Raw genomic sequence first — 144,179 nt, forward strand, 5'->3', positions numbered from 1 at the left:
TGCTTCGGGCTGTAGATAGGTGGGGAAGGATAGTTTATTGCAATGAGTCAAAGTCGAAAAAAATAATTTATGATTTTGATAATCGTCTTTTCAGGGGTCAGAAACCAGAATGTCATATAAAACAATCAAAGAAAGTGCAATTTTGCAACATTCCAGTTGCCTTCCCTCTATTTTGAACTTTAAATGAAACACATTAATAAAATGAATGGGAAACTTATAAACAGGGGCACAGATCTGGGCTCCTAGCGGCCGAGCGGGTGCGGCCATTGCCACGTCACCGAACGCACAAGGAAGCGGCGGAAAGCGCGCCATGGGGAGGTGCCAAGGCTGGCGGGGCCGGGCGCGCGCCGCTCCCCGGGTTCCGTGCGGGTTGGGGGCGCGCGTGAACGGCAGGGAGCGCGCGAGTCGGGGACGCGCGGGGCGAGAAGGTGCCCCGGCGCTGCGTGGAGCGCAACACGGTAGTGAGACGCGGAAGTGAGTGGGACCTGTTGCCCGATGCTGCGAGCCTTCGGAAAGAGTGAGTGAAGGTCGCAGAGCAGAGGAGAGGGAGCCGGCTGGCTACAGGTACCTTCACTCGGTGTGCAGAAGCGTGCATTGGCATTATGTGCAGCGTTTTAACAGTGCTACAACTTAAACGCCCTGCACGGAATCAAGTTCACCGAGTGGCAGCTGACGATTTATCGTAACCTAATTTGTACAGAGCATTTCCCACTCTAGTTTGTGTAGGCATTATGATAGGCATTGGTTTTTGGGCAGTATGTAAGTGCTGTATGATGACTGTGCAGATTTGTAATTGTTACCTACCTCGTGTATCCACCTCTATGTCGTTTAAAAGGTGCAGGCGATTGTTTTGTGACGGATGTTAACAGTAAAAGGGGAAACGTAAAACGGTACCGTTGGGTCAGAGGGATTTCTGCACCTCCTTCCTTACAGTTGTAATAACTAAATACTCGAGTGATGTCTTCAGAACAGCCGGATTTTTGTTTCCTTTGGAAGTACAGTACTTTTAAAATAATAGACGCGGGGACAATAAATGATGGTAGAGAGTTAGGGAACAAAAAATCAGTTGGATTTTCCTAAATCCTTATACAGTGAAAATGATTTTGGTAAACTTGTAAGATTTAATTATATCCATGCAGTGAATCACTATCCGATTAATATAAAATACTTGGAATATTTTGACCTGGGTGGTTCAGTGTGAGAGGGAAACACAAAAAGGACCTGATACAAGCCCATGGAGGGTGATATCAAACGCTTAGCAGCATTTTTTTTTGGCAGTAGTGTATCAGGAAATAAATGATGTAGGCGATATGTTAAGAGGTTCCTGCATATTAAAAGCTTTTGATATAGTTACAGATAGGAAATGGCTATTTACAGGAGAGGTTACAGCAATGTACAGGGAAGCTAACGTTGAAGTGTGCATTACAACGTGATGTTATATATTTGTTACTGGAATTCATTACATTTTTAAAGAGTCAAGCAACTACGTTTTGTAATACAGTTGAGCAGCTTGTAGCTTTTGTGGAGGTTAGTGTGGATTATAGGTATGCCCAAAGCAATTGGTGTCATTAACAGCAGAGAGGAAGGAAATGCCATTCTTGCTACAGCAATGTAAAGAAACCAAAAAAATTAAAGCAAGGTGCAGAACTATGGGTTTAAATTAAAGAAAATAATGGATAAATTAATTGAACAGGGCAATGGTAAGTCTGTATCTGGAATACTGACTTTCCAGGGTTTTGATGGTGAAAGAACATGTAAAAATAATGGCATTGAATGGCAAGGAGATGTGTTCTCTCTTATTAGAGAAAGTCATTGTGAATCTAAATTGCTACATTCCAGCTTAGGCCTGAATATTGTCCAGGACTTGCTGTTGATTGTTTGTTTGGACTTGCAGAAGGTATTTTCCAAGATAAGACACGAGGTTATTGGCAGAAATAAGGGCATGGAAGCAACATTTGTTGATAGGTGGGAGACGCAAGCAGCTGCAGAAGTTGGAATCTGGAGCAAGAAGTAAACTGCTGGAAGAACTCACTGGGTCGGGCAGCATCTGTGGTGATCTGTTGTGAAAGTATGGACCACATACTGGGATAGCCATCATCAAGTCTTTTTGTATCTTTTACTGCAGTGCCTCCTGCATTAGAACAGATGTTTTCTGCATTACTTTCACTGGTGAATTTGCTATTCATGAGGGTTAATGGTGATCTAACAGTATGCACTCCACCATGATTCGTTTTAATTTTGCACCATGGAGTTTCATCATGGAATCAACAATGAACCCACTTTAGTCATAAAAATCAGTGGATTTCTTTGTTTAGTAGGCATTAAGAGCATGAGATTATGGATGCTTGAATCCGGCAGTGAAGTTCTGGCCAGGGATGAATGACCCTCAGAAACAACAGCCTTCCTTTGTGTGAAGTACGACTCCACTATTGGTGTGTTTTCCGTTGATGCCCATTTGATTTCACTTGTTGCAGAGCCTTTTGATGCCACACTCAATTAAATGTCCCCTTGATGTCAAGGCAGTCACTCTGCGTAATTCACCTTTGTAATTTAGCTCTTTGATCCATTTTTGGACCAAGGCAGTGATGAGGTCTGGAGCCAGGTAGTCCTGATGAAACCCAATCTTGGCAATGGTGAGTGGGTCAGTAAGTGCTCCTCAACAGCATTGTCAACAACCTCTTGCATTACTGTGCCAATGTTTGAGAGTTGACTGATTGGATAGTAATTAGCTAAATGTAATTTGCCCAACTTGTTGTAGACAAATCATATGTAGGCAGTTTTCTGCACTGTTCAGTATGTGCTAGTGTTGCATCTGTGGATGCAGAAGTTCAAAGAGAGTGCTGCAAAAGTAGGATTTGATTTTATCTTGGATTTGGAAAATATACCAGCCATCCCCAGACAACGAGTGGAGGTCCTTGAGTTGATTTTGTCCATAAATTGGAAAATACACAAGAATCACTTGGTATGGTAATCTTACATCCGCAGTATTGTAACAAATGGCATCCAAAACACTTAAGACTGATAAGAAAGAAAAACTACTAAAAGTGGAGAGAAGGGAAACTAGTTCTGCTATTCGTAGGAACGGATGTGTGTACATATATCATACTTTTGAATTTAATATTATGGGACCTTGTTTGTATGTAGGTGTGTCCATAGGTCAGACATTCATAACCCGGGGACGGCCAATATGTCATTGAAAAGTGGGAAATTAAACGTCAGAGATTGAAATTGGAAATTAAAGTGGGGAAGGAAAGAAACATTTGTCATAGGTACATGGAGTACACTACTCAAAGGAATACTCTTTTGTACTTAATACAAGAGGGCATGGCTTTAAGGTAATGGGTGGGAAGTTCAAGGGAGATGTCAGAGGGAGGCTTTTCACCCAGAGAGTGGTTGGTGCATGGAAGGCACTGTCTGGGGCGGTGGTGGAGGCTGATATGTTGGTCAAGTTCAAGCGATTGTTAGATAAGCATATGGAGGAATTTAAAATAGGGGGATATGTGGGAGGAAGGGGTTAGATAGTCTTAGGTGTGGTTTGAAGGTCAACACAACATGGTGGGCCGAAGGGCCTGTATTGTGCTGTATTGTTCTGTGGTTCTATGGTATTCCATTTTGTGTACTGTTCCCCATGGTCCTGTAGCGGTTAGCATAACGCTATTACAGCGCCAGCGGCCAGTGTTCAATTCCGCTGCTGTCTGTAAGGAGTTTGTATGTTCTCTCCGTGTGTCTGCGTGGGTTTCCTCCCACATTCCAAAGACGTATGGGTTAGGAAGTTATAGACATGCTATGTTGGTGCCGGAAGAGAGGCCACACTTGCGGGCTGCTCCCAGAACATTCTCAGTAACGCAAATAGACACATTTCACTGTGTTTCGATGTATATGTTGACTAATAAATAAATATCCATATCTGAACCATTGTGAAGTGTACTTGTTTTATGTTATTTTAAAATGTGTAGTGTGTATGCTTCGCTGCAAGCCAGGCTCCATTGTAAATTCTTGGCTGGCTTCACCTTGCAGTGATGGCATTTGTATCCGGTCATCAAGACATATCTTTTTTGAACTTCTGAGAGTTCATCTGGCTTAGTATCAAACATCTGACAGCACGAGGCTACTTACTTAAACGTTTAAAGGATTAATTTGATCTTGGAACTCAAGGGTAGAATGCTTTTCATCTTTGTTCACATGGAATTTCACTGCATTTGGAGGGTCATTCAGAAACCAATAGATATCAGAACTGATGAATATAGTGATGGTAATTTCCCCATTTGGAGCATAATTCTTCAGTTTTGTTCATTTTGCTCTTGGCAAGCTGTTTAGTCCAACTAGCTAGCTTGCAGCTTGGCTATCATTTAGGATCATTCTGGTATCTATATTTAGACCAGATATGTAAGGGGGGGGGGAACATCGTCTATCAGCTGGAATAAAAACTGAAAATGCTGGAAATAGACAACAGGTCAGGCAAACATCTATGAAAAGTGAGACGGTTAATATTCAAATCAAAACCCCATTGTTAGAACTAGGAAAGAGAGAAAACAGATTAGTTTTAGGTTGTGGAGAGGATGAGGGAGATTTGGATAGGTAAAAGTGAATATTCTGATGCCAGCTGGGTTTGTTCATATGTCCACCAAAAACAGTATTGTTTTTAACACAAGTGTAACTTTATTATGATGTACATAAGCTCTTCTTGTTATTTTTAATTTTGGGAACTCGGCCTTTTCCTGATATTCTGGAAACTTCTGCATTCGTTTTTGGTCTACATTCTATAAGATGTAGATAGCTCTGAGTAGTATTTTAGTTAATGTAACAATTCTATTCTTTTTGAGGATAAGGTATTTGCTTTATTCGCCAAACTGTTGTCTAACCAATAATGTTCCAGTTATTGCATAACTCTCGTTTTTGTTAAGTTGTTGGAAGATTACTTTGTAACTTCTAAGTTTGGCTTGTTAAAGAATGTGTAACTTTTCAGAAAGGTGGAAGTATCAAAGGATATGTGGAGTAGGTATAATTTGACAGCTTTTTTTAAACATGATTCCCAAAATAAAAATTGCAGGAAGTATTATTCAAGATAAAGTTGTCAAAAGCCTATTTGTTTTTGTCAAACAACCCTATGTAAGATTTGATTTATTGAGTGGACAGTTATAAATAAATTTTGATAGCATGTTGTTGGATCCATGGGATTTGTGTTTGTGAATTCTACACATGTAACCTCCTTCGTCCAGCATTGCTAATTTAAGTTACAATCTAAAATTACCTATTTGTGTTTGACCGAAGTGTGTCCTGAATGAACTGTGATTTTTGGAACAGCATATCATCCTCTTACTGTACACATATAATATTAAGGTTCTAAACAAATATTATTGTGTTACAGAGACTGGAAGTAGAGCCCTAATGGCCATAAGTAAATTAATTCTTCTTGCAACAGACCTAATGATTGAACAGTGATTAATGCTGTCAGAATCATCATGAAACATTGGGCAAATGGCACTAAAAATGATCACACTTTAATTAATTCTATGTGTTTTAGATTACATATAGTCATTGTTCCTTTTTGCACTATTTATTTATTTTGTAATTTACAGTAATTTATGTCTTTACAAATTTCACGTCATTTATGTCAGTGATAAAAATTCTGATTCTGATGCTGACTAGCAGTCGACAGGAAATGAATTCAAGTTATGGGTTTAAACCATTAAAACAAAGTCTTAATCATATATTTCATATCAGCCTAACTTTTTCTGTCAGACTGCTATGATATGATTGCTTATATAGTTTATATTGCACAGAAGTAGACTGACATTTATGTTCTCTTTAAGCCTCCTCTCATCTTTTCTAAACCTTTCTGCACAGCCCTCTAATCCATTCTCCCTGTTATGCTTGTCCAAATTCCCCGTAATTGCATCTATAGTACTTGCATCATCTGCTCTCTGCAGCAGTATGTTCTACATTCATACCACTCGGTACTTGGACAGGTACATGGACAGGAAAAGTTTGGAGGGATGTGGGCCAAACATGGGCAAATGGGATTAGTTTAGATGGGAATCTTGGTTGGCATGGACCAGTTGGGCTGAAGGGCCTGTTTCCATGATGTATGGCTCCACAAGTAAAGAAATTTCTTCTAAATTCCCTATTGGATTTATTGTAATTATGGCCTCTAGTTATGCTCTTCACGTGAAGTGGAAATATTGTCTTTATTCACGTTATGAAAATCTCTCACCATTTTAAAGATCTCCCTTAGGTCACCTTCAGCAATCTTTTCTCAAGTGAAAAGAGACTCCAATTGTTCATTCTTGTCCTCACATGTTCAGTTTTGTTTTTATAAATCTTTTCTGCCCCTCTATTGTTTTTATATTACGGCAACCAGAACTGTAAGCAGTGTTCTTGTTGTAGGTTTAGTATAACTTCCCTACTTTTCAATTTTATCTCTCCAGAAATAAACCCTCACACTTGTCCAGCATTTTTAATGGCCTTGCTATGTTTATTGGCATGTGATTGGCATGTTTATACTCAATATGCCATTGCTCCTCTACCCTACCTAGACTTGCACCTTTCCAAGTAATAAGTAACTGCTATTTTCCTCCCACAATGTACTAATTCGTAAATATGTATTGAATTTAATTTGCCAATTAGTTGCCAGTTTATATTTATCCAGTGTCCTCCTGTAACTTGTTGCAGACTTCCTCTGTATTGACTATTTTCCTGCCCCCAATTTAGTATCATTTGTAAATTTAAAAGTTGTGCTATTTGCATTTGTTTTGTGTATGGTATTTGATTACTTAAACCAGTGGGCAATGGTGGAGCAGGTTAATGTCTGTGTTTGTACAGTAATTGTCAAAGTAAATATTATAGCATTAACTGAGGTCTGTGTAAAGACAGTGAAACATTCAGAATACTTGAGCCAAATGTCTTGCATTTTCTACCAAATTCAGTGGAAGACACTTCATATCTTTTAGCTCCTCGTCGGACTGGTTAGTTTTCTCTGTGCCAAACCAGATGGGTAAGTTTTGTACACTATTTGAAAAATTACTGTGGGCAGTTTTTGATACTGTGCTTGGTAGTTTTATGAGGTGTGTAATTGGAGATTTTCAGCTAGATTTGGAAAATGTCACCATCATGAGTTAATCTATTATAGGTATGTAGTAATTTTGCTTTGTGGAGAACTCCAGCTGTGCCATATTTGGTCAAGTGTGGATGGTTATTTTGCATAGTCAGATTTCAGATTGGATATTGAATATGGATGAGGAACAATGAATAATTATTTACCCTTTGCTGTGGTATTATGGTAACATTATTTTGAATATAGTCAGACCACTTGTGCTCTTATATCTATCCCCCCTCCCCCCACTTATATTGCTGTGATCGTCCAAGACCCTATTTCATGACACTTTCAGAACGATATACTCTAAGAAAAGAGGGAGGCCATAGCAAAAGTGGATAGTTTTACTTTATCTAAAGTTACTTCTTTTATGACATTTAAAAGGCATTTGGACAGGTGCTTGGATAGGAAAGGTGTAGTAGAGGGATACAGGCCTAATGCAGGCAAATATTAGCATGGATAGGTGTCACAGTTGGCATGGGTGAGGTGGGCCAAAATGACCCATTACTGTGCTCTATGATTTGACATCTGTTTCTATACCAGTACGTTGAGACATGGTACATGGGATAGAATTGTATAATGAGAATGTATTAGGCAGCATCCTGCTCCCCCATATAAAGCCTCACAGATGTAGGATTGATCAATGTCGAGGAGAACCCAGCAATCTGCTGCTTTTCTAAATAACAAGGAACATCTAACTCTGCCAAGACCAGTGTAATAAAGACCATGTTTCCTGCCTGATCCAATACCTCATCTAGGGAGGTAACTTGAGAATGTCAAGGAATACTCTGACTCAAATTTAAGAGCTGTGCTAGATCTCAATTTTATGCATCCAGGCAATTTACAGCATAGGAAGTATCCTGTATGTCTTATGACTTGGAAAAACATTAATTCATGTTTGTTATTCAATGACAATGGGTTAACATAGTTTGAAACAAAAGAAAAACTAATATGTACTATGCAAACAAAAACTGCTGAAGGAACAGAATCAAATTGTTTTGTACCCAAATATGGTAACAACATAGAGTGGGAACTAGTCATTATGGATTTCTTAACTCTATTTATGTTGTTTTTGTAACTTTAGGTTTGTGAGAGAAAAAACATCATGAAGAAGAAATGTTCTAAGATATCTGATGAGGATGGCAGTCTTTGCTGTTGTGAGTACATTAACCGCCATGGAGAGAAAACTCACATACTGGCCAGTTGCTGTGACTGTGAGGATCTGGATGAGGCCTGTGACAGGTCAGAGATAATCTTGCTGTGTTGGTCTTTCATTATTAGCTGGTGGATAATACTTTGCCAAAGCAAGCAGATTTATTCCTCTCACTGATTCCTGATGATAGGTCTAAAAGCTGCTGTGGATCATAACTACTGCAAATTTTTGTTAACTTGCTCTGCTCTGCCTATGAATTCAGAATTAAGTCGACTTAAAATTAACAGTCTTTGCTTTGGGTAGGTAACTTAAGTTATTTAATTTGAAAAGTACAGGCACATGACAACACAGTACAAATGACCAATTCCCTTTTTGAAAAATGCCTGTTCTAAAATTTAAACTGAGATTTCCTTGCTGAAAATTTATCGTTCTGTTATTATGTTAAGGCATCTGAAGTACAAGCGTATGCCTAGGGACAGCCCTTGGAACAATCTAGGAGATGTGGCATCATGTTTTAATGTCAAATTATCATCTTGTTATGCAGTGATAATTGCATTCAGCTCGCAACCAGCAGCAATAACATTATTCCATTCCAGAAGAAGAGTAGTTTAAACAGGATATCATTCTCAAGCTATAAGACTGAATAATTTCTAGAATTTAAGCATTCTTGGAATTGATGGAACCTTCCTCTTGCATTTAGTGTTAATGAAGTTATAGGCTTCACATCACCCTTGGGCATTTTCTTTGGTATAACATATCGATTATTGCACGTAAGTGGGGTGAATGGTGTACATTGAACAGAGTACTCATGTTTTCTGATAGTTAATTATGTGGTAGGGTAACCCAGAGTATAATGATTGTGCCCGTTTGCAAACTGGATATTGCGTCTTCTCCGTTTACCTTTGCGAGTTCTCCTTCAGTATTTTGAAGGGCACATTGGAACGTGCAATTGAGGAAGGGTATGTACAAATTGACAACATGCTTTATTTCACGGATGGCAAAATACTGTAAAGCTACAGTTGAAGGAAATCGGTGGAGTTCATCTCAATTTTTACACAAACTTGGGGGAATACTAATAAAAAATATGTTGTCTCTCTTGTGGGCAGGCTAACTTGTTTTAACATGCCTTTATCTCTAGGTAATTTCTAATTGCAAGAACTGATTTCTTGGATTTTTAGCTTTCAGCTGTGAACTTGTTTTTGTCCTTCATGAATCTAGGACATATTCTCCTCAGACAACTCAAATTGTGCCCGCGTTATTCCCTGTACAATGGGTATGAATGTTGGTTTGCATTGCAACACGATGAAATGTTTAATGTCCCTGACTGTCCTGTTAATAAGTCTGATAGAATATAGAATAGTACAGCATGGGAACAGGTCCTCTGCCCCACCATGCCACACCTACCATGATGGGCGTGAGATAATCGATCCTCTGCGTGACTTTTAAATAATGAGCTGTGCAATCCCCTCCCTGCAAATTGCTTGTCTAGTTTTTGTACATAAGAATAATTCTGCAGCACCTGCAGCCTGTGGGTTTTCTTCTTAAACTTCTGTTAATCAGTTTTGCTTTAAAAGTCAGTTTTAAAATCTAACACAGCCCTAAAATCCTTACAAGATGGACGGAATGATGAAAATCCTGTATTGAGATGGAACGTATACTCTTTGAAGATATTTAGATCAGTTGTGATTGAGTGTTGCCTGATACAGAAGGATCTAATGGCATCATTGTTGCTGCAAAGTACCACACTCCACTTTCCACTTTGTAAATTGGATCTTTAGCTAAAGAAATTGAAAAGCCAGACAGAAGAAAAATCAGGTTAGACTGACCTGCAGAATCATTAGCTTTTAAAATGTAATTTAAAATGTTGCTCTTTCTTATGATATAAAAGCTTAGCATTTTATATTGTCTATGGCAATTGTTTTCAGTGCAAAATGATGTAACTAGAAGAATTGGATCCTATTGTACTGCATTGCCAAATCCATTAAGAAGTCACTGTTCAAATTGGATTACCAACTTTATTTTCATATAATTTCAATTAGCAACGTATGTGAAGTAAAATTCCAGGAAACCAGATGGTTTATATGAATATTGATCTTGCTTGTAAGATCTTTCTCAAATGTTACTATATCAGAGAGTGTATTTGTATTAAAAATACATTAGCATGTTTCCTTTAAGTATGCTGATCACATTTACATTTTAATAAGTAATGACCATTAAGTTGTTTTCACGCATTAGTGGCAATCTATGTGGATAATTCAGTCTCCTGTCTTCCTCATGGCTTTGTTGCATATGCCTGGTTTAAAAATGCCTGTGAAATTTCTTGCCTTTGATTTACATGACAGCTTTCCTTTGAGGGAAGGTTTGTAAATTGTTCAAGTTTAACTCCTACAGTTATTGCAAATTGCAAATCTTCTTCAAATACTTTGTGTGGAGCCTATATTAAGTGTGTCCAACTTTCTGAAGGATTACTAGCAAGCTGCCTTTGAGTTTAGCACATGGAACTTTTGCTTTAAAAGTTTATTTACCAGCAGTCCTTGTCTCATGTACTTTCAATCACAGGCAAATGTGTGACATTGGACTTGTGGGACGCAAAATACTAATGCTTTTGCTTCCTCTGTTTCTGGTGGATAAAATTTGTAAGAGAATATTGCTTTTGGATTTTTAGTTCTAGTTTAGCAGAGAATTCTCTCCTGCTGTAAAACCTTTAAAACCTAGTATTGTAATAGGAATAGAGTTGCTCTATTCCTTTCAGTGTATTTCGCCTTTGGACCATGGCTGACCTGTACTTCAACTCCATTTACCTGCCATCATTTGCAGTTTCAATTGATGTGGGATTCTCTCCCTTTTAGGGAATGAGTTCCTGATTTTCACTGCCAATGTATGGAAAACAATGGATTCTGATTTCACTTCTGAATAGCCTGGTTCTTACTTTATGATTATGATATAAATTCTTCCAGCAGAGGAAATAATATCTTTGCATATATTGCATTGAATCCCTAAATACGGTGCCTAAATACAGTATCTAATCAATCTCAAATCTGCAAGAAAATCCCAGTCTTATTTAAACAGATTCAAAAGTAAAATCCAAACAACAAAGTTTAAGTTATGGAAGTCAACTTGTGTGTCTAAGCTGAAGAATCTGGGAGCTGACTCCTGAACAGACACATCTGCGGTAGATGATGCCATATCTGGTTCAGAGTCATAGAACTGGACACTGAGTGGAAGATACTCTGATACACAACTGAGGGTGGGGGAGAATACCTGGACAGTTTGTTCAGTCACAGTAGAAAACTTAGGGATCTGAATGAGTTTGGTGTGAAAGATGGTGAAAGGTGAAAGAAGGAACCTGATTGAGATGGAGGATGCAAACCCACAGAAACTAATCCCATCCAGTGAGGATAATGCACTTGCTATGGATGAGGTGATGACAGACTAGAAGGATAGTGAGAATGTGAACTCTGGCATCTTGGTGCAGCAGGTTATCTGATTTGGGGATGGAGGGGGAGAGGCGCAGTTGGAGAAGAGTGGGAAAGTATCGCGTAGTTGGGGAATTCCAAAATTAGGAGTCAGATTGCATCCCTTGTACCTAGGATCTGGAGACCCATGTAATGTATTTCCTAACAGATGTCAGGGTAAACTGGTTTGAAAGGAAGTTGGTGGGGGAGAGAGGGTGATATTGCATTTATTATGACTACAAAATTTACATTGATATTTTTGGACTTTTTTTTTAACATCAGGAACATTATAAATACCCTAAATTCTCTTCACATCATTGATTTCTGACTCCTGTGGTGAATATTGCAAAAATCAGCATTCCCTGTGGAGCACAAGGGAATCACTGGTATAAACTTAAGAATATTCCATATTTAACTGCACATCTGGGTACTGCAGCCATTTCTGTCAGTTGATAATGTAATAACAATGAATAGTGACAGGTCCATAACAACCACAGAATCCGGCCAATGCAACGTGTTATCTAAGCTTGTTTAGTTATTTTCAGATTAAGCAGTTACAACTGCAGTAGACATAAAATAGTCTGTTTAACTATTTGTACCTCAAAAATATTAATGTTTTATTTTGAAAACCACTTTGCGTGAGAGTGCTCTTTACTTTTTGTACAGTAGTCCAAGGAGATCTCCAGGCTATGTCAAATTTCTACTCAAAGCAATAATTTGTTCATGCTTAGTTATAAACGAAATAGCCTATAAAATCCATTAAAAAGTGCAACTTCTTGATTCCTCATTATTATCCATCATTTTCCAGATAGTTCTATCAGCTTTGAAGGACGAGCTTCCATTGCATTTTGTGACAATTGAATTTTTCACTTTAAGGTGGTTTAAGCCCTTTCATATTAGGGGAAACAAAAAGCTTTTGAATAACTCCAGTACTTTGCTTCATTTTCAGGTGTTTGAAAGGTAAATCCATCAGTTCACAGAATATCGAACGAGTATCAGACACAATTTCCGATCGTCTGCGGATCCCGTGGTTGTTGGGCACTGGTGCCAAGAAGATTGATGTCACAATTCTACCGCCTCTTGTTTTCCTCCCGATCTTCCTTCATATTGCAGCCCTTCACTTCTTCTTGGCACTTATCATTTTGACATCCTTGCCGATATTGGTGCTCTGGTACTATTACGTCACTCACCAGAAGAAAGGGCACACGCTATTTTTTCTAAGTCTAGGTCTCTTTTCCCTGGGTTACATGTACTATCTATTTCTGACTGAAATAATGTCTAGAGGAACCATAAGCTTTGTGCACTTAACTGTGCTCACAAGTGGTTTGGTCCTGACACTAATGAGTTTAGCACAAACGAAGAAGGACCCAGGCTACCTCAGAACAGACAATGGAAGTTCTCCAATCAAAGGTGCTCAGAGAAGTAGCATTTCATTGCACAATGTGAATGGCACACGCGAAATTCAGCCTGTAGGCTGGGATGCATCCTCAAAGTTGAATCATTGTGGTCATAATGGCAAGCTGCAAATGGGTCAAAATGAATTCAAAAAGAACTGGTGTACAGTATGCAAGATTTTAAGACCACCTCGTTCAGGGCATTGCCGAATATGTGCATCTTGTGTACAAAGGCTGGACCATCACTGTGTTTGGTATGTGCAATACTGATTAGATACAGAGTTTGGGATTAAGCTCATTTTGGTCTGCCATATATTGAAGTGGATGTGGAATGACTAAAGGCAAGTTAACAAGGGCTGCTGTAAGTGAGAGAGTGTCTTTGAAGGATGATATGAATGGTGGGGTGGGGGAAGAGAAACCCAAGGAATAAGTATCACCAGATTTAATTTTATAAGAGATTTGTGTAATTAGCAGTGTTTCTGGAAGGATCCTTTGTTAGTGATTTTTTTTCAGCTAAACAGCCTGCTGCAGAGTTAAGCCATTCTCACCTTTAAGCAGGCAACACTTTGGAAGTTTATTTTGCTTCACTCTCTCACATTACATCTTAGGGTAAAGGTTGACAAGGCTGGCTATATTCCACACTATTGACCACCATTTGAATGAACTATCACTTTTATGTTGCAAGGTGAAGCCGTGTGGAGTGGAAATTTGAGAACAACATCATCCTTTCCTGCCCTGATACCATCTCATGAAATTGTGTAGCCCTTGTAAAAGTCTGGGATTGTTGCTTAGTCTCAGGAAATTTAAATTGGACATTACTGAGCTGAAAAGTGAAGTCAATGCAAATACTGCATTTCCCACAGTTTTAGTTTCCTGCTGTAATGTTTTGCATCTTGAGTTTCTTAGTTTAATAGTTGGATGTTAAACTTGCAAACTCATTTACAGTTTCATCTAGAGCAGAATTAGGCATGTGTGTGAGTAGTTAATTAAGGTAGTCTGGTCGGATTGTGTTTTGTTGGGACTCCTGGTGTGTGATTCTTTTTCTTTCACCAGCATTTTCAGTTAATCCCAGTTTCTTTGTGGTAAGCATTCCTGTATAACATTTGTCATTTATAGTTTGGGAGAAATCAGTTCAGCTTGGATTGCATGCAGTTTGACTCAAAACCATTTTTATTTATTTATCTTGTTTTGTTTCCAGGATTAACAGTTGTGTAGGTCAAGGCAATCACCGTGCATTTATTCTGACCCTATTTCTTTTCCTCCTCACCTCCCTGTATGGAATTAGTCTGACACTGAGCACTATATGCAGGGGACAAAGCATTTTCACAGCTTTATTCTATTGTCCTGGAGTCTACAAAGAACACAGGTAAGAAAAGGGACCATCTCTTCTACAGTTCTCTTCATTTAACAGAAATAATTTGGATAGAAACTCTTAAATTTATAAACAACATGGAATATGTAAACTGTTCTACATTTTTTTCACAAGATTATAGTGATAGCTGTTGGGTTCATATGATGGAGGGACTTCAACCCATTTGATGTTATTCTTCCAGAATAAGAACCCACTTGTTTTCCACATTACAACACCTAGTTTTGGTTTAACTTTGTTGGATCCACTAGCCCAGCCTCCCCACCTGACAGGCCATTCTAGCTATTAATGATCTTCTTGAGCTAATCATTTTTTGTGTGAAGGAACACATTCTGGCTTCTGTCCAAAACTTGCCCATCATGCCTTTGAGCCCATATCATCTTTATGTGCTGTTATGATGCATCTAAAAGTATTGTTCCTTATTTATTTTATCCTACTAAATATTTTGTACTTTTCTATAAAGTTTCCTTTGATAGATTTTCCTTGGAGCTCTTTTTTTAAAAATTTTAAACACAAGGCTCCCTCTTTATCGGAGGTTTGCAGCCCATCTGAACACAAGTGACAAGAGGTCAGCCCTGATGTGCTTCTCTACAGTGCCACTTGGACTGATCACTCCCTTGTGATGCAGTGGCCAGAACTGTACACAATACAATTAAAACTTCACCAAATTACATGCAGCCTCTCAATGTGGCTTCTCTGGTAGGGAAACAGGCCTCTGTCCGCCTCACTTATTGTCTCATGTTGAGTAGACAAGGAGAGTTTTGTCACTGCTCTGTTACCTTCAGGTGGCTTGTTGAGAGCTTTAGAAACTTATGTGGAGTCTATTTGCTTCTGAGTTTTATGTGCAATACTCTGTAATCAGCCACAATAAAGTTCATTCACCCTGGTCAGTTCTGTCACGACTGCTAGTTAGAACTTGACTCTCTTAGGTTCCCAGTCCTCCCTGTCTTGGCAAATTTTAATGACTGTTTTCATAGTGCGTCTTAGAAATGTGTATGAATATCATCAAGAGAAAATACCTTGAATAAATAATTTTAAACCAGAAAGATACTGACGTAAAGACAGTCAGTTGTGTGTTAATAACTGCACAGATCTTCCAATCCCAATCTAGCTTTTCTGTGGTGAGGAAATGCGACTCAAGCAATAGTGTTACTCTTGAACTGTCCTTTCAGTTGGGGAATGACGTGTGCTTTCGAGGGCTTCAGAGGGAGGAGATGCTGCCTGGTTCAGTGAGCAGCTGAATAACAGAAATTCGAATGATCTTGGGTTGATTGCTGAATTAACCAATCTCCCTTTGGCCACTACAATTGGCCTCCACATTCAGCTGAGTAAACAGTAAATCGTTGGAACTATCGCCTGTAGGAGATGGTGGAAACAGAAAATGTAGATTAATTGAAATGCAAATTAGATGGGCTTCTTTAAGAAAATCTTATTTTGGCTAATTTCAGGTAGGCCTATGGTTCAAAAAGCATCGTTGTTAATTTTTTTTCCTTGTCTAGTCTGCTACTGAGTTGATTGATTGATTGTCATTGCTATGAGTAGTCAGAACCTCCATTACCTTAACATTCAATTACTAGATGTTTTTGACTTGTAATTACTGTGTTTCTGGGTTAGGCAGGGAGAAGTTTTCCAGCGTTTCTGATCGTAATTTGATCATCTTATAGCTGTCACTGCAGAGAGTGGAGAATGGGAGCAGCGGGATTGGGCTCCATTGCATCTCTCAGTGGTCAGTACAGCCTACGTTTCTGGGAATTGTTGCACTGATGAGTTACAGGTTCCTGTGCAGTTGTAGTTCAAACAGGACTGTAGAAGAGCAGAGAAAGGTGAAAGATGAGATAGAAATGGCAATAAAAAGAGAAACTTGTATTCTAAATAGACATAGATTACATCAAGGCAAATTCCATTTTTTAAACATCCTTCTGCATAATTGTCTTGTACTGTTTTAATACCAGCTAATTTGAACACTTTTATATTTTTGGTTGCATTAGTGATTTTATTTTGTACTGAGCAAAATGGATGTTGTCAGCGCTAAGAATAGGGTTTTTATCCATTTGATGTACCATTTCCAGTTCCCACAAATGCCTGCCTTATCTCTGCCTAGATTGCTAAGTGGTAGCAAATGGATTTGTGATGTAAGCATATGCCAGCAAAGAACTGAATTCTCACATTGCTGTTACACACCGAAGAGAAATTTGAACAGAACATAACCTGATTTGGGTTGGGGGAAGGGGGATAAACTGCAGACTTGGCAATGATAAACCACTGTTCTAATCTGCTGTGCTGTTCTGTGCCTGCTGGAAATACTTTTAAGACATAATGAGGTAAAATGATATTGTTCCAATATTATGTTCCTTCCTTAGTGAAGTACTCTCACTTCTTATCTTGGGTGTGGGAAAATAGCCCTTCATATCTGCTAAATTAGCGTCGGGTTGTCACAGGACTCATCTTAAACAGTTCACCACTCTAACCCTACATCAATGTTGAAATTATTTTTGTGTATTGTTTTATTTTCTTTTCGACCTTCGAAAAATTCGTACTCTGGTTTAAGAGTATTTATAACCTGGGTAGACTACAAGATCATTAACTACTATTCTATGTGGTAAAGTAGGCTGAAAAATGTAATTATATATAATCAAGCATTGCCAGCCTAGTAAGCTGACAAAAACTGATGCAGCCTTCCCAAAATAACACCTCTAAATATAAGTCGAAGATAGTTCAAAGCAAAATCTGTGAAAAGTAGAGAGATTTTAAACTTGCCTTATCATAGCTTGTTGCAGTGATAGCACATTTTCCATCACTAATGAAAGACAAAAGACTTCTATGTTATTCTTCCAGCATTTTGCAGTACTGGAGGATTTTTAGCATTTACAAGATAGGATTTGTGAGATGGGGATTATTCTTGGAGGAAACAGAGTGGCATGTTCTTGGACCATAGTGGCATTTAAACTGGTTGCTGGAGGCTCAATCCGAAAAGAGATCTAAGAAATGAGAAACGGAACACCATCAAACAATAGTGGTACCTGTTTCTATTCAAAATGTGTTGAGCATTTAAAGATGCTGTTTGTGGTCAACTCTGGAGGAAACTGCTAAAATTGGATGCCGTAAAGCACCAGAAAATTTGATTTTTTTATTACCACATTTCCATTTCACTTAAGATGCCTATGCTTAAATTGGCCACAAAATGCCAACCATTAATTGTTTGTGTTGAATTGAGGTTCAGAGTTAACTGGCATACTCCAAGAACATGTGAGAACAGTCCCCGTCTCACAACGTCCATGTATCCCTCTGTGGTCCTCACAAAGTCACAGTGGATGTGATTTCAGCTCCTGACACTACATGGAGTTGTCTCCTGACCTCTGCAGTTCTTCTGCTGCAAGATAAAAGTCAATGGACCTGAGTGAGGATATTAAAATATCCCCAGATTCGGTGCTTATTTTCTCAGCTTGAGCATTATGTACTACTGCTGTTTTATTGATAAATCACATTAGCATCATTACACTGCTATATGCAGAGGGTACTGAACCTCTCCAGTACACTCCGAAAAACCCTGACTACAAAGCACAGTGATATCAATGACCAGATAAACTGTTTTAGACCTGAGATGAGGGTCCAGGACACTGGAAGAACTTAGCTGAACTTTAAATAGAACATCAGGATGATTAACACTTGCCCAAAGCTACCGGTAGGTTTTATATCTCATCCAAAAGTTAGACGCCTCTGACAATGCAGCTCCTTCACCATGGGACTGGAGTTCCAGCGTGGTGTTGCAGCACTCAGCTGCTCCCTTTCTCCCAACACCCTCTCCAACCCACCCCAACACCATCCTTCCAGGGAAGCTGCCTTTTTAACCTCCTTGTTACATTTCACATAGATCTTTGTCATCAAAAGATTTCATTCAGTTTATTTACTAGGGGTTAGAATATTCCACATATGGTGCACTTCCATCCAATAAAAATACACCAGTAGATAATGCCTATACTTTCAACAAATCAGTTTAGTCATTTTCCATCAATTTTTAAAATTCCATAGTAAATTTCAAAAAGCTGATCGCTCCATTGATACTGTTTTCCACTGAACTCTCTCCTGCTTGAATTTCCCAAACCGTCAGCCCTTAAAAAGAATGTTAGTGATTGCTTTAGAATTCCTCCAGTATTTAAATTAGCAATAATTAGTTTTGGTACATGGTTTTTCACTGAGGCTCTTTATATAAATGTTTTCTGTGATATTAAAATATAATGGAGATGGATCACACAAATGAGTAATGTTACTGTCATTGCTGTTAGTGCCTTAACATTTCTCATCACTTCCCATCAGTGAGTGCTGCCTGGCATTTTAGTTTTTTCAAAAGCTAGTTTTATTTTTAAGTCTTTTGCTGTGAACTTTCACTGTGACTGATGTTTTTGTCTTTATTGCTTTGATATTCTGCTTTACAAACTTAATTGATGAACTGATTACATGACTGGATAAAGGGCCTGCAGACTGCCTACTCTTTTTGAGAGACCTCTTGCTTGGGTAGGCAAATGGCAAGTTATATTGGGATGCTGTGGATTCTGTGGCTGGCTATAGATTCCACAGTAGAGCTATGCTCAAGTCCACTGATCTCCCAAACTGAGATGTCAAGGTGTAGCATCTAAAATGTAGGCTGAGTCATCCTTGAGTTTGAGACGTTTTGGCATTTAGAGGGACATTTGGGAACTGTTGCTTGTGTGCTTGTTAATATCACTGACTAGAAACAGGTTTATAGGAGTCAGGATAACTCATTCTTATTATTCTACTTGCATGTGTGATAAGTGATATGCTTATGTTGTTTAATCAATCCAGGTTATGCTTGCTTTGAGTAGGGGATAGTTTTCTTTTTATTGGTTAAAATGCAAAGTCATTGTTAAATCTGAAGACCATGTCTCCCCATGCAAAAGGAGTAAGACTTATGTAAATATGTGCAGATATTTCCTGCCTGAGAACAGCCAAACAAGTGGATTGATATCCCGACAGATGATATAGATCAGCTTCTTTATCCTCGGTCCTTGGCCCTCGCTGCTTACGTCCTCCAAAAACATAGCAACAGTTCCCACATGTCACTGGCAACCTCCAGCTTTACCATGATCTCTCTTGACCCCTTCAGACTCCTGAGTTATTGCTCATTTCAGATCCAATATTGGATGAGAAATCTCTCCTAATGATACTGACTGACGTTAAGGCATTTTGTACAGCTGGACGTGCCACCTTTCAGACAAGGCATTGGATCTACAACCCATCTGCTCTCAGATGAGTGTAAACAATCTCATGGCAATATTTTAAAGAATAGCAGTTAGAGTTTACGCTGTAACCTGGCCTATACTCATTCCTCAGTTAACATCACCAAAACAGATTACCTGGTCATTGTTTCATTGCTGTTGGTGGGATCATGCAATGCTGTTTCTTCCATAATGGCTACTCTTTAAAGGCATTTGATTGGTTTTAAAGTGTTACAGGATATCTCAAGGGCATCAAAGGTGATGTAAGATGCAAGTGTTCATTTGTTCATTAACTTTGGTGTTTTTGACAGAGGTGAGCTTATGATCACGCAACACTGTTAACTTGCCCTGCTCCAAACATGCCTCAACTCCCACCAATGTTACATCCAAACTTGATTATTTCAGTGATCAAATTCACAATCAGTCGTGGAGTGTTGTGTGATGACCAGCTCATGAGATTCTGCCAGCTTTACTTTCTACCTTAACTCTCACCCAAATCCTGTCCAATCACCACATCTGTGCTCTCTGATTGTATATTCACACCATGTCAAACAGTACCTTAGTTTAAGAACCACTTGTCCTTGTGTTCAAATCCCTTCTTGGCATCTCTATTGCTGCCAATCATATTGTCAACTTCAAGATTTCTCTGCTCCTCACTGGTGAATCCTTGATTTTAATCACTGCACTTTTGCTAGCTGGGGAGCTGGAATTCCTTCCCCAACCACGTCTGCCTCCACCTTGTGACTCCTTAAAAGCCACCCCTTTGACCGAGCTTTGGCCATCTGTCCTGCAATCACCTACTGTGCTGTAATATGAAACTTTAGCCAGTAAACCCTCAGTGTATAGCTTGTAACATGTTCCAGTTGAACAAGTCTGAATTACAGTTACCCAACAACCTGCTCTGTCTTCTCCTTTCTAATACATTCATTCACGCATATTGTTTGTTTAACCTTTGCCGTGATCTACAGTTGAAGTTGATGCCCCCATAAGCAAACTGAAGAAAAATGAAAAGCACAGTACAATTTGATGGGATTCTTAAAATTTAACTTCAATTCCCAGTACTCTAAAACTAAATGGAAATAGATTCACATCACTTGTTTTAACTCCTGGTATAAATGGAGCATATTTTTGTTTGAGAACATAAGTTGGAGAATAGATAGAGGGTAAGACTGGCTGTTGTGAATTTGGAGTCTTGAGAGGAATTGAAAAGGTGCCACAAGAAAGGTTGTCACCCCAGATAAGAGCTTGAGGTAATACATTTGCATGGATAGTGTATTAGTTAAAGGAAAAAAAGAGTAGGTAGGCTGCTATCTGGGAGTTATCGAAGGGTGTGTGCTGGGACCTCAATTACGCATTATTGTTAATGGCTTACATAAAGGTGCTAAATGTAACCAAGGTTTTCTCATAATGACTGCCCAGGTGGGAAAATGACCTGTGAAGAGGCCATAGACTTCAAAAAAGATATGGACAAGTTAAATATAGGGAAGAAAGGTGAGACGAGTACAATGTCAGAAATAGTGATGTTATTCACAGAGAAACATTTTTTGAACTGATGGGAAATATTCTCAGTGTTTAAAAATGTTCTTGTTTGTGAAATTCATAAATATTGAAGTATTGTGCCTACATTCTGGAATATATACAACCTGTGTTACAACAATATTTGCAGGTTTCTCCTTTGATATTTACCTGCATTTTTCTGTGGGTAAATGATTTCTAAACTGTTGCAGTAATTAACCTTGCTGCTATGAGTATGTTGATGCATTATATTTGCAATGTTGTGAATTCTGTTTTATCTATTTCACAGTACTGCACTGGCATTCACCTGTGTCTGGTACTGCACAATAGTCACTGCAGGAATGGGTTATCTCTTCCTCATCCAACTCATCAACATCAGTTACAACATCACAGAGCGAGAAACACGCTTTGCTTTGAGAGACAAAACTGGAGACAAATATCTCTGTGGGCTAATCATAAAAACTGATGAATACAACCGAGGGCTCATTAACAACTGGAAAGAATTCCTTCAACTTCAATCTAATCCTCCAGAGCCAGGATTTGAAGATTTAGTGTAATGTTTCTATATTATTTGAATTGAGTTGTTGAGTCGTAGGTCCACATTTATGACCCAATATGTGTCTGATTCTTTTTTTAATCTACCTGAATGAAATGGTAGTCTTTGAAATAAATCAATGGCAAATGAGTAGAAAATAATGTCTCAATTCTCTGCACACTGAGTTTTGAACATTTTGCTTAGTGCATTTCTATGAGGAGGAATTTGGTTTCAATGTTTAGGGTATTGTTTATCCACAAATCCAATTTTTTTGTAACAATAATATCCCAGTTGATGCATCTTTTACTGCCTATGTAACAAGCTATTTTTACTTTAACCAGAGTAGGTGACTTGTTTGGGGGAACCCAGCAAGAATTTTCAGAAATATCTAGTTGCTGGTAAGACTTTAGGATGATGTGTGGGATAAGGAAAATGATTGTAAGTATTATGATTAAGGATAAAATATGGGGATGAGTAAAGGATAAAATATGCTATTGGTGAAAATAAATATGGGTTTTTGAAATTTATTCCCAGAATGTGAACATGGCTGGCAAGGCAAGCATTTGTCACCCATCCCTAACTACCCTAGATTGTGGAGAAAGTTCAGAGTCAATCACATTGGTGGGTCTCGAATGATGTGTAGGCCAAACTGGAGAAGGGAGGCAGGTTTTCTTCCATGAAGGACATTAGTGAACCAAATAGGTTTTATGACAATCTGGTAGTTTCATGGTAACTGTAACTATTGTTTAATTAATCATTTTAATTTCCCAACCACCATGGTAGGATTCCATTATGTCTCCCTGGAGGAGCGGTCAAGAATTCTGGCTGGCAATCCAGTAACTTATCCGCAGCACCATCTTTTGTAACTTAGCATTTGACTTCCCCTGATGTACCCTTAATGAGTATGTTGTAAGGTGGTGCCTTGTTTACCTACTGTGTTGAACTAGTTGGTGGGCTTGATTTTGCAGCAACTGAGCTGCTTACTTTGTAAGGCCTGCTTCATTTTCAGAAGCTGTGCAATAACTGTGTTGACTGAAGGTTTTTACATGATGTTATTTTTTAAGTTACACAGGATTCGAATATTGAATCTTAGTTTTCTATGATTTCATTTTGTGGGATTAGTTAAATGAACATAACAAGGCATGTGCTGAAAATCTGAAATAAAAACAGAACGTCTGGTGAAAGTGAAAGATAATGTGAAGTCAATGAGAGTTTGATGAAAAGTTATCAACCTGAAGTAGTTAACTCTGCTTCTCTCTTGATGGATGCTGCCTGACCAGCTGAATGTTTCCAGCATTTTGTATTAGGTATTATACCATCAATACTGAATTTGTACCAATATTTGCATAAAAGCATAGGATAATTTATAGATTTTTAAAGTCAAAGGAAAGAATAGCCATTGTTTACAGTTAAGTAGTTTGTAGCATTTTTATCATGAGTGTATTTGTGTACATATTTTAAATCAGTTATATTCACAAAACACTGAATATTAAAGTATTTGAGACTTAATATTGAGGCATATAGTCACACTTTTAAATTCTAGTTTCACTAATTTTTGTTGCTAGCTCTGAAAAAAATTGTAACTTTCAGAAACTGTTATAAATAGCTTAAAGAGAACACTTTAAAATGTTCACTTTTAAAAGGGAGAACACAATGTGTTTGTTGTGCAGTTATATTGTAGAAGTAGCTTGAGGTTTTCCATTGCAACTCTGTATGTGGGTGTGATCCAGTTGTGGTTACTGATCAAATGTGGGTTAAAATTCCATTAATATAGGCCTTTAATACTTGCAAAATCTTAAACCAAAGTGATAATTTAAATACTGCAAAGGTTTAAAAAAAATCCAAATTTAGTTTGTGAATAAGTAATAGTTATTCCAAGCTTTTCTGATTTTCTAAATGTTAATTACCATTTATCTTATATACTTGGTTCACCTTCCTTTTGTGCATTGTGTTGATATCAGTGAAACAAGCTATTCTGATGTTAAAGCACAGGACTAAAGCCAGAAAAAGACTTTGCCAAAATAAAATGCACTAAAGTGCTAAAATTATCAATGCAATTTCTTCCTCTTCTTTTCCCCCCCCAAGGTTTGCAATGCTTTCTAATATACCATAAATCTCTGAAATGAGAATTAGTCCACATGACGGGAAGATGGTATTGCAGTGGCACAATTACTGTCAATTTTTTGTGAGCAGTGGTTATTTCTCAGGTGAAAATATTTGACGTATATTATTTACAGTATATTGCTTTAAATGCCAAGTTGTGGCCTTGCCAGAAAGATGTTAAAGCTGTTAGTGCAGTTATATCTTTTTCTGTATTTATTTGTTGAGGATGCTTTACCTAAAATATGATAACTCATTTTCTTTGTAGTTGTCCTGCTATAATAGTTTAACTGGATAAAATTCATAAGTTTTTTTTCATAATTAGTTTTAATAAGTTGCCACATAGTTTTTTAACTCATTTTTTGCTAAAAGTTAGACATTTCCAAACATAAAACTAGACTGCGTTAGTCTGGTGTGTCATATACCTTGTATTCAGTTTCAACTTGTGTTATAGATTTTTCTCACTTAGTAACTGGAGATCTCTAATACAACTCTCCACATCTATATTGTGTGGAGCTCTTTAAATAATTATTTAAGAAGAAATATATTGTGCATTGACATTTGTTAGGCTTTATTTACTTTGGTTAAAATATTTTTCACTGTGGCTCATCTAGCAAAGATGATAAAGTGAGTGTGCAGGTGCTATCCCTGGCCTGCTGTAAATTTGGTGAGTTGAGGTTGCCACTGTTCACCTTAGCATCTGTGATCCAGAGGGAGAAATCAGCCAAAATTTCTCTTCCTGATCTCAACCAACCCTTTGCAAGAACTGTACATGTTGGAACCTGCAGGTGACTGGGCTTGTGATGAATGACCATTTGGGTGAGGTCACTGAGGTCCAACTGTGGTCTGTGGAAGTGAGGAATCCCATGAGGGATGGAAGAGAAAGGAAGAAAAAATATTGAAGATATTGAATATCTGCTGTAAAAAAAAATCTTGAAACATTTATCTTCAAAATTTCAAGGCAATGAAAATCTTTATTTTACTTCAATGGTAACTATGTTAGACAAGTATCCTAGCATGAGAGAATTCCTGTACATATAAAACAAAATGTTGACAGTGGACTTAGATGGTATTTATTGATGTGTTTAAGTCATTGTATGAGAATATAATTGTCTTGAGATTCTTAGAAATTTGTAGTGCTTTCAACAGAATTAACAAAGGGCTATGTAATCAAATTTGCACTGTGATATGCATGTGTGTATATTTTGTGAAGAATTTTGAATTTATTTCTAGTATATCAACATATTGTGCAAAATAACTGTTACAGATGTGATAATTTTAAATGTTCAGAATAGAAGAGCAGACTTTAATGTTTGCTAGTTTGTTAAATTCAAGTATTTATAGTTAATAAGCAGTGTAACATTGTTTCTTGCCCCTTGCATTGCATTTTAATGCAGTATGGACCATCTTTGCAACCTCAAATACGTTCATGAATCAAAAATTTACTCCCATAAACTGTTCTCTAGACTTAAATTAAATGAATTTTACTCCCCCACCCCCTCCCACCACTGAAATAAATAGATTCATTAAAAACGACAGTGGGTTGAGCCTACAGAATTCTCCTCTCAAAAGGAGAGTTAAATGTCAGTTCATAAAACCCCATGCAAAAAATAGTCATGATTTTAAAAGTAAGTTTAAAAAAAACCTATTTGTATCATCTTAGTGGATTTTGTTGTAATTAGCATATGAAAATAACTTGTGTTGCAAATTTGTGGTAACCATTACAGATGCCAAATCAGAGAACTATGACTAATTTGATAATATCTATTGGCAAGCTGCTTGGTATCTTGATGAAGGTTAGCATAAATGGTTGTAATTTTTATTTATTTATAGATATAGGAGATTTAATGTGCTTCTAATCATTAGTATTTGCAAATTTCATGGCATTTCATTGAAGCGCTAATTTAAGATTGTGAATTGCTTAATACTGAAGGCTCAAAAGTGCATTTATTTTACTCTGAGACATAACCAATTTGTGGTATGTATTATTCTGTTATAATATGTTCCATCAAAGCTGTATACCCAATATCCTTCAACTTGGAGAAGCCTAGTTAAAGTATATTTTACCAACTCTAAAGCTATTTTCAAGTTTTCCTGCTTTTGCAAGGAGGCTTGACATATTGCTTCCCAATCCATCCATTCAATAACCAATAGGCAAAATAATCAAGTTTGTGTAAATAGTGGTACAGAAGCAATGATTTGAGCATTTTTGGCTAAAGAGTTACACAATTTAAAAAAAAAACTTTAAGAATAGTTTACAAATCATGTTTGCTTTTTCTAAAGTTTTGATTACAGATGTTAACATGAGTTTCTGATGCTCTTTATAACAAAGTAGTTGGCTGATGGTGTTTATAAAAATATTAGGATAGTTTTAATTAGACTGTGAATCCCTTTAAGGGAGAATAAGTAACCAATGATTGGCTTCTCACATTATGGAAAGGGTTGGTGTATAACATTTTAAAAGAAAGTAAGTAAATTGTCTTTGAATACCAATTACATATTGTTCTTTTACATGCTTAAAAATACTTATTTCTTAAACAGTGAATATTTGTAGCCTTGTGAAATGAGATGCCATGAGAAGTGCTTCAAGGATGTGTGTAGTGGAGAAGGGAATACTGTGTCATATACATATAGAACTGCTGTTGAAGTTATGGTATCTTAGGTACAATCATGAATGTATTCAGAAATAACAGTATGGACAAGCTGAATGATTCCAGTTTAGTTTGTGGGTGTGTGTTTAATTTCATATAGCCAAAGATCAAAATGCAAAAGTTGTTTCTCAAGAATTTAATTGTCCTTAAGCTAAAATGTTTAAAAAATTACACCAATAAAGAGACTAATGTTTAAAAGTTGTATTTTGCTAATTAAATCACAATTTATTTACAAAATACATAACGAGGGCTTGACTGGCTTGCCTCCCTTTCTTGCAGAAGGGAAATTCTTTGGGCATTCATTGTGTCCAATAAGGGTGGAAGGGTGAGATGTTTTTTCTCCCCATGCAGAATTTTAAGATAGTTAATGTTTTATGTCAGAAAATCAGGAAGTATTTCAGCAACTTTCTTCCTGAGCTCTTTAATATATTCTTCCTTTCTCTTCTCCTCCCTGATGAGCATTGGCAAGGTCTTCCAAGCTATGAAAGCTGACTTGACTATCCTCCTGAAGGTAAGAAATACAATAGTTTCACAAATATAAGATTTAAATGAAGGTATTTTAGTAATACGAATGGACTGTGAATGGAAAAAAGTGGCCAATACCTCTGATTATGTTCTGTTCCAATTCTTTCCTTTTCCCACGATGTAGTCTTTTCTATCATTACATAATCACACCAGGCAGTAAACATGGATCTTCTTAGAACTGTCAGATAGTGTTGATTTGCTCCCTCTTCCATAATGTTGGTATATTCCTTGTACTGTATTAAAATGCCATAGCAATTAAAGGGAGGGAGGAGGAGTACAAGATATAGGATCCAATCAACTGTGTAACTCAACAAGATTTATGGTTGGTCTTTTCCTGATCTAACATTGGAGTTCCCTTGATTCCTTCTAAAATCTGAAAAATCTCTTTTGCATACAATGCCTTAACCTTCCCAGCTCTAATGGGATGTGAATTTCAAAGATTCAACACCCTCTCACTTAGACATAAAATGTAATAAGTAAGAAGGCTAACACATAAGGAAGCTATTTCAGTCTTCAAGCAATCTCATCAATTCTATTCCATTCCCTTATTTCCCTGCAGCCTTGCAATTCATTTTCTTTCACACGTTCATCAACTTTCCTTTGATTCTTTTGCCATTTACCCATACAGAAGGGGTAATTTACAGTAACATATCTTACCCGCACATCCTTCGGATGTAGAACACACAAATGCCACAGTACCTTTTTTTTGGTATTAATTAAACTTGCTGTTTCAAATAATATCAAGACCCACACCATTTTCTTAGCAGCCTGAGCTCAGAAATCTGCTGTCCTATTGGATTTCATGTGGAGCCCACTGGTGATATCTTGGCTCCAGCCACCTACCTGCATAATTGGGGGTCTGCCCTTCAACCCTTACATGGGAATCTGGTGTTTAATGTCGGAGCAGATGTGCTTTTACATTAACTACCTGGGCTAATGTATCCATGGTTATTTTGTTCACCACATGAATAATTACAAACCTTCACCCCTCAGCTGTGATATTTAAAACCTGCACTTTAAGTGCCTTTTTTTTTTGCAGTACCATCATTCATTGAATAACATTGTATTTAATTTTTTTCCGATCTATTTGAACTGGGAGATTTGGTAATGACAAAATAACACTAGATTTACTTCCAGATAATGTAAATTAAGAAGTTGGCCGTCATCTTGCTGCCTTCTCCCTACCCAGATGTGAAGTTTTATATTGCATTAAATTGGCTGAAGTAAGATTTTCACGTTTTACTCAGTAATCACTTATTTGATCTCCAGAAAAGTAAACATTTGTTTATTTTTCTCCAGACACTTTTAGTATCATTATTTTCACACGAGTTTTCAGGTGCAGTAAACCTCCATTAATCTGGTGTGCTTTGGTACCAGACCACCAGATTTTGTTTATAAAAACGGATTATTGGGTGCTATTCCTATTTATACACCAACATAGTTTATATTAATTTTTTTAAAAAGGTGTTATACAGTAGAAATATAGGTTTCAGTGAACTCAGTAAGTTCACAAAGGAACTGGAGGCCCTGGTCAATGGAAAGGAGCATAGGAAGTGACATCCAGTGAGGCAGATGCCATACCTTCAGGGATTGCTGGATTTTTACTGTACTTTACTATTTTCTTGAACTATTACTAAATTGTGAGATGAGACACTGTTTTAGGGTTTTTATTAAATTAGTACAATCTTACCATTATACAGATTGCCTCATTTATGTACACACTGCTCTTCTAAAGGTGGATAGCTAAAAACCAACTATTATTGTTCTTGCTTTTTATTAATCGTAACATTGCTTATACAGGTCCTCCTCATCTTGTGTACAAACCTGTGCATACGAACAAGCATTTGGGAAACTGGTGGTATGGATTTGCTGGCATCTTCTGCCATAACCTGGGGAGGACCTGCAACTGCAATCACTTTAGCCCTTCATAGAGCATTTCTTGGTTTTGGTAGCTTCTTTAACCTTCCATTTTGCTGATGACCTCTAAAAATGAACATCTGCCACCTGCTTTGCAATTCCATGGGTAGATTCACAGGATTCCTTACAATACTCCAAAATGTAACTGCAGATGCTGGAAAACAAATAAAACATCTGACTGACAGATGTTTTCCTTCCCTGGCCTTAATCCATTCATTCTTCAGTAACTCTAAAGGTTTGGTGGTGGTCTACGAAAAGGCTGGTTTATCTCTTCCCTCACCAATTATTATTTTGCTCTGTCTCAATCTAGCTTCATCTTGCATGGTTACATTTTGAAAAAAACAAGATACTGGAGGAACTTAGCAGACCAGGCAGCATCCATGAAGAAAAACAGATGGTCAATGTTTTGGGTCAGGACCCTTCTTCCAGACTGAAATAGGAAAAGGGGAAGCCCAATATGTTGTGGGGGTGGGTGGGGGAGGGAAACAGAGCAATGATAGATGGACAAAAGAAGGGAGGTGTGGTGGGCACAAGGTGGTGATAGGCAGATGCTAGGGAAAAGGGGGTAGCAGATCCACCAGAGGATGTGTCAAAGGTATGGAGACAGGTGCGGAGGGGAGAAGCAAGGCTGGGAAAAGGGAAAAGAATAGGTATGATGGCCGGGGGGGGGGGGGGGTGGTTTGGTTTACTTAAAGTGGGAGAACTTGATGTTCATGCCATTTGGCTATAAAGGTCCCAAGATGGAAACAGGTGCTGTTCCTCCAGTTTGCGTTTGGCCTTCTGGCAGTGGACTGACATTATCAGTGATGGAAGGGGAGTTGAAGTGACTGGCAATGAGGAGGGTGGAGAATGATGTGTTGGATACATAGGTTGGTGGGATGAAATGTGAGGACAAGGGGGACCCCTATCCCCGTTGAGTCTGGGAGAGGTGCGGGAAATGGCAGAGATGCGGGTGTGAGGTCCCTCAACCACAGTAGGAGGGAAAGCCACGATTAATAAAGAACCATAGTAAAACATCTCAGATGTCCCGGAGTGGAAAGCCCCATCATGGGAGAAGATGCGGTGGAATTGAGAGAAAGGGTCCTGGCAAGAGCCAGGGTGAGAAGAGCTGTAATTAAAAGTAGCTGTGGGCTTCAGTGGGTTTGTAGAAGATGTCGGTGGATGAAGAATCTCCTGAGATGGAGAGAGAGGGGTATCAGAGAGTCCATGTAAATTGGAGAGTCAGGTGAAAATTAGTGGTGAGATTTATGAAATTGTCAAGTTTCGCACCAATGCAGTCGTCTATGTAGTGGAGAAAGAGTTGAGGAATGGGGCTAGAGTAGGGTTGTTACAGAAATTGTTCAACATAGCCAATGAAATGGCAAGCATAGCTGGAGCTCATGGCTACACCCTTGGATCTGCAGAAAGTGAGAGAAATTGACAGAGAAGTTGTTTAGGGTGAGGACAAGTTCAGCCAGGTGGAGGAGAGTGTTAGTGGAGGGAGACTGGCTCTGTCTCTGGTCAAGATGAGGTTGTGCATACCAGAGTACAGCCTAACAGCATGAACATTGAATTCTCTCAGTTTAAGTAAACCAAATCGCCCACCATGCCTCTTCTTTTCTTCTGTCTCTTTTCTCCTCCCCTGCCTCCATACCTTTGACCCATCCTCTGGTGGATCTGCTCCCCCCTCCTCCCCAACATCTGCCCATCACTATCTCTTACCTGCATCTACCTATCACCACCTTGTTCCCACCCTGCCTCCCCTCTTTTTTGTCTACCTACAGTGGCATGCCTTTGCCAATTGTGGCCAAAAAGTTCTATTTTAACTTCATCAGTCCACAGGACTAGTTTCTAAAATGCATTAGACTTGTTTAGATGTTCCTTTTCAAATTTCTGACGCTGAATTTTGTGGTGAGGACACAGGAAAGTTTGGAGAAAAAAGGGTGCAGAATTTCATGAAAAGAACACCTCTCTGAGCACAGGGGTGGATCGATCATGCTTTGGGCTTGTGTTGCAGCCAGTGAAATGGGGAATATTTCACTGGTAGAGGGAAGAATGAATTCAATTAAATACCAGCAAATTCTGGAAGTAAACATCACAGTCTGTAAAAAAGCTGAAGATGAAAAGGATGGCTTCTACAACAGGATAATGATCCTAAACACACCTCAAAATCCACAATGGACTACCTCAAGAGGCACAAGCTGAAGGTTTTGCCATGGCCCTCGCAGTCCCCCAACCTAAACATCATTGAAAATCTGTGGATAGACCTCAAAAGAGCAGTGCATGCAAGACAGCCCAAGAATCTCAAAGAACTAAGCCTTTTGCAAGGAAGAATGAGCGAAAATCCCCCAAACAAGAATTTGAAGACTCTTAGCTGGCTACAGAAAGTGTTTACAAGCTGTGATACTTGCCAAAGGGGGTGTTACTAAGTACTGACCATGTAGGGTGCCCAAACTTTTGCTTCGGGCCCTTTTCCTTTTTTGTTATTTTGAAACTGTAAAGGATGGAAATAAAAAAGTAATCTTGCTTAAAATATTAAAGAAATGTGTCATCTTTAACTTTATGCCTTTTGGAAATCAGGGCATCTGTCACTCGCTTAGTTGTTCACAGTAACAGAAATTTTGACCAGGGTGCCCAAACTTTTGCATGCCACTGTATCACTGCTCTGTTTCTCTCCCTTATAATATTGGGCTTCCCCTTTTCCTATCTTCAGTCCTGAAGAAGGGTCCTGACCTGAAATGTTGACTGTCTGTTTTCCTCCACAGATGCTGCCTGGCCTGCTGAGTTCCTCCAGCATTGGCAGTCCTTTGTTTCTCATGGTTACAACTTCTTAAGTAAAATGAATCTTACAACTACTCACAATTAAATTATCCTTTGCAGATATGATTCTCACCATTCCTCCTTGAGCTCAAAATTCAAACTGAAATTGTTTTATTCAGGTTATCAATGTGGAAGTTCTTAAGTCAGTTTAAAAAAATGTTAACCATTTAACTCCTGAAAGACACCTAAATTAAAATTTAAAATGTTAAGCAATTTCAAAACAATTAGCTATCAAATATCTCAATGAAACAATTGTTGAAGGTTACACCCACCTTTAGCCAATTGTTGAAACATCTTTTAAGAAGAATCCCATTGTACACTTTTTCAGCTTTGGACTTCTTTTCAGATAGTGACTCTGTTACGTTCTGGTGCCAGGTACATAGGCATTGCCTCAAGAGTGAAGCGGTGTGGTGATCTTCTGCAAACTTATTATTTAAAAAAAATGAATAAATGACTGTACAAAATAACTTCAGCTCTGGTCTGAAGAACTCAATGATCTATTTGTACAAACATTTCTGTAGCCAAACTACTACAAAAATTGCTAATGGAAATACAAGTAACAACTCTACTTTTTGCCCAAAATATGTGTTTTAAAAGAATGTTTCTGTGGACACCATGATTCTGCTGCTACAAATGTGGCAGAGAAGATAATGTGACTGTCTTGCTTTATGTGACTGGCTTGAGAAAACATTTTGCTCACGAATTCAAGGTAACAAAGATTTGAGCACGTCTCCATTGGCTGAGCAAAAGATATAAAACAAGTTTAAAAAGAATTTTAAGATGGTCTTCTCCAGTAGGATCATTTTTTTATTTTTACATTTAAAAAGACAGGTTAAAACTAGGGATACTATTTAGCAATCTTGCAATCCATTGTCATCAGACACTTGCTAGTTGAAACTACATGCCTTTAAACAGGGAGATGTGGATACATTTGAGACAGATAATGAAGAAACTGCTTTTGTGGAATTTTACTAAAAGCTTCTCTCAGGGAACAGTTGACTCTTTAAAGAGTTCTACAGTACTCCAGCCCTGTAGTACTCACCCTGTTTTGTGCTGGCTTCCAGCATGGCATTGAACTGAGATGCCTCAAAAAAAAAATGCACAGAGATTTACTGAAATCACATAAGATGTGGTAAATCTTGGATATTTGGCTCATTTCCTTGACATTCCGTGAACATTTTGATGCATATCTTTATTTACAGAATTTGTTGTATTAAATTAATCCACAATTAATCTTAGTTTACCATAATGAAACTGACCTTTAAACAACATTATGCCAGAATATCAGCTGTTCTCATAACATGCAACAATTCACAGTGCAAAGTGTCCCAAAAGCCATAGTTTTTTTACATTTAGGCAAACAATATTTTCTTTCATTGAAGCATACAGCCCACCTCCCTGTTCTTCGATCCAAGTACCTGTCTTTGTCCTTCCCCACCAGAATCGATGGTTAGAAGGGACAATTTCTGAGAGCTGTCTCTAACTTCAAAGGAAGACATGTCAAGATTTGCATGCAATACTTTCTCAAACAGCCTGGTTGAACAGATTAACCAGTGAATTCCTGAATCAAGAGTTTTGAAGTAGTCAAAAGAAAAAAAACTCTCTCCTAAATCCAGGTTGCAAATAAGCAAACGACATTTTCCATCTCCTTCCCCCATCCTACTTTTTCCCTCCAAAATCCCAAATGTCAAACAAGCTGGAGATCCAGTGCATGTGGGTACAGATTAATAAACCTAAAATTTAAAAGTAATACAAAGGGCTGGAACAAGATAATGCTGGAATTAAACAACATTTAAGGTAACATTTCATCAAAAACATTTCCAGCATTTATAATGCACTTTGCATGTTCCACTGATGTATTATATATTTAACAATAAAATTGATTTTTTTCATATTTCATACAAAATCAAAGCATCATTATTTATTAAATAGAAAATTTGCTTGGCACATAGTAATCCACCCATCTAAAAGCACTCTATCCAGCAACACCACCACCAACCTTTTTACTTGTCCAGTAATGTCAGAGTTCTCACTTCCACTATTGTTCTGGAAGTTTATGCCAAACATTGGCCACACTTCTGAAAAAGAACTTTGATATCAATCTTAAAATTATGATTTGTTTCTTCTTTATCCCAATTTATCTAAAAATATTATTCAAGGCTTAATTTTCCCATATCATTTGGTCACTTGGATTCTTCTGCTAAGCTCACCTTGCATACTGCAGGATGAAGTTCAACACCCTCCAGTCTTTCCTCACCTTTATCTCTAGTTCTCCCAGCACTTGAACATTTCCCCTGTATCATAATTGTGCCTGTTAAAATCTAATCCAAATTACCTTCGTGTTTTGCTTGGAGATTTCCAGAAGCTTTCGCCAGGGCTGAAGGCCTCGTTTATTCAAAAGAAAATCTTGATAGTGCTTTTCTGCAGCCGACTGGATTTGCCTTTGTTTTTCCAACCTCATCTGCTTCTCAATTTCTTTCTGAAATGACATTAGGAAAAGAAGATGCTCAGAATTTTGTATGTGTTTAACTTGCAGTGCATTATTTGCACACAATATTGTAGTTAATATTGATTTTTTTATCAAAGCAACATTTGAATTTTTTTTAAACTTGTATATAAAAAAGTAAATTGGGTTGATTTCCAGTCAGTGGAGAATGGATAACACTTGCTGCTAACTTAAAAGAAAGTTGTCACAAATATTTAGCAGGGTCTGAAGCACGGATTTCCTTGTTTTCAATGTGAGTTACTATCCCACATTTTCTACAGCAGATCTATGAATGGAGCAAGACCGAAGTCTTTACTTTCAGATAGCAAATGATTTGGGCCAGGTTCCACTGGTGGTTGGTCTGTGGTTCTGCAATTAACTGCTGGCTGGTTGCACTTTGCACGTCAACAAGTTCTAGACGTCCACACCTGCACGCTGCAGTGCAGCAGTATAGAATTTGGTGATCCAAGTCTGAGGATTATTCCTAATTGTACTGACCCTGGGGGCTGAATGAACTTTGTGTCTTCTTCCTTAGACTTTATGCCAACCATAGCTGATGTTTCTGTTGTAAATTCACTCATTTACAACAGATTTATAAGAATGCTGCCTGGATTGGAGAACACGTCTTATGAGGAGAGGCTGAACAAGTTAGAGCTTTTCTCTTTGGAGAGACAGAGGATGAGAGGAGACTAGATAGAGGTATATAAGATTATGAGAGGCATTGACAGAGTGGACAGCTAGCATCTTTTCCCCAGGGCAATAATGGCCAATAAGGTACGTGGAGGAAAGTTTAAAGGGGATGTCAGAGGTAGGTTTTTATTTTATTTTATTTTATTTTACTTTTTTTTTACACAGAGGGTGGTGGGTGCCGGGGGTGGGGGGTGGTGGTAGGGGCTGATACAATAGGGTCATTTAAGGTCTTAGATAGGCACAGGGATGAAAGGAAAAGAGAGGGTTGTGGGAGGTGAAATAGAGAGGGGGATAGATGGAATGTGGATAAGGTTTATATAGGTCGGCACAACATCGTGGGCCGAAGGGCCAGTACTATTCTTTATTCTATTTGCATGGTGTTACCAGCTTGGATGGAAAAGATAAAGGAAACCAACTTCTTTTTCCCCTCTATTTTAATTAAACATCAATTTTCATTAAGCCTTTTAATATATCCAATTTAACCAAAATGTAAATGCATTTCAATTGTTTCTAAGTGTCTCTGATCATCAGAAACATTTGTAAACAATGGAAACAGCTTCCATGACACAAGGACTAATACATCTATAAAAAGTAAATGAAACAGAAACTAGCATAGGCTGCCAAGAACACAATTCAAGCCATCGTTTTAACTGGTTATGGAATATCAATTCCATAAAATAAAATTTCAAATCCAATACCTCATTGGGGATTTAAAATATTGAAAATTATGATTGCTGTACTTTCTCCATTATTCTCACCCAAGGAGCAGCTTTATCTGGATGGAATCAAACTGGTATCACCCTCCTCCATCTGGCACAACTGGTACTCACCCTTAACAACTTCTCTTTCGGCTTCGCCAAACGAAAGGTGTAGCCGTGGATACTCGCGTGGGCCCCAGCTATGCTTGCCTCTTTCTCGGCTACACGGAACGGTCCATGTTCCAAGCCTACACTGGTAACGACCTCCAACTCTTTCTCCGCTACACTGATGACTGCATTGGGGCTGCTTCCTGCACCCATGCTGAGCTCATCAATTTCATCAGCTTTGCCTTCAACTTCCACCCTGCCCTCAGATTCACTTGGCCCATCTCTGACACCTCTCTCCCCTTTCTAGATCTGTCTCCATCTCTGGAAACAGATTAACCACAGACATCTTCTACAAACCCACTGACTTCCAGAGTTACCTTGACTGCACTTCTTCCCACCCTGTCACTTGTAAGGACGCTATTCCCTTCTCCCAGTTCCTTCACGTCCGCCACATCTGTTCCCATGATGAGGCTTTCCATTCTAGGACATTAGAGATGTCCTCCTTTTTCAATAATCAGGGTTTCCCTTCCATCACCATCAATGCTGCCCTTACCCGCATCTCCTCCACTTCCCGCACATCTGCCCTCACCCCCACCCCCTCCTGACGTAACAGGGACAGGGTTCCCCTTGTGCTCACCTACCAGCCCACGAGCCTCCGCATCCCACACATCATTCTCCGCAACTTCCACCTCCTCCAATGGGATCCTATCACCAGGCACATCTTCCCCTTAACTCCTCTCTCCACGACTCACTTGTCCACCCATCCCTCCCAATAGATAACTCCCCTGGCACATGCCTTCAACCACACCAAGCGCTACACCTGTCCCTACACTCCTCCCTCACCACCATTCAGGGTCCCGGACAATCCTTCCAGGTGAGGCAGTGCTTCACCTTCAAGTCCAAGGGTGTCATTTATTGCAATCTGGTACTCCCAGTGTGGCCTCCTGTGCATCGGTGAGACCCGACGCAGACTGGGTGACCGCTTCGTCGAGCATCTTCGCTCCATCGGCCGCAACAGCCAGGACCTCCCGGTGGCCATCCACTTCAATTCCACATCCCACTCCCATACGACATGTCTCTCCATGGTCTCCTCTACAGCCACATTGAGGCCAGATGCAGGTTGGAAGAACAACACCTCATATTCCACCTTGGGAGTCTCCACTGATGGCTTTAACTTCGATTTCTCTAACTTCTGGTAACCCCACCCCTTCTTTTTCTTCTCCCCCTGCTCCTTTGTCTTCCCTTATTCCAGTGGCTCCCTTCCCCCACCTTGATGACCTGCCCATCTCCTCCCTTCCTCCATCCTTTATTTCATGGTTCACTGCCCTCTCCTACCAGATTCCTCCTCCTTCAGCCCTTTGTCTCTTCCACCTATCACCTCTCAGTTTATTACATCTTTTCCCCCTCCCCCACCCACCTACCTACCTTCCCTCTCTCACCTGCCTGCATGTGCTCCTCCCTCTCCCCCCAACTACTTGTTCTGGCTTCTGCCCTCTTCCTTTCCAGTCCTGATGACAGGTCTTGGCCCGAAACGTCGACTGTTTATTTCCCTCCACAGATGCTGCCAGACCTGCTGAGTTCCTCCAGCACTTTTTGTGTATTGCTGCAGATTCCAGCATCTGCAGAATTTTGTGTGTCTTTGTTTCTCCCCATATTCTATGGTAGAGAATTCCACACTTCATTACTCTTTGGGTGAAGAAATTTCTCCTAATCTCTGTTTTAAATGGCCTACATCATATCCTAGGCTGTGACCCTGGATTTTGCCATCATCAAGAACATCCTTCCTGCATCTAGTTTCTGCAATCCTGTCAGGATCTTATGAGTTTCAATGAGGTCCCCTCTCATTCTTAGTTCTAGCAAATAGAAGCCTAATCGTCCCAATCTCTCTTCATATTCAAGTCCTGCCATCCCAGGAATCGGTCCAGTGAACCTCATTGCACTCCCTCCATAGAAACAACATCCTTCCTGCGATGAGACCAAAATTTGCACACAGTACTCAAGGTGTGGTCTCACCATGTCTCCGTATGATTTGAGTAAGACAAATTGTACAAAACCTCGGGGAGACCTCTAACTATAAAGGCTGACAAACCATCTGCCTTCTTAAATGCCTGCTGCACCTGCATGTTTACTTTCATGAACTAGTGTACAAGAGCAACCAGGCCTCATTTCACCTCTCCCTTTCCTAATCTGTTGTCATTCAGATAATAATCTGCCTCCCTTTGTCACCAAAATAAATAATCTCATATTTATCCACATGATACTACATCTGCCATGCATTTGTTCATTCAGTCAACCCATCCAAATCACAATGGAGCATCTCTGCATCCTTCTCACAGTTTACACTCTAACGCAGCTTTAATTTGTTTGCATACTTGGAGATAATATTTCATTCCTTCATCTAACTCAGTGAATAGCAGTGATCCAAGCACCAAACCCTGCAGTACCCCTCAAGTCATTGCTTGCCATTCACAAAAGACCCTTTCATTCCCACTTGGTTCCTGTCTGTTAAGCAGTTCTCTATTCATGTCAGTACATCACACCCAATCGCTAATGAACATATAGAACATAGAACACTACAGACCCTTTGGCCCACAATGTTGTGCTGATATTTTATCCTGCTCTAAGATCTATCTAACCCTTCCCTCCCAGATAGACACATGAATGATAGAGAAATGGGGTATCTAAGTCTCTTAAATGTCCCTAATGTATCCGCCCCCACAACCTCTGCAGGCAGTGCGTTCCACGCACCCACCACTCTCTGTAAAAAAAAACTTACCCCTGATATCCCCCTTATACCTTCCTCCAATCACCTTAAAATTATGTCCCCTCGTCTTAGCCATTGTCGCATTGGGAAAAGGTCTCTGACTGTCCACTCGATCTATGCCTCTTCTCATCTTCTACACCTCTATCAAGTCACCTCTCATCCTCCTCCTCTCCAAAGAGAAAAGCCCCAGCTCACTCAACCTACCCTCATTAAACATGCTCTCCAATCCAGGCAACATCCTGGTAGATCTCCTCTGCACCCTCTCTATAGCTTCCATATCCTTCCTATAATGAGGTGACCAGAACTGAACACAATACTGCAAGTGTGGTCTAACCAGAGTTCTATAGAGCTGCAACATCACCTTGCAGCTCTTGAACTCATATCCCGACTAATGAAGGCCAACACTCCTAACGCCTTCTTAACAACCCTATTCACCTGCATGGCAACCTTGAGGGATCTATGGTCCTGGACTCCAAGATCCCTCTGTTCTTCTACAATAAGAGTCCTGCCATTAACCTTGTATTCTGCCTTCGAATTCAATCTCCCGAAGTGTATCACTTCACATTTATCTGGGTTGAACTCCATCTGCCACTTCTCAGCCCAGCTCTGCATTCTATCAATATCCTGTTGTAATCTACAGCAACCCACTACACTATCCACAACACCACCAACCTTTGTATCATCAGCAAACTTACTAACCCACCCTTCCACATCCTCATCCAAGTCATTTATAAAAATCACAAAGACCAGGTCCCAGAACAGATCCCTGGAGAATACCACTGGTCACCGATCTCCAGGCAGAATACGCTCCATCTACCACCACCCTCTGTATTCTATGGGCGAGCCAATTCTGAATCCAGACAGCCAAGTTTCCCTGGATTCCATGCCTCCTGACTTTCTGAATAAGCCTTCCATGAGGAAACTTATCAAACGCCTTACTAAAATCCATGTACACCACATCCACTGTGCTTTGTCACATCCTCAAAGAATTCAATCAGGATCGTGAGGTACGACCTGCCCCTCACAAAGCCATGTTGACTGTCCCTAATCAGCCTATGCTTCTCCAAATGCCCATAAATCCTGTCTCGAAGAATCTTCTCCAGTAATTTGCCCACCACTGAAGTAAGACTCTCTGGTCTGTAATTCCCAGGGTTATCCGTACTCCCCTTCTTAAACAAAGGAACAACATTTGCCACCCCCCAATCATCTGGCGCTACTCCTGTGGCCAGTGAGGATGCAAAGATCATTGCCAAAAGCGCAGTAATCTCTTCCCTCACCTCCCGTAATAACCTTGGATATATCCCGTCTGGCCCCGGTGACTGATCTATCCTAATGTTTTTCAAAAGTTCCAGCACATCCTTTCCTCATGTCAGCATGCCCTAGCATATCAGCCTGTCGTATGCCTTTCTCACAAACGTCAAGGTCTCTCTCTGTGGTGAATACTGAAGCAAAGTATTCATTAAGTACCTCCCCTACATCTTCTGACTCCAGGAACATGTTTCCTCTTTTATCCCTGATCGGTCCTACCCTCACTCTAGTCATCCTCTTATTCTTCACATAAGTGTAGAACACCTTGGGGTTTTCATTGATCCTACTCGCCAAGGCCTTCTCACGCCCCCTTCTAGCTCTCCTAAGTCCATTCTTGAGCTCCCTCCTGGCTACCTTGTAACTCTCCAGAGCCCTGTCTGATCCATGCTTTTGAAACATCAGGTAAGCTTCTTTCTTCCTCTTGACAAGATATTCTACATCTTGTGTCAACCACAGTTCCTTCACTCTATCATCCTTACCCGGCCTCAATGAGACAAACCTATCCAGAGCCACATGCAAGTATTCCTCAAACAACCTCCACGTTTCTGCTGTGCACTTCCCCAAGAACATCTGTTCCCAATTTATGCTCCCAAGTTCCTGCCTAATAGCATAATTCCCCCTTCCCCAGTTAAGTACTTTCCCATATCGTCTGCTCCTATCTTTCTCCAAGGCTATGTAAAGGTCAAGGAGTTATGGTCACTATCTCCAAAATGCTCTCCCACCGAGAGATCTGAAAGCTGATCAGGCTCATTGCCTAGTACCAGGTCCAGTATGGCCTCTCCTCTAGTCAGCCTGTCCACACACTGTGTCAGGAATCCTTCCTGGACACACCGAACAAACTCTGCCCCATCTATCCCCTTTACACTGAGGTGCCAATCAATATTAGAGAAGTTGAAATCACCCATGACAACAACCCTGTTATTTTTGCACCTCTCCAAAACCTGCCTCCCGATCTGCTCCTCAGCATCTCTGCTGCTATTGGGGGGGGGTTTCTAGAATACTCCCAATAAATTGATTGCATCCTTCCTGTTTCTGACTTCCACCCACACTGACTCAGTAGACGATCCCTCCAGGACGTCCTCCCTTTCTACAGCTGTGACACTGTCCCTGATCAGCAAGGCCACTCCCCCACCTCTTTGACCTCCGTCCCTGTCCCTTTTGAAACATCTAAACCTCGGAATATCCAGCAGCCACTCCTGCCCTTGCGACAGCCAAGTCTCTGTAATGGCCACCATGTCATAGTTCCACGTACTTACCTATGCTCTAAGTTCATCACCCTTGTTCCTGATACTTCTTGCATTAAAGTAGCCACACTTTAGCCCATCCAACTGACTGCAACTTTGCCCCTTCAACTGCCTATCCTTCCTCACAGTCTTTCTGCATGCTGCATCTACTTGTACACTAAATGCACTAACATCTGACCTATCACTCTGGTTCCCATCCCCCACCAAACTAGTTTAAACCCTCCCCAACAGTTCTAGCAAACCTGCCCACAAGAATATTGGATCCCTCCAGTTCAGGTGTAACCCATCCCTTTTGTACAAGTCGTACCTTCCCCAGAAGAGATCCCAATGATCAACAAATCTGACACCCTGTCCCCTGCACTAATTTCTCAGCCACGTGTTCAACTGCCAAGTCATCCTATTCTTACCCTCACTGGCACGTGGCACAGGCAGCAATCCAGAGATCACTACCCTTGAGGTCCTGCTTTTCAGCTTCCTACCCAACTCCCTATATTCCCTCTTCAGGGCCTCATCTCTTTTCCTACTTATGTCATTGGTACCAATATGTACCACGACTTCTGGCTGTTCACTCTCCCACTTCAGAACGCCGTGGACCTGATCTGAGACGTCCCTGACCCTGGCACCGGGGAGGCAACATACCATCCGGGAGTCCCTTTCACGTCCACAGAATCTCCTGTCTGCCCCCCTTACTATGGAATCCCCAATCACTACCACCCTCATCTCCCCCCCCCCCCCCCCGTCCTTCTGCACCACACGACCAGGCTCAGTGCCGGAGATCTGGTCACTGCGGCTTTTCCCCGGTAGGTTGCTCCCCCGCCCCCCCCCCCAACAGTAGTCAAAGCTGGATAGCTGTTATTGAGGGGAATGGCCACAGGGGTACTCTGCACTACTTGCCTATTCTCAGTCTTCCTGACAGTCACCCATCTACCTGCCTCCTGCAGCTTAGGAGTGACTGCCTCCCTGTAGCTCTTACCTATGTACTCCTCAGTATCCCGTAGGAGCCAAAGGTCATCCAGCTGCAGCTCCAGTTCCTTAACACGGTCTGTAAGGAGCTGCAGCTGGATGCACCTCATGCAGATGTAGTTATCAGGGAGACTGGATGTCTTCCAGAACTCCCACATCTCACAAGCGGAACACACCACTGACCCTGGCACCATTCTCATTACTCTGTCCTGGCACTAAAGGGAACACTAAATCAAAGAAAGAAAGGAACTTACCAGACACTTACCTTCGCTTCTTCTCCCCGAAGCCTCTTGAACCAAAGCCTCAGCTCTCCACTCTAACAACGGCCACTGACACAATGGCCGTTCCGCTTATAGCTGCCTTCCCTATCCCGCTCCAAATTTCCCTCCAATTCCCGACTCTGCTCTTTTGCCTCAGTCTCTTCTTGTCAAAGCTCCTTGAGTCAAAGCCTCTAAATTCCCACTCTAACTCAAGACCACTTCAACGATAGCTGCTCTGCTAGACACTCTGCTAGACTACCTCCCTTTTATGGTTTAAAAACTCCAAGCAAAATGGCAAGAGAAACAAAAACTCACTGGGTCAGGTGACTCTCCACTCTCTTCCCGCTGCTGCTGTGGTTAAATTTGGCACACTAATCTCGTATGTGGGACCTCATCTAAAACATTCTGAAAGTCTAAATACACCACATTCACTGGTTCTCCCCCAGTCATTTTATAATTACATCCTCAGAAAAATTCCAGTAATTTTTTTTCCCAAGTGTGGCTTCCACTGTGTAAATCTATGCTGACTTTGACTGATCCTGTCTCTGTTTTATAAATACTCCGCTATTACATCTTAAATGGTGGACTCTAACAGTTCACCCACTATTGCCATCAGGCTAGCTGCTCTATAATTCTCTGTCTTCTCTCTCTCTTTTTTTTAAATAGTGGGGTTACATCAGCTGGACTGCAATCCATAAGAACTGGTCCAGAATCTAAAGAATGCTGAAAAAAAATGACTACCAATGCATCCAGTATCTCTAGGGTCACTTCCTCAAGTATTCTGCCATGCAGGTTATTATTTTATATTGATGAATAATTAAAGAATTAGTCAAAAAATTAATTGGTTTTGATGTAAATATAATTGAATTACCAGAACACTTTCAGTACTATTATTATTGAATTTGGTTAGATACCTTACTGCAAAGAGCAATAAACAAAGAAGGATCTCAAAATGCTTATGCTTCATAAAGGATTCAGTGTAATAGCAATGTAACAGGGAACCATGTTTAACAATTCACCAGACTACCAAAAACGGAATCATACAGCACAGAAACCATACAGGGCGACACAGTAGCATAGTGGTTAGCATGACGCTATTACAGCGCCAGCCATCGGGGTTCGATTCCCGTCGCTGTCTGTAAGGAGTTTGTACGTTCTCCCGTGTCTGCGTGGGTTTCCTCCGGGTGCTCCGGTTTCCTCCCACATTGCAAAGACATACGGGTAGGTTAATTTGGGTTTAAAATGGGCAGCGCGGACTCGATGGGCTGGAAGGGCCTGTTACCACACTGTAAATAAAATTTAAAAAAAAGAAACAGGCCGTTCAGTCCACCTCATCATGTGGACCATAAATTTCACATCTACGCTAATTCCACTTACCAGCAATTGGTCTGTAGCCTTCCATGCCTTGGCGATTCAAGTGCTTGTCTAGACACTTCTTAAGTAACAAAATGGACTTTGAATCTTTAAGGAGTTTACAGTTTGGTCAGTTCTGTTGGCCAGTGAATGGAATGAGCACAAAGCCAGGAAAACACATGTCTATCATTCTGTTGTTGGGACCCATGTATCCCACATTGCTAAACTGTTGTGCTCCAGATGATTTACACAAGAGCATATCAAACTTGAAGCCACAAACTGAACATTGTGAGAATTAAGATAACTCCACAAAATATGACCACGGTAGGATACCATAACTTCTAAATTTCATTTCAAATATCCAAAAGGGCAGCAGCACATCTTCTAACTCAGAACTACTTTCTCCTCCTTGCGATGTACAAACCAATGACCTTTCTAAAGTAAAGTACTGCTCCAGTCCTTCAATTATATGCATAATTAAGTTGTTATAAACAAACCTCAAACTTTTTAAATTTGGGATCTATGATGCTTAGACGAAGTAAATGTTTCCTTAAAAAAAACAAAAATAATTTCAACACAGCAAATTGCCAAGAATGTCCATATTGGACTGTGTTGCATGTCTTTTCAAATTCAGACCTGTCGCTGTAATCTTTTCTCCTTGCGCTTCTTTTCTAATGATGCCTGTTTCTCAGCTTCCTGCTGCATTTGCCGTTCTTCCTCTTCTGCTCTCATGCGTGCCTCGAGGCAAACAAAAATGGAAAATATTCTGTGATACCACACGATCTAGAGCAACTCAAACACCTTTTTCCATACTGAATTGCAATTTTAAGATGTCACAATTAAATTCTGTTGGTTGTTGTCACTTGCAGTGTTTCAACACAAGGTGCAAATGAGAGAAAATCTGAGAACCACAATCATCATTACAGGAGAGCAAGGGACAGAAAGCTGGGAGGTCTAACATTTGAGATGCTTATTTTCTCCCTGGTCTGTTTTTATTAAATAGAGCATCAAACCATTAAATCATCAAGTATGACACTTTCTTAATGTACTACAACATTAGTCAGAAAGTGAACAATTTAGAGAGAAGTGTAGAAAATGCTATACTTACATAGCACCTTTCAATGTCCCAGGCCATCTCAAAAAACAATAGTCAAATATGTATTATTTAAATGTAGACACTGTTGTAACATGGGAAATGTGCCAATTTGTGACAGCAAGCATTTACAAAATGCACATGGATAATGAGGAGATAATCTGCTTAAGGGTTAAATATTGTCCAAAGAACTAAGATTAACCTCACTATGAATAACTTCCCTACTCTTTGTGATCTCCTACATTTGCTCTACTGGGCAAACTGAACCTCTGTTTAGTATCTTATCCAAAAACAGTGCCACATTCTTTTAAAACTGCACTGACCTCTGTCACGGATTTTGTGCTCATGTCCTTGAAAATGGAGTTAAAGCAATGACATTTTCATTCAGAGACATGAGTGCTATAATAAAGCCAGTGACTACACATTTACGAGTTAGTTCAATGTGATGGGCTATCATTCCCAATAGGGAGTATAAAAATATATGCTTCCATCAAAGAACATTTGATGCTTTGTTTTTTCCAATAAGTTCATTTTCTAAACAACACAATGTTAGATGAAGTGTCACTCTTCACTTTCACTGAACCAGAATCTATTGTTTATGGGTACTTAAATTTGAATCACAATTAGAAATATTAAGCACAAACATTTACTATTTAAATGGACCTGACTTTATGAAGACCAAAACAAACTTAGAAATAAAAATGCTCTACATTAGTGTAGATGGAACTCCTTTTCTGGAATTTTAAGTCTAATTTGCTACCATTTTTTACTATGAGTTTTTCCATTCATGTGGTAGATGCCCTTCTTGGTGCAAGTTGTACAATTATAACTATTTGCTAAATATACAAATTGTGTAACTATTCATTGGATAGGGTACTTTTATATTTGGCCATCTTGTCGTCATTAAATTTCCATCAAAATACTACCATGTAAATTATCGATCTCGATGCGTTGAAAGCATTGGATTAAATTAATAGAGAAAACAGGAAAATAAAAAAAAAGTCAAAACTCACAAGCTTTTCTTCTTCCTTTTTTCTTTTTATCTCTTCCAGTTCTTTTCTTCTTGCCATGCGCTGCCTTGCTCGTTCCTCCATTGCTGAGAAAATATTCAACATTTTTAGAGTTAGCAAGAAAACGGATAGCCTTATATTAGTTATTCAATGGTCACCAGTCTAATTGGTCATTTCATTCAATACAATTTAGGTTTATATTCTTTTACTAGGATCATGTATGAAAACATCACTAATTTAGTGTGCAATATTAATTAGTCTTAGTCAAGCAAATCTAGAATTACAGAAAGATTATACAAATATAGTCAGTTTGCTGATCAGTTCATAGACCACCCTTTGAACAGCACAAATCCTAATCCCGCTTCTTGATGAAAGGTCGTTAACCTTGTTTATGCCCTCAGATGCCTCTAACCAGCTCGATCCCCTATCAACACTGTACTTTAATTGTACAATGGCCATATTGTATAAATGGCCATTCACTGGAGGTGAAGAAAAGATTATTCAAAGGGAGACCCATTAGTAGCTAAACCAAATACCATAAAAAATCTCAATATTCACTCTTATCACCATACCATGAATGTGCTGTCCATCATCAGACAGCATTCAGAGGTAGAAACTAAAAATGTTTTACTCTCTCATTTGGTCTCATGGTATGGATATCCATTTTAAATGGACTGCTCACTGATTCATAAAAAGCCTGTGCTGTCCCTAGTTTGGATATTGGTTAACCTAATAACCCCAAGTATACATCAATAAGAAGAAAACAGAAAAGGTTTGATGATGCCATAATTACACACATAGCTATATAGGGGAGATGGAGCTGAAACACAAACAAAATATAAAGTTACTTGAACTACCAAATCACCAGCATTAAAAAGCATGATTGCATACCTTTGACAATTGGGTGAGGTGAAACTAAGTTATAATTGGTTTTGCTACAATTGGTACCGCTTGTGGAACAACTGGATTCCTCAGCTGAAGGACCAGTTGACCTATGGGAGAATAAAATCAAATGACATTGTCAGTTTTTATATGTATAAATCTTCTCAGCTGCTTTCTGAAATCTTAATAGATGTTCAGGAATTTAAGAAAAAGGACAAATTTTCAGAAATGGTCATTTCTTGCAAGAATTTAATTTGTAGCTCCTTTTTTCAGGATGTGGGTATTGTTAACAAGACTAACATTTATTACCAATCTCTAACTACCTGTGAGAAGGTGGTAGTAAGCCAACTTGAACTGCTGTTGTGAAATACTTACACATTCTACAATACTGTACGAGTTACCAGATTTACATCCAGCAACAACGAAGGAATGACAAAACACTTCCATGTCACACATAGGCCAGAATGGGCAAGAACGACAGATCTCTTCCCACCAGATTTCAGCAAACCAATTGGGATTTTGTGACAATCCAGTAGTTTCGTGGTCATTATTAAATACTTTTTTTTAAATTCTAGATTATTAACCAAACTCAACTTCCACAATACTACCAGAACCTCAAATTTTGAAATAAAATTAGAAAATAAATGAAGAGAAATGTAACATTACCTAAACGTATGCGCAGCAGCATCTTTTACTTCAAATTGCACATTTCCAGCTGGTCTTCTACCATTAGCATTAGGCTCAGCTTGCACCTTTTGTGTTGCATTAACAATTGCTGTGGTTATGGCCGAAGCTAGTTTTGCCTCTTGCTGCAGGATTGTTAACTGTTGCTTCTCCTGGAGTTCTTCAATTATTTTCTGCTTTTCCAGAAGTTGCTTTTTTTGATCCTCAATGAGTTGCTGTTGGAATGCATGGCGGTGTTTAAAGTTGCCCTGAAAATGTTGAATTACCTTCCCTGCAATGCCGAAATTGGGTTTTTGATGATCCTGGTCCCCGCCTGAGATTTTACTTGCATTTTGCACACATGTTGTATCCTCTGAGTTTAGTGTTGCATGCTTGCGAGTAACCTGCCAGGCAAATTTTGGTCTTGCAGCTATAAATTGATGAACTTCACCATCACCTGTTATTGGAGAAGAATCGACTGCATCCTGTTTCTTCACCACCACCTGAGTTTTTTTTTTGAAGTAACATAAAATGTAAATTTCTGCAATGAATTTAATAATATCAATCATACACACTTTTAAATGGAGTGGCTGATTGTGTAAATTCTATTCAGTTCTCAAAGTAGATCAAGACAAAACTTAAGATAAATAATAACAAATAAAACACCCCGATCTCACGTTCTTACATACTTGCAAGCCGAAGACAAATAAACAGGAGCAACAGTAGGCCAATCGGCCCCTTGATCCTCATGGCTCTCTCCACATACCCCTTGATACCTTTATTGTTTAAATATCTGTCAATCTCTGTCTTGAATATATTCAATGACTCCACCTCCACAGTGCTCTGGGGCAGAGAATTACAAAGAGTCACAACTCTAAAATTCCCCCTCAATTCTGTCCAAACTGGATGATCCCTTATTTTGACAACTGCTTTGGACACCCTCGGTTGGCGAAACAGCCTCTCAGTGTCCACTTTATGAATCCCCCTCAGAATTTTACACTCTTCAATAAGATCACTTATTAGAAATTTTGATGAGCATAGGCTCAACCTGCTCATCCCCTCTCCATAAATCAACCCCTTCTTCCCAGGAATCAATGTTGTGAACCATCACTCCACTGCAAGCACATCCTTCCTTAAAAATACAGACTAATACTGTATACACCAGTGCTTTGTGAAGTTCCATCAAAACTTCTACTTTTATTTGTTGTACATGTATGATTAGTTCATATGTTTCATATACTAGGGATCCTTTAGTACTGCAACATTGTGGATGTCCTCGCAGCTTCCCACATCATACTCCATCTGCCAAATTCTTGTCATTCACTTAACCTATGTCCCTTTTGCAGGCTTTGTGTCTTCCTTGCAACTTCCTCACTTACACTGCTTCAACCATTCCCACTTTGACCTCTGTGTCTTTGACCTCTTGCACTTTTCCAAGAAAGTGTAACACAAGCTTAACAAGTGTAGCATAAACACAGAACATTCTCAAGAGGGAGGGTGAGCAGCTAGAAGTCATTGTGCACATTAGCACAAATAACATAGGTAGAAAAAGGGATGAGGGCCTGCGGAGTGAATATAGGAAATTATGGAAGAAGTTAAAAAGCAGGACCTCGAGGGTAGTAATTTCTGGATTACTTCCAGCGCCACGTGCTCACAAGGGTAAGAATAGGAGGATATGGCAAATGAATATGTGGCTGAAAAATTGGTGTAGGCAGCAGGGATTCAGATTTTTGGACCACTGGGATCTCTTCTGGAGTAAAGGTGACCTGTACAAGTGGGACGGAGAGCATTATCTTGGCATTTGCTAGTGCTACTAGTGTGGTTTTAAACTAGTTTGGCAGGGGGTGGGATCCTAAAGGAGCAGGGAGGCAAATGAGAGGCTGCAGAGTGATGCTGAAGTCAGTGACAGCAAGTTGAATAGGCATGACAGGCAGGAGAACATCAGGGAGCTAGGAAAGCCTATTGGATTAAATTGCATTTATTTCAATGCAAGAGGTCTGACAGTTAAGGCAGATGAACTTGGGCTTGGATAGCCAAGTGGGACTGGGATATTATAGCCATTACAAAACATGGCTAAAGGATGGACAGGACTGGTAGTTTAATGTTCCAGGGTACAGGTGCTTTAGGTGGGATAGAAGTGGAGGAAAGAGAGGAGGGGGAGTTACATTTTTATAAAGGGGAATGTCACAGCAGGAGTCAGAGATGAAATTACTGAAGCCCCACATCCAGTGAGGCTTTATGGGTGGAGCTGAGAAATAAGAAGGGGACAATCACCTTATTGGAATTGTACTACAGCCCCACCACCGCCCCCCGCCCCCGACCAATAGTTAACGAGAATTCGAGGAACAAATATGCAGGGAGGTTGTGTGTGTGGAGTTGCAAGAATAATAGGGGACTGCCAATACTGCTAAGGGCTTGGATGGGGTGGAATTTGTTGAGAAGGGAAGGGCCTGGATGGGGTGGAATTTGTTAAGTGTGTTCAGGAAAGTTTTCTTGGTCAATATATAGAAGGCTGTACTAGAGAGAGGGCAAAGCTCAACCTACTCTTGAGTAAAAGTGACTGAGGTGACAGTGGGGGACCACTTTGGGACCAGTGACCACAGTTCTATTAGTTTTAAACTAGTTATGGAAAGGAGCAGAACTGGTCCACAGGTTCAAGTTCTAAATTGGGGCAAGGCGAATTTTGATAGTGAGTCAAGAGCTTGTAAAGGTTGATTGGAGTAGATTGTTTGCAGGCAAAGGGACCACAGATGTAGGAGGCTTTTAAAGGTGAGATAGCGAGAGCTCAAGGTCTTCATGCTCCTGTTTGAGTGAAGGGCAAGGCTGGTAGGAATAGGGAACCCTGGATGACGAGAGATATGGAGGCCCTGGCCAGAAAAAAAGGAGGCATGGGTCAGGTACAGGCAGCTGAGATCAAGCAAGTTCCTGGAGGAGTATAGGGGACGCAGGAAGGTACTCAGGAAATCAGAGGGCAAAAAGGGGGCCCCTGATAGATTTGGCAGAGAAGAGATTAAGGAGAATCCAAAGAGATTGTAGAAGTATTTTAAGGGAAAAAGGGTAACTGGAGAATACGGCCCCTCAAAGACCTAAGGGGACATCTTTGTGTACAGCTGCAGGAGATGGGCAAGGTCCTTCATGAATATTTCTCCTCTGTTTTTACTGTGGAGAAAGATATAAAGACTTTGTAACTTGGAAAAGTAAATGGGGAGATCTTGGGGATAGTCCACATTAGAGGTGGTGCTGGCTGTCTTAAAAGGTATGAAAGTAGACAAATCTCCAGGGCCTGACCAGGTATATCCAAGAACACTGTGGGAAGCTTGAGAAGAAATTGTGGGAGCCCTGGCTGAAATATTTTCATCATCATTAGACACGGGTGAGGTGCCAGTAAACTGAAGGGTAGCGAATGTTGTGCCATTATTTAAGAAGGGCCGCAAAGAAAAACCTGGGAACTATAGACCAGCAAGTCTAACATCTATGGAAGGCAAGTGACTGGAGAGGATTCTGAGGGATAAGATACACATGCATCTGGAAAGATGGGTTGATTAGGAGTAGTCAGCATGGCTTTGTGCATGGGAGATCACATCTTATGAACTTGTTTGAGTTTTTTGATCATGTGACCAAGAAAGTTGATGAGGGCAGGGCAGTAGATATGGTTTATATGGATTTCAGTAAGGCCACATGGGAGACTGCTCTGGAAGGTTAGATCACATGGAATTCAGGGAGAGCTGGCTAATTGATACACAATTGGCTTGATGGTAGAAAGCAGGGGAGTGATGGTGGAAAGTTGTTTCTCAGACTGGAGGCCCATGACTAGTGGTGTACCTCAGGGTTTGGTGCTGGACCCATTGTTGTTCGACATCTACATTGATGATGATTTGAATAAGAATGTACAAGGCATGGTTAGTAAGTTTGCAGATGACACTAAAATAGGTGGTATAATGGATAATGAAGGTGGTTATCAAAAATTACAAGGGAATCTTGATCAGCTGAGTTCGTGGGCTGAGGAATGGCAAATGGAGTTTAATTCGGATAAATGCGAGATGTTGCATCTTGGAAAGTCAAATCCAGGTAGGACTTTCAAAGTGAATGACAGAGCCCTGGGAGTGTTGTAGAACAGAGGGACCTAAGAGTACAAGTACTTGGTTCCCTGAAAGAGGATTCAAAAGGTAAGACAGGATGGTGAAGGCTTTTGGTAGGCTGACCTTCATAAGTCAGGGCACGGAGTATAAAAGTTGGGAGATCATGGTACAGTATGCTGGTGAGGCCACACTTGGAATATTGTGCTCAGTTTTAGTCAACCTGCTACAAGAATGATTTACTGGATAGAGTGCAGAAAAGATTTACAAGGATATTGCCAGGACTTAAGGGCCTGAGTTATAGGGAGAGGTTGGGCAGGTTAGGACTTTATTCCTTGGAACATAGGAGACTGAGAGGTGATCTTATGGAGGTGTACAAAATCATGAGAGGCATAGATAGGGTGAATGCACTCAGTCTTTTTCGCAGGGTTGGGGAATCAAGAACTAGAGGGCATAAGTTTAAGGTGAGAGGGAAAAGATTTATTAGGAACCTGAGGGGCAACTTTTTCCACCCAGAGAATGGTCAGTATATGGAATGAGCTGCCAGAGGAAGTGGTAGATGTATACAATTACAACCTTTGAAACACAGTTGGACAGGTACATGGATTGCAAAGGTTTAGAAGGTTACAGGCCAAACACAGGCAAATGGGACTAACTTGGATGGGGCACCTTGGTTGGCATGGACCAGTTAGGCCAAAGGGCCTGCTTCTGTGTTGTATGACTCTCTGCTTGAGGAACAGCATCTCATCTTCTGTTAAGGCATGTTAGTGCCCTTGGGACTCAATGATGAATTAATTAAACTCAGATAAGCAGCCTTTTTAGTGTGTGTCAGAACTGACCATTTCTGATGCAAAGTCATCAATCCGTAATGTTTTTTGTCCATTTTCCTTTCTGCACAGATATTGCCTCACCCGCAGCTCCCATTTCCAGCATTGTTTCTTTTCCCCTTTCTCTTGCATCTGTTCTCATTCATCTTGCTAGGCTAACATTTCCTCCAGATAGATCAGCTGCAATTAACAATCCTTCACCACTTTCTCTCACCCGGCATCAACACCATCTGCGTCATTCTGTCTCTCTAGATCTCCAGTCCATTATAGACACTCTATTACATTCCCTTTGTTCTCCCCAGCCCTCTCCTTTCTTTGCAGCTTAAAATTTGCTTGCCATCTAATTTTTGCTAATTCTGATGAAAAGTCATCAACTTGAAACATTAGGAGCTTCTCTCCACAGAAACTGCCAGACCGCTGGAAAATTCCAGCATTAAACGAAACAAATTAAAAACCTAATCAATATTTGCACCAGCTTCATTTTGGTCAAAGCATAGTGGTATGGGACATTTGCACATTGCTATTCTCACTCCTGTATCATCAGTTATGACTGGGCAATCATCAGTAATTATCTCTAGGGTCTCCTGGCCTATGGCACTGGCAGGGATAAGTGCACAAAATTTTGGAATAGCATCGTAATGCTCATTGGTGGGAGCAGCAAATATATCCCTGGCCAACTAGTAAAAGTTATAATGGACTGGATTGTACTCTCTGATCCACTCCTGGCACTTGCTGCTCACCTTACTCCTGCAGTCACACTTGCTTTTAGTGGCCCAGCAGGCCCCTACAGATTTCACTGTGATAGACCTCTGATGAAATGCAGCGATCTGCTAGTGGCAATCCCCAAAACCATATTTCTGGACCATCCCAGTGACCTTTTTGACAGATTATTACTGAGAATATTCCTTGAACTGTTTTTTAATGCCTGGTTAGCAATAGTTTGAATGAATTTAAGTAGTTAAAAAATATACCAAAAGATAAATTTAATAAAATACATTTAAGTGATACAAATTAAAAACATTACAATATATACAAAGCACTTACTTTTCCAATCAATATCAACAAACCCCATTCAAATGAATATGGGCACAGTGCATACCACAGTATATTGCAGCAGCAATATCAGATGCACCTGACCTCCAGCTCATCTGACTTCTACACTGTAATGGGCAAGCACAAAGTTGAAGATGGGCTAACCTTGGAAAAGGATCTCACTGTCTGTTCTCTACCAAAAACTTGATCCAAAATATGATAGAATTCCAAATGCAATTTGAGGATGAATGCCATAGGTAGAACCAGCATCTTCAATTTGATTAATGTCAAAGGACAATTGTAATGGCATGAGGGAGATATCTACGGTGGACTTGGTGAACAGGCTAAGAGACAAGTCAGAAGATGAACAGTGGCAGATATCCAAATAAATATATAAATGCTGAGCAAGGGTTTATCCCAATCAAAAAGAGGAATTCCATGAGAAAGAGACACAATCCATGGTTAACAAAGGAAGCAATGTTGAAAATTGAAAAGTTGACTATAGAAAGTGGTGAGAGCTAGAGGTAAACCAGAAAGTGGTGAGAGCTAGGAGGTAAACCAGAGGACTGGGAATTTTTAGGATACATAAGCAAGCTGAAAAGCTCATTAAAAGGGAGAAAATGAATTTTGAAAGAAAACTTATCTGTGGTATAAAGACAAACAGTAAAAGTTTCTATGGATATACAAATATAAAGAGAGTAGCTAAAGTAAATGTGGGGCATCTGGTGAATGAGCCTGGTGAATTAATAACAGCTAACAAAGAAGTGGCAGATAGAGTCATAGCTATAGAGTCATAGTGCTACACAGCACTGAGACAGGTCTTTTGGTCCAACTCATCTGTGCCTACCATTTACGTGCTAGTCCTGCCCCGGTTTGTCTTACCAAGATGCAACACCTCACATTTATCTGAATTCAACTCCATCTACCACACCTTGGCCTACTGACCCAGTTATTAAGATCGTGTTGTAATCTTAGACAACCTTTTTCACTGTCCACTATACCACCAATTTTAGTGTCATCTGCAAACTTACTAACCATCCCACCTACATTCTTATCCAAATCATTACAATAAATGACAAATAAAATTTTTGATAACCTTCTTCACTGTCTACCATACCATCTATTCTAGTGTCAACTGCAAATTTACTAACCATACCTTGTACATTCTCATCCAAATCATTTAAGTGACAAACAACAATGGGCCCAGCACCAATCCCTGTGGCACACCACTGGTCACAGACCTCCAGTCTGAAAAACAATCCTCTACCATAATCCTGTCTCGTACCATCAAGCTAATTTTGTATCCAATTGGCTAGCTCACTCTGGATCCCATGTGATCTAACTTTCCAGACTAGCCTACCATGTGCTACCTTGTCAAAGGCCTTGCTAAAATCCATGTGGACAATGTCTACCACACTTTCACCTTGTCAAAAATTCAAACAAATTTGAGAGACACAATTTCTCACACGCAAAGCATGTTGATGATCCCTATTCAATTCTTGCCTTTCCAAATGCATGTAGATCCTGTCTCTCAGAATCCCCTCCAATAATTTACCCACCACTAATGTTAGGCTCACTGGTCTGTAGTCCCCAGGCTTTTTCTTGCAGCATTTCTTAAATAAGGGCACAACATTAGCCACGAAGACCAGAGGGTGGTTATCGATGATATAAATATCTCCGCAAGGGGGCCCAGAATTTCTTCCCTAGCTTCCCACAATATCCTAGGATACACTTGATCAGCCCCCAGGGATTTATCCACCTTCATGTGTTTTAAGACCTCCACCACCTCCTCTTCTGTAATGTAGACATGCCGAACAAAGTTCTTGCATTGGTCTTCACCAGTGAAGATATTGCTAATATCCCCAAGATATCACACCGGTTAATTTCAAATAACTTATAAAAATCCCAATTACAAGGGATATTGGGGAAACTAAAGGCAGACAAGTTGCTAGGACCTGATGGACTGTACGCTATGGTTTTAAAGGAAGTGGCTGCAGAGACTTTGGACCCATTGATTGAAATTTTTCCACAATCTGCTAAACTCAGAGGGTACCAGAAGATTGAAAAACAATTAATGTGACTTCCTTGTTCAAAAAAGGAGAAAGGCCAGTTGGTTTAACAGCTATTATTGGCAAGATGCTGGAGTCAATAATCAAGGAGGAAATAGCAAATAATTTCGGAAAGATCAATATAAATCAAACCTAATCAACATTGTTTTAAGAAAGACAAATCACATTTAACAAATTTGCTTGAATTCTTTGAGGATATGATTGGAGAGGTGATAGAGTGGAGGCTGTAGATGTAGTGTTATTAGATTTCCAAAAGGCATTTGATAAGAGGCTATTGCATAAAAGCCCATGGTATTGGAGGAAGTATGTCAGAATGGATTGAAAACTGACTGTCTCATAGGAAACAAAGTTGGAATGAATGGTTCCTTTTCATACTGGAAGGAGGTAACTAGTGGAGTACCGCAGGAATCAGTTCTTGGCCCGCAATTGTTCACTGTTTACATTAATGACCTGAAGAAAGGAACAGTATGCAAGGTTCCAAATTTGCCACTGCTATGAAAATAGGTGGAAGGACACATTGTGTTAAGGATATAGTGATTCTGCAATGGGACTCTGAAAGACTGAGTAAGTGGGCAAAAGACTGGCAAAGGAATTTAATGTGGGTAAGTGCGAAGTCCTGCACTTCAGTAAGAGAAATCAAAAGGCAGATTATCTAAATAGAGAGGCTGCAACTGAGTGAAGCACAGAGGGACCTAGGTGTTTTCATGCATGAATCATAAAAAGCTAGCAAGCAGAACCAACAAGTAGTTAAGAAAGCAAACAGCATTTTGGCCATCATTGCAAAGGGGTTGGAGTTTCAAAATAGGGAGGTTTTGTTGCAATTAAACAGGGTGTTGGTAATGCCTCACCTGGGATACTGCATATAGATTTGACCCTTTGGCTTTAAAAAAAGAGATAATGGTACCCTTGGAGGCAGTACTAAAGCAACTTACCTGGCTGATTCCTGGGATAAGAGGTTGTCCTACCAAGAGAAATTAAATAGTTTGGGCTTGTATTCTTTGGAGTTTAGAAGAATGGGGGTGACATTCAAACATTTATGATCCTAAGAGGGCTTGACAGAGTAGACACTGGGATGTTTTCACTAGTGGGAAATAACCACAAGGGGTCACCAATTTAAAAATGAGATACATAGAAATTTCTTCTCGTAGAGGGTGGTGAATCTCTGGAATTCTCTGCCCTGGCTGGTGGTGGAAGCTGGACCATTGGAAGTATTTAAAGTGAAGGTGGACAAATATTTGATAAATCGAGGAATAGAGAGGTATGGAGAAATGGCACAGTAGAGGAGTTGAGGCCAGCACAGACCAGCCATGATATTAAATGGCAGGGCAGGCTTCAGGCTTGAAGGCCCTGATTGCCTACTCTTGTTCCTATTTTCTTGTGAACTGACAGCAAAAGGTATGCAAGCTTATGGCCATCTTGTTTTAAGGTGCCCATTTTAGGAGTAACTGCTTCGCTAATAGCAAAACATTGAGAAGGGGAATCAAATTAATAGGTGAGAACATCATTCCTTCTCTTTTGCAGAGGAATAGATATTGTTTATTATTTACTTTCATGTTAATTATATTAAAGAAAACAAGCAGCTTGTGTACTTGAGCACTGGTCATCAATTGTGCTTGGTGACACTAGAGTTAATAATGGTGACTCACTGGTAATTATTTGACACAAGAGTTTAAGTAAAGGTTGTGGAGCATTTCTATCCGTTAGATTGCAAAAATCTTGGCTCAAGATCTATTGTGTTTGTTGTATGGAATGTACATACAAATTTTCCATGGAAATAGTTGCATAACAAATTAACCTATAGTTTATTAATTATCAGACAGCTATTTAGCTCTACTTGATTTTTAAAGAAATACTATATATATGACTACTTTAATCACGTTGAACTAAAATGTACCGTTTTTTGTTCTAATTGTGTTTTCTTGTAAAAATTGTGTATAATTTACGTTTAATTTATGTTTTTTCATTGAATGCTGCTTATATGATGCTATATGCCCATGATGCTGCTGCAAGCAAGTTTTTCATTGCACCTGTGCATAAATGTACTTGTGCATATGGCGAAAAACTTGATTTTGACAGAGTTCAATCTGTATTAAAATTCTTCGCACTTCTATAAAATTGAAATGACTATTTCAGCCCCACTTACCACATTTTGAGCAGAAACAACCTGCTGCACCTCATATTCACATCTTGAAGCTCTGTTGGAAACAGCTGACAATTTCCCAGAAGAGGCAGAATCCAATAGCGCTGCCATTTTTTGTTTTGTCTCCTCTTTTCGTGCCTTCAATTCTCTCTTTTCTTTCTCAGCTTTGCACCATAATAGCCAATGAGTGAAGCAGTACCTGAGCCTGTGTTTCCGGTTACATTCTGTTGCAAGTTGTTTCTTTCTGTGTTCAGAGAAGATACTTTAATTGTATTAATTTAATAAGTATTCGATATTGCTACAGAAACAAAAAACTGTGAATGCATCATTACAAAAATGTCATATTATCACCAATACATTCTGATGACATCCTCGTGACAATATTGTAACATCATTCAGCTATTTGTCAATATTACTCCTAAAAAGAAATTGACTCTTATTTTTGCTCTTCAGAAAATTTCAATTCAGATTATTTGATAATTTGGAACATGATTTTTGTTTGCAATATTTTTCCGACTGTAAATTCCCATAGTCGCAGCCTCCAGCAGGAGTCAAATTTTCTACTGCACTTACTCTAACCCCTCCCACCTCTGTCCTCTGAACGTTGAGCACTCTGCTCACTTAGGTCCAACTTCAACATTCTATTATCATAAAATCTGCTAACAAGGGCTTTACTTCTGTTTGGCAAACCGGCCTCTACCTCAGAGGCTGACTGTTACCTCTCCAACTCCTACTCATACCTCCTCCTGAACCATGATCCCACCACTAAATATCAGACTCACTGACCTGTCTTGAGAGATCCTCCCTCCATAGCCTCCCATCTCAGTCCTTCAAGCACACAAGCCTGCCAACTACTACTACTACCACATGAATCACTGTGCTGGTGGACCCATCAGCATCTAACAGAACTTACTTCTTCCAATCTTGATTCTATTCTTTTTCCCTTTGTCCAGTATCACATCCATCTATCAACTTTTTCTTTTCTATTTCCCCTTCTGCTCTTACCCACTTCCCTTCTATTTATGAGCCTCCATATTAAACAAATGATCTTCCTTTGCAAATTCTGCAGCCTTCAATGATATTACACTACCAGACATATCTTCCACTCCCCCTTTCCCTTCGTTATTCCAAATGGGCTGTTCCCTCCGCAGCTCCCTGGTTCAACTTTCCACCTGTACAAATATTCTCATTACCCCCTCCCTTTCTTATGGCACCTTCCCATGCAGTGGCAGGAGATGATGCAATGCTTGTCTTTTACTCTTCCCTTTATCCAGGGACTCAAACACTCCTTCCAGGTAATGGACAATTATTTGTGTTTCTAATTTAGTTTACTGGATTTGATACTCACAATGTGAGTGCCTCTTCATTGGAGTCAAATGAAGATTGGGTGGACCACATCGCAGAAGACCTCTATTCAGTCCATAAAGTTGACAATGTCATTTAAATTCTCTATCCCACTCTGCCCCTTCATCATTGGCCTTTTGCACTGTTCTAAACGAGCCCACAAAAACTCAGAGAATGGCATCTCACCTTCCAACAGAGCACGTTACAGCTCTCAGGATTCAACTCCATTTGAACTATTTCAGATAACCAGCCTCTTCATTTATTTTTAGAATCACCTTCAGTCACTAAGTTATAACCGAGTTCCGTTTCTGAGAATTGTTCATTACCTCAAGTTGGAAATGAACAAAAACGGTGTATGGGAGAGCACCACAGAATCAGCTGTGACGGGAGAGTGAGCAGGTACGGGAAGAGCGGCTGGCAGCCGGCCTCACCGACTCAGTGATTGAACAAGTGAGTCTGCTCAGTGCTCCCAACTCTGCTTGGCTTGACCCAGCCTCAACTGTTGCAGCAGAGAAGGCAGGTGGAAATGCCCCGTTCCCATCCAGCAGAAGATGTCTGCAGCCCCACAGCAGCCAGCAAATCCATCCCCATTCATCCCGCCAGTCTCCTGAATGCCCGTTTGTATGTACTGGGTGTCCATAAATCAGCACTCATAACCTGCAGGAGGACTTGTACTTCTGAAGGAAGGTCATCAACCTCAACGTTAATTGTTGGAGTTTTCTCTGCCAGATCTGGGTACTTCTCTGGCATTCCAATTTTTAAAAAAAGATTTCCAGCAACTGCAGTTCCAGCACTGTCTTGTTAATTCTCCGTTTTCATTCATCTATTTACTTCTGCTCTTGACACAGCAGTTAACTAGCCTCTACCTTCCTCCTTCATCTGGCACCCCTACGTATCATTCACTTTCTCTTAGTCTCCAGACTCCAAAAGCAAATCTTTGTCCTCTCCACCCTCCCCCTTCACTGCACTTTAAGATATACTTGATTCCTAACTTTCCCTAATTGGGATGAAAAGTTTAAGGCCTACCATGTCTCCCTGGGTGTCTCTCCACAGATGCCACCTGATCTGACCTGCTGAATATTTCTAGTGTTTCATCTTTTCATTTCAGTTTTCCAGCATCTGCAGGTTTTTTTTAATTTTTTGATTCTGGTGTCACTGGTTACCTGATTTATAACAATTCCCTTGATATCTGGGCTTAAGACCTGCAGTCAACTTGAAACCGAAGAACATTATTGCCATCTTTTACAGTGTAACTGGAATGCTAACACACAAGGTGAGCTGGATTTTCCCCAGTGAAGATTGGGAAATTCTAGAAGTAATTTCAAATTGGATTCAAATGCTTGAACTCTGGGCTGAGAATCCAGTATTTCACAGACTTCAACAATTAACTTGACAGCCAATTGCTACTGTAAAACTAACACTTTATAGTTTGATATATAATTTATATATATCCAGAATAACAGATAAATGCTTGACATTCAAACACTGGAATGCCAAGCACCACTTGAATGAAAAGGTGTATTAAAAGGTGTAGTTTTTCTGATCCTTGGTGACAGAAGTAAATTACTGTTAATCTTTAAATTCTGTATGTGATCAATTAAAAAATTGCAATGAACATTTATTCTAGAAAAGATCTACATTTACTAAGCATGGGTCCAGACTACTTTACAATCTTCAAATCTGACACTTTGTTCAGGCATTTAGTACAGAATCTTGGCAAGCTATGGTGGTTCTCATTTATTTTAAATGAGTTTCCATGTGCTTGCTTGGCCACCCAACCACGGTACTGGAAATCATCTTTATTATTCATCTCCTGTGACTATAATCCCTCAAATTTGCTCCCATTTCAGACAATCCATGAGTAGTCCACATTCCAACAACAAAAGGAATTCCCAAATGGTTAGGTTCTGCCTCCAGCCGATCATGATTAGGATATAAATATCATTGTTACCATTGTGGAGAAAGAAATGCTATGGGAGTTTTTTTATAATGAAGTCATAGCTGGTTTCAGAAACAAATTAAATCAAAGGGGGTCAATAGGTGCTACTTAACCTAATGAATGAAAATTGAATGCCGTACAGTTCACACAATGCAAACTACTTACACTATCTGGGTTAATAAAAATTCCAGAGCAAATTATTTACACTACCTGAATTAATAGAAATTTTTATTGCACAGCAGCTTGGCATTTGTATCAAAATTTGGGACAATGCTCTATAAATCCATGGTCTAATGAAAGAAAAATCATGTTCCACAATCCTTTATGGAGGTGGTAGCACGGTAAATAAAGGGGGGGGGGGGGGAACTAGTGGATGTAGGAAATTACACCAGACAAGGAACACATTTCATGATGATTAAAAAAAAACGTTATTGGATATACACAAGTGACGCCAAAGCCAGTGAAGAAGACGATCAAAGTTTGAATGGAATGGCAGCACTAAAAGTGTTGGGAATCCACTTTTGTGGGTAGGGTAGTTAAGGCACTGTCTTGTGTAGAGTGCAGAGTGCTCTGTAGGGTTATCCTAATTGCCTCTTTCCATCCTTAGAGGGCAAGTAAAACATTCATACCACCCCAGGAAGGGCATCTACAGACATCTTATCTAGGATGTCTAGAACTTGGGGTCACAATCTCAAAATAAAGAGTCAGCCACTCTAGATAGAGATAAGAAGAAATTTCTCCAACTAGAGGATGATTTTTTGGAATTCTCTATCCTGGGGGCCTGTAAGGTCTCAATTACCGAGTATATTTAAGAGAGTGATGAAAAACACAATGATGCAAGAGGAACTCAGCAGGCCAGACAGCATCCGTGGAGAAGAGCAGGTGGTCAACATTTCAGGTCAGGACCCTTCTTCAGGACTGAAGATAGGAAAAGGGGAAGCCCAGTATATAGAGAGAAAAGCAGAACAGTGATAGGTAGATGAAAGAGGGGAGGTGGGGTGGGCACAGGGTGGTGATAGGTAGATGCAGGTAAGAGATAGTGATAGGTAGGTGTGGAGGAGAGGGGAGAGCAGATCCACCAGGGCATGGCTCAAAGGTAAGAAGAGAGAGGAAAAGGTAGGGAAAAAAAAGAGGCTAGGAAAGGGAAGAAGAGAAGAAGCATGATGGGGGGTGGGGAGGGTTGTGGGGAAAGGGGGTGGGGATTACCTAAAGTGGGAGAATGCAATATTCATGCTGTTAGGCTGCAAGGTTCCAAGGTGGAAAATGAGGTGCCGTTGCTTCAATTTGCACTTGGAATTCTCCTGGTAGTGGAGGAGGCCAAGGACTGATATATCAGTGATAGGGTGGGAGAGGGAGTTGAAGTAACTGGCAATGGGGAGATGCAGGTCGCGGTTATGGACAGAGTGCAGATATCCTGCAAAATGGTCACCTAGTCTGCATTTGGTCTCACCAACATAGAGGAGGCCACATTTGGAGCACCGAATGCAGTAGATGATATTAAGGGAGGTGCAGGTGAATCTCTGTCTCACCTGAAAGGTCTGTTTGGGTCCCTGGATAGAGGTGATGTAGGGGTAGGTGTTGCACCTATGGCAGGGGCAGTGGAAAGTTCCCCGGATGGAGGTAGTGTAGGGGCAGGTGTTGCACCTCACTGGATGGAAGTGATGGAGGTGGTGCAGGGGCAGGTATTTAAGAGAACATTTGATAGATTTTTGGATATTAAAAGAATCAAGGGATATGGGGTTAGTGCAGGTTATGGCACTCAGATAAAAGATCATCCATGATCATATTTTTAGCCAGAGCAGACATGAGCAGCCAAATGGCTGACTCATGCTTATATTTCTTATGTTCTGATAAAACGGAACTGCAAATTAATCTGGAATTTTTGTTATCACATAATATACCTACAGAGCTAACAGAGGAGTTGTTAGAACCTGCCCAGCCTGATAACTCAGATATTTTTATTATTTTTAAATCTATTAAAAAATTGAACTGCTTTCTTAAAAATGTCATTATGTCAGTTTTCTGCTGATGGAAAACTAGACTTCAGCAGGAACCAGCATTTCCTACACAATTCTATCCAGATTCATCCATGATTTTTTGGATATATTTCTTGTACCAGTCACTAGTTTAAATGCTTTTGCAGTGTTGCAACTTTGAACCTGAGTGATGACAGAGCACTGACCAGACAGATCTAATGCTAATCACATGACAAGCAGGTAGAAAAGTTCCTATCCTTATTTGGTCAAGGCAGCCTGATCTGATAGGATCAACACCCAGTCCAATGCTAAGTGATTGCAGAACAGTATTTATTCAACAATCCCAAGTCCCCTAGAGACATTTCTCTTATGATCTTGCACTTTATTGTCTACCTGCAATGCACTTCCTCTGTAGCTGTGACACTTTACTCTGTATTCTGTTGTTGTTTTTACCCTGTACTACCTCAATGCACTGCGTAATGAATTGATCTGTATGAACGGTATGCAAGACAAGTTTTTCCACTGTACCTCAGTACAAGTGGCAATAATAAACCAATACCAAAGGAGAAAGCCAATGATGACACTTGCAAGGTGCTCCTTGCCTTACATTGTGATGTTATAATTTTAAGTATGTTAATGCTTACAGGAAAAATTATTTTCCTACAGAGTTCAATTAATAAACTGGGGGAAAAAAAACAAATTAAACAAAATATCTGGTATAACAATAATGACATATTTCAAAATTTGCTTTATCAGAAGTTCTTAAGAGTTGCAAACAATCCTTATGGGTCTGTAAACTCTTGTATACAAGCTGCGCTCAAAAAGAATCAACATATATATGATTATAAACAGTTTTTTGTTTTATTAGGCTTTCTTGAAAAACATTCATACTTATATGCCCTCTGCAGAATGAATAAGAAGTGATTTTCTGAACTACAGGTATTATTTCATTTTAGTGTGGCTCTCTCTATTGCTTACCTTTTTTCCTCCCGTAGTTCCATCTCAGTGCGCTGTACCTCTTGCTCCAACTTCTTTCCCCATGTATATGTTCTCCAGGCCTGGAAAATTCGGAGCTGGCTCTTCCAATCAAACAAAGCCCTTGCTTTACCCATTTTAATCCTGCGTTCCAGAACCAGTTTATACCAGATTGAAAAATGTTTCTGCAAACACTAGTTTTAGATGGTAAATATTAGTCCACAGACATTTTTACCAGATTTAAAAAATGATTGAGCTCTCATCAGATCACTATATTGGATAAGGGAATCAACCTTAGGTAGATGTTGAAGGGCACAGCACCAGAAGATCAGAGGTTAAAATACCGTGACTGGTCATTCCATTGAGGATCATACGAGAAGAATACATCAAGTGAGAACAATGACAACTTGGACTCTGATTTAGCAATCAGCACTAATTGTTGAAAGTTAAGGACTACTACTAGGTTGAATTACCTATACTGCACCGTAAACTCCTGGAATTTCAGCCAAAGTATGTCTTATATGGGTGATAACTAAATAGTGAAAGCTGACTAGCACTTAGACTCTGAAGGTAGCTTTAGTCAAATTCCAGTAAGAATCCTGTAAGTTTCCCCAAGTTAAGATTACCTTGCAAATACACACACACAGGAATAGCAATGGACCTTTATTACGTGGGAAAAAAATCTTTTAGCTGTGAAGGTAGGAAAATAAAATGGTAGAATTAAAGTGAACCATAACCTAATGTTATGTTGGAAAGGAGACCTGGTGCAATGATGTGAATAGAGTGAACTCTCACTTAGCTGATGTGAAGAAGGATGAAAGATTTTTTTAAAGAAATGAAAGGTAGTCTCTGTCTAGATGAATTATTCCACTGAGCAAAATGATAATCTCCTGTAGAAGAATGTACAGTAAAGATAATAACCCTAAATGGATACACACACTTGCAACTTCATTTACCTAGAATTATTATAATGTTGCCATGATGCAACCTAGATCTAGGTAACCTAGCACTGCCAGAATCTATTGAAACTTTTTTTTTTGCTGTTTACTGATTTTATCTCACCCGTAGCTGGTAAGATTTAATCCTGGCATCAACCTCCTGCATTATCCAAATATTCTCAACCTCACGATGTTGCTGGTTCTTCTGCTCTTGCAATTCTATCAGTGCTCGCTTGGCTTTTTGCTGAACCAAGATTTTCTCCTTTTTCACTTTTTTCTGATGCTCCCGTTCACTGCGAAACAAGATGTACACTGAATTAATTTTAAAGGGGTACACCATTATAAAACATTGGTTTGACCGCAACTTATGAAAGATGTAAAGGTTTTACAGAGAATCCATACAAGGTTTTCTAAAAGCAATTCCATGGATAATAGGCTTTAGTTATGTGGATAGACTGGAGAAGCTGGAGATATTCTGTTTGGAACAGAAGAGATTACAAGGGGATCTGATAAAAGATTTTAAAAGGATACAGAAATTAAATAGAAGCAAATTGTTCCAATGGCAGAAGGGTCAAGAACTAAGGGATATAGAATGAAGGTGATTGGCAAAAGCATCAAAAGTGACATAAGAAAAAATGTATTCATGCAGTGAGTGGTTAAGTGTCTGGAATGCACTGTCACAGCAATTGTGCAGGCAGATTCAAGTGCAACATTAAAAATGAATCAGGTTAACCATCTGGAAGGGGAAAAAAAAAGTCAGGTCTATGGGGGATTGCGACTAGTTAGATTGCACTTAGTGTTTTATCCAATGCTTAACTGTGGGCCTGAGTGCTTTTTCCATTCTCTTCCCTTATCCATCTCAAGGTGAAGGAATTGGTATTTGGTTTATTATCGTCACATGCACAGAGATACACTGGAAAAGCTATTGTCTGCATGCCATCCAGACAGATCATTCTATACACAAGTACACTAAGGTAGTACAAAAGGAAATCAAAACAGAATACAGAATATCTCTGCGAGGTGGACACCAAACGTCTCCACTCTCCTTGCTAGGAGCTGCTGTAAGATGTTTTGATACTTCTTCTTGATCCAATAATCCTCAAATCCAGGACAATACCAATAGGCTGAATGGCTTCCTTCCATACTGTAACCATTCTATGATTCAATGCCTTTTTTTTCTTTGAGTGACCACATTGATGCATACTTTAATTCTTAATGTGCTGCTGTGAAATGCCTTCTAGAACCAGCGTTTCTTTTTGATTTTAGAAAACATGTTCAGTGAAAGTTTAGCCTTGAAGCAAGCTACAGGTATACCAAGGAACCCTTTTTTTTGAAAGAAAATGATAGTGCTGGAATTTGTTTCCCACTTAAAAGTCTGTAAGATAACAGAAGACAAACAAAAGCAAAATAATAACCTTTTTAAAATAATTCTTTGTGCTCATTTCTAATCTAAGCATCTTAATTTCTGTTCTTCATCAACAACCCTTGTAGAGGTAGTCAGAGGGGTGGGTTTGAGAGGGGAATATAACTTCCTAATCTTTAGGATCAATGAGCAAGACCAAATCAATTTCAGGATTTTTAAGATTTCATTTTCTTTCCTTCTCAGAATAATGTAAAAAGTAAATCAAGTCCTTTCAGTTGTTACTTGACAGATTACCTACTTACAGCCGCTTTGCTTCTTCCATTATGTATCTTTTTTCCACCATTTCTTTCCGTAACTGTACCATCTCTTTTTTAATGTGTTCTTCCTCTTTCTTGGCCTGTAAAGCTTTTTTTCTATTTTCCTCCTGAAGCAGTTGATGAGCTTTAGCGTGAGCAAATTTCTTTATGGCTTTCTCCTGCTTCTGTTGCTCCAACTGAGCCTGCCTTTTAAGACGATTTTCTTTTACCTTTAAGATACAAATTGGCATCTTTAGGTCCTCTGAATCCACATCTGATTCAAGAAGCTTCAATTGATTTTTATTAAGATATCCTTTGTTGTTAAGTCACCAAAAAAAAGTACAAAGACAACACCTTCATACAAAGTATCTGCAAATTAATTCCATAATTGCATGTGGTAAACAAGCTGATTTATTCATAATGCAAATCATACTGGCTACAGATTTTAATTTGCCACAAAGTGAACATAAACACAAAATTATGACTACAGTACTCTTCCAGCAACTTGGTACATACTTGTTGGTGTCTGGCCTCCATGCTTAAGCATGGGTCTTTTTGCTTTTTCTGTTGTCTTTCCTCATCTATCCCAAGGTCATCAAGGATACCAGACTCCTCCATTTTCTTTTCTAGGAGCTGCTGTAAGAAGGCCTGTGTTGCAGCACTCTCCTTCTCCTGTTCCAAATAATTGTACAAATCTAGAGCAAGAGGATGATCAGATATATTCAGTAACCCTTGGATGAGGGGATGATATACTTTGTGGATTATAAAACCACTCTCAATGTAATAACATACTGGCCCAAATTACAATTAATCGATAGGGAGTTATCAGAAAATAATTTCTTGTTGTTTTCAAATCTTTTGACTAAGTAAAAATACATTCTGTGTTTGCCCACAGTTGTCGATGTTTTTTTTACATTGTTCTATACAGCGCTCTTTTAAAACACAAATGAACATTCCTTCGGTCATTTTCTATAAATTGCTCTTTATCATTCTTTGTTATTCCTCCCCTTCCTTCCATTGTTTACAAAAATGCCTTATTATGATGGCTTCTTTTAGAAAACTGCATCTGCATAGTTGGATTATTCTCACCGGGAGCAATATATTTCACATGTCACAACTGTGTTTATTCAGGCTAGTTTTTGCTGTGTATAATGCAGACAAGCTTTTCATTGGGGCCAGCCCTTTCTGTTTACTGATTCAAACATCACAAAAGGGACTTTTGGAGGGACTTCCTTTTAGTCAATCAAACCCAACTCTTTATAATGTGAACATTTGCAACCATCTCAGAAATGTATCATTGGAACAAAGTGGAAGCAAGAAGTGCACAACTGAAATAGTTCATTTTTCCTTAAGTATACACAAGAAACATGAAAAGTAAGAAAGCAGTAAAATAATAGTTTTAAAAAATAAAAACAAGGCAGAAAAAGGGAAGGAATGGAAAAATGTGACACAGGGTAATGAAGAATTTAGATTTAAATAAAAAATCCAATAAAAAGGATGATAACCAAAAAGTTAACATTCCCTTTCAGAAACACCGTGGTGTCAGTCTGTTTATGTTCAGTAAATCTAGTTCCATTTTTTTAAATTTGGGGGTTAATCTTACAGTAATAAAGCAGTTCCCAATTAGCTTTATCAATTATTTAATGTTTGTTTCAAAATCACTCTGTGCGTGGTTACAAGGTAAAAGAATTACCAAGTATAAAGAAGATTCCAATTACTAGGAATGGCAGGCAATCTGAAGGTTAAATTTTGTCCGTGTCCCTAATTTAATTGCTATAATTTTGGAATGTGATAGGCCATTGCTTTCAGAAGAGTTTTTCTTTTCCTTTTACAACAGTCCTAATTATATTCCATTTTTGTTTTTCCTATATTTAGTTACTTATTATAATAAAAAAACTGTCCCTTCTTGTTAATTAATCTAATATTGTTATTGCCTCTTAAAGCTTTCCTTTTGCCAGTGAAAACTAATTCTGTGCCAACAAAACAAAATGAGAAAACATATATTAAATTGGTGCACAAGTTACCTGAAGAATATCTTCTATACATATGAAGCATTCAGCATATCAAGTTAAATATTTATCTGTCTGAGAAGTTAAAGTTCAAAACTACACAAAGAAACCCTCACCATCAAATTTTTCATATTCAGGCATTCTGGAGGTCATCTCTGGTGAACATGTGAGTGTCTCTAAATTTTTCATATGGTCTTGTAGCTCTCCAGCTTCTTCATATTCTAATTCCATTCTTAACTTGGAGTTCATCCATTCATTTAGTAACTCCTGAGCTACGTTGAAAGAAAAACAATGAATAGCATTTAATGCTGGACATTTACAATAGCCAGCCACATGGCTCCCTCCACAGACAATTTACCCATGATTTTAAAAGAATTCAACTTAAACCCTAAAAACAGAACACACTACTTTATGATGATCCAAGTATTTTTAGCAAATGGAATTTTATTCTGTCAAATTGGACCTCACCATTGCATTCAACAAAAAACTAGTTTTGGAAAATGTGAATGAAGGTAATCTTTTCAATAATTTAAATGAAAAATCAAGTCATATGAATCACTATTTTACTGAAATAGAATTTTCCACAATTCAATAAACATGGTTTAATCAATTTTTATAGCTATTTAAATATGCACATGTAATTAAGGTATGAAAATATTTCAACAATTTTGACAAAAATAAAATGTGCTGTTTGTCAATAAATTGTATTTTGTAGTAAACAGCGGATGTCTTGGTTGTCTTCTTCCAAAATTCTATAGATTATAGAACAGTGCACACAGATTGGAAAGGGGCAAATGTAACCCTATAATTGAGAAAACAGGAACTACTGACTAATTAGCCTTATAGTACTAGGGAAAATGCAAGAGTCGATCACAGGCAACTCCCATGCTCCAGTCATTTGGGTAACAAAAATTTGCCCTGACAGAAATTCACAAAATTTGAAATAAGGGAAAAAATTCGCTCCCATGAAACTTATGTCAACTAAATAAAATGAACATAAGGTTTATTTTAATAAACAGTTCTTGTTTCATGCCACACAAGCAGATAATGGAGGTTTGTGTTACGGAAAATCATGATACGGATCGTTTTCGAGGAACACAACCGCTTCCACCCCCCAGAGTGTGGGTTCGCTTGTACAAGGAAGGGATAGTAAGACAGTTTGAAAATATCAATGAGATTAGATATTGCTAATGTGGATTATGAAGGGGAATTGTGTTTGACAAACCTACTTGAGTTTTCCGAGGATTTTATTGGTGAAACTGATAAGGGAGAACCACTGGATATGGTGTATTTGGAGTTTCAGGAGACCTGCACAAGAGATTAGAGTGCAAAAATCATACATGGAATTGAGTGTTATATATTGTTACATGGATTGAAAAACTGTCTGACAGACAAGAAACAGATTAGTGATAAACATGGTGATTAAAGGGCTAGCAGATGGATCAGTGCTTTGGCCCCAACTATTCCCAATATATCAACAATTTCTGAGGGGACCAAATGTAATATTTTTCAAGGTTTTTGTGGACAGAAAACTAGATGGAATTGAGAGTTTTGAGGAAGATGCAAAAAGGCTTCAAAGCAATTTAGCCAAGTTGAATGACTTGGCAAATACATGACAGATGCAGAAAAACCTGAATAAATGTGTGGTTATCCACTCTGATAGGATTAACACAAAGGCAGAGTGTTATTTAAATGAGGCAGATTGGGAGAGTGCCCTTGTATACAGGTCATTGAAAGAAAACATAGGTGCAGCAAGCAATTAAGGTGGCAAATGGTTTTCTTTTTCATTACAAGAGCTTTTGAGTACAGTGCTTTTGAGTACAGTTGCATGTCTTAATACACATTTACAGGACACATTTGCCATTGAGGGATTGCAATGAGGATTCACTAAGCTGATTCCTGGGATGGCAGTACTGTATCATGAAGAGATATTGGGCTGACTAGGCCAGTATTCACAAGAGATGTGAAGGACAGGCGATCTCATTGAAGTGTGCAAAGGGGTTGGTCAAGAATAAGGCGTCACATTTCAGGAGTGAGATGAGCAGAACTTTCTTCTCACCGAGGATGGTGAACCTGTGGAATTCTTTAGCAGAGAAGGTTGTGGAGGCCAAGTCACTAAATACGTATATATTTAAGAAGACAGAAGTATTTCTTGGCACAAAAATTATCAAGACGTAGGAATATAGAGTCATAGAGTTATGCAGCACAGAAACAGGCCCTTTGGCCCAACTCGCCCATGCCAACCAAGTTGTCTACCTGAGCTAGTCCCATTTGCCTGTGTTTGGCCATATCCCTCTAAACCTTTCCTATCCATGTACCTGCCCAAATGTCTTTTTAAACATAATTGTACTTGCCCCTAAAGCTTCCTCTGTCAGCTCGTTCCAATGACTAACCTCCTGTGTGAAAAAATTGCTTCTGGGGTCCCTTTTATTACTTTCCCCTCTCACCTTAAACCCATGTCCTCTAGTTTTAGACTCCTCTACCTCGGGAAAAGGACTGCAACCAGTCACATTATCTATGCCCCTCATGATCTTATATTCCTCTACAAAGTGTCCCCTCAGCCTCCTATACTCCAGGTAAAAAAAAAGCCCCAGCCTATCAAGCCTCTCCTTATATCTCAAGCCCTTCAGTCCAGGTAGCACCCTTGTGAACCTTTTCTGCACCCTTTCCATCTTAATAACATACCTCTTATAACTGGGTAACCAGAACTGCATACAATATTCCAAGTGTGGTCTCACCAATGACTTGTACAGTTGTAACACAACATCCTGACTCCTGTACTCAATGTCCTGACCGATGAAGGCAAGCATGCTAAACACCTTCTTCACCACCCCGTCTACCTGTGTCTCCACTTTCAGGGAACTATGTAGCTGTACCTCTAGGTATCTGTTCTGTAACACTCTCCAGGGCCCCACCATTTACTGTGTAGGTCCTGTCCTGCTTTAACTTATTAAAGTGCAACACTTCACACTTGTCAGTGTTAAATTCTATCTGCCATTCTTTGGCCCGCTTTCCCAGTTGATCTTAGATAATTCACTGTACACTACACCAATTTTGGTCTCATCCACAAACTTACTAACCACGTTAACATTGTCATCCACATCATTAATATAGATGACAACCAACAGTGGACCTAGCACAGATCCTTGCAGCATGCTACTGCTCACAGGCATTCAATCTGAAAAAACAACCCTCAGGCTCCTTTCACTAAGCCAATTTTGTATCCAAATGGCTAGTTCATCCTGAATCCCATGTGATCTACTCTCCTGGACTAGCCTATACCATGCAGGACATGGACTTCAGCAAAACCTTTGACAATGTAGACAATATCCACCGCCCTACCCTCAATCCTTTCCATCACCTCTCTAAAAAAAAACTCAATCAAATTTTTGGGATGTGATTTTCCCATGTACAAAGCCATGCTGACTATCCCTAATCAGTTCTTGTCTTTCCAAATACTGTAGATCTAGTCCCTTAGAAACCCTTCCAGTAACTTTTCCACCAGTGACATTAGGCTCACCAGCCTATGACTCCCTGGCTTGTCCTTACACCGCTTCTTAAATAAAGGCACAACATTAAACACTCTTCAGTCTTCCGGTACCTCACCAATGGCTAAAGATAATGCAAATATCTCCACAAGGACCCCATCAATTTCTGCCCTAGCTTCCCACAATGTCTTAAGATACACTTGGTCTGGCCCCAGGGATTTACCCTTCCTAGTATGCTTTAAGACGGCCAACACCTCCTCTTTTAGAATTATGGACATGTTCCAACATCAGCATTCATTTCCGTTAATTCCTTAGTTTCCATGAACTTCTCCATTGTAAATATAGATGAGAAATATTCACTTAAGACCATGCCTATCTCCTGTGGCTCCACACAGAGATGACCACATTGATCCTTAAGGGGGCCTATTCTCTCCCTAGCTACCCTTTTGCTCTTAACCTATTTGTAGATCCCTTTAGGATTACCTTACCTGTCAGAGTTATCTCATGTCCCCTCTTTTTGCCCTCCTGATTTCCCTCTTCAGTGTACTCCTATGTGTCTTATACTCCTCAAGGATCCCAGCTGCCTACACCTGTCATATGTCTTTTTTTCCCTGACCACAGCCTCAATATCTCTCATGAACCAGGGTTCCCTAATACTGCCAGCTTTGCCCTTCACTCTGACAGGAACATGCTGTCCCTGAACTCTCCCCATCTCACTTTTAAAAGCCACCTACTTGCCAGACTTTACCTGCAAACAGCCTCTTCCAATCAACTTCTGCAAGTTCCTGTCAAATTTTGCCCTGCCGCAACTTGAGACTTTAACTTGCAAACCAGTCCTATCTTTCTCCATAAGTATTTTAAAATTAATAGAATTATGATCACTGGTCCCGAAGTGCTCCCCCTACTGAAACTTCAGTCACTTGCACTGCCTCATTTTCCAATAGGAAATCCAGTACTGCCTCCTCTCTAGTAGGTCCGTAAACATACTGTTTAAGAAAACTTTCCTGGACACATTTAACAAATTCTGCTGATTATCTATCTGTTCCTAATATCTACCCAACAGATGAGCAGCATTAGGAACAAGTAAACTACCAAATCCAGTTGAGGCCCTTTCCTAATACTTATTGAAACTTTGATGGCAGTTGGACTTGTCCAAAACCTCTGAACATCCAGTAATTTTCAGGGCATGAATCATAAATCAGTGTCTGTGTGTAAACTACATATGTGATTTAGTAACTTGATCTCTCCCTTAAATGCAATCCCACAATACCAGAGGCTGCAAGAAGTACTCAGCAAAACTATCACACTTTCTGTGATTTATCCCTGCAGTGAGAGAATCAAGGTACTATACAATCAATTGGAATCATACCTTCAGCATAAGCATCATCATGATCATGAAGCTGATTAACTGTCTCCATTGTCATGAAGTAGCCACTGACTTTTGGAGTTGTTTTTAACTTTTTTGAAGGAAATACTTCTGCAACAGCACATTCAGACGCCTGTTCAACTCTCTGTTAAAATGTAATAAAAATTCAAATAATACTGTCGGCATAAGTTCCACCTTGTCACTTCCATCCCCAACAACCTCCATGGTAACAAGATAATCATGAATTCAATTGGTCAGACTTACTTTAATCCAGTCTTGAATATCATCATGATCCATGTTTTGCTGTGAGTAAAAATAACAGCATTAACAACTGTAAAATAATTTAACAGATAGTGTATATATACACATCGCCAACCAAATACATCTTAGCCCTTTCATCGAATTTAGCTTACCAATTCCAAGTATGTAAACTTATCTGGAAGATTCCATTTAGAATAAAAGCTTTAATATCTTAGAAAGGCACTAATATTTGACACTTAACCCAGGTCAAATATAAACAGACTAAAAGTATATTCATGTATGCAGCATATGTATATTCACTCAACCATTATTCACACATAATGTAATCTTGGATAATTCTAATGTATTGTTAGTAGGAAAAAAGGAACTAGATCAACAAAACCAATTTTATGATTGATTTCCAGTACTTGAAGCTGAAGATGAAAACTTTTGGAGTAAAGATCACTGACCCCTTTCACCTACCAAAATTAGATTTTTCTTAATTCAAGCTTTCTAAATATAGAGTTCCTGGCAATAAATGTGCAAGCTTGGCTCAATTCTTAATTAGTATAGGTGAGCAAAGACCTACTTTTCCATCTTCTGCCTGGCAGTTTGTAAAGCAAGCTCAAACAATCTTCTTTTGGTTAATCTTCATTTCTCACATAACTGGCTAAATAGGATCAGATGTTCATATTCTTAAATTAAAATGCTATACATTAAATCTACATATACGTATGTACCAGCCCCCCCCCCCCCCCACCCCCGCCAAACTACAATTGCATTCACTGGACTGTATATGTTTCAATTTTAAACTAGGTTGACGGATGTGTTTTCAGATTAAATTTCAGAACTGCTGGTTTGAAGGATGGCCTATCATCTGCAAATTAATTTCTAAGTATTTATTTTGGTCTATCTGAGCAAACTTAAGCAAGGCTTCAAACTTCCCATCAGCAATGATGGGACAAGACTAAATTGTTGCTATCATGAGTGGCAATACCAAATGCAATGCAGAAAATGTACATCATTTCCAACATACTGATACTTTTCTTAACCTGGAGGAGTTGCAATTCAAAATAAAAGACCTATGTTAGTATATGTTCTCAAAAGAAAATATTCCAAAACCAATAGACTGGTTTTTCAAGCAATTCATGGTAACACCTGGTCTCAATTCCACATCAAATCAGACTCTCTGTCCAACATCTTGTACAAGCCATACAAATGTTAGGAAGATGACCAAAGCCATCATTTTTATCTCCAACCCAAATTCTGAGATTTTCTATTAACATCTTGTCCATTCTGAAAGAGACTCTCCAAAACCCTGCTTGACCCATTGCTGAGCTAAAATCCACATCTCTTCATTAGCAAGACCAGCTCTTACCATTTACATTATCCCACTGGTCTCCTGCCATACCTTATCACTTAATGAAAACATTCTCCCTTAAAAATTGATCACTTCTTAATAGAAGTGTGAATCCTGTGCAAAGCAATCAAACTGCACTTATTCATACTGGTTACCAGACTCCCAAAGCAGGCATTCTACTCCAAGCTCCATTACAGCAAGAGATTATACAGACAGATAAAATCTCCAGCTCATAAGGATTCCTGGCCACAATTATTCAAAATAGAGAAGGAGCACTTGAGTCTCTTTACCAGGAGGCCATGGAAGGCTAGAAAAAACACAGAAGGAGCACACTACTTCCCAAACTACCCATCCCTTCCATCAAGCACCTCCTGTCCCAGAGCCTGCAGATCCCACATTGACCTCATCAGTCACTTCAAAACTGCAGTGGAAGCATGGAGACTGCACAAAAGACAACAGATGCTGGAATCTGGAGCAAAACTGAGTTGCTGGAATGAATTCAGCACGTCAGGCAGCATCTGTACAGGGAAATGGACAGTTGGCATTTTGGGTCTAGATAAATGGCTTGAGTCCAGAAGAAGGGTCACAGACCGAAACAACGGCTGTCCATTTCCCTCTACATATGCTATCTGACATGCTGAGTTCCTCCAGCAGCTCATTTTTGGCTGCAGTGGAAGTATGTCATCTTCAACCAAGGGACTGCCTAGAAGATTCATGCCACTGCAGTTCAGACACACTCTTCGATCATAGTCATAGCATAAATGTGCAATTTTGCTTAAATGTCAATCAGCATGGGCCTCAGTTAATAACTGGATTATTCTAATAGTAATTCAGTCATGGCTTCAACCCCTAAGAGTCACCCTCTACTGTGCCATAGTACTGCTGGAAGATTATTGAACTCTTAGATTCTCTGCACTAATGGCCGATGCTAGAAAAGACAGAGCATGCCTTCATTCCACAGACCACAACTTCAGGATCCTAGCAGATAAGATTTACAGGTAGTGGCACAAGGGCAGTTTACCGTCCACAGAACCTTAGATAAGCCTGCAATGCTCACAAATCTGCATGCCTGCTCAGTCTGATGGTCCCTGCTGAAGGGTAATGAGGTAAAGTCCTGTACTTGCCCCAGTTCTGCAGTGCACAGCAAACTAAAATGTGGCACAGATCAGTGCCAGCACCTGGAATGTTCCAAAGGCTACAAAGTTCAGAATAACAATGATCTTGGCCTTCAAAGGCAGAGTAGTTTAAGAACTGTGGCTGTAGATCTGTCCACAGTAAGCCACATCTGTTATCAGCAACCAAAAACTTTAGCCTCCAGATAAATGGTGTCTAGTGTCAGCCATATTGTGAGCAGTTTTGGGCCCCCATATCTAAGGAAGGATGTGATGGTGTTGGAGAGGGTCCAGAGGTGGTTTACAGGAATGATCCCAGGAATGAAAGGGTTAATGTATGAGGAGCATTTGATGGCTCTGGGCCTGTACTCACTGGAGTTTAGAAGGATTGGGGGGGGGGGGGGGGGGGGGGTGGGGTGGGGGGGGTGGGTGGGAGGAATCTCATTGAAACCTACCAAATATTTAAAGGCCTGGATAGAGTGGACATGGAGAGGATGTTTGCAGTAGTGGGAGAGTCTAGGACCAGAGGGCACGCCTTCAGAAATAGAAGGACGTCCCTTTAGAACAGCTGAGGAGGAATTTTTTTAGACAAAGGGTGGTGAATCTGTGGAATTCATTGCCGTAGACAACTGTGGAGGCCAAGTCATTGGGTATATTTAGAGGTTGATAGGTTCTTGATTAGTAAGGGTGTCAAAGGTTATGGGGAGAAGGCAGGAGAATGGGGCTGAAAGGGAAAAATAAATCAGCCATGTTCGAATGGCAGAACAGACTTGATGAGCCAAATGGCCTAATTCTGCTCCCATGTCTAATGAATTTCCAAGAACTGGAGATTCAGACGTTGTTTCCTCGAGTATTCTTGGGATACACGCTGTGTGATTGTAAACCTTTTTCTCAGAGGCCCTGTGCACATCTGCTTCCCTCCAAAGGCTAGCCTGCAGCCAATTTGGTGCACCTCAACTCACAGGACAACTGCAAGAAGCACCATGCAAGAAGCTAATATGGAGAAACGGCAGCACACATCAACAATCTCCAGTGAGGTCAATAACAGCAGCCTTTTGTAGCAGCAGGGAGCCTATGAAGCACTCTGCAGCAAACAATGAGCATTGATTCTCTAAATGGCTTTTTAAAATTATGTCATTGTAGGGAATGAGCACCAGGAAAATGTGAGTGAGCAAGAAAATGTTTTAAGTGTTAATGCAACCCAATTTGACAACCCTCTAAATGAGCATTGTTCAAAGAATTATGTCACTCTGTTTTCTGTGTATCAAACTTGATGTGAAAGAGTGCATTGTAACTAGGAATACTCTGAATTTTTCCATCTGTTTTATTCATAGAGATTCAAAGTTAGACAGCATAAAAAAAAACAGGCCTTTTGGCTCAATTTGTCCACGCCAATCAAGGTGCCTACCTAGCTAGTCCTTCTAAACCTTTCCTATTATTCTTGAATTATGACATTTTTTATGACATACTTTATAAAAATATCAATTTTCCCATTTGGTAGTGCTGAGAATGGCAAAACTTAACAATCTACTTTCTAGGCTTAAAACAATTGCTGGAGGAACTCAGTGGGTCAGGTCAGTGTCTGTGGAGGGAAATGGGCAGTTAACATTTTGGGTCGAAGCCTTAATCTGGACCAAACATCCAGATGATGGGTCTCAAACCAGAAGCATCAACTGTCCTTTCAAGACAGGTGCTGCCTGGCCTGCTGAGTTCCTCCAGCAGTTTGTTTTTTCCCCAGATTCCAGCATCTGCAGTCTCATGTCTTAACATTCTAAGCTTAATGTGTTCTTGTCATCTTCAGATGTAGTCTGTTTATCCTTCATTCCTTTCAATGCTGAATTCAAGCCTTCAATCCTTGCTGGCCTCAACTAAAATTCAACTTGTTCAAAGTAGTTAGCTGCAACTGAAACTCTTCTACAGAAACCCAGTACTCATTGAACAGCACCAGGTGTCTATCTGAAGTAAGTATTAATTTAAACTTCTTATCCTTTCCTTCTAGTCCTTCAACAGACTATGCAATCCCATCTCTACAATGACAAACTGTACAGCCTCCACAGCCCTTCATTCTTAAAATGAATCTCTGTGTTTCTCCTTGATTTGTTGCATAGGTAATGGTGCCCTACAACTTCGACATCAATGTCATGGAGAAAGGAACCAACAATCTTTGACAAGCATGAAAAATTATCCTGAATGAGTTTATACAATTCACAAACTCAAGACAGCACAATGCGCTTTGCACTCATTAAAGTACTTCTGAAGTGCAGTCACTGTTTGTACTGAAAAGAAACAGGTTTGCAGCAATTTTGCATACAGCAAGGTCCCACAAGTGGAATCTGTAAAATAATGTCTTAGCAAAGTAATACACAGAGCATTTCCTTGCATTACTTCAAAAATTGTGTCACTAGATCTTTTATATCCACTTTTGTCAAAGTTGAGTTTATTGTCATACGTACAAGTATATGTATGCACAGGTGCAATGAAAAACTTACTTGCAGCAGCATCACAGGCACATAGCATCAGAAATGACCATGAGAAATAAAAACCAGATGGTCCCCACAGCCTGATACATTCAGTAAAACTATGGCTTATTTGACCTTTGGCTCGTCTGTTTTTCCTACCAATCTCATGAAACCCTCTATTCCAGCTTTAAATACACTCATCATCTACTTTTCTCACGGAATGAGAATTCTGAATATTCACCAACCTCAAAGAAATTGTCCTGCACCTCAATATGAAACATGTGGCTTCTGAGACTACATTCTGTAGTTCTACACTCTATTGATTATCAGCAGTAGTGAGCCATATGGCTATTCAAGCCTGCTCCACCATTCATCAAGATCTTTACTGATCTCAGTGCCATTTTCTGAACCATCTCCATATGCCTTAAACCTGTCAATATCCAGAAATATATCAATTGCTGTTTTGAACGAACTCTGTAAACGAGTCGCCACAGCCTTCCAGGGTACAGAGTTACAAAGATTCACTACTCTCTGAGTGGAGAAGTTTCCCTTTATCTCAGACCTAAATGGCCTACATCTTATTCTGTGGGCCTTGGTTCTAGGCCTCTAATCCAGGGAAACATCCTTCATACTGAGCCCTTAAAAAAAGTTTGTTAGTTCAAATATTACTTCTCATTTTTTTCTAAACTCGACAGAATACATATTTAGTCTACTCAGTCACTCCTCATGTGGCAAACCTGCCATCCCAGGAACCAGTATAGTGATTCTTTGCTGCACTCACTGTTTGCCAAGTACGTCCTTTTTTTTTAAGGTTAGAAGCCTAAAGCTATACATAATATTCCAGATGCAGCATCACCAAGACCCTATATAATTGCAGTAAGACCCCTTTATTCCCATACTCAAATTTTCTTGCAATACAAGCCAACACAGTACTTGCCTTCCTGTTTGCTGCACCTGTATGCTAGCTTTAAGTGACTTGTGTACAAGGATGCCCAGGCCCCCTTGAATAGCAACATTTCCCAATCTCTCAACATTTTAAAAAAATACTCTGTTTTTCTGCATTTTTTTGCATCACTTTTTCCACACTATATTCATCAGGCATGTTCTTGCCCACTCACTTTGCTTGTTTATATCCTCTTGAAGCCTACCCATTATTGTCTTATCAATAAGCTTGGAAGTAAGATATTTGGACCCCTCAGCCAAATCATTGATATTGATTGAATGGCTGGGGCCCAAACACGATAAGTGAAAAATACTTATTTATCCATGCTCAGCTTTCTATCTGTAAACCAATTCTCAATCCATGCCAATACCCCAATTCTATACATAATAACCCTGCCAACCAACTTTCTGTATGGGACTTAGTGAAAAGTTCCCAAAAATCTCAATAGAACATAGAAAAGTAGAACACAGGAACAGGCCCTTCGGCCCATGATGTCTGTGCTGACCATGATGCCAATTTAAACTAATTCCATCTGCCTGCACATGGTCTATATCCCTCCATCCCATGCCTGTTCGTGTGTCTGTCTAAATGCCTCATAAATATTGCTATCATATCTGCTTTCACCACCTCCTCTGGCAGCGTGTTCCAGGCACTTAACACTCTGTGTGTAAAACAAACATGCCTTGTAAATCACCTTTACGTTTAACATTTCCACTGTGGCGGAAAAAAGACTCTGATCATCAACCATATCTATGCCTTTCATAATTTTATATACTTTGTCAGGTCACCCCTCAGCCTCTTGACACTCCAGTGAAAACAAATTAAGTTTGCCCAACCCCTCCTTATAGCTCATACTTTCTAATCCAGACAACATCCTGGTGACCCTCTTGAACCCTCTCCAAAGCCTCCTCGTCCTTCCTGTAATGCAGCAACCAGAACAGCATTCAATACTCCAAATGTGGCTTAACAGAACTTTATACAGCTGCAACATGATTTCCCAACTTTTATACTCAATGCCCCAACCGATAAAGGCAAGTGTACCATATGCCTTCTTTATCACCCTATCTACTTGTGTTGCCACTTCCAGGGAGCTATGATCCCTTTGTATATCAATGCTCCTAAGGGTCCTGCCACTTACTGTATACTTTCCCCTCACATCTTGACCTCCAGAAGTGCGAGTGCTCACACTTATTGGGATTAAATTCCATCCGTCATTTCTCTGACAATACTTCCAAATGATATTCATCTTGCTATATCTTTTGACAACCTTCCTCACTATCCACAACTCTGCCAATTTTCGAGTCATCTGGAAATGTACTAATCGGCCCGACTACATTTTCATTCAAATCATTGATATATATCATAAACAACAGAGGTCTCAGCATTGATCCCTGTGGAACACCACTGATCACAGACCTCCACTCAGAATAACACTCCTCAACCACTACCTTCAATCATCTTTGCCAAGCCAATTTTGAATCCAAGTTGTCAAGTCTCTGTGGATTCCATGTGCCTTAATCTTCTGGATCAGCCTGCCATGAGGGACCTTGTCAAATGCTTTTAAGTTGATGTAGACAACATCCACTGCCCTACACTTATCAATCATCTTTGTCACCACCTCAAAAAAAATCAAGTATGTAAGACGTGACCTCCCACACACAAAGCCATGCTGACAATCCTTAATGTCCATGCTTTTCCAGATGAGAGTAAATCCTAACCCCAAGAGTATGCTCCAATAATTTCCCACCCACTGACGCAAGGCTCACTGGCCTATAATTTGCCAGATTTTCCCTACTGCCCCTTTTAAACAAAGGAACAACACTGGGTATTCTCCAGTCCTCACTGACTTTGCCTGTGGCTAAAGAGGACACCTCTCTCATCTTCCTCAATAACCTGGGATTGATCCCGTCAAGCTCTAGGGATTTATCCATCTTAATGTTCTTCAAAAGACTGAACACGTCCTCTTTTCTTGATATCAACATGCTCTAGAATATCAGCATACCCCTCCCTGATCTCACTATCCCCCATATCCTTCCCTTTAGTGAATACCAATGCAAAGTACTCATTTAGTATCTTGACAACTTCCTCAGTCTTCAGGCATAAATTCCCTCCTTTGTCCTCAAGTGGTCCTACATTCTCCCTAGCTACCTTTTTGTTTTCAATATATGTATAAAATGCCTTGGGATTCTTCTTGATCCTACTTACCAAGTACATTTCACGACCTCTTAAAGCCCCCCTGATTCCCTATTTAAGTTCTTTCCTGTTTCCTTTATATTCATGAAAGACTCTGCCCGAGTTCAGCTTCCGAAATGTCACATATACTTCTTTCTACTTTTTAACTAAATTTACAACATCTTGCATCACCCAACGTCCCTGAACCTTGCAATCCTTTTCTCCCTCACAGAAACATGATAGTTCTAAATTCTGACCAGCTACCCTTTAAACGACTCCCGCTTGACACATATGGACTTACCTAATAACAGCTGCTCCCGATCTATTCTCCCCAGCTTCTGCCGAATACTGTTGTAATTAGTCTTCCCCCAATTTAGCATTCTCTCCCGCCCCCACAGTCCAGTCTCATCCATAACTATCTTAAAACTTATGGAGTTATGATACATCACATTGATTGGCTTCCCCTCATCCATTCTACCAGTCACATTCTTAAAGAGCAATTGTTTAGTTAAAAACAATTTCCCTTTCATAAACTCATTTCACATTTCCAAGATACAATTGCTTACTTCCATTATTATATCCTTAATTGTGTATTTTCCCTACTACTGATCTTAGTCTAACAAGTCGGTAATTTCTTGTTTTCTCTCCGCTTTCTTGAATAGTGGGGCCACATTTGCTACTCCTTACAGTATCTAACCTGTTAAACTACGAACAGGACTTGGATGGAAAGAACAAGCTATAAAACGCAGTGGAAAAAGTGTTAAAAGGACTAAGGAAAGACTATTAGAAGGAATGAGACAGGGGAAGGAGACAAAAGAAACTGGCATTAATGTTCCACCTGCAAGCAATAGGGCAGCAACGGTTGGGGAATTACGATGGCAGAGAGTCACATTTGTAGAAACCCCACCCCAGGTAACTTTCCAAATGCCCCACAAAAGTCCATCGCTCGGCTACCTTTGCTCCATTTTGGTGCTTGGTGAACCGCTTCCAGCGGAAAAGCCCAGACCTATCACGCCTCAACTCCTCGCCCTCTCCCAACATCTTCGGGCGTTTATTTCAAACAACTTAATTTGAAAAGCACCCCTCCCCTCCCCTCGCCTGCTGTTGACCGGCCAGTCGGCAGTGCGGGACACCGGGACTTGGAGTTCTCCCCGCGGATGGACCCGCCGACACCGGGCGACGGAAACAACTTCCCAACTACAACTCCCAACATCCAGTATGCCCGCAGGCGCCACCTGGCCTGCTATCACTATGGCAACGAGCAACGGCTGCAACGAAACATCAAACCCGAAATATTAACTTTAAACCGAGGGCGGTCTTTGAGCGTGTGGAAATTGAAACTTATAATAGTGAATCAGAGGTTTATGGCAACGAACGTCACCATTCATGAATGCTCCTGCCTTGCTATGAACATTTCGCCCCTTCAACGACTTCCACAGGTTGAACCAGTCCACCCTGAACCCTTTTTGCCCACCAGTGCATAACTGATGGATAAATTGGGGCAGTTTCCTCTTCTTCCTATGGAAAAATATTGTCAATTTGTGGCCTTCTTTCACCTTCTTCTGAGTCAATCCCTCAAAATCATGGATGACTTCTGTATCTTTTGGTGTGGCTAATGGTGCTAATGCATAACTTCCAGGCTCAACATTGGGTGGGGCAGGAGGTGTTTGATGGGGCAGGTGAGCATGTCCTTTGGGGGAGTTGGCTTACTCCTTCCATAATTTATGATAGAGTTCTCAGTGCTTTGTAGATTATATATATCCAGGTCATTCAGATGCTACCTGATCTTCAAAGTCTTTTCCTCAGGCAGTCAAAGGCAGTACTGGTGCACTGAAGACAATAGATGTTGAGTTTTGCCATCAATACCTGCTTTCATGGAGAGGTGGCACTCAAAGGAAGTGGTCCACATTTCCACTTCACATGCTGGACCTTTATTGTCAGACAGCAGTGTTGAGGTGGGAGAAGGACATTTCTTTTGTGGATAGTAAGTGAAAGACCCATTCTCTCGGATGCTAGCCATCACATGATCCATCCCTGACTCATGCCTTCCTTTCCTTGACCTCTTTATCTTTATTTCTGGGGTAGGCTGACAACCCATATCCATTATTGGTCCATTGTCCCTCTCACTACATCGGGAGTATCATGGCTTGAATGCATGCTAGTACTGGAAACACAAAACAGAAGATGTTCTGTAGACTCTGAAACGATGATGATGCTTCTGGGTTAGAAAGGTATAAGTCCAAGTCCCAGCAGGGACATGAGCACAAACCTCAGGCTAATGCTTCAATGCAGTACTGAAAAAGCACTACACCGTCAAAGATGCCAAGATTTCAAAGTTGGGCAGATTTTCCTTCCATGTCTTATCCATCATTTACTCCCCCATCAAAAACACAAAAGATTTGATCATAATTTCTTATTTGTTTCTGAGGCTTTTAAACTGTGCTATTTATCCTGCTTTACAAATTTGATTAGAATTCAAAACACTTTGGGATGGCATGAAAGATATTATTTCCAGATGATCTATATATATAGTATTCCTGGAGGATCTAACAAATGAATAAAATCAAGAATTATTTACACTATGGTTGTCAGTCTCATCATTCTCACAAAAAAATCATCAATCAGAATTTTACAGCACATAAAATAGATATTAACACAAGACAAAAATACTGTAGACAATGGAAACATGAGCAAAATAAACTGAAAATGCCAGATGTACCCAGCAAGTCAGGCAGCATCTGAGGAAAGAGAGACAAAAAAATCCAAAAGATTCATGATTGTTCATCAGAACAGTCATTTTTGATAGACATTAAAGCCTTGGTGCTTGAGCCAACTCCCTGAAAGAGCTGTTCATTTGATCCTATTTGGTTCCTAACTCTTTTACAGCTTTCAATTCCAAATGTCTTTCACTTCCCCCTCTTAAAATCTTTAATGGATATATTATCTTTCTTATAGGATATTAACAACCAGATGCCTACTTATCTCTTCTTTTGTTTGTTTTTGGTTGTCATCTATAATTTGTCTCCTAACTATTAAGAAACCAATAAAAAGATTTGTTCCCTATTCACCTTAATCTCCATCCCAATCCTCCTTGTGATTTTCTTGCCAAAGTACAAATGAAGAATTAAAACTGGCCACAATCACAGCTTCTGATTTTGGTACATATACTATTTAAAATCTGGGTTAGAGATGTTCAAATCTATTAACTGACAAAGATAAGAAAATCATTAAAAACTGCAGATGCTGGAAACCGGAAATGAAAACAGAAAATTCCAGAAACACTCAGTAGGTGAGGCAGCACTGATGAAGGGTCTTAGACCTACCTCTGGTTCTCTTTCCACATATTTTGCCTGACCTACAAAGAAAAAATAATGTTTAAGAATCATGTAGGCAAGCTAGTGCAAAAAAAAGGCCAAGTTAATTTACCTTCAAACATGTTTTACCTGCTCTCATTAAAAATCCACACTTTTAGTCTTAATGTAAACTCTTATCTGGGAGAAACTATGATGACTCTTGCCATTGTGTTTAAGCCACGCAGAGATTGAAGCTGATAGATACAAAAGATCTTTATTCAACATGACAAACAGGCATTCTCTTAGAGACACTGTCTGTTGAATCTCTCTGAATTCAAGCTACATTGGGTTTTTATACTCTAAGGACAAAAATAACAGCAGGTAATTCAATACAATTTCAATAGCTGCAATGACATTGTTTACTTTGGTGTTTTGAGTCTGACTAATGGTTGAATTACATGCTAACAAAGGGAGCACACTGTAACTGACAAGACACCTCTGAATGTTCAAATACCTTTGTATGGACAAAGTAATTCACATGGATGGTCTAAAAGCCTCTTAGGACAGAGAACCCTAACACCCAAAATTAGTGTTTTGAGGACTGACTCACTGGGAACACAAATATCCAATTTATTGATAGAGCAAATATGGCTATGACCATATTTAATGTGCTAAGTGACAAAATAAATCTGGTCTGGAAACTTCCTTGATCTCTACCACAATGATGCAAAATAACTTAGTTGAAGATATCTGATGCCTGATTTGATGTAGGTCAAATAAAATAGCTCTCTTGTATTATATTTGGCCAATGCATGCAAGAACATCTCACGGTCATGTCAGTTTGCAAACCACATCTCTAGAGCAGCCTCCTGCTGTGGGCCAGTTGCCCATGCTCTGCAGATGGTACTGTTTGTTTACAAAGCTGTCCTTTTGATTTCAAAACTGATTACATCTTGTAATTTACATTTGAACAGTTTTTTTGAAGACTTGTTCTCATTTGTATTAATGCCTGCTATCCACATAATTCCTGAGAAATATCCTATGTCTTACAACACCTAACAATGATTACCTCTATCCACCCCAAAAAAATCAGATTCTTTGAATTTTTTGAGGAGGTAACAAAGCGTATTAATGAGGTCAGTGCAGTTTTACATTGTCTTCAGCAGCACCTTCAACAAGGTCCAACATAGGAGACTGATTCAAAAGATTGGGGCCCATGGGATCTAGGGCAAGTTGGCAAATTAAATCCAAAATTGGCTTGGCAATAGGAGATAGAGGGCGATGGTACAGGGTTGCTTTTGTGATTGGAGGCCTGTGACTAGTAGTGTCCACAGGGATCAGTGCTGGGACCTTTGCTGTTTATAATATGCTTGAATGATGTGGATGTAGGTGGCATGATCAGTAAATTCACAGATGACACTGAGATTGGTGGAGTTGTTGACAGTGTGGAGGGCAGTCTTAGGGTATGGGAGATATTGATGTGATGGTGAAATGAGCAAGAAATGGCAAATGGCGTTTAGTCCCAATAAATGTGAAGTGATGCATTTGGGAGCATTAATGAGGCCAGGATATATACCAAGAATGGTAAGGTCTTAGGGATTATTGAAAAAAGAGGGAACTCTGTGTGTTCAAAGATCCTTGAAGGTGGCAACACAGGTAGGTAATGTGGTTAGGAAGGCATATGGGATACCTGCCTTCATTTGTCAGGGCATTGAATTCAAGAGCAGGGAGGTTATACTCCAACTTTATAAAGCATTGGTCAGACCTCAGCTGGAGTACCACCTGCAGTTCACCACACCAGAAGAAAGATGTGATAGTGCTGGAGGGTGCTGAGAAGATTCACCAGGATGTTGCCTGGGATGGAGCGTTTTAGGTATGAAGAGAGACTAGAGAGGCTAGGTCTGTTTTCCCTGGCAGAGAGGAGGTTAAGACATGTTTGAGGTATATAAAATTATGAAGGGTATAGATAGGTAGACTGCAGGAATCTTTCCTCTTATCAGAGGTGAATAAAACCAGAGGACATAGATTTAGGGTAAGGGGTAAGAGATTTAGAGGGGATCTGAGGGGACTTTTCTCACCAGGGAGTGATGAGTACCTGGAATGCACTGTCTGAGAGACTGGTGGAAGCAGAGTCGCAAGCAGCATTTAAGAGGTGTCTAGATGAGCAGTTGAATCGTCGAGGCATTGAAGGCTATGGGCCATTTGCTGGAAGATGGGATTAATATGGATGGGTGCCCAGTGACGTGGATATGGTGGGCCAATTGGCCTATTTTCAATCTGTATAAATGACTATGATAGTGGGGAGTTAACTACTTCTTGTTTGCCTTACTGGACATTCTTCTACAAATACACAGTGTTCTGCTCAATATCATACTGACCAGCATGTCACAAAACATGAAAATCAGGGACTTTCATCTGTGTTCTTATAGTGCAGCATCAAGCCATGCAATAAGCCCACATTTTGCAATACTCAGAACAATTTTCTTAGACCTTTATAACATCAGTGACAATAAAGGCATCCAATACACATACATTCTATGTTATGTAATGTGATTGGGTGAAGCACTTGGCTATATTAGCTGACGATCCATAAATTTACCAGTATAAATGACAGTTTCTGTAAAATTTGAGTTAAAAACTTTTTTGTTCTGCTAAGTCTTTTTTAGTTCTAGGAAGTGCAATGACAACACAGGTTATGCAACAATACACTTGAAAAAATGTTAAAATATAACATATCACATTGTGAAAATGGATACATTTACATTCTCTCAATATCTGACTGGACACCATCATCCCCACCCTCAAACAGGCTACCCACTCACTCATCCTCTCTCATCTCCCAGATCTAGCCTGGGTACCTACTAAAGTTTGAGAGATAATCTTACTTTAAAAATAAGATTCTGAGGGGGGCTTTGTGGGATAGAAATTTCAGAGAGAGTGCAGTGCAATAAGAATATTTCATCTCAGTGGGAAAGTGGTAACTAGAACTAAGGAGCAGTTTCAGAAGAGGTCACCTATTTAACAGTGGTGATGAGGAGTTTCTTTTCTCAGACTGACTTGAATCTTTGGGATTCTCTGAGAGCTGTGGAGGTTGAATTATTCAAGGATGAGATGGGCAGATATTTTTGAGAGGAATCAGAGGTCACGAGGATCAGGCAGGAAAGTGGAATTGCGACCTAGATCAGGTCCACGATGATCTTATGGAATAGTGGAGGAGGCTTGAGAACCCTAGGACCTAGTCCAGCTCTCACTCAATGTACTTATATGGTATTAGTTTATTGGTATTGGTTTATTATTGTCACTTGTACTGAGGTACAGTGAAAAGCTTGTCTTACAAACCAATCGTACAGGTCAATTCATTACACAGTGCAGTTACATTGAGTTAGTACGAAGTGCATTGATGTAGTACAGGTAAAAACAGTAACAGTACAGAGTAAAGTGTCACAGCTACAGAGAGAGTGCAGTGCAATAAGGTGCAAGGTCACAACAAGGTAGATCGTGAGGTCATAGTCCATCTTATTGTATAAGGGAACCATTCAATAGTCTTATCACAGTGGGGTGGAAGCTGTCCTTAAGTCTGGTGGTATGTGCCCTCAGGCACCTGTATCTTCTACCTGATGGAAGAGGAGAGAGGAGAGAATGTCCTGGGTGGGTGGGGTCTTTGATTATGCTGACTGCTACACCAAGACAACGAGAGGTAAAGACAGAGTCCAAGGAGGGAAGGCTGGTGTCTGTGATGCACTGGGCTGGGCCACAACTCTCTGCAGCTTCTTGCGGTCCTGGGCAGAGCAGTTGTCGTACCAAGCCGTGATACATCCAGATAGGATGCTTTCAATGGTGCATCTGTAAGAGTTGGTGAGAGTCAAAGGGGACAAACCAAATTTCTTTAGTCTCCTGAGGAAATAGAGGCGCTGGTGAGCTTTCTTGGCCGTGGCATCTACGTGATTTGACTAGGACAGACTGTTGGTGATGTTCACACCCAGGAACTTCAAGCTCGCAACCCTCTCGAACCCAGCACCATTGATGTAGACAGGTGCATGTACACCACCCCCTTTCCTGAAGTCAATGACCAGCTCTTTTGTTTTGTTTCCCTTTGAGGGAAAGGTTGTTGTCATGACACCATTCCACTAAGCTATCTCCTTCCTGTACTCTGACTCATCACTGTTTGAGATATGGCCTACAATGGTGGTATCATCTGCAAACTTGTAGATGGGGTTAGAGCAGAATCTGGCTACACAGTCGTGAATGTATAGGGAGTAGAGGGCTGAGGACGCAGCCTTGTGGGGCACCAGTGTTGAGAATAATCGTGCCGGAGGTATTGCTGCCTGTCCTCACTGATTGTGGTCTGTTTGTTAGAAAGTCAAGGATCTAGTTACAGAGTGAGGTGTTGAGTCGTAGGTCTCGGAGTTTGGTAACAAGCTTGCTTGGAATTATTGTATTATATCTCGTAGTAGCAGGCCTTTTGCTGAAACTATCATTTGCGTGCAGCGCAGTGATCCTTAAGCAAATATTTTGGGATGCAGATCAGTATGCAGACCAGGTTTAGTTGAGTAACCTTCACTGGAGTTTATAAGACAATGATGAAAAACACCACGCTGCTGGAGTCCTTTGTTTCTCTGTAAGATAATGCCGTTACTCTCCTCAGACACAGCCTGACTGACTAAGTATCTCCAACATGCACAGCATTTTGCTTTTGCATTAGTGGGTTCACCCCCACATCCCGATATACCCACATGCACTGCTCCCTGATGGAACGCACCCCAGCGCGCGCTCTCCGGGATGGTGCGCGCTCTCCGCGTGGCTCGGGTCACATGGCCGCGCCGAGCCCCCATGACGTCATTCCGGCCGGACCTATCCGGCAGTTTGATTGGATGGGCGCTGAGAGCGGCCGCCGTTTCCGGGTGGCCTGTGAAGGTGAGCGTGGTTTTATTCTCGGGGCTGTAGTTTCTTGTCCCGGGCGGGAGATGCGGGTCGTCGTTCGCTGTTACAATTAGGATGGTTTAATTCTTAGCAAATCCCTCCTTCCTCCTGAATTATCTGGGGCGCGTTAGTGGCGATATGTGCCGGCGTTGGGGTGTGCAGATTGGGAGCTGGGTATTGGGTTAGTGAATCTGCGCGTTGACTAATGACAGTCCCTCCCTCTCCATCTGCAGCAGAGGTCTGGACACATCAGTGGCGACTGCCAAAAGCAAAAGTCCCGTGTCGTTCCTAAATGTTGCTTTTAAAAGCAACGTTGTTTCAAAACATTCATCCTCGTACTTCCGTGGCGTTGTACGAACTCTGTAAGCTCCGGTAGTGTAGTGCACCAAGGTTTTTGTGCTTCATCAGTTCTTGACTCCCGTAACTCCCTGACTTCTAATTGTTCCTCTATTATATGTGTGGCTGCGTCTTCAGCTTTAAGGCTCTAACTTCTGGAATTCCCTTCCTAGTCTGGTATGCAATGAAATTCCTCTCTTAGAAATTCTTCAAACTGCTATTTTGACCAAAATTTTGTTCATCTTTATGTGGGTCTATGTCGGATTTTTATTTGTCAGTGCTGCTGTAAAGTGCTTTGGAATGTTTTGCTACATCGCAAGATCAGTGAAAGTTGTTGTGACACATTAATATAACTAGGTGAACTTATAGTTAAATTACTGGACAATTAATCAAAAGAACATGAATTCACATCTCTCTGCTGAAGTTTAAGTCATATTTAAAGGATCCAGAAATAAAGTTCTAGTAAAGGCAGTTACAAATTGGTCTTCTAATTTATGAATTTTGCTTGAAATCTGTGGTCTGTTCTCACTTTTTATTACATAAAAGCAGGCTGTTTGGTGCAGAGAGTCTATGCTGGCTCTCAGAGCATTGACATCTCCCACTTATTTACCTGTAATTTGTTCTTTATTATGTACATCAACCTTACTTTGATTCTCCTACCTACACCATGGTAATTTTTTACAGTAATCATTTAACCTACCAGCATGTCTTTGAGGGGTGTGTGAGGAAACTGGAGCAATTGGGAAATCCACATGGTTGGGGGAAGAACATGCAAACTCAGTGTAGAAAACATTCTCTGTGAGGCAGCAGCAACACCACCTGCAGCATCAGTGTGCCATCCTTATCTGTGCCCTGAATTGCTTATAACCCCTGTACTAATATAACCCTGGAACCACAATGCCCTGGAAATCCACACCACTCCCATATCTCAGCAAAGGCAGGCATTGATGATGAGATTCACCACTACCTTCAAAGCACCTCTGGTCAATTGAAGAAAAGGGTTTTTGAAGATGACTACCTTGGATATGGACAAAACTCCTGTTCTACTGGGCAACAGTGATTCCAGCCCTCCTATATGCTTCTGAAACCTTGACTACCTGCAGCAGCCATCTCACGATACTGGGGAAAAATACCATAAATGCGGTCTCAGAAAAATACTCCAAATTCACTGATGGATAAGAGAAAAAACATTTGTGATCTTTCTTAGGACAAGTATTGAGGTCTGAGTAACACTTGATTGGCCTAATTGAGCAGGTCATATCATTCACATGCCTGACATCAGACTCCCAAAGCAGGAACTGTATTCCAAGCTTCTCCATGGGAAGAATGCTAGGCAGACAGAGGAAAGGATTTAAGGATTTGCTCAAAGCCTTGATTAAATGTAACATCCCCACTGACTACTCAGAACCTCTGGCCTATGACTGCTCAAAGTAGCGAAGCAACATTTGAGATGGGATTGACAACCAGGTCCTGTGTAAGTGGCAGAAGAAATGCATCACCTCGCAAACCACCTGCCCATCGACCACCACCTGCCTCATCTGTGGAAGAGATTGCAGTTCTCACACTGGCCTCGTCAACCAACTCGTAACCCACAAAACTGGAGTGGAAGTAAGTCCTCCTCAATCATGAGGGACCGCCTAAGAAGTAGTATTGATGTTTACTTTTATCTGTCCTTTAAAGAAAACTAGTTGCTAAGCACTTGAGAGGGTGAATACCAGATGTCCATGGAGAACTGCCAGAAACCCAGCAAAATTTGAGCCATTGCCTTATGATGGATTTTTCCCTCTTGCATGACATCCAACGCTCCCTGTATCTTCTGCTCTGAACTATATAACCCTTGATGAGCATCTTAATTTTATCAGTATTGTTGCAATCAATGTTCTCTCTTGTTCACTTTCTATTCCAGAGGCAGAATCCTGTATAATCACCACTCTGTTACAATGAAAACTTGTCAGAAATGACTTCTCATCCAGTTGCATGTCCTAAAATAATCTTAGCAAAATTAACACCATAGTATCAAAATCAGGGTTTAAATTTTACACCACAGTTCCATCACTTGAAGCAGCACAAGGTTGACTTCCATATTATCAAAAGCAACATAATCATTGTGAAACAATTGTGGGCTGGCACAACTGCTTGGTGGGGAGCCTTTGCAAATTTCTTTTAATATCAAAAATACTGCAGATGCTGGAAATCTGAAATGAAAACAAAAAGTGCTGAAAGCACTTAGCAGGTCAGCATCTGTGGAAAGAGAAACACAAAAGATATTAGAAAAGAGTAAAAGAGAAAACACAGTAGATATAAGAAAAGAGGTGGTGCTGAAACTTTTGGAAAGCATCAAGTTAGATAAGTCGCCGGGACCGGATGAGATGTACCCCAGGTTGCTGTGGGAGGCGAGGGAGGAGATTGCGGAACCTCTTGACGATGATCTTTGCATTGTCGATGGAGACGGGAGAGGTTCCGGAAGATTGAAAGGTTGCGGATGTTGTTCCCTTATTCAAGAAGGGGAGTAGGGATAGCCCAGGGAATTATAGACCGGTGAGTCTTACCTCAGTGGTTGGTAAGCTGATGGAGAAGATCCTGAGAGGCAGGATTTATGAACATTTGGAGCAGTATAATATGATTAGGAATAGTCAGCATAGCTTTGTCAAAGGCAGGTCCTGCCTTACGAGCCTGATTGAATTTTTTGAGGATGTGACTAAGCACATCGATTGAAGGGAGAGCAGTAGATGTAGTGTATATGGATTTCAGCAAGGCGTTTGATGAGGTACCCCATGCGAGGCTTATGGAGAAGGTGAGGAGACATGGGATCCAAGGGGACATTGTAGTGTGGATCCAGAACTGCCTGGCCCACAGAAGGCAAAGAGTGGTTGTTGAAGGGTCGTATTCTGAGTGGAGGTCGGTGACCAGTGGTGTACCTCAGGGATCTGTACTGGGACCCTTACTATTTGTGATTTTTATAAATGACCTGGATGAGGAAGTGGAGGGGTGGGTTAGTAAGTTTGCGGATGACACGAAGGTTGGGGGGTGTTGTGGATAGTTTGGAGGGCTGTCAGAGGTTACAGAGGGACATAGATAGGATGTAGAGTTGGGCTGAGAAGTGGCAGATGCAGTTCAACCCAGATAAGTGTGAAGTGGTTCATTTTGGTAGGTCAAATATGTTGGCGGAATATAGTATTAATGGTAGGACTCTTGACAGTGTGGAGGATCGGAGGGATCTTGGTCCGAGTCCATAGGACGCTCAAATGGGCTGTGCAGGTTGACTCTGTGGTTAAGAAGGCATATGGTGTATTGTCCTTCATCAATCGGGGAATTGAATTTAGGAGCCGTGAGGTATTGTTGCAGCTATATAGGTCCCTGGTCAGACCCCACTTGGAGTATTGTGCTCAGTTCTGGTAGCCTCACTACAGGAAAGATGTGGAAGCCATATAGAGGGTGCAGAGGAGATTTACAAGGATGCTGCCTGGAATGCGGAGCATGCCTTATGAAAGCAGGTTGAGGGAACTCGGCCTTTTTTCCTTGGAGAGACGGAGGATGAGGGGGGACCTGATAGAGGTGTATAAGATGATGAGAGGTATTGATCGGGTAGATAGTCAAGGCTTTTCCCCAGGGCTGAATTGGTGGCCACAAGAGGACATAGGTTTAAGGTGCTGGGGAGTAGATATAGAGGAGATGTCAGGGGTAAGTTTTTTACTCAGAGAGTGGTGAGTGCATGGAATGGGCTGCTGGAAACGGTGGTGGAGGCTGATACAATAGGGTCTTTCAAGAGACTGTTAGATAGGTATATGGAGCTGAGTAAAATAGAGGGCTATGGGTAAGCCTAGTAACTTCTAGGGTAGGGACATGTTCGGCACAGCTTTGTGGGCCGAAGGGCCTGAATTGTGCTGTAATTGTTCTATGTTCTAATTAACGTTTCGGGTCCAAGACCCTTCATCAGAACCAACTTTGCCAGTTCTGATGAACAGTTTTTAACCTAAAAGATTGACTCTGTTTCTGTTTCTACAGATGCTGCCTGACCAGTTGAGTGTTCCCAGCATTTTCTGCTTTCGTCTCTTTAAATATTAAAGATATAGTCAAAGTTGAAGTCATTTTAGTACCATGTGCACAAGTACATGTATGAACAGATGCAATGAAAAACTATTTGCAGCAGCACCACAGACACATGGCATCTGATACACAACATTCACAAGAAAATCATAAATTAACCATAAATTATACACAATTTTTACAAGAATTAACACAATTAGAACAAAAAAAAAAGAAAGTCCATTGTGGTGCAACGTGGTCATAATGTTGCTTTTCTGAGGTAGTGATTAGGGTTGTGCAGGTTGGTTCAAGAAGTGCATGGTGATTAGTTTCGAATTGGACAACATGCTTTTCCACTGAGGTCAGTATAGTTTAAGGTAAATTCATTTCTTTCAAGTCAAGTGGAATTTATTGTCATGTGCACAAGTACAGTGAGGTACAGGTACATGGGTTCAGACAACACACAAAACATGAATTATACAGACTAAATGATGAGGACAATTTACAACAGACTGCCACAGAATTTGCCGTCTTCAGGGCATTGCTATGATCTGAGTGATCAAGCTTTCCTATTGGAGTAGGGGTGCTCTGCCAAGGTAGGAGTAAGAAATCAGGATGAACAGTTTCGACCCGAAATGTCGACTGTCCATTTCCCTCCATTGATGCTGCCTGACCTACTGAGTTCTTCGGATGTTTTTTGTGTTGCTTCAGATTTCCAGCATCTGCAGTCTCTTGTGTCTCCAGAAGTAAGTGTCAGGTACCAGAAATTTTACTTGAAATTTGAGGGTGGTGTGTCTGACGTGATCTTTTTGGATGGCGATATGGAAAATCTCTCTATTCCCAGGTGCTAATATCCTTTGCCTTGATAGACACAACAATTCCCATTTTCTCCAGCAAGGCAGATAGATTTTAATTAATGTTTGAAAATCAGAATTTTCTCTGGATTGTAGCAAGTAGGAAAGATGCAGTAACGTGCCCTTTAATGCCATTTCTTTTTTCACAGAAGCTGCAACAGTATTGTGAGTTTTTCTTAAAATATACAAACCACAGATTGAGCGGTGAACTCGCATCCAATAAAAGATCAACCATTTGGAAGTGTTCTCCAATTGTAGCAGCAAAGATGAAGTTAGTCCTCTCCAGCATTGTGAACGGATGCCGTCAGGGCAAATTGATAGAAGTAGGACGGAATGGCAGTAAAAGTCTTGATATTCCTGGTTGCCTCCTTTATACCCGGACAGGCACAGCTCCGCACCTAACCCATGACACGCTCAGCCTTATAGAAGGAGTTCCTGAACCTGTACATCTGACGTTGTCTACGCTGTATGTGCAAGTATAAATTTTTATTTTTTTAATCCTTGGGGTGAAATGTAAATGTGATGTTAGATTGCATGCAGAAATTCCTGTATCTCCTTTGTAGAATAGAAACTCTAGTGCTCTAAATTCAGTGTTGACCCAGAGTGGTTTAATTCAAGTTTCATTTAAAAAAAAGTTACTTCAAACTCAATTTCAGGGTCACTCCAGGGCCATGATGTATGCAGTATGATAAGTAATCTGTAGAAGTTGTACTGCCAATTGTATCCCACACTGGTCACGTTGATGCCAGAGAAGAAGTACCTTGCTTGATAGCCCAACTGTATTGTTGTGTGTACAAGAGCAAGGACTATTATATTCTTCTCCAGCATTAAAAATATTGAAAAGTAAAGAAGGTGGTCCTGTTTTCCCTGTTGTTTTATAAATCCCTCCTTAAAACTCTTGCTCAGTTTATTTTATAATGATATTTTGGACTTTAACAATGCAAAACAATCTTTCAGATCTGGTGGTGAATTTAAGCCAATGCTGCCAAATGATCAGTTACACTGTAAAGTTGGGCATTGATCACCTAAAGGGAGGTCTCAAACTGTTGTAGTGTCCTGTCAGTTCCATGCTGATGTTCACCTGAAATTACTTAATGACCAATATGACATTAAAACTGTACCCTTAATTTATACTCTGCCTCAATTACAATGTTTTTCTATGTAGTAATATGTTCGGTCTGGACAGCACAAAGTACGTGTACACCTCTACTTGTGTTCATTGTAATTACGATTACACTTTACCGTATCAGCTTTTGGAATGAACTACTCTATAAAGAAATGTCCCTTGGAGCAATGCATATCTGGCAAAAATCATGTGAACTGCGCGGTCTTTCAACTCTATTTATAATTTTCACTGATAAGAGAATCTCTGAACATTTCCTTGAATCACTCTTTACCCTATTGTGCTTGCCCTCACCCAAGCTTACTACTTCTGTGTTTGCTGACTTTATGGGCATCATTGTCTGGAATCTCATTTTTGGGAAACCTTTCCCTCACTACACACTTTTGCATTCGCATCACATTAGTCTTGAGCTGGTATTTTGGCAGGTACCCATCTGTTTAAATCACATACTCCATCACCATTGATGTTCATGTCCATGTTAAATCCATTATTTTCTCTCATTCTAGCCTCCAACCCCCACCCTGCGCCCCCCCCCCCCCCCCCCCGGTAGTCCCATATCTTTGCTCTGTTCAAGCCTTTGGGAAAACATGGTTTAACTAGCCATAGCCAGATCTGGTTAACCACATGAATTTTTATCAGGTTCTAAAATTCTCCCATTATTCATAGGTCCACCCACAAATGCTTAAACAGTCACTGGGTTACTTTACTGCATAACACAAACTACATTCTTAAACCAATTTTGACCCTCACCCGCAACAAGAAGTGGCATGATCTTATGTGCTTTTTTAATCACAAGGTCAAATTCATTCAGTAAGTAGCTTTAGTGGGTTGCCACTCTTCCCACAGGCTATCAAGCTAAATGTTTCAAGGTGAAAATGGAGAAGAAGACCATGGGTTAAAATTATTACTTAAGCTTCTAGCATCTGACCATGTTCCCCAATACATGCTTCCCCACCAACATCTGTATGACCTGATCGCCACCCTACCCATTACCTGCCTGACTTGATCACCATAGATTTCTCAGATTGTCTACTGAATACCTCCATCCTTCCTCCCACACCAACCCCCAACAAAAAACCTTCCTTCTCCTCATACCTGCCCACCCTAACTCGCTTCCTCTATGATGTCTGCAATGACATGCATATATTGGAGTTAAATACTGAAGCCCCTTCACTCGGCCAACACAAGAATTGCTTGTGTGTGAAATCTGGGGTATTAGTTGGCTGCCTTCTTACTCCATCTCTCCAAATTCATCTTGTCTATGAGACCCTATCCTTGCAGCCTTGAACTATTTCCAACAAACTGATGATTACCCAACATCTCTTCCTGGTCCCCCTGAAAGCTGCTGTTGACAATTCCCTTGGGCTAGGTATGGTTCTCACCAACCATTCTAAACCAGCATTAAATCTATCTGTCCTCAAATTTGCACCTGTGGCAAATCACTGAAACTTTCTTGTCCAAAGTTGTAGGAAGGTATTTTTGCTTCTAAAGTCCATGGCTTTTCTGCAATTCCATGTTTGAATTGTTATGCCAGTAATAAAGTTCTTATCAAACTCACATGACATTTTGTCACGTTAACTGTGGAAAAACAATTCTTTTTCATCCTTATTGGTTGTCTGCAGTCTTCACCATGGTTTGATGAAACCATTCTCTTCCAATGCCTACCCTCTGTCCTTCAGATGGGCAAACTGTCCTTGCTCCATTCTAAGATTCAGTGGCTTCTCTGCCACTCCTGCACCATTGTTGCTGTAGGTCCCCAAGGTTTGCATGCCACTCTGCAGCATTTCTCATCATAATTCACAACATTGGGTTCCACATGATAATTTTCAGCTCTATCTTGTCACTAGCTCTCTTATTCCACCACCATCTCTGACAATGTTTGACTGAGCAGAAATCTCTTCAAACCAAATACTGGGAAGACCAAGTCCATTGTCTTTGTTCTTCAGCATAAAATCCATAAATCCTTGGCCCATGTTCTGAAACAGGTTGGCTATCCTACCCAATGGGAGCTAACTATATGTGCCAAATTTGGGCCAGATATTAAAAAAATATAGGTCCTGAGGTTTGGTTTGGTATAAATAAATGCACTAAAGCTCAGGACCTTTTAGACCCCAATTGGTTTAGGTTTAGTCTTGTATGAGACAAAGTATAAGGCTTCAGATCAACGTGGTTAAGTTTTAATTTTCTACCTGTGCATCTCTGATACTCTTTTGTAAGCACATTTTCTTTTTCTTCTCAGTGCAGAACATCAAGAAGTTCTAGAAGAATATAAAGAAGGCATTGGAAAATTCATAGGTATTGATTGTGGATTGTATTTAAACATGTTTTTTTCTCAAGGCAGACTATATAGTCCATCCCAGGTTGTAGACATGTTACTTGTGGACATCTAGTTTTGTGTTAAATAGTTGTAGCATTGTAGTCAGTGGTGTAGATAAATCCTGTTTTGATGTAGTCAGTGCTTGCATTGAATAGTTGGTTCCAATTTACTTCTGAAAAGTCAATATGGACTAATAAAGTTGTATAGCATGAAAACAGACCCTTTGGCCCAACTGGTCCATGACGACCAAGATGCCTCATCTGAGCTTGTCCCATTTGCCAACATTTGGCCCATAATCTTCTAAATCTTTCCAATCCATGTACCTGTCCAACTGTTGGTTAAAAGTTGTTATTGTATCTGCCTCAACCACTTCCTCTGGCAGTTCATTCCACATGCATACTATTCTTAGTGTAAAACAAAAAGTTTGCCCTCAAGTTCCATCTTTCCCCTCATGCTTTAAACCTATGCCCTCTAGTTCTTAATTCCCCAACCCTGGGAAAAAATTGAGTGCATTCACCCTACCTATGCCCCTCATGATTTTATACACCTCTACAAGATCACCTCTCAGTCCCCTTCACTCCAAGGAATGAAGGCCTAGCCTGTCCAACCTCTCCCTATAACTCAGTCCTTCAAGTCCTGGCCACATCCTCGTAAATCTTTTCTGCACTCTTTCCAGTATAATAACATCTTTCCTCGAGCAGGGCGGCCAGAACTGAACACAATACTCCAAGTGCGGCCTCACCAATGTCTTGTAGAGATGTGACAAATTAAAAATGAGTACTGGCAAGGAAAGATAGAATCAGTGCTTGAAATCTCGAATAAAAAGAAGTGAACTGTTTTAATACTCTTTCAGTGTACCCTTACTGATGTACTCCTTCTACAAGTCCAGCTTGTTTCATAGAGTCATACAGCAACAGGCTTTAGCTTAACAAGTTTGTGCCTACCACCATGCACCAATTAATGATATTCCCACACTAATCCCATTTTATTCTCCCCTCATTCCCAACAACTCTTCCCTAGATCTATATCTCACCTACACACTAAAGGCAATAACTACTGACCTGCACATCTTTGGGATGTGGGAGGAGATTGGAGCACCAGAGGTCAGGATTGAATCTTGGTCGCTGAAGCTGTGAGGAAGCACCTCCTCCAGCTGTGCCACTGTGCCACCATATTGATTGATTTAAATTCAAATATTATGAATGTAACCAATGATATTGTTGATAAGCAAAAAACTGCAGATGTTGAAAAACTGAAATAAAAAAAACAGAAAATGCTGGAAACACAGCAGATCAGGCAGCATTTGTTGAGATGGAAATAGTTAATGTTTCAGGCTGATGATCTGTTATCAGAACTCTATTTCACCCTCCATAAATGCTGCCTGACTTGCTGAGGATCTCCATCACTTTCTGTTTTTATTTTAATTAAATTGTCTTAGGTTTTACTCTGTTTAGTTTTGGATGAAGTACAAATCCCACTAATGCCTTGTACAGATCCATTTCCATGTTATTGATATTTCAGTTTGGTTACTGGTGGTTTCCGATTTCCATTGAATTATTAAAGGAGTGTTTACCATTCTGTTCTATCACAGGCATGCCAGACAAGCTTACTTACTGTTCTTTGTATGACCCAGCTAGTCCATGTCCATCAGGATACAACACAAGTAAAGTAAGTTAGTGACAAGTTCAGGAACAGAGTTTGAAATATACTTGCAGTCATTGCTTTTGTTTCCCTTTACTTCATTTATTTTGTTGGCTGTCAGTTTAGCTTATTATTGTTTTAGTTTGTTTTAACTGAAGAGCCAGTCATGATTGCAAAAATCTTGGAATCAGTATCCTTGCATGTTAGCAAACAGTATTACTTCCTCCATTTTTAAGAGTCAAAACAATTGGGGTCCCTGCATAGCTGTGCTGATACATTTACCACACACTATAGTTCTAAGTTTGATGCTTTGTTGCCACAGTTGTGTGGCAATTGTAGTTTGTACACTTGTCTTCAACATGCCTTGTGAGAAAGAAGATTCAACTAGGACACTGGCTCTTGGCACAATGCTGTAGCTACTGTTATACTTTTGTACTTTAAGTAGACTGAGCTGATCTCAGCGATGCTCTACCTCTGCTTATTGTCGGTCTCCAGGCTTATCAGTGAATAGTGATAGTCTGGACGAGTGGAGGGTTTCCAGCATCTACAACTTACTGTCCAAATAAGAGTTGCATCAAAAAGATGGTAGAACTTAAATTCTTGCCACCCCCCTATGTCTGCAACCTTCAGGCTACAATGTTCCAAGATCACTGCACTCCTCTAGTTCTGGCCTCAAGCATGTCATCTACTTCAATTATTGTACCATTAGGGACAGTGCTTTCAGTTGCCTAAACTCCAGAACGCCCACCCTATATATCTTGGGGCTATCTACCTTGTTATCCTCCCTTAAGATTCTCCTTAAAGCCCACTGTGACCAAGTCTGGCCTAATATATGGCTCGGTGCCAGTTTTTCTTGATGACGTTTCTGCAGATTGCCTTGAAACATTTTGTTTCAATTGAAGGTGCTATGGAAATGCAAGTTGTTGTAGAAAACTATTATAGGGAGAAGAAAATTGGAGGCATTGATGATACTGTGCAGTTGATTAACTGTGTAGTTGATGTTTATGCAATGTAATTTAGTTTGAGATTTGCTTGAGTATGACTAGTTCTGGAGGATTTTTATTTTCCATACTCAATTCAAATCTGACACGTAGTGGGTCCCTTTGAGCTTCGGTCAGGAATTAGGTTCTATTGTGTAAAACAATAAAACTACTGGATTAGTTTGTTCATTTTTTGATATTATCACTTTTGCAAAATCCTGTATAAATCAATGACTTTTGTTTGGTGTCTTAAAGATCTGATGTATTTTTTTATTATTCTGTTTGAAAAGACCGTATCAGTGTGGGGTGGAGGTGGCCGAATTGAACTAACCTTGTCAAAATTCATGGCAATACAACAAGCCTTCAAACCTGACTGGTACCAGTCCATGGCAGATGGAGAGCCACTGCCTCCAGGATCTTCAAGGAAGAGGATTAATAAATCAGTGGATCGAACTCTGGGCTTCCTGGATGAATGTCTCAAGGTGCATCAGAATTCAGAGGTAAAAACAATCACTTGATTTATTCCAGATGTGAAAGGGTTATCTTATGAGGAAAGAATTAAGCAGGTTGGGTATATACTCTGGAGTTTAGAAGAAAGAGAGGTGATCTTATTGAAACCCGTCAGGGCTCAACAGGGTAGATGTTGGGAGACTGCTTCTTCTGATGGGGGATATCTAGAATAGGGAGCATAATCTCAGGGTAAAGGCTCACCAGTATCATGATTTTTGAGATGAATCTTAAAGGTGGAGACATAGAGGGAAGCTCTTCCAGAAAATGGTATTAGGGGTCATCCTTGGAAAGAGTTAAAGGAAGCCAGGATACTCGGAAAGAACAGAATCCTTGATAAAATATTATAGGGTTATGCAGAATTACTCAGATTGAGTGAGGAAAGATTACAGAGGGATTTAAGAATGTTATTTGATTTTGTATGAGATGAAGCCATTGAGATCAGAGAAGACAAGGTGATTGGTGAGTAGACATAATGCCAGCAGGATAGAGGCAGCAGAATTCAAGAGTTAACTGATGGAAGATCAGAAGTGAGCACGGGGAATATTTGTATAGTCATGCCTGAGGGTGCCAAAGATTGGCAATGTTCGAGGATTGTGGGAAGCTGGAGTCGGGAGATTTGATAGTGAAGAGCAAAGCTAAAGGTAGTGATTTGTGCCAAAATTCTGTTTTAGTAGCCTTGAAATTTTGATTGCTGCCATCCAAGGATGGTCAAGAAGAAGCATACTGTATATTCGACAAAGTGCCAAAGGAAATAAAGAGATACAAAAGATAATAATTTACTTAGGTTTGTCCCATTTACAATTGTGGGGATTTTTTGAAAGATCTGATGATAAATGGAGGGGAGGTGCTCCACATTTTTCCAGGAAGAAGGCTGAACCTCATTATCCCATAAACTAGGGGACAAAATATTAGCAGGTTCCACCAATGAAGATTGCCTTCTGGTATCATGCCCAAGTAACCATGCATGTGTGAACCTTCACAGTGCTTTTTTCAAGCAGTTTGACCATGGAAATATCATGGCCAATCCAAAACTTTCACATGTGGCAACAGAATAGAAATCAAGAACAGAAATATAGGCAGGAAATTTGTAATATGACTTCTGTGGTATTGTGGTGTAGCAAATCTTTTGCGGCTTCAGGTCAAGATGAATAAATCAAAAGAAGAATGAATACATAACTTTTTTAAAGTGATTAAATGTAACCACAAATTGATGTTGGAATATTTCCTAGAATTGCAATACTATTGACCCAAATTGTGCAGTGATAAATTGTAGTAAAGTTAACACTTGTGATGGGTTTGGTTGGTGTCCAGGTTCTGAAGAACACAGAAATTATAGGAGTTGTAGAAGGAGGAGACATTCTTGAGGAGAGGCTGAGGTCTGTCAGAGAAACCATGAAGCGGCCAGTTGGAGGTTTCCTGTTGGATGGTTTTCAGGGAGAGACCATGCCTGATGACCTGAAACTGGATTTAATCTCCTCGGTCACAGGAGAACTGCCTGAAGACAAACCAAGGTAGGGGACTAGATAGAATATGACTGTCTCTGTGTCTTTGTTAAACCTGTATTACTATGCAGTTATTTCTGTCACCACTTCTCTTATTCTAAAGCTGACTGAGACATCTAATGGTAGCAAATAATTATTGCAACTTTGTCATTCTGAGAACAAGGATATTTTTTCACATTAAAGATCATTAAACATCTCATTTATTCTGAATCTGAAGTCAGATGTTTGTTCATCCCCTCCATCTTTTAACTTATAAGGCAACATCTAAAAGCCGGGTCCATTGTAGGAAATTTCTCTAGGTCAATAACAACTTGTATTCATAAAGCATCTTTCATTGCAAAGAGCCCTAAGATGTCTCACGGGTGCATTGTGTTGAGAATAAACCATGGAAGGAGATAAGCAGAATCTTGGGCAAAAGTTTTAGAGAGCATCTGAAATGAGGAGAGAGGGAGTAATGTTAAGGGAAAGACTTCCAAAAATTAAGGCAGCTGAAGGTACTATTGCCAGAATGGTGAGAGGTGTAGATATCTTAAAAGTATATATGGCTGGAAACAATTGGTGTTATAGGGAGGGACAAATGATGGTTGGATTTGACAGCATAGGTAAGACTTTTAATGTCAAGTCATTTGTTAATTGGAAGACAATGTAGCTCAACGGCCCTGTGGTAATGATAGTAGTTTGGACTTGCTACCAATTAGGATAGATACAGCAAAACTTTGCATCATCTCAAGTTTGCAGAGGATGGTACAAGGGGAATAGGCAGGAGTTGATTGTACTAGTTAAATCTGGAGATAAAACAGCTGTGGGAGAGGGTTTCAGCAGAAGACTATCTGAGGCAGTGGGTATGTTGGGCAGTGTAATGGAGATAGAAATAGGCAGCCTTAAGGATGGGGTGTATATATCTGCTCTGAAGCTCACCTCAGCTATGAAATCAAAGTTGTGAACTGTCTGGTTGTGTCTCTAGACAGTTGCTAGGGACTAGGATGGAATGGCTGGGTAGGAAATGGAGATTGTAGCACAGGCTAAGACAGTGGTGTTGTTTTCCACAATATTCAGGCACATAACTTCTCCTCTGTCCTGTGCATCAACGTCACAGGAGGTACTGCCATGGTTCTGGTTCTGATACAGTCCAGGTTCACTTACGGGGATGGGTTATTCAGCTGGAGGCCACACAAGACATTGGTGCAAATTGGTATCTTCAAGAGTTCATGATAGTTGGAAAGATAAAGCAAACATGCCACAAATTGTTAAGACAATTCATTCCTCTTAGTAGGAGGATTTATTATGTTGGTGGTCATTAAATATTATGGATAGATTTACTTGAAAAATCATTGTTGAATTGTCTAAAGGGTAAATTATGGAAGTATAGTGTAAAATTGAATATATATCATGTTTATCACTGGAGCACTTTTCAGAGTTAGATTAACAACATGATGCCATCAAACCAGCTGAGGATTTCTAGCATTAGTTTTAATTATGCTTTAACTGCTTCATTGTTTTGCATTCTAATACCTATTCAGATTTTCTGTGTTTTCCCCTTTCTCCCCTGATATAAGGTTGATCCATGGGATTGGAAAACCAGATGAAGTGCTAGAGTGTGTATCAAGAGGAGTGGACTTGTTTGAGGGTTTCTTTCCCTATCAGGTGACTGAGCAAGGAAGAGCTCTGTCATTCAATTTTAAATACAAGGTGGACCCAGAGACAGAAGGTACCTATTAGAGAATGCCGATGTTCCAATAGTGTTGAGTGCATAAACAAAGCATGATACACTAATTTTCTACTCTTCACAGTTATGTGTCCATATTATTGTTCATGAGTCAACAATAATGAGCTCTTTCGTGTCTAAGCAGCCAGATCAGGATAGTAAGCAATAGGAGTATTTGCAGGGACTTGCACAGTGAACAGCTTCCTTTTCTCAAATACCTTCACCACAATTGCTTGGATGTGCGTCCGTTTTTGCCTCTGTCTTTTCTGATGTGATCTAATACTGGGAAACAGCACGGTTCTGTTTATAGAGCCTGACACTGTGTTCACCATTTGCTCTTTTATCCAAGACACGAGAGCAAAATGTTTGCAATCTTAAGGTGACCAGATAAACAGACCACAGTATACTTTGATCACAGGAGGAGAACCATGTATTCAATTATTGCTTTAAAGTTTTGATTTTGTTAAAGTGAGGGATGTTTATGCTAGGACAAGGAACATTGCTCAGTGTTGTCATCAGTTGCTTCACAGCAGATTTACTCCAATTTAGCAGCGGTAATACTCCCTGTTCTTTATACAAAAATGTGATTCAGCCTTGCATGAGGAATAACGCTTCCTGCTACAATAATACTCCATGCTCATGATCTACATTGTCTGCGAAGGAGCATCCCTGGGCATCAGGTAGTTATATTCCCAGCTAAGAGCTATGTCAATGTTATTGTCACTTCATAAGCAGTCAATGCCATAATCAATTCTTTCATCAGCCTGGAATTGAATATTTCTGGCTCAAATACACTTAATTGTTTTCAACAGTATCTGTTGCTATTGCTAATTGTACAGTTGGATGCATCAGTTTGTGCTATATTGGGGATCTGTCCTTTTAAAACAACAAACCCTTTTATGTTAATTTATTTTATAAAGTTAGAACTTGGCACTATTATGACAAGTTCACTTGTTAGTAGATCTGTTTTGGATGAAATCCTCATTCCCAGATGTACTGCTTTAAATGGGAAAGGGTCACCTCTGATAATGTAGATTGTTTAAAAACTATCTAGGATGGAGGTGGCGTTTTTTAGTTCAGAAGATAAATATTCTCGAAATGATTGTTGGTAACTGTTTGTGTTGGATGAAATCTTCATTCCTAAGTCTGTATTCTTCTAAAAAGAGTCATCTCTGATAAAGTAGATTGTTTAAAAATTATCTGGGATAAATGCAGTGAGGGTAACTGGCATCCAGGATGGGTAGAGATGGTGATTGCCCTTTACGTTAGTATTTCCCATTCCATTACCATAAATGGTATCAGGTGCATGTATTGGGAAGTCCCATAATCTCAAAAGCTATTACAGATGTGCAAGTCTTTTTGCTATCTGTTCAGAAAGCCAGGATCTAAATTGGTTCCTCATTGCACCCTTGCACTCCATGGCTGACTTCTGACTTTTTTTTTTGACAAGAACTTCTTTCGGTGTCCAGAAAGATTGAAGAAATTTATCAGAAAAAGATTCCAGATATCTCCTGTGAAGATAAGTAATTGGCAATGGATAGGTCAAGGTCTAGAACCCATACTGCATTTAAAATACATTTTAATTACCACTGGATTGATAACTTGGCATGGAGCTAATCATTCTTGGAGCAACTTCTGCACGGAATGTATTTTAAGGCAGCAGATGTTTTGGAGCTATTTGCTGATAAGATCCCTGGAGAAGCAGAAACGGTGATGGGAATAGTAAGTGAAGAATAAAGCATTGGATAAAGATAAATAACGGGAGAAATACCAATCGGCATGTAACAAATAAGAAAAAGAATTGGTCAAGAAATTATGAATAAATCCCATTAGTCAGCAGCTAACAACAACAGTTTCAAAAATGAAAGTTTAGTTTACCTGCAAAGCAACCCATCTTTTTTCTTAAGTTCTTGCATTAACCGATGGCATGAAAGTAAATGGGAGGACATGGTTTCATGAGGATATTCAGAATCTGCAATAAGATGTAGATGGTTGACAGAAACTTGGCAAATAGAGTTTAATGTGGGAAAGTGTGAGGGATTATGAATTTCAGAAGGAGGAATCTAAAGGTAGACTATTCTCTAAATGGAGAAAGGTTGCTGATGTACAAAGTACGGGGGATATAGATGTTCATGTGCACAGATTGCTGAGGGTTAGCAGACAAATGCAGCAAGTGGTGAGGACACACCTTGTGCACAGTTTTGATCCCTTATTTAAGAAAGGATATATCAGTATTGGAGGCAGTCCAAAGGAGATTCACTAGGCTAATTCCTATCATGAGTGGCTAAAGAAATTAGATCTTTGTTCTTTGGAATTTTAAGAGAGTAAGGGTGATCTTATTGAAAGATATAAGATCTTGAATGAGGGGACATAGTTAAAAGATGGAGTGGCAGTCATTTGAATCTGAGGTGTGTAGAAGCAACTCAGAGTGTAGTGAATCGCTAGAATTTTCCACCCTGGAGGGTTGTGAAGGCTGGATCTTTGAGGGTACTTAAAGAGGAAGCAGATAATTTTTCTGAAAAATCAGGGAATTGAGGGCTATGGGGAACTGGCAGTGAAGCAAGAAATGAGGCCTGGAGCAGATCGGCCATGATCATATTGAACAGCGGCAGGCTTGAGGGGCTAAGTTGCCTATTCCTGCTCATATTTTCCTGTGTTCTTATTGGTTGACCCCTGAGGCCAAATCTTTGTTGAGGTCAGTGGTTTGACTTTGACCCCCTTCTCTCCAGGTCACTGAAAAACACAGTCCCCAAGCCCTAAAAGGTCTTTCCTGACTAATGAAATCTTCTATTTCCTACTGTACTCTTACCAGTCCAGGTAGTATTCTGCTGCCTTCCTTGCATGAGTAACCCCCCCCCCCCCCCACAACCTTCCCCAACATTAAATGGTCTCTCTCACTTAGTCCTTTCTATGCATGCCCTAAGTCTTTCCACATCACTCTGAATGCTTCAATCATCTTCCATTCTGATATCTTCCCTGCTATCTAAGAGTGGAATCTTTTAATTTAGTCAAATCCTTTTGAATAGAATGAGATTTCCTCATCTTGATTTTAAAATTGTTCAAACCAAGTGGTTATGATTTGTAATGAATTGCATCAGAGGTTCCCAGAGTTCTTTGTTGCTGCACCCCACTTCAGACAAATTGTTTTCTCTGCTGCCATCTCCTTGAAAATGATTTTTTTAATGAGGAAAAGTCAATGTAAGTTTGAATTGAGGAAGGAAGAGTTAGCTCTAATCTGGTCTCCCAAAAATACAAGATGGAAGTCCAGAAATCTAGTATTAAAGCTCTGAAAGAATTAGGCATCAAGGAATATATTGTACTAAACACACCACGATGAACTACTTTGTATCTTACCAGAAGAAAAGATTCTTGTAGTGCCCTTGCACCAGATACAAGACCAGCAGCTTACATCTACATATACCAGAATGACCAATGAACAATGTGAGGAGAATCATATTCTCGCAAGTAAGTCAGCAATAACTCAAATGTTGAACAAATAATTGCACTGTAACTAATGAGTTGATGTAAACATTTGTTTAATTTTTGAACAAATTTAAAAAAATATTTAAGTTTTAATAGCTTTTCTATGTTTTGGAATGTTTGTGTCAGAAATATTCCAATTTTTTGATAGCCTATTCTGCCCAGCATCATAAAAATGTATCCAGTGAGTTTTATGCTTCATAACCTCACAGTGACACTTTCTTTACCAGGAGGAAAACAATTTAAAATATTGTGAACCATAATGGCCCAAAATTTCCTCAGTGTGGTCTCCTGGTGGTCTACCTGCTAAACCCGCTCTTTAACAGGCCCCCTTGTGAGAAGTTGTGGGAAGCCAACTCTGCACTGATTGGGTTTTCTGATTGGAAGTCCCACAGAAACCCTTTGATTGGTTTAGGAGTGCTGCCAGTCAGAGCTATCAAACAAATGCAATCTCTCTGACATTCACAAATTTTCCAAAACGTTTTTTAAAACATATTAAAACTGAAATATTTTTAAATTGCTAAAAATTAAAAATAAATGTAACTAATTAAATATTTACTTCAACTCAATTAAATAAAAAGATTATAAATTACTTGCAATTCATCCTTCTGCTGCACACATGTTCTTCTGCAGTGAAGTGACTGATGCTGCTGCAGGCCCAGATGAAGGGTCTTAACCCGAAACACTGAGTGTCTATATCCCTCCACAGATGCTGTCTCACCTGGTGAGTTCCTTCAGCAGTTTGATCTTTGCTCCACACTCCAGCACCTGCAGTCTCTTGTGCAGGTCTGCTACAGGTCTAATCTGGCATGGACTCAGCAGGCAGATTTACCAGCGTAACTGCTGAGGAACGCACAAAGCTGGTGCTCCACTGCTGAACTCCAGGGGAAGTCCAGTGTTGGCACAGAGGTGGAATGACCTGAGGTGATCCTCTGGGAGGAAGTTAGAAACTCCTTTGTTTGTACACAGGAATCCTGAGCTCCCTGACAGTTGCATTCTGTGCAGAACTGCTCAGGAAATTTGAGCCAGTGTTGCCTGCTTCTGACCCAGGGGTTTGAACGTGTAACCACCTGTGATCTACAGTTCTTTGAACATTTAAGGACCAGTCAGCCAACTCTTCCTTTCACTTGAAAATTGGATTTTGCGGCTTTGAAAGTGACAGGTTCAACTTGCCAACAGAATAATGACTTCTATGTTAGACTGTAGAACACTTCTACTGTTAACACATCATCTAACAACTGTGAAAACACTCATGATATAACATGCAAAAAAAAACTATCCCAATTTAAGTATTTTGAACTCCATTTTAATGAGTCTGGTTAATTCAACATAGGGGTTCACATCAATGGATCCAATACATCAAAATGAGTTGCATTGATATGCTTTGTGATTAAAGGAAGGTAGTAAATTAAGGCCCACACACACATAAGATCCCCCAAAAAATTATACTGCAATAACTTTATACAATATTGTTTAATTTCTATATCAACTTCTCCCTGAATATTCTTCCCTTGCTCCTATTGAAAGATACCTTCCCAAGTCGAGAGATCAGGCATTTAGCTTTAGGTTTTTCATCCATCTGGTTCACATTCCTTTAAAATGTATACTCCCAGCTTTGTCTTGCTTCACCTGATGTACACACATGAGCACGTGTAAAAATCAATTATTGGAACATGGTCAGAAACCTCCGCTTCGACCTCTAATCAAGCCCAGACTGAGCCTTGGTGGTAGCATCTATCGTCCTAGCTGGAAGCAGCTCCCTCAGCATAATCTGAGATTAAATTTGTGCCACTTGGGTCTGTGTGGTTGCATGCAGTAACCTGAAGTACACTCACTAAATCATTTGAAAACCTGATTTGTTACTAACATATTGTATGTTAATTAAATACTAAAGAATAGTTTTATTAAATAGAAGTGGATGGACTGAATATTTTTGTTGAACTTTTGAGCTTAGTATAGTTTAAATTTTATAATCAGCTTTTTTTTCAGCTCACCAAGTCAAGACCTTTGCTTTTTCAGATAAAGTTCTATTGAAATATCAAATTGCATTTTTAGCCTCTGCATTTTGTGAATGTCTTGTGTTTCTATTGATTTTGTGATTGATGAAGTTTGTGCATGTAATTTGCTGGTTTGGTTGATGCTCTGACTGTGCATCACAAATGCTGCCTGATCTCCTGACTGTTTCCAACAGTTTCTGTTTTTACAGTGGTGCAGTATAGTTGTTCAGTGTTCCACAGTCACATGGTGGAGAGTGTGAATTTTTAAATTGTCTCAATGTGATGTCTGGCAAATAATGGTGAATTACCAAGTAATTGCAGTAATTCCATACCACTTGTGACATAAAGCTGCCTTTGAGGCTGAGGAGCAGAACCTGTATCTGGGTCAAATGCAGAATTGTTTAACTTTATCACTGGGTGCTTTTACTTGTTTGTACTTTCCAATGGAATTTGATCTCTAATGTTCAGTTTGAAAGACTGCTCAATCACACAGGTAAGAATTGGGATTGAAGAATCCATAAACCACATAACAATTTTATATGATTACACTGGGCAGAATGTTCAGAAAGCAATTCCATTTCATCACTGATATTCTCTGCATCTCAAATGTGAACGATAATTATAATTAGAAGCCTCACTCAGAAAATCATCAGCATCACGATGAAACTATAGCACTTGCATTATTCTCAGAAGTCTGTGTCATTATTTAAATGTTCAATTATTATATTTTCAGTTTTCAGCAATGGGGAAATTTTTCACCATCTCCTCAAAGGCAAACTTCTAAAGTATCATGGTTTTAATTTGCTTAACTTTCTAAATAATATCTTCCACTTACTTCAATATGTGGCCTTTAAACTGAAATTGCAGTTTACATTTTCATCACCCAAAATGACAGAATTAAATATCCCCACTGAAAAATTTGGTGACAACTGGTGGGGGGTTTTCCAACAGCCAAACCTCACCTACTGTTATCTTGTGAAATGAGGTCAGATGACTGGAGAGGAATGATGTATAATACAAGATAAACTTATAAATGCTTTGGATTAAATTTCAGTGCTGCACAGGAACGGTTCTGCAGATAATGAGATCAGTAGTAAGACCTCAGACTGTGAGGGGAAGATGGCTGCTTTTTCGATTGATCTGAAAAATGAACAGTAAGTGTTTACCAGATTGTTAATTAACGGTTGTATTCTGTATATACATTGAAGTATTCAGTAAATACAGATAAGTCTCAATACATTATTTCTTCAGTCTTAAGTACTCTTATAACATGTAGTTCACTATTGGGAAGTTGATTTTGTTCCTCTCCTAATGATCCTATAATGCCATTCTATAACATTGTATAATTAAGATATTATGATGCAGTGTCTATAATGATCACAAAAGGTAGCTGCCTGATCTGCTGAGTGTTTCCAGTATTTTCTGTTTTTATTTCAGATTTCTGTCATCTGCAGGTTTTTATCTCTTTTACATGGCTAACCTATTTATTCTTCAGTGGTTCTCCATCACCCCACCACACCCTTCCTGTTCTTGTAATGTTTTATTCTATTCTTCATGAGCAGCCCAAATATTACAAGGCTCAGTCTGATAGGAAAGCAGGAAATAGTTTTCATCCATCTACCAGATCCTTCACTCATGTTATGTACCTCATTATATTACACCTTAATCTACCTGGTTAGATCTATGTCTAACCGATCCAAATGGAACTCATGATATAATCACTTTAACTGCTGCCTTCCTACATATAGCTCCTAACCATTTGACTAGCAGTTGAATTTAGGAGCTTCTTGCAGTATGGTTCAAATTATCATTGCTTGTATCCATTAAACAGTCTGTTTGGTTAAGAGTTGGGTATCCTGTAGCTATCTTTTACTGAGCAGGATAAACCAAGTTGTGCCTTGGAAGACAAAACAGATAATTCGCTGGTAATAATTGGTAGGTAGTTCACACATCTGTGCTTTCTTGAGTTCAATCTACTTAGTTCAGAAAAAATAAACACAAATCATATTATAAGATGGTAAGTACCATGTTTCTAGTGCAAACTTTATTACTTTTGATTGAATGAGTGGTCTAAAGGATAATTCATTCAGCATTATTTCAGAAAAATAGTCTGCTCTTGCATTTCCTGATTAATGCCATTCACCTGAAGTTTATTTGTTGCTAACGCCTGATGCTCGTTCAGATTTGTTTAAGAGAGCTGACGGTTTTGGAATGCTTAGTGACCTGACGTTTATGTGACTCTCAATGTTTAGGTTCCGTGTTGACTTCAGCCCCTTGGTGGAGGGCTGTCCTTGCTATTGCTGCAAGAATCACACCCGTGCCTACCTCTACCATCTCATACTGACTAATGAGCTGTTGGCTGGAGTTCTTCTCATGATCCACAACCTTCACCACTACTTTGCATTCTTCCAATCTATCCGTGATGCTTTGAAAGGTGGCCACTTGAAGAAACTTAAAGAACTCATTGAAAAACAGAAGCTATAACAAAGACATAGTTGACAGGACATGTGATGGTTATTCATTCTTTAAGGTTTCTGGCAGGCATTGGTGGCCCACTGATGCTGTGACATGTTATTGAGATATACTCACAGTGTGAGCTAACATTTTATTTTGTTGTGATTGGAACCTTATAGCACTCAGACTCGAGATTTCCTCTATCATGTTGTGTATCATTAACGTGTGATGGTAGAAAACAAGCATATGGGCTGAAATATGTGCTTTGGTTCATTTATATTTTCCATCTGTGCTACGTGTATTTTTATAAGAAACAAGAAATTTTCTATTAAAAATACGGGAAGTATAGTACTATTCCATTTGATATGATGGAATTAGATCTGATGAGGTGGGTTTCTACATCTAGGACCAATGAACTCTTGAGACTTGCAGTGATGAATGAATTTAACAATATCATTCCATTCAGTTTTTCAGGTTCCCATCTAATTGTAAGAGAGGTACCTAGAAAATGTGGAAACAGAATTGAATAGTTTTTAACTCGATGTAAAGGTTAGGGTAACGATATTACAGCACCAGCGACCCGGGTTCAATTCCAGCCGCTGTTTGTATGTTCTCCCTGTGCCTGCATGGGTTTCCTCCGAATGCTCCAGTTTCCTCCCACATTCCAAAGACATATGGGTTAGGAAGTTGTGGGCATGCTATGTTGGCACTGGAAGCGTGGCGACACTTGAAGGCTGCCCCCAGAACACTCTACGCAAAAAGATGCATTTCACTGTGTGTTTTGATGTACATGTGACTAATAAAGATATCTTTTATCTTTTAGAAATTGTTTTGATAACTGAATATAGAAGGTATCCACCAAAATGATGCTTATTCTTCATTGCAACTGATATTAAAGAGTGATAAATTCAACTTCAGATGTGAGTAACAAATATCCAGGAGTTTAAATCAAAACCAGTGTGGGCTTCTGTAGTATCTGACAAGCAATGGGCATCAGTTGGTGAGAAACCTGCCTGCCCAAAGCAGATACACAGATGCTTTGAGCAAATTAGGGTCCAATTCTGGCTGTAGGAATCCACCATAATTTCCCTGACTTGTTTTACTAGATCTGATGCAGTCCAAGCAATTTTTTTAAGGGAATGTTAGAAGTTGCACATGAAGCAAATATAAAGCAATTACTTAAGATTGATTTTGCAAGGCTGAAGGACTAGGTTTTATATCCATGGATCTACACACACATACTGTAAGTCACTGCAGGCCTGCGATTGTAAATTTTTGGGTGGGAATTTGGGTAGTTGGATTTCACCCTCATTTCTTAATACCGAGTTTCCTTAAATCTTTTGATGGTATGAATCCATTTAGATTATTTATTCCACAATCTTAAACAGTGATTTATTATTAAAGTTATCATTACTAAAATTTAAACAGTTGTATTTGCTTCAGCCTCATGTCTTTAAATTAAGTCTGTTGTAACCAACAAATGCCCATTGTATTTAATGCATCAAAATGAAAGCAAATCTGCAAGATATATGGAACTTTAATGTAAAGGCCCTTGAAAAATTTCCAAGGCTGAGAGCTACCATGCATTTTATTAAAACAGATTTCCTTTATTCATTCAGATAATCTTCATTATTGCAAACAACTGACATTTCTAACTGAGCATGACACAACTGAGAGTAAGTCTGGTTCTGATGTATCAGCAGGCTAACACCTTGAGATTGCCTAAGAGCCTGTGGTTGTGGTAGAACATCTTTAAGATCAATTGGAGATGGATTACTGCAGTTGATTCTGCAGTCTGGCAAATACTGCTCCCTCTGTCTTAAATCAAGATTTTTATTTTCTAAATATAATCTTGACAATTAAATATGACTGGCCTGTGCTAAATCTTCTGTGTATGGTGTACTACATCTACGTATAGTGTACCACTAGTGATTCTGCATTAAAGGGCCCCTTTAACCAATTAGGATGTTGAACTCAGTTCCTGCCTCTGATAAGGAGAGCTATCTTAGTGCTGGTCCTATCCAACATGTATATCCCCCAATCAACATTATGTTTTTTAAAAAAACATGTTATTTAGTAATTATAGTAATTAATAAACCTATAAATTTAGTAATTGTGGGATCTTGCTGTGTGCCAATTGGCCACTACATTTCTTATCTTAGGCAGTCTCTCAGGATCAAGAGTGACTTGTGTTCTGAGATGGTGTACGAGGTCAATGTGGGAACTGCAGACCTTTCCACACTTGGTGACGGATGGGGTGGGCAGGTGGGTAGTAGTGAGGTGGTGCGCTCTTGTTACAAAGGGCATCTCTGCTCCCGATTCAAGGTTCTCAATATCATCCCAAATGCTGCTTCTCTGCTTGAGGTAGTCATGGGCAAGAGGTTCTCAGGAGTTAGTGGGGATGTTGCATTTCTTCAAGGAGGCTTTGAACACATCCTTGAATATTTTTCCCTCTCCTCCTGGTAATCTCTTCCCCGATAGAGCTCAGCACAGAACATCTGTTCCAGGAGTCTGGTGTTGAAAAAGCAAACAACAGTGCCTGTCCAATGTAGTCAACTGAGTGTAACTAAGGCCTCAATGCTTGGAAACTGGCGTGAGGGAGGATAGTGATGTTGGTTTACATACCTTCCTGCGAACTTTGATGATGTTGCAATGTCATTTTGATGATGTGTTTTCCCAGAGCCTTGAGATGCCTGCTGTAAGTAGGTCAGGTCTCTGAAGCATGTAGGAGGGCAGAGATCATTGCTGCCTAATGGACCATGAGTTCTATGCCAGGTCTCAGGTCTGGATTTTCAAACCCCTTTTCCTCAATCGATCAAAGGCTGTACTGGCACATTGAAGGTAGATTTCATAATTGATGTCTGCCTTTGCCGAGAGGTAAGAAGTGGTCCACGTTTTCCAGGGTTTGTCATATAATTTTGTCATATAATTTTATTGTCATGTTTTTCGTTGCAGCAGTGGCCACACTTGTGTCACTTCAGTGGTTGTAAAATGCTCAGTAATATCCAATGGTTCTGTTGTGTACTATACAAATTCAAATCTTTCCTTTCCTACCATTTACAGTGATTTGAAAGGAAAAGGAAATGACATTTATTCAGATGATCACTAGATGGCAGTATAATCCACTGGTTTCTCATGAGTTTCTACCACAGGAATAATAATTAACCAATGCAGGTCTTGTATTATAAACATACAGAGAGATGTAAAAGCCTGAACAAGGGAAAGTACATGCTGAAAATATTGTTGAAATGCAAGTAAGCAATGTATTACCGTTTACCGTTGCATTTTTATTGATGATGTATGAAAGGTAATGCTGAAAAAAGGAAGCATTAATTACCTTGAGAGGCAAACTAAAACATGGTACTATTCACCAGATCTTCCTCTGACTTATTAGTAATAGCTATTGCTCCTAGTCACATAAATTCTGGCTGAGTAAACTACAGTAAATTCAGCTTTATTTAACCTCTAACATCCCCACTGACTCCTAAATTTATCTTCAAAATGTAAAGTTTTCCATGTATTACCTGCTATTCAATTACAGGGTTTCAAGAGTCTACCTGCCAAATGGGGAAATCAATTAATTTATTTATGGCCCTTGAGGAATCTTAAGTTTATGTTGATGACCCAAGTTTTAGGCTGCATTCTTGCAATTCTGACATAGCTGAATTCACAGAATGTTTAACTCAGTATAACTGATCAAGCAGCAAATCATTTGGATCAAAAAATGCAAAAAGCAAATCACTTTAGCGCCATATAATACGTGTTTATTGTTACATGTGTTGGTCTGTCTTTTGACCATATCCAACACTTGACTGTCTGTAGGGTGGTTTTGTGAAAACTTTTGCGAAGACTTTTTTGAAGTGCAGAAGGACAAAGGTGATCAGTGATCAGGAACCTAATCACCTTTAAACAGATTTATAAAGATGAAGAAAGCCACATTGAATATCAAGCAACAAGAAATTGCAAAACAGATCTTTAGAAATGGTAGTTGAGGAAATTTGGACATCAATGGAGGTGAGATAACACATACAGTTCATTCCTTTTCATAAACTTGTTTATAACGTCACACTTCTCGGCATTGACTATAATCAGAACAAAATAATATTTCTGGCTTTCTCTTGAAGATGATTTGCCCTGTATTCTTTATACTTCAGCCTTCAATTCCACAACTATCCAGTAAAGAAATAAATTGACCTTTCCCACCAATAAGATGAGTTTGTTGGATATTTTACTGAGTTAATCATTGTTGGGGATTATGAATTGATTTCATTTCAGCTGCTTCCAATTCTGCTGCTTTTCAACTTAATATAAAATATTTTCTATTTCTACCTATATGGATCAAAGTCTTTCTGCTTTATTATTCTTTCATTATTGCACCATATATTCAGTAAATTATGAGGAGGCAGTTAGATTTTCACAACTCTAGATTAGCCCACTAAGGGAACATTAGAGAACTTTCGAACTAGATGGATCGCAACTTTTTTTTGGTCAAGTTGTTCCAAACATTTTTTTGAAAGCAGTGCCTGTCATACACACTAGGTATTCATGATGGACCCAGACACTCTATCATTTTAATTGTTTTGATTTCCTTTCTCACTGTCTGTTCATTTTCTTCCCATTTGTTTCCATATTTCTCTTGACTCTAGTTCACCTTTCTCCAGCTTTCGTGCTGTTTCTATTGTAGCGACTCACCGTCCGGTCAGGCAAAGCGGCTCGGCAGTCAGGTCGCGCGGCGTCGGAGCGACGAAGCCCAAGATGGCGGCAGGCCTCGTCTTTCCCGAGCAACAGGGAGAACCTGCACGCGGGAAAGACTTGATGACGTAGTACTTACGTCATTGCCGGTTGCATTGGGCGGGAACAGTCTCCCTTAAAAGGCCCGCGCAAGGCGGGAAAATAAACCAGTTCTTGTTTGACAATCCTTCGACTAGCGTCTTGTTTTATTTTGCGGTAGCAACCGCTACATTGGTGACCCCGACGGTCCAAACGGATTTTGGACCCGCGCAATGGACGACAACACAGCAGCCAACGCAGTGGCCCTCAAGCTGCCCACCTTTTGGACACTTCGTCCCAGCATCCGGTTTGACCAGGCCAAAGCGCAATTCCACCTTCGGCAGATCACCTCCGACTCCACGAAGTACTACCATGTGGTTATTTTAGCTCTCTGGACCAAGAGACAGCCGCCCAGGTTGCAGACTTCATCCAGTCGCCTCCGGAGGAAGATAAGTACCCGGCTTTCAAAGACCTTTTGATTCGGACCTTTGGCCTCTCCCGTCGTGAGCGCACCGCCCGCTTGCTTCATCTGGACGGCCTGGGGGACAGATCCCCATCCGCGCTAATGAATGAGATGCTGGCATTGGCTGAGGGATACAAGCCATGCCTGATGTTCGAACAGGCCTTCCTCGAACAGCTCCCCGATGACATCCACCTGTTGTCAGCTGACGCTGACTTCAGCAACCCCCGTGAGGTAGCCGCCTGGGCAGATGTCCTGTGGAAGGCCAAACGCAAGAGCGGTTCGTCCGTCGGCGAAATCACCAGGCCACGAGCCCAACGCCCGCCTCGCCCAGTCCCAGCAACCAAGCAGCCACACACCAGGAACACAGGCGACGACATGGGTGACCAGCTGTGTTTCTACCATCAGAGGTGGCGTGCGGAGGCCTGTCGATGCCACCCACCCTGCAAGTTTCAGGGAAACGCCAGGGCCAGCCGCCGCTGATGGCTACGGTGGCTGGCCGCCGACAGAGCCTCCTATTCATTCAGGACAAGAAATCTGGACGGCGTTTCCTCGTTGATACTGGAGCAGAGGTCAGTATTTTGCCCCCGACCGGCCGCGACACTCGTAACAGGCCACCAGGTTCTGTACTCAATGCCGCCAATGGTACAACGATACAGTCTTTCGGTACCCGTACACTTCAATTACAATTCGGCGGCAGCCGTCTGGACCTTTAACCTTGCCACTGTCGCCCAACCACTCCTAGGAGCCGATTTCCTTCGGGCCCACAACCTGTTAGTCGACCTGTGAGGGAAGCGGTTAGTCCACTCTAGCATTTTCCAGACCTATCCCCTGGGAGAAATCAGCCTACCAGCCCCGCGCCTGGACTCCATTTCCCTTTCTGGCAACGATTTCTCCAAGCTCCTAGCTGAATTCCCATCAATTTTGGCACCTCCGTTTACAAATTCTAGGCCCAAACAAGGGGTACAACACCACATCATTACTCCAGGGCCACCCCTTCATGCCCAAGCACGACAATTACCTCCAGACAAGCTCCGCCTGGCAAAGGAAGAGTTCCGTCACATGGAGGAGCTGGGGATTGTTCGCAGGTCAGACAGCCCCTGGGCCTCCCCCCTGCACATGGTCCCCAAAGCCACCGGAGGGTGGAGGCCCTGCGGCGACTATCGCAGGCTGAATGGCGCCACCACCCCGGACCACTATCCCATCCCTCACATTCAGGACCTCGCAGCGAACTTACATGGGGCCCGCATCTTTTCCAAAGTGGACCTCATTCGGGGATACCACCAAATCCTGGTCCATCCGGATGACGTCCCCAAAACTACGATTATCACCCCATTCGGCCTGTTCGAATTCCTTCAAATGCCGTTCGGCCTTAAGAACGCCGCGCAGACCTTCCAGTGGCTGATGGACGCGGTAGGCCGAGACCTGGACTTCGTGTTCATTTACTTAGATGACATACTGATCGCCAGCTGTAACCGCCAAGAACACCTTTCCCACCTCCGCCAGCTGTATTCCCATCTCCGTGATTTCGGCCTCACGATCAACCCGTCCAAGTGCCAATTCGGACTTGAGTCTATCGATTTCCTCGGCCACAAAATCACCAGCAACGGGGCAACACCCCTACCTGCCAAGGTAGATGCTATCCGCCATTTTGCCCACCCTGACACGGTCAAAGGCCTACAGGAATTCCTTGGGATGGTCAACTTTTACCATCGGTTCATCCCTGCAGCAGCCCGTATCATGCGCCCTGTGTTCTCACTGATGGCTGGTAAGGGCAAGGACATCACCTGGAATGACGAGGCTGCGGCTGCCTTCGTTAAGGCCAAAGACGCCCTGGCAGACGCCATGATGCTTGTACACCCTAGGACAGACGTCCCAACCGCCCTCACGGTGGACGTGTCCAACACTGCGGTGGGTGGGGTACTGGAATGGCTAATTGAAGGCCGTTGGCAACCCTTGGCATTTTTCAGCAAGCACCTTAGACCACCCGAACTGAAATACAGCGCTTTTGATCGGGAACTTCTTTCGCGCTGTATCTGGTGGTCCGGCATTTCCGATACTTTCTAGAAGGCAGGCCTTTCACCGCTTTCACCGATCATAAGCCTTTGTCCTTTGTCTTCTCCAAAGTCTCCGATCCCTGGTCAGCTCGTCAGTAGAGACATTTATCCTACATCTCCGAATTCACAACAGATATCCAACATGTCCTCCGGAAAGGATAATGTCGTTGCTGATGCACTTTCCAGACAACCATCCACAACTTGTCCTTGGGTGTCGACTACACGCCCTAGCTGACGCACAGCAGGCCGACGACGAGCTGCCCAGCTACAGAACCGCAGTCTTGGACCTGCGTCTCCGAGATTTCTTGGTTGGTCCAGGTCAGCAGACCCTACTTTGCGACATCGCGACAGGTCAGCCCCGCCCTATAGTCCCTGCAGCCTGGCGGAGACGCGTTTTCAACTCGGTACATGGGTTGGCGCACCCGTCCATCAGGTCAACTGTCTGACTGGTCCGCCAGCAAGTTTGTCTGGCGTGGCCTGCGCAAACAGGTCAGTGAGTGGGCCGGGACTTGTCCGCACTGCCAGAACATCGAAAATCCAATGACACACCAAAGTCCCGCCACAGCAGTTCGAGCCTACCGTAGGAGGTTCGACCACATACACGTCGACTTCGTGGGCCCTCTGCCAGTTTCAAGAGGAGCCCGGTACCTCCTTACCATCATGGAGTGGTTCACGAGGTGGCCAGAGACAACCCCCCTGACTGACATCATGACTGATTCCTGCACCCGGGCGCTGCTCACAACTTGGGTCTCACGTTTTGGTGTTCCGGCCCACATCACTTCAGACAGAGGCACCCAATTCACTTCCAGTCTCTGGGCTGCATTAGCGAACCTGCTAGGGACGCAGCTGCACACCACCACGGCCTACCATCCTCGATCAAATGGGTTGGTGGAACGTTTTCACCGCCATCTGAAATCAGCCTTGATGGCCCGCCTGAAAGGTCCTAACTGGGTTGACGAGCTGCCTTGGGTCCTGCTCGGCATACCCACTGCCCCCAAAGAAGACCTCTGTGCTTCGTCAGCTGAGCTTGTGTACGGGGCACCCCTAGTTGTCCCAGGGGATTTCATACCTGCCCTTTCCCAAGACCAAGGGGAAACAACCCCCAGCAGTCCTACAAAGACTGCGCGAGAAGCTTGGCAACTTGGCCCCGATTCCCACCTCGCAGCACGGTCAAGCCCCATCCTGCCAGCCCAAAGACCTACGAGACTGTAAGTTTGTTTTCATTCGCAGGGGCACACCTCGGGCGCTGTTGCAACGACCATATGCGGGACCGTTCCGAGTCATAAGGAATAATGGATCCACCTTTATTTTGGACGTTGGGGGCAGGGAACAGGTTTTCACGACGGACCGCCTCAAACCGGCCCATTTAGATCTGCAACAACCGGTTGAGGTTTCAACGCCGCGACGCAGAGGCTGACCCCCTAAGCGGTGGCTGGCACAGCCCGCGGACCTTGGGGACTGTATCGCCGGTTCTGGTGGGGCTTGTGTAGCCCAATGTTCCATTTTACCACGATGGTGACATACTCCTTTGGGGACTTGGTCTCGCTTTTCTCGTTGGTCAACGGGTAGTCCTGCCTGTAATGCTCTTACTCGAACTTCCATGTCATCCTCCACTTGTTTAGCGATATTCACTAACTGGCTGTATGAAGTGTTGGGTCTATTCCAATTGGATTTTGTCAACCTGACCATCCTGGCAACATCTGGTTTCAGGCCGTCCATAAAGGTTGACTTCAGTGGACCATAGTCAGATCCCTCTTTATTACCTTCATTTAATGTTATCTTCATTTAACGTTGGCACTCCTGAGTGGTTCAACCACACTGTTCTGAAGTATTCCTCATATTCAAGAACATCCTCAGAATTCCTTTGCTTGCAGCTGACTACCTTTCCCTAGTCTGTTGGCGTTGGGGTATGTTCATTCAACCACAGCTTAATGGCATTCCAACCACCTTGTAGATTTTGCTTATCATCTCCCATGTCAGTACCAATTCTACACGTCAACTGTTTGGCTTGATGTGGAGATAACATCATGGCCAGAACTTGGATGTAGGTTGTATAAATTCTTAATTTGCAGAAGTCAGCCCAGGTCTTCAAATCTCCTCCTTTTAGGACGTTGAACCTCTTTGGACCATCTACCAATTTTCTCAGGTTGAGCAGATTGGTGAAAAAACACTTGCCTTCTTTCACAGGATCCATCGTCATTCCTGTGCAGCTTCACTTGCTTGGTCTTTATTGGAGGTAGTTGAGACATGGTTGCCAGTCCTATTCCCTCATCATTGTCATCATCACTTGAATCACTGGAGGTTGCTGTAGTATCGCTGTCATGTCCATTCTGCAATTCCTCCAAGTTTGGGGAGAGGCGCTTTGGATTATTGTCTGATGTAGGAGGTGTATCCCAAGGGGGAGGATCAGTGATAGGACTGCCTGTCTGAGGACCCTGCTGTGCTCCTTTGTACTGTTCCAGTTTGTCTCTGAGCTTCGTATAGTTCACTTCGATTCGATCACACTTCTGTTTTTGTTTTCTCACTCGTTCAGTCAACGCACAGATTTGCTCTTTAGATTTTTTTTACGGTCTCTGTCTTACTGACTTTGTAATTTGTTACAGTTCTCCTTTTCCTTTTTCACTTTGTTCAGTTAACACACATAGCTGATCTTTATATTTTTCACAGTCCACATCATGCTGGTTTTGTAAGTGAACACATTCTCTCTTTCTTAATTGTGATACGACTGCTAGCGTCCGTCCAGTTTTCTCCTTTCCCTCGGGTATTCTCTGGATCTTACCCCATGTCCTTTTTAATATCAACTAGCAGCCAGATTCCATTAGGCTCAGCATTGATGGTATATTTCGTTCTGATTTCTTCACTAATCTTATCCAGTTGGAATACTTTGTGTAGATAAGAACTCAAACCCTCAGTCATCTGTTCACACATAACCACTGGAGGTTCAGTTCCCCCTTTCTCTGTAGTAGATTTCCTCTCTAATTTGGCCATGGCATTAATTCTCCTCCTACTACACGTAGAGCAATTAATTGCCCACTTAGCCCGTAACAATAGATTGCACAACCAAAATTTGAACAGACTGTGCACAGCCAGCTAGTACGATTTAACTTCACTTAAAGGATAGAATAGAGTAGAATAAAATAGAGTACAGTATCCCTGGGATTTAACTTTGCTCTTAGACATCCCTTAAATAGTGTATTGAAGAAAATTCTAGGTGCTTCTCTGATGATTAGGAAAGTAAGGAGGAAGGTCTTGCCTCATGTTAAATGTGTGCACTGAAACTTTCCGTTTCGTCTGGGATTCTCCCACGTCCTTAATTTTCTCAACTATCTTGCTGACTGTGCCGAGTTATTGGATCTGGAGATGATATTGTCCAGAAGGTTCTACGGAAGTCAAGAATGAGGCACAAATCTTATGGTTACAGCCGTTTTATTAGATGTTCATTAAAGTACAGGTCAAGCAGTCTCAGCTTGAAACAGCAAGTAACATGAAGTAAAAGCAGGCAAGTAACAAAGAAGTAACAGTAAGTAGCAGCAAGGAATAGCAAGTAATGAAGAACCTGTCCTCGTGCTCTCTCTTTATACTACAAGCTGGTTAGATAAGGGATTCTTCCCTGATAGGACCAGTCTGTGAACAACAAGGACAGTCTTGATTTACACTACTGTGACATCTCAGGCTTGCAGGTAAAGAAACTTAAAAATCTACTAAAAATTTACAAACAAGTGATTTATACAAACATATAAGCAAGCATAAAGAAAGTTAAACTACAAGAAAAATAACAAACTTAAATAGCAATTTAGACCCGAATTCAACAGTGGTTTGGCATGGACAGAGTGGGACCTGTTTCCATGCCGTATCTCTCTGACTCTAAGTCATAGCACTAATACATTGCAATGTTAATGGCGAGCATAACTGAAATAACTGAAAATTGTCTGATTTAAAATATGTTTAAGATCTTTGGCTTGGGATTCATGACAAAATCATCTTGCATTGTTTAAATATTTCATCTATGTACAAAGGAGGCTCATTTAAAACAAATACAGATAGTTCTGCTTTATTTCCATAATGCAAATTGTATTAGGGAACACTATTTGCATTACATGGGCTGTATTGGTTATAGTGCAATCATGATCATGGAAAACCTGTTAAAATCTGTGCTTTGAAGGTAACTACAGCATGTTCTGCTATAATGTGACTTTCTATAACCTAAGGTCTCTTAGGGACATAATTATCACGTTGTGGCAGACTACCTATAAAATGTTCGAATATAAATTCATTTTGGTGACATTTCACTGATTATAGCATACATGGTAATGGGCTCTGGTGGTCGTAGCAATGGTGCCAAAACCATCAGCATTCACTATCATTACTCTTTCAATCCGACAACTCTTGGGCTTTCCACGTAAGCTCAATGTAACACACAAACCTCAAAGCTGCTGTCAGACATTCATTAACTGTTAGAGAATATTCAGGAGTTATAGAATTAAGTGGATGTACTAGGTTTTAATTCAAATGTTAAGTGTCAAGCAGTCTTCAGGAAAAACCTGTTCTGATATAAACAGCAAGCAGTAATTGGTTTGAAATTAAAAGGACAGCTTTGTAAACCGTGCTGTCTAGAGAGCACAAGATGTGGTTTGCAAACTCGCATGACTGTGAGATGTTCTCGTATGCATCAGCCAAACACGGAGTATGGCCTACATCAAACCAGGCATCAGACACCAGCTGAGTTATTTTGCACCATTGTGACTGAGGTCAAAGAAGCTTCCAAACCTGATTTATTTTGTCAATTAGCACATCAAAAATGGTTATGGTTATATTTGCTTTGTCTATCAATAACTGGGATATTTGTATACTCAGAGTCAGCCCTCACAACACCAATTTTGGGTGTCTGGGTTCTCTGTCCTTGGTAGCTTTAGACCATCTATGTGAATTACTTGGACCCATCAGAAGTGTTCGAACATTCAGAGGTGTTTTGTCGGTTACAGTGTGCTCCCGCTGTAAATATGTAATTCAATGGAACCATATGTCAGGTATTCACAAGGTATTGAAGTAAATGATATTGTAAACACAAATTATTTTCAGTCACCTACTGTTATCTTTGTTTCTAAGAGTACAAAAGTGATGTACTTTGAGTTTGGGGAGATTCTACTGAGAAGGTGCAATTCTGGTAACCTCACTATTGCATGCATTTCTGGTCACCTCACTATAGGAAGGATATCAAAGCTTTAGAGAGGGTGCAGAGGAAGTTTACTAGGATGCTGCCTCAATTAGAGGGCATGAGCTATTAGGAGAGGCTGGACAAACTTGGGCTCTTTTCTCTGGAGTGGTGGAGGCTGAGAGGTGATCTGTTGGAAGTGTATAAAATTATGAAGGGCATAGATAGGGTGGGCAAGCACCGAGACTGGTAACCCTACAGTTTTTTTTTCTAAACTTCTGGTCGATGTGTTTGGTTCCGAAATGTTTCCTGTTCAGCCTATTCTTGATAGAGCTCATCGAGCAATAAGATCCAAACCTGCCCTGGACCAAAAACCTCAGCTAGTAATATTGAGATTTCATTATGTCAACATCAAGGAACTTTTGATTCGTACTGCTCATGGACGTGGAATGATTCAATTTAAACAATGGAAGTTCCAAATAGTTGAAGATTACATCCCAGAAGTTATGAAAGAAAGGTTGACCTACAAACCAATTATGGCTCGTCTCTATCAAAGCAATTATCATCCTGCATTATTATTCCCAGCAAGGTTGAGAATTACACTACCTGATATATCTTGCAAATGGTTTAAATCTGTCCAAGAGGCCGAAGAATTTCTTATGAACTAGCTTTTAACTTTAGAAGCCAAGAAATGTGGAAGAGACAGTGTTTTTCCTTTGATTTACTACCTACTTGCTTTATCATGCAATTAATTTTTAGATTTAAACCTTTCCTTTTCTTTCTTTTAATATTTTGAATGTTTTGTTTTGATAATTAAGAATTTAACAAAATGACTGATAGTTTGCTTTCTTTTCGAAATAACTATAAAATTGTATTTTTTAAATGTTGACTGTTAACGCCCTTTGGCTCTCTTTCAATCTCACAACTATTGTTGTTAGTTTGATAACTTTGTTTCAACTATGTCGATAGCCTGTTTAGTCTAACCATGAGTGGTTTATATATTTTTTTCAACTTGGACCTCTGTCACCAATAGAACTGGGGTTAGTTTAATTAGAGGTTAGCTTTCTGGCTGCCTATTGGCCAGTTTTCAGGCTGTGGGGGAGGGAGGTGGGGCTGTTTTTAGGTTTTTCTTCTGGACTGATGAACTACAAATATGCCTAAATTGCCGTCGTATCCGCTTCCTCTTTGAACTTTTTTTAACTTCTTTCTGCTAGTGGGACTCTTGTATAGCAAGATTAACCCTTTACATACCATATGTTTTTTAATCTGTTAAAATGGATAAGACTATTAATTTTATCTCATGGAATATTAATGGTTTAAACAATCCGGTCAAGCACAAGAAGATCTTTTAAAGTTTTTCACAGATTAAATGCTCAGATCATTTTTGCCCAGGAAACTCGTATCAGGAAGAAAGATAATCAATGTTTTTTTTAGATTTTGGAGGGGTCAACAGTTCCATTCAAATTCACAAGCAAAGGAGAAAGAAGTCTCTATTTTTATAGACTGCTCAATTTCGTTTGTCCATCATGAGACAATATCAGACCCAAATGGTAGATTTTTATTAATTACCGGTTTACTTCATAATAAAAAAGTTGTTATGGTTAATGTTTATGCACCCAATGTAGATCACCCTGAATTTTTTTAAACATCTGTTTGCATTTTTTCCTAATTTAAATGAATACACTTTGATTATGGGTGGAGAGTTCAACTGCTGTTTAAACCCTTCAATGGATAGATGTGTGTCAAATCCTGCACTTCCAAACAAATCAGCTGCCTTTATTAACTCCTTAGTTGAATCTGGAATTTTAGATGTTTGGGGATTTCTACACCCATATGATAAAGAATTTTCAATCTTTTCTCATGTCTACCATAATTACTCGAGGATTGATTATTTTTTTATTGATGCTAGACTAGCTCCACTTATATGGACTGTAAATACGATGCAATAGCCATTTCTGATAATGCATCATTGAAATTATCAATTAAATTAGCAGATATATCCTTCGAGGTCAGACAATGGCGATTTAACCCTTCTCTATTACAAGACTTAGATTTCATCCAGTTTATTAAAGAACAGATTTCATTTTTCTTTTTAAATAATTTTACTGAAGAAATCTCCAGTGGGATAATATGGGATACTTTTAAAGCATATATCCGTGGTCAAATTATTTCATATTCCATTGGATTGAAAAAACAAACTAATAATGAAATACGTATATTAGCTGACAAGATTAAAGAAATCAATAAAAAATATTCTGATACTCCTAATCTGGAGCTTTATGAAAGGAGAACAGAACTCCAATTACAACATAGTTTATTATTAACATCTTCAATTGAAAATCTACTACTTAAAACCAGAAGTCAATTTTATATACATGGTGACAAATCTGGTAAATTATTGGCCAACCTATTGAAAGCTACTTTATCTAAATGTCAGATTAATAAAATTTGTAAACCAAATAGTACCTACACGATAGATCATGTTCAAATTAATAAATCCTTTCAAGAATTTTATTCTTCTTTATACCAATCAGAATCCCCTGTGGATTCTACATCAATGCATGAATTTCTAAGAGATTTGAAGATTCCCCAATTATCTTTAAATGAACGTTCTACATTAGATGCACCCACTTCGGAGAAAGATATAAAGAAAGTAATATTTTCAGTGAACTCGGGTAAAGCACCCGGCCCTGATGGATATACAGCCGAGTTTTTTAAAATCCTTTTCTGATATTCTTGTTCCTTGGTTAGCAAAAATTTTTAAAGATGCCCTATCAGTGGGTAAACTACCACAATCCTTCTATGAAGCAACTATTTCTTTGATTCTTAAAAAGGATAAAGATCCCACTGATTGTGCATCTTATAGACCTATTTCTTTACGAAATGTAGATTCAAAAATATTTTCCAAATTATTGGCCTCTAGATTGGAAAAGGTTCTTCCAGAAATTATCTCTGAAGACCAGACAAGATTTATTCAGAATCGTTATTTACATTTTAATATTAGGAGATTAATGAATATTATATATACCCCTTCATCCCAAATTCCAGAATGTGTTGTCTCACTAGATGCTGAAAAGGCATTTGACAGAGTCAAATGGGAATATCTATTCATTACAATTCAAAAATTTAATTTTAACCCTAAATTTATATCTGCAATTAAACTGATTGAATGCACCTATGGCTTCAATACTTACTAATAATCAAAGATCCCCTTTGTTTAGGCTTTTTTGAGGTACTAGACAAGGTTGCCCTTTAAGGCCTTTGTTGTTTGATATTGCTTGGTAATTGTAACCCTTGGCTATTGCACTCCAGGACTCTTCAAATATATGTGGCATTACTCACGGACAGGAGATTCATAAGATATCTCTTTATGCAGATGACCTGTTACTTTATATTTCTAATCCTGAGGAATCTATCCCCACAGTACTATCACTACTAGATCAGTTTAGTGTTTTTTCTGGCTTTAGATTAAATTTTAATAAGAGTGAACTTTTTCCATTAAATATGCAAACCCCAATTTACAGGCAATTACCTTTTAGATTAGTAACTGACTATTTTATGTATTTAGGTGTTAAAATTACCAAGAAACATAAGGACTTATTTAAAGTTAATTTATTGCCTTTAATTGACCATGTTAAACAATTATTTACTAAATGGTCTCCACTGTCTTTATCATCGGTAGGCCGAATTAATGCAGTTAAGATGAATATTTTACCAAAATTTTTATATTTACTTCAAGCGATTCCAACTTTCGTCCCAAAATCTTTTTTTGACACTATTGATTCTAAAATTCTTTCATATATTTGGCAGAATAAAAACCCAAGGTTAAGTAAGAAATATTTACAAAAACTAAAAAAGGATGGTGGTATGGCCCTGCCTAACTTCAGATTATATTATTGGGCAATTAATATCAGATATTTAATTTTTTGGATACAAGATTTAGATGTAGTTCAATGTCCCAAATGGGTACACCTTGAGCATCAATCAGTACTTGGATTTTCATTAGTTTCTATTTTAGGAGCTTCACTCCCTTTTGCACTTGCCAAATTAAGTAAACACATGACTAACCCAATAATTAAACATACAATACAAATATGGTTTCAATTTTGTAAATTTTTTGGATTGAATAAATTTAACTTGTCAAGTCCCATTCAATCTAATTTTTTCTTTCAACCATCCAGAGTTGACTCAGCTTTTTCTATATGGAGAAGGAAGGGAATAGTATGTTTTTGTGATTTATTTATTGATAACTGTTTTTCATCTTTTGAACAATTGTCTAATAAATACAATTTGTCGAGATCACACTTTTTTCGATATTTGCAGATTAGAAACTTTTTAAAAGCTACTATACTCTCTTTTCTGACACCATACTAAACTGAAATTACGGAAAAAATTTTAGGTCTTAATCCTTATCAGAAGGGCTTGATAGCGATAATCTATGATTTAATTATGAAAATATGTCCAGAATCACTGGACAAAATTAAGAATGAATGGGTAAATAAACTCCAGACATCTTTACCTACAGAGACATGGAAGAAAATTCTTCATTTAGTTAATACATCTTCAATGTGTGCCAGACACTCTTTGATACAGTTTAAGGTAGTTCACAGAACCCATATGTCAAAAGATAAGCTAGCCTGTTTTTATCACCATATAAATCCTATATGTGACAGATGTAAATCGAATGTGGCTTCTCTGACACATATGTTTTGGTCCTGTCCTTTTTTGGAAAAATATTGGAAAGACATTTTTTACATTATCTCAACTGTATTGAATATTGATTTACAGCCTCACCCTATCACTGCAATTTTTGGATTACCAAGGATAGAGTCTGGCCATTTATCTGCTTCCGCTTACCGTACAATTGCCTTTGTTACATTAATGGCCAAACGATCCATTTTCCTTAAATGGAAGGATCCAATACCCCCTACTACTTTTCAATGGTTCTCTCAAACTATATCATGTTTAAACTTGGAAAAAATTAGGAGTGGTACTGTTGATCCTTTGCTAAAATTTGAAGATATTTGGAGTCCATTTATTCAATATTTTCACATGATATAAATCCCTTTTCAATAACTTTTCAATTTAGAGGAACGGAGTTGACAACATAATATTGCTCTGTTTCTATTGAGAAATTTCAGTCCAGTCTTTTTTTTTTGACTTTTTAAAAAAATTTTTTCAGTTTGGTTTGATATATTGTTTATAATTTTTTTATTGATTTGGGGATTTTTTTCCCTTTCTTTTATATATACAATAAATCTTTTTCATTCCTTTCTTGTGTATTATATTCATTTACTAAGAGATCGTGGGATCTACAGATTTTTAAAAATATTTTACTATTCTTTATGATTATCTATGCCATGATTATTCTCCTGATCTCTTTGTATTACATGTACAAACATCGATGTTATATATTAATCTGTATTAATTTGGAAACTAATAAAAAGATTGAAAAAGAAAGAAATAGTGACCCAATACCAGAGGGCATGTATTTAAGGTGAGAGGGGGTAGGTTCAGAACAGTCGTGAGGGGTACGTTTTTTACAGAGAGAGTGGTGGATGCCTGGAATGTATTGCCTGATAGGGTGGTGGAGGCAAATTCATTGGGGGCTTTTAAGAGGGGCTTGGATAGGCACATGAGTGTGAGGAAAATAGAGGGATATGGGCATTCTGTAGGTAGGATGGATTAGCTATGTCGGCACAACATTGTGGGGCGAAGGGCCTGTTCTGTGCTGTACTGTTCTATGTAAGGTTCCAAGAGAACGTATGCTTGTCAGGATGAATAAAGACCTTTTATATCTACCAGCTTCAGTGTCTCTGGTGACTCAGTTCACAGTCCAACACCCACCTCTATCGGCTTTGTTGTCTGCTGCCTTTGTCATGACAATCAAGCAAGGTTACTTGAACAAATATGAATTCAAACAGTTTGTGAATTAGTCCCAGTATAAAAAATACCCTGAATTTTGCTTATTGTTGCATGGTGAAAATTAGCTTTCAATGCCATATTAACCCTTAGAGTTTAGCCAGTTCTATGTGTATAATAATATTATCACATTTAAATTTCAAAAGATGGGATTTTAAAGTATATATTTCTTAAAATTTAATAATTCAGCTTCTATTTGTAAGCATTTTTGATGTGTTTGGCTGTTCAACCAACAAGATGAATTTGCAGTTGCTAGACACATGGAATCTCTTTGATATCTGACAGCAGCACCTATCAGAGAAAGGAGAGTTCTCAACAGAGTTCACTAGATCTTTGTGAGGAGATTTCTTCATGGACAGCCATCATTTCACTCATGAGTGCAAATTCTGGGCTATTGAAGGGGTTACTAAAGGTTCTGGATGATCTAAGAGTGACATGGACAAAGATTGTCACAAAATTTTTAAGGGATGCAAATTAACATTTTAAATAAAAAGTCAGATGTCTCCATAAAGGGTGGTAAATTAGCAATACCAATTTTAAACCAAGGGACCAACCTCAATTTATGCCAGTGTGTTTGAGAAGTCTCAAGAGGCAGTTTATTATTGGTGAAACAAAGGACTGCAGATGCTGGAATTTAGATGAAAAACACTATGACGTTGGAGGAACTCAGCAGGCCAGGCAGCATCCGTGGAGAAAAGCAGGTGGTCAACGTTTCGGGTCAGGACCCTTCTTCAGGACTGAAGATAGGAAAAAGGGAAGCCCAATATATAGGAAGGAAAAGCAGAGCAGTGATAGGTGGACAAAAGAGGGGAGGTGGGGTGGGCACAGGGTGGTGATAAGCAGATGCAGTTAAGAGATAGTGATAGGTAGGTGCAGGGAAGGAGGGGAGAGCAGATCCACTGGAGGCTGGGTCAAAGGTAAGGAGAGGGGGATAAGAGGAGGGTAGAAAAAGAGAGACAGGCTAGGAAAAGGAAGAAAAGAAGAGGCATTTTTTTGGGGAGGGTGGATGTTGGAGGGGGAAAGGTGGGGATTGCTTAAAATGGAGAATCTCCCCATTGCCAGTCACTTCAACTCCCCCTCCCACACTATCACAGATATGTCAGTCCTCGGCCTCCTCCACTGCCAGGAGAATGTCCAGCGCAAACTGGAGGAACAGCACCTCATTTTCCACCTTGGAAACTTGCAGCCTAACGGCATGAACATTGAATTCTCCCACTTTAAGTAATCCCCACCCCCCCCCCCAACCATGCCTCCTCTTTTCTTCCCTTTCCTAGCCTATCTCTCTTTACTCTACCTCCCTTTTTTTTCCCTCTCCTTACCTTTGACCCATCCCTCGGTGGCTCTGCTCTCCCCTCCTCCCCCTTATCTGCCTATCACCATCTCTTATCTGCATCTACCCATCACCACCTTGTGCCCACCCCGCCTCCCCTCTTTTGTCCACCTATCACTGCTCTGCTTTTCCCTCCTATATATTGGGCTTCCCCTTTTCCTATCTTCAGTCCTGAAGAAGGATCCTGACCCGAAACATTGACTACCTGCTTTTCTGCCTCAGTTTATTATTGGTACTTGGTAATAAAGCACACAACGCTGACAAAATGTTCTATATCCATGGGCAAGTAGGGACAGGTGCCAGTGAGCAGTGAATGATTGAATATAATGTGAACTGGGATTCATAAACTCCAAACTCAAGCAGTGAAGTTGCAAGACTGCTTTCATAAATAGATATTCAGTGCTTTATGTGGCCGATGATTACTCCGGCACCGGTGTCATACCCTCATCCAATGTTTGTAAACAAGGTTTCTATTGCACCTAAAGTTACCTCAGTGCCAAATGAAAAGCTCTGGGAAAATCCACAGCACATTTTCACATGTACTGTATTTGATGATTCAACCTTTTACTGTTCACTTGCAATCAGTTATTGCATGAGTTTAGGATGTGATCTCTCCTGCAAGTGGTAATATTATACTTCCACCACACAATGTAGGCTGTATAACAAATAACATTTTAAAGAAAATATACAAGAACAAAAGGAATTTAAACCAATAGATGAAATTCAGTATGTTTTCAGTAAGGTGGCTCCTGAAACTATCAGCAAATGGTGTGAGAGTTTGAGTACTTTTTGGGGGAAGTCTCAGATAAAGCAAACCATCCTAGGCATTGTAGAGAGATTGGAATGTGCAATGAACCAGGTGCTACTCCGAGATTGCATGTCTGGGCAACACTTCGCACCTCAAATGGTGTTTTTCTGGGGAGGAAAAGAATTTCAGATCCTTCCTTATCAACAACAATGACTTGCATTTAATAGTATCTATGGCATAGTAACATGTCCTAAGGCAGTTTACAGTAGTTTTATTGACTACCAGGCAATATTAGGACAGACCAAAGAATTAGAAGCGTCTTAAAGGAAGAGAGCTGCAGAGGGAATACCAGAGAGAGTAAACAAGTTTTTAATAAGTTGCATTTTTCGGACAGCAGATTGCAAACGCCGGCTTTAACTCGATTGTTTTATTTTCAAATCAATCATACTGGCTTTTCCTCTTATGGGCAATCTGTCATTCCATTGATCATTTCCAAACAAATTAATCAACATGTCTGTACTTACATTTCAGAAACCTGGAGACCATGAGAGAAGGTATGATTGAGTGTAAATATTATGGGGAGTGGCAGGGGTATTTTGAAGGAGGGGTGGTCAGTAAGGACAGTGGGGAAATTGAACACAATGGTATTTCAGAAAAAGTAGCCATGTGCAATTCCTTTCAGATTCCAGCAACTCTCTACCCACAGCTGGTGTAACACATTTCATCTTGAACAGGCAGAAATGTGTCTTTCCATTGAAGTGCAACACTGAGCCATTGTTGTGCTACATCACTGACCCTGGAAAATATATCTGTCAGTGTAAAGGTCTGGGAACTCTAACTGCACTGTGAGGTCAGTGTTCTCCAGATGGCTTTGAATTAAATCAGCACTATGAGCCAGGTGCTGTTGGCCAGACTTCCTTTCCACAACCTGATACAGCTGGTGACTTGTTTCTCTTGTAGAATCACAGAATCTTTACAACACAGAAAGGACCCAAAGTGTCCGTGTTGGTCAAAAAAGTATGTACTCAACCTAATCCCACCTTCCCACACTACTTCTGCAACCTTGCAGGTCATGGCACCTTAGAACATTTACAATTATGATGATGATTTCTGCTTCTCAATTTTTCAGTGAGTTCCAGACCCTCCTACCCTCTGGGTGAAAGAGATGTCCTCTTCACCCCTCTAATCCCTCTAACAATCTCTGCCCCCCAGTTTTCACTAAGGTTATAATTCCTTCCTATTGATTCTGCCAAGTCCCTTCATAATGAAACACATTATGATGCTGGAGGAACTCAGCAAGCCAGGCAGCATCCGTGGAGAAAAGCAGGCAGTCAACGTTTTGGGTCAGGACCCTTCTTCAGGACTGAAGATAGGGTAAGGGGAAGCCCAATATTTAGGAGGGAAAAGCAGAGCAGTGATAGGTGGACAAAAGAGGGGAGGCGGGCACAAGGTGGTGATAGTAGATGCAGGTGAGAGATAGTGATAGGCAGGTGTGGGGGAGGAGGGGAGAGCACATCCACCGAAGGATGGGTCGAAGGTAAGGAGAAGGGAAAATAAGAGGGGTAGAAAAAAGAGAGATAGGCTAGGAAAGGGAAGAAAAGAAGAGGCATGGTTGGGGGGGGGGGGTGCTGGGGGTGGGGGGGAGGGTTGTGGGGATTACTTAAAGTGGGAGAATTCAATGTTCATGCCGTTAGGCTGCAAGGTTCCAAGACGGAAAATGAGGTTCCTCCAGTTTGCACTTGGAATTCTCCTGGCAGTGGAGGAGGCCGAGGATTGACATATCTGTGATGGAGTGGGAGGGAGAGATGCAGATCGCAGTTATGAACAGAGCACAGGTGTTCTGTGAAACGGTCACCTAGTCTGCATTTGGTTTCACCAATGTAGAGGAGGCCACACTTGGAACACCAAATGTAGTAGATGATATTAAGAGAGGTGCAGGTGAATCTCTGTCTCACCTGAAAGGACTGTTTGGGTCCCTGGATGGAGGTGTAGGGGCAGGTGTTGCACCTATGCAGAGGCAGTGGAAAATTCCCAGGGTGGGAGCGGGATGGGTGGGGGGAGGGAGGAGTGAACGAGGGGAGTCAGGGAGAGAGTCATCCCTGCCAAAGGCAGAAAGGAGTGCGGAGGGGAAGATATGCTTGGTGGTGGGGTCCCGCTGGAGATGGCGGAAGTGGTGGAAAATAATGTGTTGGATACGTAGGCTGGTAGGATGAAACGTGAGGCCAAGGGGGACCCTATCCCTGTTGGGTCTGGGAGGGGCAGGGGTGAGGGCAGAGGTGCAGGAAATGACAGAGATGTTGGTGCATGCTCTCTCTCTTTTTCATCCTACCAGCCCCCCTTTGTCCTCACATTTCTTCCTCTCAGAACCACATGAGCTACTTTAGTTGGGGGAAACCTCTGCCTATTCATTAAGATTTTCCGCGGTGAAGTGTTTAGTTTGGGACAGGGTAGTGTCTTGTTTTCAGTGCCAGCACAATGTCCTCAAGCATTAAATCATTATTCATCAGAACATTCAAAGGTATGGATACAGAAAACTTTTCACTTACACAATCGCAGATGAATGTCATAGCAACATGTCTGAGAAAAGTTCATGCAACTTGTTCAAAATCCTTTGAATTCAGACACTTCTGCTTTTCCAGGTCTAATTGCTCTAGGCAAGACTTAATTATAACATTAGTTTACTGTTCCGCATCATGGAAATGAAACTGTAAATTAGCCCTATTGAATGCTTAATTTATTTTGGGACTTGCACATTTGTTAAATGACAGAAATGATTTTTCTTTGTTGATCCTTCTGCAAAAAGTAAATTGTCCTGTGGCTGTCCAAATGTCCAAAAGCAAAATATGGCAAGTGCTGGAAAATCTGAGATAAGAACAGAAAATATTGGCAGAATCTGTGGAAAGAGAAACAGTTATTATTTCAGGTCTGCGGCCTTTCGTCAAAACTGGGAAAAGTTAGAAAAAGAGCAAATTCTAAGTTGCAGAGAAAGGGTGAAGAAATGGGGAGAACAGAGAGGAAGCTCTGTAATAAGGTAATAGCCAATGTGATGCCATAAGCAGACAGATTTTCTCCTCTCCTCCTCTTTCAGTATTCTAGAGGGAGCACACCCTCTAGCACACCCTCTGGTGTATTCTTCCAATTTCAACAATGGCCACTCCTTTTCTCATGGTGCCTCCCCAATGCAACTGTAGGAGAGGTAGCACTTGCTATTTTACCCCTTCTTATCATCCACAGATGCAAACTTTCCTAGGACTTAGCTGCACTCCTTCCAAATTAGTGTAATGCATCCAATGCTTATGACGTGGTCTCCCCTACAACGGGGAAACCAAAAGCAGATTAGTTGAAGGATTTGTAGAACATCTCTGGTCGGTCCACAAGGGTGAAGCTGGGCTACCAGCTGCCTGTACTTTTAATTCTTCATCCCACTCCTGCCCTGACCTCTGTCTTTGTCCTACTACACTAGTTTAATGATGCTCAATGAACAGTACATGGCATGTTACAGCCGTCTGATCTCCACATTAAATTCAACAGTTTCAGATATCAGTCCTTCATTACCAGCATTCAATTATTTGTCCCATCACACCTCTTCTAGCATTTCAGGTTTGCCTTGTCTGTTCCTACTCACATTTCTAGATGGAGTTTCTTAATGCTCAAAGTCTTCAGCACCCTCTTTCAACTGGTACCATGACTCATGTCATTCAATTCCTCCAGGTCTCCACCTGAACAGAGACCCTTTGTTCTCTTCAACCACCTTCCTTCTCTACAACTTAAAACATGCTTTATTTCTAGCTGAAGTCCATCAACTTGAAATGTCGATTCTGTCTCGTTCTCCATAGATCTTCCCTGACCTACTTAGTGTTTCCAACATTTTCATAACTCTGTTTGCTCAAGTATACAGCTTTGCAAAATCTAGATAATTCTTGGCGTAGCTCAGTCAATTGTAACTTGTCTGGAAGACCTATGATGGGATATGAGAATGACACTAAATCAAACATACTCAGCTATCTTATGACAATGGCAGCACCCATGCAACCCAGATCCACTTGGAGTTCAGCAATGGTTGAATATACTCTCTTCATACTGTGTCAATAATAGTCAATTCCCATCTCCTCCCTCTCATCTGCTTAGGCTGAGTTGATGCAGGCTCACAAGTTGCAGGTTGGCAATTCTTCTATGTGATCAATGTTTGGCCACTTTGCTTGGTTTTTAAGCTCTTGGTTTAAGTAACTATACATGTAAATCATCAAGAACTCATTGGCAAGAAACAACCTTTCAATATTTTTTAAAAGCATTATTATGCTTTCACCTTGTCAATATTTATGTTCCTAATTTCTATTGCCACTTTCCAAGCCTTTCTCCATAAGCAGTGAGATTCATTGATTTTACTACATTGATATGCATACTGACCATCTCCTACTGGGCCATATTTTCAGCACGTTACTTTTGAAAAATGTGACAAGATGAACAAAGTCAAAACATTAAAATTTATAGTTTTTTTTAATCACCTGATGTCCTCATTGAAAGTATCAGTGATCAACCACAGAAAATCCATTCAGTTGTTTCTGCAATTTCATTTATGATTTAAATTGAGGAGGATGAGGCATACTACTGTGTTTTAAGAAGGGAGGCTTGAGTCCACGTTCCTATGCTGTTGCTTTCTATCGGTCTATTTAAATGAGTGTCTTGGTAGTTGTTGAACTGGGATCACTAACTGTTAAAACATGCTTGGAAAGTGACGATGTTGCCAAAATTTTTGTTTCTCATGTGCAGCATTATCACTTTGATTTATTAAATGATACTTGCTTAATACATTGTCGTTACATAGGTCATAGAAAAATATAGCTCAGGATCAGGCCCTTTGGCCCACCATGTCTGAACTGACCATGATGCCAAATTAAAGTGATCCCATCTGCCTGCATGTGTTCTGCATCCCTCCATTCTGTGCCATTCTTGGATCTTATTATGAAGGGACTATGGCATAGTAAGAGATGGCAAGATGACAGGATGGTAGTCTGTCTGTCAGTCTGTGTGTCTGTCTCTCTCTCTTTCTGTCTCTGCCTCTGTATCTCTCTCTAAGATTTTTTCAAGCCTTGTTTTTAATTTCATTACACAAATTTTGAGCCTTGCAGATACGATTTTACTGAAATATTCTTGCAGACACAATAATTATGTCACATTTCTTCAAGAACCTTCGTGAATAATTAGAATTCTGTAATTTCTAGTTGAACCTAGATTTTACAATAACTGCCCTTTTACTTTTGATTTAACTGTTCCTTCATAAAGAATGTGAATAAAATTGTGGGAAAATATGGTGCATGTCTGGTGATCTGCAAAATTGAGTTAGTCCATTTTTGTGCTTACTCTATATTGTCAATTCACTTTTCCTTTGCGTTTTCGTATAACATGGAAATGGGCCTTTTGGCCCATTGAGTCCATGCTGACCATTAAACATCCATTAACAATAACCCTACACTAACAGAGAGGTATGGCAAATAACAGACCCTTCAAGTTTGCACTGATCATCAACTACCCATATATACTAATCCCATTTTATTCTCCCACATTTCCATCAACTGCCCCCAGATTCTACCACTTGCCTATTCACAGCAAGTGGCAATTCACAGCGCCAATTAACCTACCTCCATGACTTTGCGATATGGGAGCACCCAGAGGAGAACTACGTGGTCAAAACTCTACACTGACGGCGGTGGAGGTCAGGATTGAACCCAGGTCGCTGGAGCTAGGAAGGAGCAGATCTACTAGCTGTGCCATTGTGCCACCCAACTGTATTCAGTTATTCTACTTATTTCTTGAAAGAACTCCTATGTGGTTAATGTTGTACGCTGCCACAACTCCATGGCAAAGCTCATATAACAGCTCCTTCTCACGCATCAATAATTGGTTAGTCCCCATAATACAGGAGGCAAATTTATTCAATTTCACTTGCTAATAAGAAAATTGTGTTGAGCCATCTGGCTGATAACACTATGTGGTTTCAAAGAAACAATGAATTTTAATTGGCAATGGGTTCCAAAATATACCTTTGAAATGTTTGAATATAATGAGTAAAATTTGGCATTCAACAATAATGTTCAATGCCAAATTTTACTCATTATATTCAAACATCCAACTGAAATGATAAACTACTGAAGGAGTTGTCGAATACGTCAATACATTTTGTGCAGTCCCAGGTAAATGTGCGATATATAATTTGTCAGCAACAGATTTTGAGGATGTTTAACTTTTGATCTGATATTCCTGGATATGTAAACTAATACAGCACTTGACTTGCACACACTTAATGTTAGTATATGTGCAGGATCATTGCTTAGGTGATAAGAATTGTGATAAGTAGACCTCCTCTGGGATATTACTTGCAGAATTATTTTGAGTAATTTTGAATGAGCTGCAAACTTCAGCAGTCAATCAATAAGAAAATGTTATTGCCAACCAGGTTCAAATTTTTATTTTTTTTCTCTCTCTAATGCCTTGGATGAGGTTGTACCTACCTGGTAAACATACATCCCCAAAAGACCATGCACATACTGCTCTCCAAACTTAGGAATTTGTGCACCATTTTATCCTTCCCACATACAAATGGAAAGCATTGCATTTCCGTGGCACCTTCCACACTTTCCTGAAATCAGCATTAGGTCATACTGTTTAGTCAGAGATGTGTAGACTTTACTACATAGATGGCTGCATCATATTTGCTTGGTTCTGACAATAAGCACAGAAAGCATTAAAGTTATTTTCTTAAACACTAACATTGAGCAAATTGTTAATAAGAAGCCAATATACTGAAGGAGCATTTTTTGTTTTAAATACTGATGCAATTCTCCACTATGTTTTATAGGCAATCATTTAGTTATTCATAATTGAGATTAACCTTGATTTGACATGGATACACAGCAGAATTAATTAGTCTCTAATTCTGTGTCTGAATCATTGCTTAGTCTTAATCAAGTACAGGATGCAACCACCACTGAAACAGTTATATTTCTGTTTAAATAATTTGAGAACTCTGAAATAGATGTTATTCATACAGTGAACAAAACAAGATAGAACTCATTTGGACATAAATTAGTCATATATTGATATAGCCATCTCCAGGTCATTTAACAATCTACTGTGGCCAGTTACATATATTAGCCAGCAGCAAACATGGACAGTTTTATCATTTCCAAGAAGCACTTGAAGTTATTGGGGCTGACTGGGATTCAATTGGAGCAATCAGACTGAATTTTGAACTGCTCTTTACAATCAGTCTTCATCATTGTAGATTGATTCTCAGTCCATTGAGGTTAATCTGAATCACACAGAGGAACGAATGAGCAAACTTATTATAATGATGGCCTTACCTTGTGGCTGCAATGCCAACTTTATTCAAAATTTAACTGAAAATATGCCTCGTCCTCCAGACATAAGGGTAAGTAAATGGACTGCTATGCATCAACTCAGGAGGGGGAGTGATTAGTGTGTACCTTTAATTATATAATTTCTTAGGTGTGTCTAAATACTTTGAATATTTATTGTATAATTATCATGGACAAAATGTTCTTTATCATCAAACTGGAATTACTAAGAATGATAATGTGGAAATCAAACTCTATTAGAATCATAGAGCAATACAGCGCGGACACAGGCCCTTCGGCCCAACCAGTCAATGCTGACCATGGTGCCCTCCCAGTTAGTCCCAATTTCCTGCGTTCGGCCCATATCCCTCCAAGCCCCACCCCTCCATGTACCTATCCAAGTGCTTCTTAAATGATACAATTGTACCTGCCTCAACCACTTCCTCTGGCAGCTCATTCCATATACTCACCACCCTCTGCGTGAAAAAGTTGCCCCTCAGGTCCCTTTTAAATCTTTGCCCTCTCACCCTAAACCTACGCCCCTAGTTTTGGACTCCCCTCCCCTGTGGAAAAGACTGCTATCATCCACCTTATCTATGCCTCTCATAATTTTAATCACTTCTATAAAGTTACCCCTCATTCTCTTATGTTCCAAGGAATAAAGACCTGGCCTGGCCAACCTCTCCCTATAACTCAGGCCCTCCAGTCCTGGCAACATCCTCATCAATCTTCTCTGCACTCTTTCCAGTTTAACCATGTCTTTCCTATAACGGGGGGACCAAAACTGTAAACAGTACTCCAAGTGTGGCCTCACCAACGACTTATACAGCTGCAACATAATGTCCCAACTCCTATACTCAATGCCCTGACTGATGAAGGCCAGTGGGCTAAACGCCTTTTTCAGCACCCTGTCTACCTGTGATGCTGCGTTCAATGAACTAAGCACTTGTACCCTTAGGTCCCTCTGCTCCATTACACTCCCAAGTGCCCTGCCATTCATAGTGTAAGTCCTATGCTGTTTTGTCTTTCCAAAATGCATTGCCCCACACATCTGTATTGAAATCCATTTGCCACTCCTTGGCCCACTTCCCTAACTGATCAAGGTCCCCCTGTAATCTATAATAACCTTCTTCACTATCAACAATATCTCCTATTTCCGTGTCAGCCACAAATTAACTGATCCAGTCTTGTGCATTCGCATCTAAATCATTATATAAATAACGAATAACAAGGGTCCCAAAACTGACCACTGTGGCACATCACTAGTCACCAGCCTCCATTCTGAGAAACAACCTTCAACCACCACCCTCTGCTTCCTACCTCAAAGCCAATTTTGAATCCACTTAACTCAGAATCTATTACTCAGATTCTGGTAGCAATGATACATTGATCAATCGCACCAGTACATAAATTGAAAGTCAAAAGACTGCAGATGCTGGCAATCTGATGGGGAGGTAGCTCAGTGGGAGAGCGCATGCTTCGCATATATGAGGTCCCGGGTTCAATCCCCGGCATCTCCACAATGGTGACTGTGAATTATGGGCAGCATGGTAATGTAGCAGTTAGTGTGACGCTATTACAGCGCCAGCGATCTGGGTTCAATTCCCACCACTGTCTGTAAGGAGTTTGTATGTTCTCCCTGTGACTGCGTGAGTTTCCTCTGGGTGCAATGGTTTCCTCCCACATTCCAAAGTCATATGGGTTCATAGGGTGTAATTGAGTGTAATTAGTAGGGTGTAATTGGGCAGTGCGTGCTCGTTGGGCTGGAAGGGGCTGTTACCGTGCTGTCTAAATAAAAAAAAACACAGGAAGTGCTGGAAATACTCAACAGGCAACATCAATGGAAAGAGGAACTGAGTTAATATTTTGGGATAAAAACCCAACATCATAAATGGAAACGTGAGAAAACAAGTTAGTTTTAAATTGCAGAGAAGGTTGGGAGGGATTGATAGGACAAAATGAATATCTCCAATGGGGTGAGGCCAGAGTTGCTGTGTTCATACACTATTCATAGATTAATGAGGGGGGGGGGGGGAAGAGGGAGTGGGAGAGAGAGAGAGAGAGAGAGAGATAAATAAATAAAAACAAGGGGCATGTAAAAGTTGTAAAATGCCAATCAGAGCTGTTGTAGAGAACTGAAACCAAAACAGGCAGTATCTGTGGAGCGAGAAATCTGGGGAGAGTTAATAGTCAAAAGCTGAACTAATAATAACTGAGACTAACTTAACTTGTTTTCTCCCTTTTCCATTTCTGATGAAGGGTATTCGATCTGAAACTTAAACTCTATTTCTCCTTCCACAGATGCTGCCTGATTTGCATCCACAACTTTCTGATTTTATTTCAGATTTCCATCATCTTCAGTTTTTGATTTTCATTTGTTGCCTCTGATATTCATGTTCTAATCAAATATACCAATGTGTTCTCTTGTCAACAGTTTGTGTCACTTTTATAATGGAAAAACCCATAAAAAAACATGCCTGTCTCTTGTAGTAGTTAATCTGTGTGTTCATCCATGGTCGGTAGTGCTCCATGTGTTATGCAGTTGCATCAGCATGGTCTATTCTACACTTGAAATTTGCTACGTACCAGAGGTAATTTGCTTGGCAAATGTACATTAACATTCTCATTCTCTGGTAGCAAGTCTGACCTCTAGTTGGTGCTGTGCCTGAGGTAATCTACCGATCTGCCATCATTGCCGATGACATGATGTGAATTGTCCGGGTCTAGCCAATCCTGTTCCCAACTCATTTTCTTTCAAGATTTATTATTCTGTTTAAAATAACTTCAGATTTTAAGCATTTGAACTAGTTCATCATCCTCCCACCTACTGCCACTGTTGCTGCTGAGCACACAGCTCCCTTTTCTGGCTTTTTCCCACTGCTCCTGTACATTATGGTTAAATCTGACTGTGCCTGTGTTACTTGTTGTTTGATTCTTCCATCTGCTGGGCTCCTGAACCTCTCTACATCTTTCTTCATGCATCATTCTCCACTTTCTCTCCCATCTGGTTTTAAAACAAACCTCCCAAGCTTTTTGCAGCTCTTGTGTTTTGCTTCTGTGAATCTCAGGTTGCCTACTATCTCTCCACTTCCAAAATGTGTGGATTGTCTCATTGCTTCCCAGCAGAAATGTAGCATGTCTGGTTGGAGTCTTGCCTTGGGCTTACAAGGTTTTAGGTTCACATCACGGCACATAAACTACCTTGGCGCTTGCATGCTGTGGCAAGTGAACGCTGTACTTGCAGGAGTTCCATCTTTCAGATAAGACATCAAACTGTGTCCTCAACTGTCCTGTGTAGATAGCATAAAAGTTCCCATAACAATGTATGAAACCTGGCCAACATTCAACCTTCAAGCAATATTGCTTGGAAGAAAGTGTCTACCGTTTGTTTGCAGGCTTTGCTGTACACAAATTAATTGCTGCATTTCCTAAATTGCAAGTTGGGCTTTGCTTCAAAAGTACTTTTATGCTCTAATGCTCATTGGCCATCTTTATGGTTATGAAAGGCATTAAATAAATGCAACTTTCCTATTTATTTCCATGGTTAGAATCATCAAATCCCTCCACTATCCTCAAATGCTCCTTAACCTTGCTACTTTTTCCCTTTGGACCACCTTTTCCCTTCCCTGTGCCTCGCAGACAATCATCTTGCTATTGATTGGCTGGGAGGCACAGGAAGGGAAAAGGCAGGTTTCACTTCCAGTCTTGAAGATGACATTTAGCTTCCTGAGCCTATGCCTGTGGATAGTTTGCAAATTCTGTGCATCAATCTAATTTGTAAATCATCGCTAGGCAAAATTTTAGATCTGAGAAGCTTTATCGGGATCTTAAATGTATCAATCAGCAATGGAGTTGTTCTTCT

The 144,179-nt window shown here is 40.1% G+C and overlaps 3 protein-coding genes and 1 non-coding gene across 8 annotated transcripts; 3 read left to right on the top strand and 1 right to left on the bottom strand.

Moving 5' to 3' along the window:
- The first annotated feature begins 337 nt into the window (after nt 1–337).
- On the top strand, nt 338–26,663 carry zdhhc23b (zinc finger DHHC-type palmitoyltransferase 23b). 2 transcript variants are annotated; one of them, XM_052015082.1, is made up of 5 exons: nt 338–564; nt 8,178–8,335; nt 12,651–13,349; nt 14,294–14,461; nt 21,503–26,663. In XM_052015082.1, the coding sequence occupies exons 2-5, from the start codon at nt 8,199–8,201 to the stop codon at nt 21,768–21,770; spliced, it is 1,272 nt and encodes a 423-aa protein (XP_051871042.1). In that variant the 5' UTR covers nt 338–564; nt 8,178–8,198; the 3' UTR covers nt 21,771–26,663. The 2 variants fall into 2 exon arrangements, with proteins under 2 accessions (XP_051871042.1, XP_051871043.1); XM_052015083.1 differs by having other exon boundaries at nt 14,381–14,461.
- A 134-nt stretch (nt 26,664–26,797) lies between these two features.
- ccdc191 (coiled-coil domain containing 191) lies at nt 26,798–82,423 on the bottom strand. Its single transcript, XM_052014453.1, has 17 exons — nt 82,340–82,423; nt 73,364–73,402; nt 73,103–73,244; nt 68,362–68,517; nt 66,753–66,931; nt 66,243–66,466; nt 64,702–64,870; nt 63,643–63,833; nt 57,409–57,649; nt 47,265–47,764; nt 46,608–46,708; nt 45,720–45,802; nt 44,250–44,351; nt 34,076–34,219; nt 32,013–32,165; nt 27,103–27,257; nt 26,798–27,004 (listed from the first exon to the last, which is right to left on the bottom strand). Exons 2-17 carry the CDS (start codon nt 73,394–73,396, stop codon nt 26,872–26,874), a joined length of 2,706 nt encoding a protein of 901 aa, XP_051870413.1. The 5' UTR covers nt 73,397–73,402; nt 82,340–82,423; the 3' UTR covers nt 26,798–26,871.
- Nucleotides 82,424–89,565: 7,142 nt separating this feature from the next.
- Nucleotides 89,566–114,317, top strand: qtrt2 (queuine tRNA-ribosyltransferase accessory subunit 2). Of its 4 annotated transcripts, none has more exons than XM_052014168.1 (10): nt 89,566–89,592; nt 94,964–95,280; nt 98,177–98,232; nt 99,846–99,922; nt 101,166–101,375; nt 102,697–102,896; nt 104,444–104,595; nt 107,950–108,057; nt 111,124–111,223; nt 112,322–114,317. In XM_052014168.1, the coding sequence occupies exons 2-10, from the start codon at nt 95,081–95,083 to the stop codon at nt 112,551–112,553; spliced, it is 1,335 nt and encodes a 444-aa protein (XP_051870128.1). In that variant the 5' UTR covers nt 89,566–89,592; nt 94,964–95,080; the 3' UTR covers nt 112,554–114,317. The 4 variants fall into 4 exon arrangements, with proteins under 4 accessions (XP_051870128.1, XP_051870129.1, XP_051870127.1 ...); XM_052014169.1 differs by lacking the exon at nt 89,566–89,592 and adding an exon at nt 89,876–89,960; XM_052014167.1 differs by lacking the exon at nt 89,566–89,592 and adding an exon at nt 89,979–90,111.
- Nucleotides 114,318–141,765: 27,448 nt separating this feature from the next.
- trnaa-cgc (transfer RNA alanine (anticodon CGC)) lies at nt 141,766–141,837 on the top strand. The gene has a single exon. It is a non-coding gene; the product is annotated as a tRNA-Ala (tRNA).
- Nucleotides 141,838–144,179: the final 2,342 nt, after the last annotated feature.

The sequence above is a fragment of the Pristis pectinata genome, chromosome 4 (genome assembly GCF_009764475.1).
Source record: "Pristis pectinata isolate sPriPec2 chromosome 4, sPriPec2.1.pri, whole genome shotgun sequence".
NCBI classification, from domain to species: Eukaryota; Metazoa; Chordata; class Chondrichthyes; order Rhinopristiformes; family Pristidae; genus Pristis; species Pristis pectinata.

Coding starts and splice junctions, on each gene's coding strand:
- zdhhc23b (XM_052015082.1), top strand. CDS start 8,199: ATGAAGAAGAAATGTTCTAAGATATCTGATGAGGATGGCAGTCTTTGC. Junction 8,336..12,650: donor CTGGATGAGGCCTGTGACAG/GTCAGAGATAAT, acceptor CTTCATTTTCAG/GTGTTTGAAAGGTAAATCCA. Junction 13,350..14,293: donor CTGGACCATCACTGTGTTTG/GTATGTGCAATA, acceptor TTTTGTTTCCAG/GATTAACAGTTGTGTAGGTC.
- ccdc191 (XM_052014453.1), bottom strand. CDS start 73,396: ATGGATCATGATGATATTCAAGACTGGATTAAA. Junction 46,709..47,264: donor GCTGCTGCGCATACGTTTAG/GTAATGTTACAT, acceptor ATTCTCCCATAG/GTCAACTGGTCCTTCAGCTG. Junction 44,352..45,719: donor AAAAGGAAGAAGAAAAGCTT/GTGAGTTTTGAC, acceptor GTTTGCCTCGAG/GCACGCATGAGAGCAGAAGA.
- qtrt2 (XM_052014168.1), top strand. CDS start 95,081: ATGAAGTTAGTCCTCTCCAGCATTGTGAACGGATGCCGTCAGGGCAAA. Junction 98,233..99,845: donor AGGCATTGGAAAATTCATAG/GTATTGATTGTG, acceptor GTTCTATCACAG/GCATGCCAGACAAGCTTACT. Junction 101,376..102,696: donor AGGTGCATCAGAATTCAGAG/GTAAAAACAATC, acceptor GTTGGTGTCCAG/GTTCTGAAGAACACAGAAAT.